The sequence below is a fragment of the Lissotriton vulgaris genome, chromosome 3_1 (genome assembly GCF_964263255.1).
Source record: "Lissotriton vulgaris chromosome 3_1, aLisVul1.2, whole genome shotgun sequence".
In the NCBI taxonomy this organism is placed as follows: domain Eukaryota; kingdom Metazoa; phylum Chordata; class Amphibia; order Caudata; family Salamandridae; genus Lissotriton; species Lissotriton vulgaris.
The window spans coordinates 1,329,853,550-1,329,997,728 of record NC_141689.1 but is presented as its reverse complement, the minus strand read 5'-3'; positions in this window follow the sequence as shown (position 1 = coordinate 1,329,997,728).

The following is a 144,179-nucleotide window of genomic DNA, read 5'->3' as shown; positions in this document are numbered from 1 at the left end:
GTGTGCACCGTTGCTGAATTCATGGCAAGTCCTGGGGCCTGAGATGTTTTAGTGCTACGTTGGAACAGCAAGATATGCTTTACATTAGGGGACATTTATTGATGGATGAACATTTTGCTGAATAAAAGAAGATATGCTGCTTACAAATTGAAAGTGTTTTGTGTTTCTGACCAACATGGGTTCAAAGAGAACTCCAACTCCTGTGATGCAAGATTACAAATGCCCGGATGGGCGTGTTACCAATTGAGGGGAAATCAGTTGGAGGAGTTTGAAAAAAGCACTGCAGAGCATGCGGCCTCTGAGGAAAGAGTCTATCTCTGAAACACGTCAGGTGAGGCATGCAAGAAGATTTTATTTGTCTTTCATTTAAGAGTGTCCCTGCGCTTTGAAAACTCTTGCTTGTGAGTGCATTCCAAGAAAGGCAGCTTGTGAAAACATAATTTATAAGGCCCAGCCATGTCGGGGTGTGCACCTTTGGTGAATTCATGGCAAGTCTTGTGGCCTGAGATGTTTTAGTGCTACGTTGGAACAGGAAGATATGCTTTACATTTGGGGTTATTTCTTGATGGATGAGCATTTTGCTGAATAAAAGAAGATATGCTGCTTACAAATTGAAAGTGTTTTGTGTTTCTGACCCACATGGGTTCAAAGAGAACTCCAACTCCGGTGATGCAGAATTACAAATGCCCGGATGGGCGTGTTACCAATTGAGGGGATAATCAGTTGGAGGAGTTTGAAACAAGCACTGCAGAGCATGCGGCCTCTGAGGAAAGAGTTTAACTCTGAAACGCGTCAGGCGAGGCATGCGAGAAGATTTTATTTGTCTTTCATTTAATTGTGTCCCTGCGCTTTGAAAAATCTTGCTTATGAGTGCATTCCAAGAAAGGCAACTTGTGAAAACATAATTTATACGGCCCAGCCAGGTCGGGTGTGCACCTTTGCTGAATTCATGGCAAGTCCTGTGGCCTGAGATGTTTTAGTGCTACGTTGGAACAGCAAGATATGCTTGACATTTGGGGACATTTCCTGATGGATGAACATTTTGCTGAATAAAAGAAGGTATGCTGCTTACAAATTGAAAGTGTTTTGTGTTTCTGACCCACATGGGTTCAAAGAGAACTCCAACTCCGGTGATGCAAGATTACAAATGCCCGGATGGGCGTGTTACCAATTGAGGGGATAATCAGTTGGAGGAGTTTGAAAGAAGCACTGCAGAGCATGCGGCCTCTGAGGAAAGAGTCTATCTCTGAAATGCGTCCGGCGAGGCATGCGAGAAGATTTTATTTGTCTTTCATTTAAGAGTGTCCCTGCGCTTTGAAAACTCTTGCTTGTGAGTGCATTCCAAGAAAGGCAACTTGTGAAAACATAATTTATAAGGCCCAGCCAGGTCGGGGTGTGCACCTTTGGTGAATTCATGGCAAGTCTTGTGGCCTGAGATGTTTTAGTGCTACTTTGGAACAGGAAGATATGCTTTACATTTGGGGACATTTCTTGATGGATGAACATTTTGCTGAATAAAAGAAGGTATGCTGCTTACAAATTGAAAGTGTTTTGTGTTTCTGACCCACATGGGTTCAAAGAGAACTCCAACTCCGGTGATGCAAGATTACAAATGCCCGGATGGGCGTGTTACCAATTGAGGGGATAATCAGTTGGAGGAGTTTGAAAGAACACTGCAGAGCATGCAGCCTCTGAGGAAAGAGTCTATCTCTGAAACACGTCAGGCGAGGCATGGAAGAATATTTTAATTGTCTTTCATTTAAGAGTGTCCCTGCGCTTTGTAAACTCTTGCTTGTGAGTGCATTCCAAGAAAGGCAACTTGTGAAAACATAATTTATGCTGCCCAGCCATGTCTGGGTGTGCACCGTTGCTGAATTCATGGCAAGTCCTGGGGCCTGAGATGTTTTAGTGCTATGTTGGAACAGCAAGATATGCTTTACATTAGGGGACATTTATTGATGGATGAACATTTTGCTGAATAAAAGAAGATATGCTGCTTACAAATTGAAAGTGTTTTGTGTTTCTGACCAACATGGGTTCAAAGAGAACTCCAACTCCTGTGATGCAAGATTACAAATGCCCGGATGGGCGTGTTACCAATTGAGGGGATAATCAGTTGGAGGAGTTTGAAAAAAGCACTGCAGAGCATGCGGCCTCTGAGGAAAGAGTCTATCTCTGAAACACGTCAGGTGAGGCATGCAAGAAGATTTTATTTGTCTTTCATTTAAGAGTGTCCCTGTGCTTTGAAAACTCTTGCTTGTGAGCGCATTCCAAGAAAGGCAACTTGTGAAAACATAATTTATACGGCCCAGCCAGGTCGGGGTGTGCACCTTTGCTGAATTCATGGCAAGTCGTGTGGCCTGAGATGTTTTAGTGCTACGTTGGAACAGCAAGATATGCTTGACATTAGGGGACATTTCTTGATGGATGAACATTTTGCTGAATAAAAGAAGGTATGCTGCTTACAAATTGAAAGTGTTTTGTGTTTCTGACCCACATGGGTTCAAAGAGAACTCCAACTCCGGTGATGCAAGATTACAAATGCCCGGATGGGCGTGTTACCAATTGAGGGGATAATCAGTTGGAGGAGTTTGAAAGAAGCACTGCAGAGCATTTGGCCTCTGAGGAAAGAGTCTATCGCTGAAATGCGTCCGGCGAGGCATGCAAGAAGATTTTATTTGTCTTTCATTTAAGAGTGTCCCTGCGCTTTGAAAACTCTTGCTTTTGAGTGCATTCCAAGAAAGGCAACTTGTGAAAACATAATTTATACGGCCCAGCCAGGTCGGGGTGTGCACCTTTGCTGAATTCATGGCAAGTCCTGTGGCCTGAGATGTTTTAGTGCTACGTTGGAACAGCAAGATATGCTTTACAATTGGGGACATTTCTTGATGGATGAACATTTTGCTGAAAAAAAGAAGGTGTGCTGCTTACAAATTGAAATTGTTTTGTGTTTCTGACCCACATGGGTTCAAAGAGAACTCCAACTACTGTGATGCAAGATTACAAATGCCCGGATGAGCGTGTTACCAATTGAGGGGATAATCAGTTGGAGGAGTTTGAAACAAGCACTGCAGAGCATGCGGCCTCTGAGGAAAGAGTCTAACTCTGAAAAGCGTCAGGCAAGGCATGCGAGAAGATTTTATTTGTCTTTCATTTAAGAGTGTCCCTGCGCTTTGAAAACTCTTGCTTGTGAGTGCATTCCAAGAAAGGCAACTTGTGAAAACATCATTTATACGGCCCAGCCAGGTCGGGGTGTGCACCTTTGCTGAATTCATGGCAAGTCCTGTGGCCTGAGATGTTTTAGTGCTACGTTGGAACAACAAGATATGCTTTACATTTGGGGACATTTCTTGATGGATGAACATTTTGCTGAATAAAAGAAGGTATGCTGCTTACAAATTGAAAGTGTTTTGTGTTTCTGACCCACATGGGTTCAAAGAGAACTCCAACTCCGGTGATGCAAGATTACAAATGCCCGGATGCGCATGTTACCAATTGAGGGGATAATCAGATGGAGGAGTTTGAAACAAGCACTGCAGAGCATGCGGCCTCTGAGGAAAGAGTTTAACTCTGAAACGCGTCAGGCGAGGCATGCGAGAAGATTTTATTTGTCTTTCATTTAAGAGTGTCCCTGCACTTTGAAAACTCTTACTTGTGAGTGCATTCCAAGAAAGGCAACTTGTGAAAACATCATTTATACGGCCCAGCCAGGTCGGGGTGTGCACCTTTGCTGAATTCATGGCAAGTCCTGTGGCCTGAGATGTTTTAGTGCTACGTTGGAAAAGCAAGATATGCTTTACATTTGGGGACATTTCTTGATGGATGAAAATTTTGCTGAATAAAAGAAGGTATGCTGCTTACAAATTGAAAGTGTTTTGTGTTTCTGACCCACATGGGTTCAAAGAGAACTCCAACTCCGGTGATGCAAGATTACAAATGCCCGGATGGGCGTGTTACCAATTGAGGGGATAATCAGTTGGAGGAGTTTGAAAGAAGCACTGCAGAGCATGCGGCCTCTGAGGAAAGAGTCTTTCTCTGAAATGCATCCGGCGAGGCATGCAAGAAGATTTTATTTGTCTTTCATTTAAGAGTGTCCCTGCGCTTTGAAAACTCTTGCTTGTGAGTGCATTCCAAGAAAGGCAACTTGTGAAAACATAATTTATAAGGCCCAGCCAGGTCGGGGTGTGCACCTTTGGTGAATTCATGGCAAGTCTTGTGGCCTGAGATGTTTTAGTGCTACGTTGGAACAGGAAGATATGCTTTACATTTGGGGACATTTCTTGATGGATGAACATTTTGCTGAAGAAAAGAAGGTATGCTGCTTACAAATTGAAAGTGTTTTGTGTTTCTGACCCACATGGGTTCAAAGAGAACTCCAACTCCCATGATGCAAGATTACAAATGCCTGGATGGGTGTGTTACCAATTGAGGGGATAATCAGTTGGAGGAGTTTGAAAGAACACTGCAGAGCATGCAGCCTCTGAGGAAAGAGTCTATCTCTGAAACACGTCAGGCGAGGCATGGAAGAAGATTTTAATTGTCTTTCATTTAAGAGTGTCCCTGCGCTTTGTAAACTCTTGCTTGTGAGTGCATTCCAAGAAAGGCAACTTGTGAAAACATAATTTATGCTGCCCAGCCATGTCTGGGTGTGCACCGTTGCTGAATTCATGGCAAGTCCTGGGGCCTGAGATGTTTTAGTGCTACGTTGGAACAGCAAGATATGCTTTACATTAGGGGACATTTATTGATGGATGAACATTTTGCTGAATAAAAGAAGATATGCTGCTTACAAATTGAAAGTGTTTTGTGTTTCTGACCAACATGGGTTCAAAGAGAACTCCAACTCCTGTGATGCAAGATTACAAATGCCCGGATGGGCGTGTTACCAATTGAGGGGATAATCAGTTGGAGGAGTTTGAAAAAAGCACTGCAGAGCATGCGGCCTCTGAGGAAAGAGTCTATCTCTGAAACACGTCAGGTGAGGCATGCAAGAAGATTTTATTTGTCTTTCATTTAAGAGTGTCCCTGCGCTTTGAAAACTCTTGCTTGTGAGTGCATTCCAAGAAAGGCAGCTTGTGAAAACATAATTTATAAGGCCCAGCCATGTCGGGGTGTGCACCTTTGGTGAATTCATGGCAAGTCTTGTGGCCTGAGATGTTTTAGTGCTACGTTGGAACAGGAAGATATGCTTTACATTTGGGGACATTTCTTGATGGATGAGCATTTTGCTGAATAAAAGAAGGTATGCTGCTTACAAATTGAAAGTGTTTTGTGTTTCTGACCCAGATGGGTTTAAAGAGAACTCCAACTCCGGTGATGCAAAATTACAAATGCCCGGATGGGCGTGTTACCAATTGAGGGGATAATCAGTTGGAGGAGTTTGAAACAAGCACTGCAGAGCATGCGGCCTCTGAGGAAAGAGTTTAACTCTGAAACGCGCAGGCGAGGCATGCGAGAAGATTTTAATTGTCTTTCATTTAAGAGTGTCCCTGCACTTTGTAAACTCTTGCTTGTGAGTGCATTCCAAGAAAGGCAACTTGTGAAAACATAATTTATGCTGCCCAGCCATGTCTGGGCGTGCACCGTTGCTGAATTCATGGCAAGTCCTGGGGCCTGAGATGTTTTAGTGCTATGTTGGAACAGCAAGATATGCTTTACATTAGGGGACATTTATTGATGGATGAACATTTTGCTGAATAAAAGAAGATATGCTGCTTACAAATTGAAAGTGTTTTGTGTTTCTGACCAACATGGGTTCAAAGAGAACTCCAACTCCTGTGATGCAAGATTACAAATGCCCGGATGGGCGTGTTACCAATTGAGGGGATAATCAGTTGGAGGAGTTTGAAAAAAGCACTGCAGAGCATGCGGCCTCTGAGGAAAGAGTTTAACTCTGAAACGCGTCAGGCGAGGCATGCGAGAAGATTTTATTTGTCTTTCATTTAAGAGTGTCCCTGCACTTTGAAAACTCTTACTTGTGAGTGCATTCCAAGAAAGGCAACTTGTGAAAACATCATTTATACGGCCCAGCCAGGTCGGGGTGTGCACCTTTGCTGAATTCATGGCAAGTCCTGTGGCCTGAGATGTTTTAGTGCTACGTTGGAACAGCAAGATATGCTTTACATTTGGGGACATTTCTTGATGGATGAAAATTTTGCTGAATAAAAGAAGGTATGCTGCTTACAAATTGAAAGTGTTTTGTGTTTCTGACCCACATGGGTTCAAAGAGAACTCCAACTCCGGTGATGCAAGATTACAAATGCCCGGATGGGCGTGTTACCAATTGAGGGGATAATCAGTTGGAGGAGTTTGAAAGAAGCACTGCAGAGCATTTGGCCTCTGAGGAAAGAGTCTATCGCTGAAATGCGTCCGGCGAGGCATGCGAGAAGATTTTATTTGTCTTTCATTTAAGAGTGTCCCTGCGCTTTGAAAACTCTTGCTTTTGAGTGCATTCCAAGAAAGGCAACTTGTGAAAACATAATTTATACGGCCCAGCCAGGTCGGGGTGTGTACCTTTGCTGAATTCATGGCAAGTCCTGTGGCCTGAGATGTTTTAGTGCTACGTTGGAACAGCAAGATATGCTTTACATTTGGGGACATTTCTTGATGGATGAACATTTTGCTGAAAAAAAGAAGGTGTGCTGCTTACAAATTGAAATTGTTTTGTGTTTCTGACCCACATGGGTTCAAAGAGAACTCCAACTACTGTGATGCAAGATTACAAATGCCCGGATGAGCGTGTTACCAATTGAGGGGATAATCAGTTGGAGGAGTTTGAAACAAGCACTGCAGAGCATGCAGCCTCTGAGGAAAGAGTTTAACTCTGAAACGCGTCAGGCGAGGCATGCGAGATTTTATTTGTCTTTCATTTAAGAGTGTCCCTGTGCTTTGAAAACTCTTGCTTGTGAGCGCATTCCAAGAAAGGCAACTTGTGAAAACATAATTTATACGGCCCAGCCAGGTCGGGGTGTGCACCTTTGCTGAATTCATGGCAAGTCCTGTGGCCTGAGATGTTTTAGTGCTACGTTGGAACAGCAAGATATGCTTTATATTTGGGGACATTTCTTGATGGATGAACATTTTGCTGAATAAAAGAAGGTATGCTGCTTACAAATTGAAAGTGTTTTGTGTTTCTGACCCACATGGGTTCAAAGAGAACTCCAACTCCGGTGATGCAAGATTACAAATGCCCGGATGCGCATGTTACCAATTGAGGGGATAATCAGATGGAGGAGTTTGAAACAAGCACTGCAGAGCATGCGGCCTCTGAGGAAAGAGTTTAACTCTGAAACGCGTCAGGCGAGGCATGCGAGAAGATTTTATTTGTCTTTCATTTAAGAGTGTCCCTGCACTTTGAAAACTCTTACTTGTGAGTGCATTCCAAGAAAGGCAACTTGTGAAAACATAATTTATAAGGCCCAGCCAGGTCGGGGTGTGCACCTTTGCTGAATTCATGGCAAGTCCTGGGGCCTGAGATGTTTTAGTGCTAAGTTGGAACAGCAAGATATGCTTTACATTTGGGGACATTTCATGATGGATGAACATTTTGCTGAATAAAAGAAGGTATGCTGCTTACAAATTGAAAGTGTTTTGTGTTTCTGACCCACATGGGTTCAAAGAGAACTCCAACTCCGGTGATGCAAGATTACAAATGCCCGGATGGGCGTGTTACCAATTGAGGGGATAATCAGTTGGAGGAGTTTGAAAGAAGCACTGCAGAGCATGCGGCCTCTGAGGAAAGAGTCTTTCTCTGAAATGCATCCGGCGAGGCATGCAAGAAGATTTTATTTGTCTTTCATTTAAGAGTGTCCCTGCGCTTTGAAAACTCTTGCTTGTGAGTGCATTCCAAGAAAGGCAACTTGTGAAAACATAATTTATAAGGCCCAGCCAGGTCGGGGTGTGCACCTTTGGTGAATTCATGGCAAGTCTTGTGGCCTGAGATGTTTTAGTGCTACGTTGGAACAGGAAGATATGCTTTACATTTGGGGACATTTCTTGATGGATGAACATTTTGCTGAAGAAAAGAAGGTATGCTGCTTACAAATTGAAAGTGTTTTGTGTTTCTGACCCACATGGGTTTAAAGAGAACTCCAACTCCGGTGATGCAAAATTACAAATGCCCGGATGGGCGTGTTACCAATTGAGGGGATAATCAGTTGGAGGAGTTTGAAACAAGCACTGCAGAGCATGCGGCCTCTGAGGAAAGAGTTTAACTCTGAAACGCGCAGGCGAGGCATGCGAGAAGATTTTAATTGTCTTTCATTTAAGAGTGTCCCTGCACTTTGTAAACTCTTGCTTGTGAGTGCATTCCAAGAAAGGCAACTTGTGAAAACATCATTTATACGGCCCAGCCAGGTCGGGGTGTGCACCTTTGCTGAATTCATGGCAAGTCCTGTGGCCTGAGATGTTTTAGTGCTACGTTGGAACAACAAGATATGCTTTACATTTGGGGACATTTCTTGATGGATGAGCATTTTGCTGAATAAAAGAAGGTATGCTGCTTACAAATTGAAAGTGTTTTGTGTTTCTGACCCACATGGGTTCAAAGAGAACTCCAACTCCCATGATGCAAGATTACAAATGCCTGGATGGGTGTGTTACCAATTGAGGGGATAATCAGTTGGAGGAGTTTGAAAGAACACTGCAGAGCATGCAGCCTCTGAGGAAAGAGTCTATCTCTGAAACACGTCAGGCGAGGCATGGAAGAAGATTTTAATTGTCTTTCATTTAAGAGTGTCCCTGCGCTTTGTAAACTCTTGCTTGTGAGTGCATTCCAAGAAAGGCAACTTGTGAAAACATAATTTATGCTGCCCAGCCATGTCTGGGTGTGCACCGCTGCTGAATTCATGGCAAGTCCTGGGGCCTGAGATGTTTTAGTGCTACGTTGGAACAGCAAGATATGCTTTACATTAGGGGACATTTATTGATGGATGAACATTTTGCTGAATAAAAGAAGATATGCTGCTTACAAATTGAAAGTGTTTTGTGTTTCTGACCAACATGGGTTCAAAGAGAACTCCAACTCCTGTGATGCAAGATTACAAATGCCCGGATGGGCGTGTTACCAATTGAGGGGATAATCAGTTGGAGGAGTTTGAAAAAAGCACTGCAGAGCATGCGGCCTCTGAGGAAAGAGTCTATCTCTGAAACACGTCAGGTGAGGCATGCAAGAAGATTTTATTTGTCTTTCATTTAAGAGTGTCCCTGCGCTTTGAAAACTCTTGCTTGTGAGTGCATTCCAAGAAAGGCAGCTTGTGAAAACATAATTTATAAGGCCCAGCCATGTCGGGGTGTGCACCTTTGGTGAATTCATGGCAAGTCTTGTGGCCTGAGATGTTTTAGTGCTACGTTGGAACAGGAAGATATGCTTTACATTTGGGGACATTTCTTGATGGATGAGCATTTTGCTGAATAAAAGAAGGTATGCTGATTACAAATTGAAAGTGTTTTGTGTTTCTGACCCACATGGGTTTAAAGAGAACTCCAACTCCGGTGATGCAAAATTACAAATGCCCGGATGGGCGTGTTACCAATTGAGGGGATAATCAGTTGGAGGAGTTTGAAACAAGCACTGCAGAGCATGCGGCCTCTGAGGAAAGAGTTTAACTCTGAAACGCGCAGGCGAGGCATGCGAGAAGATTTTAATTGTCTTTCATTTAAGAGTGTCCCTGCACTTTGTAAACTCTTGCTTGTGAGTGCATTCCAAGAAAGGCAACTTGTGAAAACATAATTTATGCTGCCCAGCCATGTCTGGGTGTGCACCGTTGCTGAATTCATGGCAAGTCCTGGGGCCTGAGATGTTTTAGTGCTACGTTGGAACAGCAAGATATGCTTTACATTAGGGGACATTTATTGATGGATGAACATTTTGCTGAATAAAAGAAGATATGCTGCTTACAAATTGAAAGTGTTTTGTGTTTCTGACCAACATGGGTTCAAAGAGAACTCCAACTCCGGTGATGCAAGATTACAAATGCCCGGATGGGCGTGTTACCAATTGAGGGGATAATCAGTTGGAGGAGTTTGAAAGAACACTGCAGAGCATGCAGCCTCTGAGGAAAGAGTCTATCTCTGAAACACGTCAGGCGAGGCATGGAAGAAGATTTTAATTGTCTTTCATTTAAGAGTGTCCCTGCGCTTTGTAAACTCTTGCTTGTGAGTGCATTCCAAGAAAGGCAACTTGTGAAAACATAATTTATGCTGCCCAGCCATGTCTGGGTGTGCACCGTTGCTGAATTCATGGCAAGTCCTGGGGCCTGAGATGTTTTAGTGCTATGTTGGAACAGCAAGATATGCTTTACATTAGGGGACATTTATTGATGGATGAACATTTTGCTGAATAAAAGAAGATATGCTGCTTACAAATTGAAAGTGTTTTGTGTTTCTGACCAACATGGGTTCAAAGAGAACTCCAACTCCTGTGATGCAAGATTACAAATGCCCGGATAGGCGTGTTACCAATTGAGGGGATAATCAGTTGGAGGAGTTTGAAAAAAGCACTGCAGAGCATGCGGCCTCTGAGGAAAGAGTCTATCTCTGAAACACATCAGGTGAGGCATGCAAGAAGATTTTATTTGTCTTTCATTTAAGAGTGTCCCTGCGCTTTGAAAACTCTTGCTTGTGAGTGCATTCCAAGAAAGGCAGCTTGTGAAAACATAATTTATAAGGCCCAGCCATGTCGGGGTGTGCACCTTTGGTGAATTCATGGCAAGTCTTGTGGCCTGAGATGTTTTAGTGCTACGTTGGAACAGGAAGATATGCTTTACATTTGGGGACATTTCTTGATGGATGAGCATTTTGCTGAATAAAAGAAGGTATGCTGCTTACAAATTGAAAGTGTTTTGTGTTTCTGACCCACATGGGTTTAAAGAGAACTCCAACTCCGGTGATGCAAAATTACAAATGCCCGGATGGGCGTGTTACCAATTGAGGGGATAATCAGTTGGAGGAGTTTGAAACAAGCACTGCAGAGCATGCGGCCTCTGAGGAAAGAGTTTAACTCTGAAACGCGTCAGGCGAGGCATGCGAGAAGATTTTAATTGTCTTTCATTTAAGAGTGTCCCTTCGCTTTGTAAACTCTTGCTTGTGAGTGCATTCCAAGAAAGGCAACTTGTGAAAACATAATTTATGCTGCCCAGCCATGTCTGGGTGTGCACCGTTGCTGAATTCATGGCAAGTCCTGGGGCCTGAGATGTTTTAGTGCTACGTTGGAACAGCAAGATATGCTTTACATTAGGGGACATTTCTTGATGGATGAACATTTTGCTGAATAAAAGAAGGTATGCTGCTTAGAAATTGAAAGTGTTTTGTGTTTCTGACCCACATGGGTTCAAAGAGAACTCCAACTCCGGTGATGCAAGATTACAAATGCCCGGATGCGCATGTTACCAATTGAGGGGATAATCAGATGGAGGAGTTTGAAACAAGCACTGCAGAGCATGCGGCCTCTGAGGAAAGAGTTTAACTCTGAAACGCGTCAGGCGAGGCATGCGAGAAGATTTTATTTGTCTTTCATTTAAGAGTGTCCCTGCACTTTGAAAACTCTTACTTGTGAGTGCATTCCAAGAAAGGCAACTTGTGAAAACATAATTTATAAGGCCCAGCCAGGTCGGGGTGTGCACCTTTGCTGAATTCATGGCAAGTCCTGGGGCCTGAGATGTTTTAGTGCTAAGTTGGAACAGCAAGATATGCTTTACATTTGGGGACATTTCTTGATGGATGAACATTTTGCTGAATAAAAGAAGGTATGCTGCTTACAAATTGAAAGTGTTTTGTGTTTCTGACCCACATGGGTTCAAAGAGAACTCCAACTCCGGTGATGCAAGATTACAAATGCCCGGATGGGCGTGTTACCAATTGAGGGGATAATCAGTTGGAGGAGTTTGAAAGAAGCACTGCAGAGCATGCGGCCTCTGAGGAAAGAGTCTTTCTCTGAAATGCATCCGGCGAGGCATGCAAGAAGATTTTATTTGTCTTTCATTTAAGAGTGTCCCTGCGCTTTGAAAACTCTTGCTTGTGAGTGCATTCCAAGAAAGGCAACTTGTGAAAACATAATTTATAAGGCCCAGCCAGGTCGGGGTGTGCACCTTTGGTGAATTCATGGCAAGTCTTGTGGCCTGAGATGTTTTTTTTTTTTTTTTTTGAAAAACCTTTATTTGTAGAAAAAAGTACACCGCTATTCAGCCATACATCCCGGAGGCCAGGCAGCATTGCGATAACAGGGAGGCTCGTGTACAAAACAGTGCGCAAAAGCAATCAGGTTTAATTTTCAAGAATTAACCACTCGGAAAGGAGAACCAAAGAATAGAAGGGCCCCGGAAGGCCAACAGAAAAAGAAGTGCCTGGGCACGAAGGAAATAATAGGAGAAAGAAAGAAGAAGAGAAGTGGCCGAGGACAATACAGAAGTATTTGAGGGGGGGCGTAGTGGGACGGGGCCAGGGGCCGCACATCCAACACAATTCAGAACATCAATTGCAGCAGTAAGGTATGGGGGAGTATCGCACCAGGATGTTCCATCCGGAACCACGGGAAGGGTTACAGTCTATGGGGAGGACTGGACATCTAAGTCCGGCTCGAGCGGGGGTTCGCACAAATCGCCCCGATAAGAATTCCAGGCTCCCCACACTGATCTCCACATTTTGGGCTTGCCCCTGGCCACATACACCGTTTTTTCCCGCAGCATGCACCAGTCCATGTTGGTCTTCCAAAGATTAAGGGAGGGGGGAGCGGGCGCACCCCATTTCTGGGCAATGTCCCTCTTGGCCACCATGTTGCCTAAGGTGACCCATCGGGTCTGGGCCACGCTGTAGTCATTCGGACACCACACATTTAGGAGGCAACGGCGTGCCTCGGCCAGCAGGGCCACACCAGTCACCTCCTCCATCACCTCATGCACTCGTCTCCAGTACCGGGCCACACCAGGACACTCCCAGATAATGTGCAGGAAGGTAGCGAGCGCACCACAACCCCGCCGACACAGGCCATCCGTGGAAAGCCCCATATGGATGAGCCTGGGGCCGGTGACATACACTCTATGTAAGATTTTGAGCTGGACCAGCCGTAACCGCGCCGATATGGCCACCTCCCTAGGGGAGGAGGCCGCCGACTGCCATTCCTCCTCATCCATTTCTATGCCATCATTCACCCAGTGCATCCTCAGTCGTTCAAGCAAGTCCACCCGCACGTTTATCAGTTTTTTATAAGTCAGGGAAATGGCGCTGTCCGGCATGTGGCCGTCGAGCACCCGATCCTCCAGGGGCGATGACTCAGGGATGGCATCACCGTCAGATACGTGGGGGGAGAGGGCATGGCTGAGCTGGGCGTGTCGGAAATATTCCGTTGACGCCAGCTGGTACTCAAGTTGTAGCGTGGCGAATGACTTGATCCTGCCCCGTGCAACCATGTCTCCAACTTTAGATATTCCGATGGTGTCCCATCGGTCAAAACCCTTGGTCTTCCACAGCTTCCCCAACACGTCCGAATCATACAGGGGAGTGGCCAGAGTGATCTTGTCCTTCCAGCCAAGGGTGTCGGTGACCGCGCGCCACACGTGCACCATCGTTCTGGTGGGCCCCGTCAACCTACGGTCCAACGACCTGGAGTAAAGAGCTCTGTAATAGTTTCCGTCGTTAACTAGCCACCGGTCTACAGCGTAGCCCGGACTTACCGCGGGACCATAGAGGCCGTGGTTAACCGCCGCTAATTGGGATGCCCAATAATATCTTCGCATATCCGGCAGTGCAATACCACCGTCATAGCTGGGAATAGTCAGTTTGAGCAATGAGATCCTCGGGCGCCCATCCCACAGCAGCGCCCGCTGTAAGGACTCGATCGCACCGAAGTACTTGGTCGGGACCGGGTCTTGGGAGTTCTGCAGAGCGTATAAAAACCGAGGCAGCGCCATCATTTTGAACAGCGCAGCCCTGCCCATCAAAGAGATAGGCAGTTTCTTCCAAATCTCGACATCCCTCCGCAAGCGCTCGAGCGGTGGCAGAAGATTACGTGCATACCGGGCGCGGGGGTCGCGTGACACGTAGATGCCCAAGTACCGGAAGCCCTGTTGGGCTACCTGAATCGAGCATCCACGGGGGAGGCGCGGAGTATCTCCACACAGTGTGTACAGTGAGGATTTAGACCAATTAATCACCAGTCCCGAATACGACCCAAAGGTACCCAGCAGGTCAAAAACCACGATAAGCGAGCGACAAGGGGAGGTGAGGTAAAGAAGGATGTCGTCCGCGTACAGCGACACTCGGTCCTCAACCCCAGGCAACCACGTGATTCCCGAAACATCGGGGTGTGTTCTAATCTTTGCCGCCAGGGGCTCCAGTGCCAGTGCAAATAAGAGCGGCGAGAGCGGGCAGCCCTGCCTGGTGCCCCTGTGCAACGTAAAGGAGGCCGAAAGTCTGCCATTAACAGCCACATTAGCCAGCGGTGCAGAGTATAGCAGTCGGACCCATCCAATGTAGGACGGCCCGAAACCCAGTTTGGCTAGGACTGCCCACAAGTAGTTCCACTCTAGGGAATCGAACGCCATGGTAGCGTCCAGCGAGGCTAGGACCGCCGGGTCGCGGAGCAAATGGGCGCGCGCCATAACTGCGTGGAGCCTCCGTAGGTTAAGCGCCGTGTTCCGGTGCGGTATGAACCCGGACTGGTCCGGATGTACCAAATCCGCAATCACGCCCACCAGCCGGTTGGCTAGCAATTTCGCCAAGATCTTGGGTTCGGCATTTAACAGCGAAATGGGCCTGTAGGACCGGGACAAATTCCGCGGTTTCCCTTCCTTGTGGATCACCACAATGGTGGCGAGTCTCTGGTCCGGGGGAAGTTCACCCTGCTCGCGAGCCTCGAGGAACATTCTACGCAGCGGTGCGGCCAGCGCGTCAGCCCTTAGTTTGTACAATTCGACCGGGATCCCATTAGGACCCGGCGCTTTGCTAGGGCAACCTCATCATCAGTCAGATCTCGATCCATGTCCTCACGTTCAAGATCAGAGAGGCTGGGGAGGTCAATTTCATCCAGAAAGTCGCAGAGGTATAAACCCCCTCAAAATATTCAGCGAAGGACCCGGCTATAGCCGCCGGGTCCGTCAAGGTTACACCGTCCTCACCCGTCAGTTCCGGGACGACCCAGGACGCCAAGTCCCGCTTATCCAACCAGGCCAGGAGCTTGCCGGCCTTGTCACCTGAATCGTAAATCCTGCCCTGCTGTTCCCTACATAAGGCCCTCGCTGCGTCAGTGGCGGTGGCCCAGAGTTCGGATTGTTTAAGCGAGATGGCATGGACTAGGTTGGGAGCCGGACCCAGTTCCAGCCGGGCATTCAAGTCTGCGAGATCAGTCTCCAGCCGCACCACGTCCTCGTCGCGGCGGCGGCGTGCCTCCGCTATCAGGGAGAAGGCCTCGCCTCGTAGAACAGTCTTGAAGGCCTCCCAGAGAGAGACTGCAGAGGCAACGGAGCCGGTATTTTCGGCAAAGTACCTGTCCATAGACTTAGTCAGGAGAGATCGGGTCTTTGGGTCGCGAAAGTACCACGGGTTAATGGGTGCAACACGCGAGGTTGCGGGGACCTGGAAGTCAAACGAAACCCAGACCGGCGAGTGGTCCGAAATACCTCGAGCCAGGAGACGCGCGGTGGAAACAGATTGTGCTTGGGCCGCCGGGGCCAGGACATAGTCCAGTCTAGAAAAGCTACCGTGAGCGCCCGAGAAGAAGGAGTACTGTCGCTGAGCGGGGTGTAGCAGTCGCCAGCAATCAATCATCCCCATGGAACATACAAAGTCAGGCATCCAAGACTGGGAAGGGCGAAGGTCTCTTGAGGGAAAGCGGTCCAGATCCCCTGAAACAACCGAGTTGAAATCCCCACCCACAAGCAACAATCCCTCGGGAAGATCTAAAATGGCGCCACCCAGGTCCCTGAATGTAGTCTCCTGCAACCCCGGGGGAACATAAACCGAAACCAAAACCAGTGTGCGGCCCTCCCATCTACCCACCAGTGCCACATATCTTCCTCTGTCGTCAGCCCGCACAGACTCCACCTCCAACGGAAGGGACGCACGCACCATGATGCCCACCCCCCTGGAGCCCGAAGTGAAACCCGCATGTGCCACCATTTTGTACCCCCGTCTATTCAAGGCCTTGCATGCATGTCCCACCAAGTGGGTCTCCTGTAGGAATATTACATCCGGCGAGCAACGCTTAAGCATTTGTAATACAACGCCCCTCTTTATACGATCCCCCAACCCGTTCACATTCCAGCTCAATAAATGAAGTAATTTACCCCCCATCATCAAGGACGCATCGCGTCCCCCCCCCCGCCCACCTCAGCGCCCAATGCAACACAATGACATACCAAAAGTTCCTCAGCCAGAGTAAGAGGCAAAACAGAGAGAAAGTACAAAAAAACACACCCCAACTACCCACCACCCTGCACCCCTGCATCAGACTAGAATCCACCCCAACTAGCAGTGTGCCTGTCGCCCCTTAACTAACCTACAAAAAGCCCACGAAGGAGAAAGGAGGCATCCCATCCCCCCCCGTCATCCCCCATATCAATAACAAAATGAGTCAATGAAAGCAACAATGTCAAAAGCCGAAGCACCTCACGGCTTCCCCGGTCTCAGAAGACAAATAACCAAGTAATCATTCCTGTGCTGCCGCGCCTCCGGTGGTTTCCTCCGTCTGGTCGGTCGATTCAGGCCGTTCCTGGGGCAGGGTGTCGAGCCAGTGTCCCACGTCGTCAGGAAAGTCGAAGAAGAAAGTCCGGTGGTCTCGTTCAATGCGAAGCTTGGCAGGATAGAGCATAGAGTACCGCAGGCCCATTTCCCTAAGTCTCCGCTTCACCCCGGTGAAACTCTGCCGCTGTTTCTGAACGGCCTGAGTGAAGTCCGGGAAGAAGTTCACTTCAGAGTTCTGGAAGTGGAGAGGGCCCGCGGTCCTCGACGCCTGCAGGATAGCGTCTCTATCCCTATAATTGAACAGCCTCGCAATGATGGGGCGCGGGGTAGCCCCCGATTTAGGCGGCCCACCAGGGATCCTGTGGGCCCGCTCTACCGAGAAGAACTTGCTCAGGCCCCCGGGTTGTAAGTTTTTCACCACCAGTTCTTCCACGAAGAGTTCAGTTGAGTCCTCCTCGGCCTTCTCCGGTACTCCGGTGATGCGAACATTTTGGCGCCGCGCACGGCCTTCGAACTCGTCCAGCCGTCGCGCCAGCACGCCATTAGCCATTTTCAAATTGCGCACCTCCGTCTGGATGTCAGATACATCCGTGACCAGGCTGGACGTCTTAAGGTCCAAAGATTTCACCCGGTCATTAGTTTTCCCGAGGTCCGTCCTGATGAGATTAAGTTCAATTTTCAGGGAGTCGACCTTGTTGGACAGCTCCTCGCGAAGTGTGTGCACCTCCGTCCTCACCCCCGATATCGCGCCCATGACGTCCCTTAGCTTTATCTCGGAGTCATCCGGCGACTCATCCCTCCTCGGGTCTCTCGTGCGGACCACCTGCATCGGTGACCCCTTAGACTGGGAGAAGCGCTCGGGAATAGTAGACTGGGACTGAGATGGCTTCCTGGTAATCCGCTGAGTCTTGCCCGCATCCGAGCCACCCTTGCCCGCCATGTTGGCAATCACGGGACGGGGGGGAATACCAGGGGCGAGTGAGTTCAGCGGGGTGCGTCCAGTGCACACCACAAGGTTAGCAAGGTCCAAAATTAAGAACGTCCAGCAAGGCGATCGGAGCTCAGGAACTCCCTGCGGGTCTAAGAGGCTTTGGCTGGGAGAAACTCCGTAGGGACACCGCTGCTACCCACCCTGGTACAAGCGACGCGGGAGGAGCCTCCGGGAGTCGTCGACACAACGAAGGCTAGGAATGTCCAATTTTCATTCCGAAAGCGGGTGCCGCATCAGGCCTGGCTTAACAACCGATTCCCACCATCGTGGGACAGGATAGGATGCAGGATTAATTCGGAAGATCGGGAGGTCTTCGGAGCTCCGAGCTCACGCGGCCATCTTGGTTGGCAGCGAAGCTCCTCCTCCGGCCTGAGATGTTTTAGTGCTACTTTGGAACAGGAAGATATGCTTTACATTTGGGGACATTTCTTGATGGATGAACATTTTGCTGAAGAAAAGAAGGTATGCTGCTTACAAATTGAAAGTGTTTTGTGTTTCTGACCCACATGGGTTCAAAGAGTACTCCAACTCCCATGATGCAAGATTACAAATGCCTGGATGGGTGTGTTACCAATTGAGGGGATAATCAGTTGGAGGAGTTTGAAAGAACACTGCAGAGCATGCAGCCTCTGAGGAAAGAGTCTATCTCTGAAACACGTCAGGCGAGGCATGGAAGAAGATTTTAATTGTCTTTCATTTAAGAGTGTCCCTGCGCTTTGTAAACTCTTGCTTGTGAGTGCATTCCAAGAAAGGCAACTTGTGAAAACATAATTTATGCTGCCCAGCCATGTCTGGGTGTGCACCGTTGCTGAATTCATGGCAAGTCCTGGGGCCTGAGATGTTTTAGTGCTACGTTGGAACAGCAAGATATGCTTTACATTAGGGGGCATTTATTGATGGATGAACATTTTGCTGAATAAAAGAAGATATGCTGCTTACAAATTGAAAGTGTTTTGTGTTTCTGACCAACATGGGTTCAAAGAGAACTCCAACTCCTGTGATGCAAGATTACAAATGCCCGGATGGGCGTGTTACCAATTGAGGGGATAATCAGTTGGAGGAGTTTGAAAAAAGCACTGCAGAGCATGCGGCCTCTGAGGAAAGAGTCTATCTCTGAAACACGTCAGGTGAGGCATGCAAGAAGATTTTATTTGTCTTTCATTTAAGAGTGTCCCTGCGCTTTGAAAACTCTTGCTTGTGAGTGCATTCCAAGAAAGGCAGCTTGTGAAAACATAATTTATAAGGCCCAGCCATGTCGGGGTGTGCACCTTTGGTGAATTCATGGCAAGTCTTGTGGCCTGAGATGTTTTAGTGCTACGTTGGAACAGGAAGATATGCTTTACATTTGGGGACATTTCTTGATGGATGAGCATTTTGCTGAATAAAAGAAGGTATGCTGCTTACAAATTGAAAGTGTTTTGTGTTTCTGACCCACATGGGTTTAAAGAGAACTCCAACTCCGGTGATGCAAAATTACAAATGCCCGGATGGGCGTGTTACCAATTGAGGGGATAATCAGTTGGAGGAGTTTGAAACAAGCACTGCAGAGCATGCGGCCTCTGAGGAAAGAGTTTAACTCTGAAACGCGCAGGCGAGGCATGCGAGAAGATTTTAATTGTCTTTCATTTAAGAGTGTCCCTGCACTTTGTAAACTCTTGCTTGTGAGTGCATTCCAAGAAAGGCAACTTGTGAAAACATAATTTATGCTGCCCAGCCATGTCTGGGTGTGCACCGTTGCTGAATTCATGGCAAGTCCTGGGGCCTGAGATGTTTTAGTGCTACGTTGGAACAGCAAGATATGCTTTACATTAGGGGACATTTATTGATGGATGAACATTTTGCTGAATAAAAGAAGATATGCTGCTTACAAATTGAAAGTGTTTTGTGTTTTTGACCAACATGGGTTCAAAGAGAACTCCAACTCCGGTGATGCAAGATTACAAATGCCCGGATGGGCGTGTTACCAATTGAGGGGATAATCAGTTGGAGGAGTTTGAAAGAACACTGCAGAGCATGCAGCCTCTGAGGAAAGAGTCTATCTCTGAAACACGTCAGGCGAGGCATGGAAGAAGATTTTAATTGTCTTTCATTTAAGAGTGTCCCTGCGCTTTGTAAACTCTTGCTTGTGAGTGCATTCCAAGAAAGGCAACTTGTGAAAACATCATTTATGCTGCCCAGCCATGTCTGGGTGTGCACCGTTGCTGAATTCATGGCAAGTCCTGGGGCCTGAGATGTTTTAGTGCTATGTTGGAACAGCAAGATATGCTTTACATTAGGGGACATTTATTGATGGATGAACATTTTGCTGAATAAAAGAAGATATGCTGCTTACAAATTGAAAGTGTTTTGTGTTTCTGACCAACATGGGTTCAAAGAGAACTCCAACTCCTGTGATGCAAGATTACAAATGCCCGGATGGGCGTGTTACCAATTGAGGGGATAATCAGTTGGAGGAGTTTGAAAAAAGCACTGCAGAGCATGCGGCCTCTGAGGAAAGAGTCTATCTCTGAAACACGTCAGGTGAGGCATGCAAGAAGATTTTATTTGTCTTTCATTTAAGAGTGTCCCTGCGCTTTGAAAACTCTTGCTTGTGAGTGCATTCCAAGAAAGGCAGCTTGTGAAAACATAATTTATAAGGCCCAGCCATGTCGGGGTGTGCACCTTTGGTGAATTCATGGCAAGTCTTGTGGCCTGAGATGTTTTAGTGCTACGTTGGAATAGGAAGATATGCTTTACATTTGGGGACATTTCTTGATGGATGAGCATTTTGCTGAATAAAAGAAGGTATGCTGCTTACAAATTGAAAGTGTTTTGTGTTTCTGACCCACATGGGTTTAAAGAGAACTCCAACTCCGGTGATGCAAAATTACAAATGCCCGGATGGGCGTGTTACCAATTGAGGGGATAATCAGTTGGAGGAGTTTGAAACAAGCACTGCAGAGCATGCGGCCTCTGAGGAAAGAGTTTAACTCTGAAACGCGTCAGGCGAGGCATGCGAGAAGATTTTAATTGTCTTTCATTTAAGAGTGTCCCTTCGCTTTGTAAACTCTTGCTTGTGAGTGCATTCCAAGAAAGGCAACTTGTGAAAACATAATTTATGCTGCCCAGCCATGTCTGGGTGTGCACCGTTGCTGAATTCATGGCAAGTCCTGGGGCCTGAGATGTTTTAGTGCTACGTTGGAACAGCAAGATATGCTTTACATTAGGGGACATTTATTGATGGATGAACATTTTGCTGAATAAAAGAAGATATGCTGCTTACAAATTGAAAGTGTTTTGTGTTTCTGACCCACATGGGTTTAAAGAGAACTCCAACTCCGGTGATGCAAAATTACAAATGCCCGGATGGGCGTGTTACCAATTGAGGGGATAATCAGTTGGAGGAGTTTGAAACAAGCACTGCAGAGCATGCGGCCTCTGAGGAAAGAGTCTATCTCTGAAATGCGTCCTCCGAGGCATGCGAGAAGATTTTATTTGTCTTTCATTTAAGAGTGTCCCTGCGCTTTGAAAACTCTTGCTTGTGAGTGCATTCCAAGAAAGGCAACTTGTGAAAACATAATTTATAAGGCCCAGCCATGTCAGGGTGTGCACCTTTGGTGAATTCATGGCAAGTCTTGTGGCCTGAGATGTTTTAGTGCTACGTTGGAACAAGAAGATATGCTTTACATTTGGGGACATTTCTTGATGGATGAACATTTTGCTGAATAAAAGAAGGTATGCTGCTTACAAATTGAAAGTGTTTTGTGTTTCTGACCCACATGGGTTCAAAGAGAACTCCAACTCCGGTGATGCAAGATTACAAATACCCGGACGGGCGTGTTACCAATTGAGGGGATAATCAGTTGGAGGAGTTTGAAAGAAGCATTGCAGAGCATGCGGCCTCTGAGGAAAGAGTCTATCTCTGAAATGCGTCCGGCGAGGCATGCGAGAAGATTTTATTTGTCTTTCATTTAAGAGTGTCCCTGCGCTTTGAAAACTCTTGCTTGTGAGAGCATTCCAAGAAAGGCAACTCGTGAAAACATAATTTATAAGGCCCAGCCATGTCGGGGTGTGCACCTTTGCTGAATTCATGGCAAGTCTTGTGGCCTGAGATGTTTTAGTGCTACGTTGGAACAGGAAGATATGCTTTACATTTGGGGACATTTCTTGATGGATAAACATTTTGCTGAATAAAAGAAGGTATGCTGCTTACAAATTGAAAGTGTTTTATGTTTCTGACCCACATGGGTTCAAAGAGAACTCCAACTCCGGTGATGCAAGATTACAAATGCCTGGATGGGCGTGTTACCAATTGAGGGGATAATCAGTTGGAGGAGTTTGAAAGAAGCACTGCAGAGCATTTGGCCTCTGAGGAAAGAGTCTATCGCTGAAATGCGTCCGGCGAGGCATGCAAGAAGATTTTATTTGTCTTTCATTTAAGAGTGTCCCTGCGCTTTGAAAACTCTTGCTTTTGAGTGCATTCCAAGAAAGGCAACTTGTGAAAACATAATTTATACGGCCCAGCCAGGTCGGGGTGTGCACCTTTGCTGAATTCATGGCAAGTCCTGTGGCCTGAGATGTTTTAGTGCTACGTTGGAACAACAAGATATGCTTTACATTTGGGGACATTTCTTGATGGATGAACATTTTGCTGAATAAAAGAAGGTATGCTGCTTACAAATTGAAAGTGTTTTGTGTTTCTGACCCACATGGGTTCAAAGAGAACTCCAACTCCGGTGATGCAAGATTACAAATGCCCGGATGCGCATGTTACCAATTGAGGGGATAATCAGATGGAGGAGTTTGAAACAAGCACTGCAGAGCATGCGGCCTCTGAGGAAAGAGTTTAACTCTGAAACGCGTCAGGCGAGGCATGCGAGAAGATTTTATTTGTCTTTCATTTAAGAGTGTCCCTGCACTTTGAAAACTCTTACTTGTGAGTGCATTCCAAGAAAGGCAACTTGTGAAAACATCATTTATACGGCCCAGCCAGGTCGGGGTGTGCACCTTTGCTGAATTCATGGCAAGTCCTGTGGCCTGAGATGTTTTAGTGCTACGTTGGAACAGCAAGATATGCTTTACATTTGGGGACATTTCTTGATGGATGAAAATTTTGCTGAATAAAAGAAGGTATGCTGCTTACAAATTGAAAGTGTTTTGTGTTTCTGACCCACATGGGTTCAAAGAGAACTCCAACTCCGGTGATGCAAGATTACAAATGCCCGGATGGGCGTGTTACCAATTGAGGGGATAATCAGTTGGAGGAGTTTGAAAGAAGCACTGCAGAGCATTTGGCCTCTGAGGAAAGAGTCTATCGCTGAAATGCGTCCGGCGAGGCATGCGAGAAGATTTTATTTGTCTTTCATTTAAGAGTGTCCCTGCGCTTTGAAAACTCTTGCTTTTGAGTGCATTGCAAGAAAGGCAACTTGTGAAAACATAATTTATACGGCCCAGCCAGGTCGGGGTGTGCACCTTTGCTGAATTCATGGCAAGTCTTGTGGCCTGAGATGTTTTAGTGCTACGTTGGAACAGCAAGATATGCTTTACATTTGGGGACATTTCTTGATGGATGAACATTTTGCTGAAAAAAAGAAGGTGTGCTGCTTACAAATTGAAATTGTTTTGTGTTTCTGACCCACATGGGTTCAAAGAGAACTCCAACTACTGTGATGCAAGATTACAAATGCCCGGATGAGCGTGTTACCAATTGAGGGGATAATCAGTTGGAGGAGTTTGAAACAAGCACTGCAGAGCATGCAGCCTCTGAGGAAAGAGTTTAACTCTGAAACGCGTCAGGCGAGGCATGCAAGATTTTATTTGTCTTTCATTTAAGAGTGTCCCTGTGCTTTGAAAACTCTTGCTTGTGAGCGCATTCCAAGAAAGGCAACTTGTGAAAACATAATTTATACGGCCCAGCCAGGTCGGGGTGTGCACCTTTGCTGAATTCATGGCAAGTCCTGTGGCCTGAGATGTTTTAGTGCTACGTTGGAACAGCAAGATATGCTTTACATTTGGGGACATTTCTTGATGGATGAACATTTTGCTGAATAAAAGAAGGTATGCTGCTTACAAATTGAAAGTGTTTTGTGTTTCTGACCCACATGGGTTCAAAGAGAACTCCAACTCCGGTGATGCAAGATTACAAATGCCCGGATGCGCATGTTACCAATTGAGGGGATAATCAGATGGAGGAGTTTGAAACAAGCACTGCAGAGCATGCGGCCTCTGAGGAAAGAGTTTAACTCTGAAACGCGTCAGGCGAGGCATGCGAGAAGATTTTATTTGTCTTTCATTTAAGAGTGTCCCTGCACTTTGAAAACTCTTACTTGTGAGTGCATTCCAAGAAAGGCAACTTGTGAAAACATAATTTATAAGGCCCAGCCAGGTCGGGGTGTGCACCTTTGCTGAATTCATGGCAAGTCCTGGGGCCTGAGATGTTTTAGTGCTAAGTTGGAACAGCAAGATATGCTTTACATTTGGGGACATTTCTTGATGGATGAACATTTTGCTGAATAAAAGAAGGTATGCTGCTTACAAATTGAAAGTGTTTTGTGTTTCTGGCCCACATGGGTTCAAAGAGAACTCCAACTCCGGTGATGCAAGATTACAAATGCCCGGATGGGCGTGTTACCAATTGAGGGGATAATCAGTTGGAGGAGTTTGAAAGAAGCACTGCAGAGCATGCGGCCTCTGAGGAAAGAGTCTTTCTCTGAAATGCATCCGGCGAGGCATGCAAGAAGATTTTATTTGTCTTTCATTTAAGAGTGTCCCTGCGCTTTGAAAACTCTTGCTTGTGAGTGCATTCCAAGAAAGGCAACTTGTGAAAACATAATTTATAAGGCCCAGCCAGGTCGGGGTGTGCACCTTTGGTGAATTCATGGCAAGTCTTGTGGCCTGAGATGTTTTAGTGCTACGTTGGAACAGGAAGATATGCTTTACATTTGGGGACATTTCTTGATGGATGAACATTTTGCTGAAGAAAAGAAGGTATGCTGCTTACAAATTGAAAGTGTTTTGTGTTTCTGACCCACATAGGTTCAAAGAGAACTCCAACTCCCATGATGCAAGATTACAAATGCCTGGATGGGTGTGTTACCAATTGAGGGGATAATCAGTTGGAGGAGTTTGAAAGAACACTGCAGAGCATGCAGCCTCTGAGGAAAGAGTCTATCTCTGAAACACGTCAGGCGAGGCATGGAAGAAGATTTTAATTGTCTTTCATTTAAGAGTGTCCCTGCGCTTTGTAAACTCTTGCTTGTGAGTGCATTCCAAGAAAGGCAACTTGTGAAAACATAATTTATGCTGCCCAGCCATGTCTGGGTGTGCACCGTTGCTGAATTCATGGCAAGTCCTGGGGCCTGAGATGTTTTAGTGCTACGTTGGAACAGCAAGATATGCTTTACATTAGGGGACATTTATTGATGGATGAACATTTTGCTGAATAAAAGAAGATATGCTGCTTACAAATTGAAAGTGTTTTGTGTTTCTGACCAACATGGGTTCAAAGAGAACTCCAACTCCTGTGATGCAAGATTACAAATGCCCGGATGGGCGTGTTACCAATTGAGGGGATAATCAGTTGGAGGAGTTTGAAAAAAGCACTGCAGAGCATGCGGCCTCTGAGGAAAGAGTCTATCTCTGAAACACGTCAGGTGAGGCATGCAAGAAGATTTTATTTGTCTTTCATTTAAGAGTGTCCCTGCGCTTTGAAAACTCTTGCTTGTGAGTGCATTCCAAGAAAGGCAGCTTGTGAAAACATAATTTATAAGGCCCAGCCATGTCGGGGTGTGCACCTTTGCTGAATTCATGGCAAGTCTTGTGGCCTGAGATGTTTTAGTGCTACGTTGGAACAGGAAGATATGCTTTACATTTGGGGACATTTCTTAATGGATGAGCATTTTGCTGAATAAAAGAAGGTATGCTGCTTACAAATTGAAAGTGTTTTGTGTTTCTGACCCACATGGGTTTAAAGAGAACTCCAACTCCGGTGATGCAAAATTACAAATGCCCGGATGGGCGTGTTACCAATTGAGGGGATAATCAGTTGGAGGAGTTTGAAACAAGCACTGCAGAGCATGCGGCCTCTGAGGAAAGAGTTTAACTCTGAAACGCGTCAGGCGAGGCATGCGAGAAGATTTTAATTGTCTTTCATTTAAGAGTGTCCCTTCGCTTTGTAAACTCTTGCTTGTGAGTGCATTCCAAGAAAGGCAACTTGTGAAAACATAATTTATGCTGCCCAGCCATGTCTGGGTGTGCACCGTTGCTGAATTCATGGCAAGTCCTGGGGCCTGAGATGTTTTAGTGCTACGTTGGAACAGCAAGATATGCTTTACATTAGGGGACATTTATTGATGGATGAACATTTTGCTGAATAAAAGAAGATATGCTGCTTACAAATTGAAAGTGTTTTGTGTTTCTGACCCACATGGGTTTAAAGAGAACTCCAACTCCGGTGATGCAAAATTACAAATGCCCGGATGGGCGTGTTACCAATTGAGGGGATAATCAGTTGGAGGAGTTTGAAACAAGCACTGCAGAGCATGCGGCCTCTGAGGAAAGAGTCTATCTCTGAAATGCGTCCTCCGAGGCATGCGAGAAGATTTTATTTGTCTTTCATTTAAGAGTGTCCCTGCGCTTTGAAAACTCTTGCTTGTGAGTGCATTCCAAGAAAGGCAACTTGTGAAAACATAATTTATAAGGCCCAGCCATGTCAGGGTGTGCACCTTTGGTGAATTCATGGCAAGTCTTGTGGCCTGAGATGTTTTAGTGCTACGTTGGAACAAGAAGATATGCTTTACATTTGGGGACATTTCTTGATGGATGAACATTTTGCTGAATAAAAGAAGGTATGCTGCTTACAAATTGAAAGTGTTTTGTGTTTCTGACCCACATGGGTTCAAAGAGAACTCCAACTCCGGTGATGCAAGATTACAAATACCCGGACGGGCGTGTTACCAATTGAGGGGATAATCAGTTGGAGGAGTTTGAAAGAAGCATTGCAGAGCATGCGGCCTCTGAGGAAAGAGTCTATCTCTGAAATGCGTCCGGCGAGGCATGCGAGAAGATTTTATTTGTCTTTCATTTAAGAGTGTCCCTGCGCTTTGAAAACTCTTGCTTGTGAGAGCATTCCAAGAAAGGCAACTCGTGAAAACATAATTTATAAGGCCCAGCCATGTCGGGGTGTGCACCTTTGCTGAATTCATGGCAAGTCTTGTGGCCTGAGATGTTTTAGTGCTACGTTGGAACAGGAAGATATGCTTTACATTTGGGGACATTTCTTGATGGATAAACATTTTGCTGAATAAAAGAAGGTATGCTGCTTACAAATTGAAAGTGTTTTATGTTTCTGACCCACATGGGTTCAAAGAGAACTCCAACTCCGGTGATGCAAGATTACAAATGCCTGGATGGGCGTGTTACCAATTGAGGGGATAATCAGTTGGAGGAGTTTGAAAGAAGCACTGCAGAGCATTTGGCCTCTGAGGAAAGAGTCTATCGCTGAAATGCGTCCGGCGAGGCATGCAAGAAGATTTTATTTGTCTTTCATTTAAGAGTGTCCCTGCGCTTTGAAAACTCTTGCTTTTGAGTGCATTCCAAGAAAGGCAACTTGTGAAAACATAATTTATACGGCCCAGCCAGGTCGGGGTGTGCACCTTTGCTGAATTCATGGCAAGTCCTGTGGCCTGAGATGTTTTAGTGCTACGTTGGAACAGCAAGATATGCTTTACAATTGGGGACATTTCTTGATGGATTAAAATTTTGCTGAAAAAAAGAAGGTGTGCTGCTTACAAATTGAAATTGTTTTGTGTTTCTGACCCACATGGGTTCAAAGAGAACTCCAACTACTGTGATGCAAGATTACAAATGCCCGGATGAGCGTGTTACCAATTGAGGGGATAATCAGTTGGAGGAGTTTGAAACAAGCACTGCAGAGCATGCGGCCTCTGAGGAAAGAGTCTAACTCTGAAAAGCGTCAGGCAAGGCATGCGAGAAGATTTTATTTGTCTTTCATTAAAGAGTGTCCCTGCGCTTTGAAAACTCTTGCTTGTGAGTGCATTCCAAGAAAGGCAACTTGTGAAAACATCATTTATACGGCCCAGCCAGGTCGGGGTGTGCACCTTTGCTGAATTCATGGCAAGTCCTGTGGCCTGAGATGTTTTAGTGCTACGTTGGAACAACAAGATATGCTTTACATTTGGGGACATTTCTTGATGGATGAACATTTTGCTGAATAAAAGAAGGTATGCTGCTTACAAATTGAAAGTGTTTTGTGTTTCTGACCCACATGGGTTCAAAGAGAACTCCAACTCCGGTGATGCAAGATTACAAATGCCCGGATGCGCATGTTACCAATTGAGGGGATAATCAGATGGAGGAGTTTGAAACAAGCACTGCAGAGCATGCGGCCTCTGAGGAAAGAGTTTAACTCTGAAACGCGTCAGGCGAGGCATGCGAGAAGATTTTATTTGTCTTTCATTTAAGAGTGTCCCTGCACTTTGAAAACTCTTACTTGTGAGTGCATTCCAAGAAAGGCAACTTGTGAAAACATCATTTATACGGCCCAGCCAGGTCGGGGTGTGCACCTTTGCTGAATTCATGGCAAGTCCTGTGGCCTGAGATGTTTTAGTGCTACGTTGGAACAGCAAGATATGCTTTACATTTGGGGACATTTCTTGATGGATGAAAATTTTGCTGAATAAAAGAAGGTATGCTGCTTACAAATTGAAAGTGTTTTGTGTTTCTGACCCACATGGGTTCAAAGAGAACTCCAACTCCGGTGATGCAAGATTACAAATGCCCGGATGGGCGTGTTACCAATTGAGGGGATAATCAGTTGGAGGAGTTTGAAAGAAGCACTGCAGAGCATTTGGCCTCTGAGGAAAGAGTCTATCGCTGAAATGCGTCCGGCGAGGCATGCGAGAAGATTTTATTTGTCTTTCATTTAAGAGTGTCCCTGCGCTTTGAAAACTCTTGCTTTTGAGTGCATTGCAAGAAAGGCAACTTGTGAAAACATAATTTATACGGCCCAGCCAGGTCGGGGTGTGCACCTTTGCTGAATTCATGGCAAGTCCTGTGGCCTGAGATGTTTTAGTGCTACGTTGGAACAGCAAGATATGCTTTACATTTGGGGACATTTCTTGATGGATGAACATTTTGCTGAAAAAAAGAAGGTGTGCTGCTTACAAATTGAAATTGTTTTGTGTTTCTGACCCACATGGGTTCAAAGAGAACTCCAACTACTGTGATGCAAGATTACAAATGCCCGGATGAGCGTGTTACCAATTGAGGGGATAATCAGTTGGAGGAGTTTGAAACAAGCACTGCAGAGCATGCAGCCTCTGAGGAAAGAGTTTAACTCTGAAACGCGTCAGGCGAGGCATGCGAGATTTTATTTGTCTTTCATTTAAGAGTGTCCCTGTGCTTTGAAAACTCTTGCTTGTGAGCGCATTCCAAGAAAGGCAACTTGTGAAAACATAATTTATACGGCCCAGCCAGGTCGGGGTGTGCACCTTTGCTGAATTCATGGCAAGTCCTGTGGCCTGAGATGTTTTAGTGCTACGTTGGAACAGCAAGATATGCTTTACATTTGGGGACATTTCTTGATGGATGAACATTTTGCTGAATAAAAGAAGGTATGCTGCTTACAAATTGAAAGTGTTTTGTGTTTCTGACCCACATGGGTTCAAAGAGAACTCCAACTCCGGTGATGCAAGATTACAAATGCCCGGATGCGCATGTTACCAATTGAGGGGATAATCAGATGGAGGAGTTTGAAACAAGCACTGCAGAGCATGCGGCCTCTGAGGAAAGAGTTTAACTCTGAAACGCGTCAGGCGAGGCATGCGAGAAGATTTTATTTGTCTTTCATTTAAGAGTGTCCCTGCACTTTGAAAACTCTTACTTGTGAGTGCATTCCAAGAAAGGCAACTTGTGAAAACATAATTTATAAGGCCCAGCCAGGTCGGGGTGTGCACCTTTGCTGAATTCATGGCAAGTCCTGGGGCCTGAGATGTTTTAGTGCTAAGTTGGAACAGCAAGATATGCTTTACATTTGGGGACATTTCTTGATGGATGAACATTTTGCTGAATAAAAGAAGGTATGCTGCTTACAAATTGAAAGTGTTTTGTGTTTCTGACCCACATGGGTTCAAAGAGAACTCCAACTCCGGTGATGCAAGATTACAAATGCCCGGATGGGCGTGTTACCAATTGAGGGGATAATCAGTTGGAGGAGTTTGAAAGAAGCACTGCAGAGCATGCGGCCTCTGAGGAAAGAGTCTTTCTCTGAAATGCATCCGGCGAGGCATGCAAGAAGATTTTATTTGTCTTTCATTTAAGAGTGTCCCTGCGCTTTGAAAACTCTTGCTTGTGAGTGCATTCCAAGAAAGGCAACTTGTGAAAACATCATTTATAAGGCCCAGCCAGGTCGGGGTGTGCACCTTTGGTGAATTCATGGCAAGTCTTGTGGCCTGAGATGTTTTAGTGCTACGTTGGAACAGGAAGATATGCTTTACATTTGGGGACATTTCTTGATGGATGAACATTTTGCTGAAGAAAAGAAGGTATGCTGCTTACAAATTGAAAGTGTTTTGTGTTTCTGACCCACATAGGTTCAAAGAGAACTCCAACTCCCATGATGCAAGATTACAAATGCCTGGATGGGTGTGTTACCAATTGAGGGGATAATCAGTTGGAGGAGTTTGAAAGAACACTGCAGAGCATGCAGCCTCTGAGGAAAGAGTCTATCTCTGAAACACGTCAGGCGAGGCATGGAAGAAGATTTTAATTGTCTTTCATTTAAGAGTGTCCCTGCGCTTTGTAAACTCTTGCTTGTGAGTGCATTCCAAGAAAGGCAACTTGTGAAAACATAATTTATGCTGCCCAGCCATGTCTGGGTGTGCACCGTTGCTGAATTCATGGCAAGTCCTGGGGCCTGAGATGTTTTAGTGCTACGTTGGAACAGCAAGATATGCTTTACATTAGGGGACATTTATTGATGGATGAACATTTTGCTGAATAAAAGAAGATATGCTGCTTACAAATTGAAAGTGTTTTGTGTTTCTGACCAACATGGGTTCAAAGAGAACTCCAACTCCTGTGATGCAAGATTACAAATGCCCGGATGGGCGTGTTACCAATTGAGGGGATAATCAGTTGGAGGAGTTTGAAAAAAGCACTGCAGAGCATGCGGCCTCTGAGGAAAGAGTCTATCTCTGAAACACGTCAGGTGAGGCATGCAAGAAGATTTTATTTGTCTTTCATTTAAGAGTGTCCCTGCGCTTTGAAAACTCTTGCTTGTGAGTGCATTCCAAGAAAGGCAGCTTGTGAAAACATAATTTATAAGGCCCAGCCATGTCGGGGTGTGCACCTTTGCTGAATTCATGGCAAGTCTTGTGGCCTGAGATGTTTTAGTGCTACGTTGGAACAGGAAGATATGCTTTACATTTGGGGACATTTCTTGATGGATGAGCATTTTGCTGAATAAAAGAAGGTATGCTGCTTACAAATTGAAAGTGTTTTGTGTTTCTGACCCACATGGGTTTAAAGAGAACTCCAACTCCGGTGATGCAAAATTACAAATGCCCGGATGGGCGTGTTACCAATTGAGGGGATAATCAGTTGGAGGAGTTTGAAACAAGCACTGCAGAGCATGCGGCCTCTGAGGAAAGAGTTTAACTCTGAAACGCGCAGGCGAGGCATGCGAGAAGATTTTCATTGTCTTTCATTTAAGAGTGTCCCTGCGCTTTGTAAACTCTTGCTTGTGAGTGCATTCCAAGAAAGGCAACTTGTGAAAACATAATTTATGCTGCCCAGCCATGTCTGGGTGTGCACCGTTGCTGAATTCATGGCAAGTCCTGGGGCCTGAGATGTTTTAGTGCTACGTTGGAACAGCAAGATATGCTTTACATTAGGGGACATTTATTGATGGATGAACATTTTGCTGAATAAAAGAAGATATGCTGCTTACAAATTGAAAGTGTTTTGTGTTTCTGACCAACATGGGTTCAAAGAGAACTCCAACTCCTGTGATGCAAGTTTACAAATGCCCGGATGGGCGTGTTACCAATTGAGGGAATAATCAGTTGGAGGAGTTTGAAAGAAGCACTGCAGAGCATGCGGCCTCTGAGGAAAGAGTCTATCTCTGAAATGCGTCCTCCGAGGCATGCGAGAAGATTTTATTTGTCTTTCATTTAAGAGTGTCCCTGCGCTTTGAAAACTCTTGCTTGTGAGTGCATTCCAAGAAAGGCAACTTGTGAAAACATAATTTATAAGGCCCAGCCATGTCAGGGTGTGCACCTTTGGTGAATTCATGGCAAGTCTTGTGGCCTGAGATGTTTTAGTGCTACGTTGGAACAAGAAGATATGCTTTACATTTGGGGACATTTCTTGATGGATGAACATTTTGCTGAATAAAAGAAGGTATGCTGCTTACAAATTGAAAGTGTTTTGTGTTTCTGACCCACATGGGTTCAAAGAGAACTCCAACTCCGGTGATGCAAGATTACAAATGCCCGGATGGGCGTGTTACCAATTGAGGGGATAATCAGTTGGAGGAGTTTGAAAGAAGCACTGCAGAGCATGTGGCCTCTTAGGAAAGAGTCTATCTCTGAAATGCGTCCGGCGAGGCATGCAAGAAGATTTTATTTGTCTTTCATTTAAGAGTGTCCCTGCGCTTTGAAAACTCTTGCTTGTGAGTGCATTCCAAGAAAGGCAACTTGTGAAAACATAATTTATACGGCCCAGCCAGGTCGGGGTGTGCACCTTTGCTGAATTCATAGCAAGTCCTGTGGCCTGAGATGTTTTAGTGCTACGTTGGAACAGCAAGATATGCTTGACATTTGGGGACATTTCTTGATGGATGAACATTTTGCTGAATAAAAGAAGGTATGCTGCTTACAAATTGAAAGTGTTTTGTGTTTCTGACCCACATGGGTTCAAAGAGAACTCCAACTCCGGTGATGCAAGATTACAAATACCCGGACGGGCGTGTTACCAATTGAGGGGATAATCAGTTGGAGGAGTTTGAAAGAAGCACTGCAGAGCATGCGGCCTCTGAGGAAAGAGTCTATCTCTGAAATGCGTCCGGCGAGGCATGCGAGAAGATTTTATTTGTCTTTCCTTTAAGAGTGTCCCTGCGCTTTGAAAACTCTTGCTTGTGAGAGCATTCCAAGAAAGGCAACTTGTGAAAACATAATTTATAAGGCCCAGCCATGTCGGGGTGTGCACCTTTGCTGAATTCATGGCAAGTCTTGTGGCCTGACATGTTTTAGTGCTACGTTGGAACAGGAAGATATGCTTTACATTTGGGGACATTTCTTGATGGATAAACATTTTGCTGAATAAAAGAAGGTATGCTGCTTACAAATTGAAAGTGTTTTATGTTTCTGACCCACATGGGTTCAAAGAGAACTCCAACTCCGGTGATGCAAGATTACAAATGCCTGGATGGGCGTGTTACCAATTGAGGGGATAATCAGTTGGAGGAGTTTGAAACAAGCACTGCAGAGCATGCAGCCTCTGAGGAAAGAGTTTAACTCTGAAACGCGTCAGGCGAGGCATGCGAGATTTTATTTGTCTTTCATTTAAGAGTGTCCCTGTGCTTTGAAAACTCTTGCTTGTGAGCGCATTCCAAGAAAGGCAACTTGTGAAAACATAATTTATACGGCCCAGCCAGGTCGGGGTGTGCACCTTTGCTGAATTCATGGCAAGTCCTGTGGCCTGAGATGTTTTAGTGCTACGTTGGAACAGCAAGATATGCTTGACATTTGGGGACATTTCTTGATGGATGAACATTTTGCTGAATAAAAGAAGGTATGCTGCTTACAAATTGAAAGTGTTTTGTGTTTCTGACCCACATGGGTTCAAAGAGAACTCCAACTCCGGTGATGCAAGATTACAAATGCCCGGATGGGCGTGTTACCAATTGAGGGGATAATCAGTTGGAGGAGTTTGAAAGAAGCACTGCAGAGCATTTGGCCTCTGAGGAAAGAGTCTATCGCTGAAATGCGTCCGGCGAGGCATGCGAGAAGATTTTATTTGTCTTTCATTTAAGAGTGTCCCTGCGCTTTGAAAACTCTTGCTTTTGAGTGCATTCCAAGAAAGGCAACTTGTGAAAACATAATTTATACGGCCCAGCCAGGTCGGGGTGTGCACCTTTGCTGAATTCATGGCAAGTCCTGTGGCCTGAGATGTTTTAGTGCTACGTTGGAACAGCAAGATATGCTTTACAATTGGGGACATTTCTTGATGGATGAACATTTTGCTGAAAAAAAGAAGGTGTGCTGCTTACAAATTGAAATTGTTTTGTGTTTCTGACCCACATGGGTTCAAAGAGAACTCCAACTCCGGTGATGCAAGATTACAAATGCCCGGATGGGCGTGTTACCAATTGAGGGGATAATCAGTTGGAGGAGTTTGAAAGAAGCACTGCAGAGCATGCGGCCTCTGAGGAAAGAGTCTATCTCTGAAATGCGTCCGGCGAGGCATGCGAGAAGATTTTATTTGTCTTTCATTTAAGAGTGTCCCTGCGCTTTGAAAACTCTTGCTTGTGAGTGCATTCCAAGAAAGGCAACTTGTGAAAACATAATTTATAAGGCCCAGCCAGGTCGGGGTGTGCACCTTTGGTGAATTCATGGCAAGTCTTGTGGCCTGAGATGTTTTAGTGCTACGTTGGAACAGGAAGATATGCTTTACATTTGGGGACATTTCTTGATGGATGAACATTTTGCTGAATCAAAGAATGTATGCTGCTTACAAATTGAAAGTGTTTTGTGTTTCTGACCCACATGGGTTCAAAGAGAACTCCAACTCCGGTGATGCAAGATTACAAATGCCCGGATGGCCGTGTTACCAATTGAGGGGATAATCAGTTGGAGGAGTTTGAAACAAGCACTGCAGAGCATGCGGCCTCTGAGGAAAGAGTTTAACTCTGAAACGTGTCAGGCGAGGCATGCGAGAAGATTTTATTTGTCTTTCATTTAATTGTGTCCCTGCGCTTTGAAAACTCTTGCTTGTGAGTGCATTCCTAGAAAGGCAACTTGTGAAAACATAATTTATACGGCCCAGCCAGGTCGGGTGTGCACCTTTGCTGAATTCATGGCAAGTCCTGTGGCCTGAGCTGTTTTAGTGCTACGTTGGAACAGCAAGATATGCTTGACATTTGGGGACATTTCTTGATGGATGATCATTTTGCTGAATAAAAGAAGGTATGCTGCTTACAAATTGAAAGTGTTTTGTGTTTCTGACCCACATGGGTTCAAAGAGAACTCCAACTCCGGTGATGCAAGATTACAAATGCCCGGATGGGCGTGTTACCAATTGAGGGGATAATCAGTTGGAGGAGTTTGAAAGAAGCACTACAGAGCATGCGGCCTCTGAGGAAAGAGTCTATCTCTGAAATGCGTCCGGCGAGGCATGCGAGAAGATTTTATTTGTCTTTCATTTAAGAGTGTCTCTGCGCTTTGAAAACTCTTGCTTGTGAGTGCATTCCAAGAAAGGCAACTTGTGAAAACATAATTTATAAGGCCCAGCCATGTCGGGGTGTGCACCTTTGCTGAATTCATGGCAAGTCTTGTGGCCTGAGATGTTTTAGTGCTACGTTGGAACAGGAAGATATGCTTTACATTTGGGGACATTTCTTGATGGATAAACATTTTGCTGAATAAAAGAAGGTATGCTGCTTACAAATTGAAAGTGTTTTATGTTTCTGACCCACATGGGTTCAAAGAGAACTCCAACTCCGGTGATGCAAGATTACAAATGCCCGGATGGGCGTGTTACCAATTGAGGGGATAATCAGTTGGAGGAGTTTGAAACAAGCACTGCAGAGCATGCAGCCTCTGAGGAAAGAGTTTAACTCTGAAACGCGTCAGGCGAGGCATGCGAGATTTTATTTGTCTTTCATTTAAGAGTGTCCCTGTGCTTTGAAAACTCTTGCTTGTGAGCGCATTCTAAGAAAGGCAACTTGTGAAAACATAATTTATACGGCCCAGCCAGGTCGGGGTGTGCACCTTTGCTGAATTCATGGCAAGTCCTGTGGCCTGAGATGTTTTAGTGCTACGTTGGAACAGCAAGATATGCTTGACATTTGGGGACATTTCTTGATGGATGAACATTTTGCTGAATAAAAGAAGGTATGCTGCTTACAAATTGAAAGTGTTTTGTGTTTCTGACCCACATGGGTTCAAAGAGAACTCCAACTCCGGTGATGCAAGATTACAAATGCCCGGATGGGCGTGTTACCAATTGAGGGGATAATCAGTTGGAGGAGTTTGAAAGAAGCACTGCAGAGCATGTGGCCTCTGAGGAAAGAGTCTATCGCTGAAATGCGTCCGGCGAGGCATGCGAGAAGATTTTATTTGTCTTTCATTTAAGAGTGTCCCTGCGCTTGGAACACTCTTGCTTTTGAGTGCATTCCAAGAAAGGCAACTTGTGAAAACATAATTTATACGGCCCAGCCAGGTCGGGGTGTGCACCTTTGCTGAATTCATGGCAAGTCCTGTGTCCTGAGATGTTTTAGTGCTACGTTGGAACAGCAAGATATGCTTTACATTTGGGGAGATTTCTTGATGGATGAACATTTTGCTGAAAAAAAGAAGATGTGCTGCTTACAAATTGAAATTGTTTTGTGTTTCTGACCCACATGGGTTCAAAGAGAACTCCAACTACTGTGATGCAAGATTACAAATGCCCGGATGAGCGTGTTACCAATTGAGGGGATAATCAGTTGGAGGAGTTTGAAACAAGCACTGCAGAGCATGCGGCCTCTGAGGAAAGAGTCTAACTCTGAAAAGCGTCAGGCAAGGCATGCGAGAAGATTTTATTTGTCTTTCATTTAAGAGTGTCCCTGCGCTTTGAAAACTCTTGCTTGTGAGTGCATTCCAAGAAAGGCAACTTGTGAAAACATCATTTATACGGCCCAGCCAGGCCGGGGTGTGCACCTTTGCTGAATTCATGGCAAGTCCTGTGGCCTGAGATGTTTTAGTGCTACGTTGGAACAGCAAGATATGCTTTACATTTGGGGACATTTCTTGATGGATGAACATTTTGCTGAATAAAAGAAGGTATGCTGCTTACAAATTGAAAGTGTTTTGTGTTTCTGACCCACATGGGTTCAAAGAGAACTCCAACTCCGGTGTTGCAAGATTACAAATGCCCGGATGCGCATGTTACCAATTGAGGTAATAATCAGATGGAGGAGTTTGAAACAAGCACTGCAGAGCATGCGGCCTCTGAGGAAAGAGTTTAACTCTGAAACGCGTCAGGCGAGCCATGCGAGAAGATTTTATTTGTCTTTCATTTAAGAGTGTCCCTGCACTTTGGAAACTCTTACTTGTGAGTGCATTCCAAGAAAGGCAACTTGTGAAAACATAATTTATAAGGCCCAGCCAGGTCGGGGTGTGCACCTTTGCTGAATTCATGGCAAGTCTTGTGGCCTGAGATGTTTTAGTGCTACGTTGGAACAGGAAGATATGCTTTACATTTGGGGACATTTCTTGATGGATGAACATTTTGCTGAATAAAAGAAGGTATGCTGCTTACAAATTGAAAGTGTTTTGTGGTTCTGACCCACATGGGTTCAAAGAGAACTCCAACTCCGGTGATGCAAGATTACAAATGCCCGGATGGGCGTGTTACCAATTGGGGGGATAATCAGTTGGAGGAGTTTGAAAGAAGCACTGCAGAGCATGCGGCCTCTGAGGAAAGAGTCTTTCTCTGAAATGACTCCGGCGAGGCATGCAAGAAGATTTTATTTGTCTTTCATTTAAGAGTGTCCCTGCGCTTTGAAAACTCTTGCTTGTGAGTGCATTCCAAGAAAGGCAACTTGTATAAACATAATTTATAAGGCCCAGCCAGGTCGGGGTGTGCACCTTTGGTGAATTCATGGCAAGTCTTGTGGCCTGAGATGTTTTAGTGCTACGTTGGAACAGGAAGATATGCTTTACATTTGGGGACATTTCTTGATGGATGAACATTTTGCTGAAGAAAAGAAGGTATGCTGCTTACAAATTGAAAGTGTTTTGTGTTTCTGACCCACATGGGTTCAAAGAGAACTCCAACTCCGGTGATGCAAGATTACAAATGCCCGGATGGGCGTGTTACCAATTGAGGGGATAATCAGTTGGAGGAGTTTGAAACAAGCACTGCAGAGCATGCGGCCTCTGAGGAAAGAGTTTAACTCTGAAACGCGTCAGGCGAGGCATGCGAGAAGATTTTATTTGTCTTTCATTTAATTGTGTCCCTGCGCTTTGAAAACTCTTGCTTGTGAGTGCATTCCAAGAAAGGCAACTTGTGAAAACATAATTTATACGGCCCAGCCAGGTCGGGTGTGCACCTTTGCTGAATTCATGGCAAGTCCTGTGGCCTGAGATGTTTTAGTGCTACGTTGGAACAGCAAGATATGCTTGACATTTGGGGACATTTCTTGATGGATGAACATTTTGCTGAATAAAAGAAGGTATGCTGCTTACAAATTGAAAGTGTTTTGTGTTTCTGACCCACATGGGTTCAAAGAGAACTCCAACTCCGGTGATGCAAGATTACAAATGCCCGGATGGGCGTGTTACCAATTGAGGGGATAATCAGTTGGAGGAGTTTGAAAGAAGCACTCCAGAGCATGCGGCCTCTGAGGAAAGAGTCTATCTCTGAAATGCGTCCGGCGAGGCATGCGAGAAGATTTTATTTGTCTTTCATTTAAGAGTGTCCCTGCGCTTTGAAAACTCTTGCTTGTGAGTGCATTCCAAGAAAGGCAACTTGTGAAAAGATAATTTATAAGGCCCAGCCAGGTCGGGGTGTGCACCTTTGGTGAATTCATGGCAAGTCTTGTGGCCTGAGATGTTTTAGTGCTACGTTGGAACAGGAAGATATGCTTTACATTTGGGGACATTTCTTGATGGATGAACATTTTGCTGAATAAAAGAAGGTATGCTGCTTACAAATTGAAAGTGTTTTGTGTTTCTGACTCACATGGGTTCAAAGAGAACTCCAACTCCGGTGATGCAAGATTACAAATGCCCGGATGGGCGTGTTACCAATTGAGGGGATAATCAGTTGGAGGAGTTTGAAACAAGCACTGCAGAGCATGCGGCCTCTGAGGAAAGAGTTTAACTCTGAAACGTGTCAGGCGAGGCATGCGAGAAGATTTTATTTGTCTTTCATTTAATTGTGTACCTGCGCTTTGAAAACTCTTGCTTGTGAGTGCATTCCTAGAAAAGCAACTTGTGAAAACATAATTTATACGGCCCAGCCAGGTCGGGTGTGCACCTTTGCTGAATTCATGGCAAGTCCTGTGGCCTGAGATGTTTTAGTGCTACGTTGGAACAGCAAGATATGCTTGACATTTGGGGACATTTCTTGATGGATGATCATTTTGCTGAATAAAAGAAGGTATGCTGCTTACAAATTGAAAGTGTTTTGTGTTTCTGACCCACATGGGTTCAAAGAGAACTCCAACTCCGGTGATGCAAGATTACAAATGCCCGGATGGGCGTGTTATCAATTGAGGGGATAATCAGTTGGAGGAGTTTGAAAGAAGCACTGCAGAGCATGCGGCCTCTGAGGAAAGAGTCCATCTCTGAAATGCGTCCGGCGAGGCATGCGAGAAGATTTTATTTGTCTTTCATTTAAGAGTGTCTCTGCGCTTTGAAAACTCTTGCTTGTGAGTGCATTCCAAGAAAGGCAACTTGTGAAAACATAATTTATAAGGCCCAGCCATGTCGGGGTGTGCACCTTTGCTGAATTCATGGCAAGTCTTGTGGCCTGAGATGTTTTAGTGCTACGTTGGAACAGGAAGATATGCTTTACATTTGGGGACATTTCTTGATGGATAAACATTTTGCTGAATAAAAGAAGGTATGCTGCTTACAAATTGAAAGTGTTTTATGTTTCTGACCCACATGGGTTCAAAGAGAACTCCAACTCCGGTGATGCAAGATTACAAATGCCCGGATGGGCGTGTTACCAATTGAGGGGATAATCAGTTGGAGGAGTTTGAAACAAGCACTGCAGCGCATGCAGCCTCTGAGGAAAGAGTTTAACTCTGAAACGCGTCAGGCGAGGCATGCGAGATTTTATTTGTCTTTCATTTAAGAGTGTCCCTGTGCTTTGAAAACTCTTGCTTGTGAGCGCATTACAAGAAAGGCAACTTGTGAAAACATAATTTATACGGCCCAGCCAGGTCGGGGTGTGCACCTTTGCTGAATTCATGGCAAGTCCTGTGGCCTGAGATGTTTTAGTGCTACGTTGGAACAGCAAGATATGCTTGACATTTGGGGACATTTCTTGATGGATGAACATTTTGCTGAATAAAAGAAGGTATGCTGCTTACAAATTGAAAGTGTTTTGTGTTTCTGTCCCACATGGGTTCAAAGAGAACTCCAACTCCTGGGATGCAAGATTACAAATGCCTGGATGGGCGTGTTACCAATTGAGGGGATAATCAGTTGGAGGAGTTTGAAAGAAGCACTGCAGAGCATGTGGCCTCTGAGGAAAGAGTCTATCGCTGAAATGCGTCCGGCGAGGCATGCAAGAAGATTTTATTTGTCTTTCATTTAAGAGTGTCCCTGCGCTTTGAAAACTCTTGCTTTTGAGTGCATTCCAAGAAAGGCAACTTGTGAAAACATAATTTATACGGCCCAGCCATGTCGGGGTGTGCACCTTTGCTGAATTCATGGCAAGTCCTGTGGCCTGAGATGTTTTAGTGCTACGTTGGAACAGCAAGATATGCTTTACATTTGGGGACATTTCTTGATGGATGAACATTTTGCTGAAAAAAAGAAGGTGTGCTGCTTACAAATTGAAATTGTTTTGTGTTTCTGACCCACATGGGTTCAAAGAGAACTCCAACTACTGTGATGCAAGATTACAAATGCCCGGATGAGCGTGTTACCAATTGAGGGGATAATCAGTTGGAGGAGTTTGAAACAAGCACTGCAGAGCATGCGGCCTCTGAGGAAAGAGTCTAACTCTGAAAAGCGTCAGGCAAGGCATGCGAGAAGATTTTATTTGTCTTTCATTTAAGAGTGTCCCTGCGCTTTGAAAACTCTTGCTTGTGAGTGCATTCCAAGAAAGGCAACTTGTGAAAACATCATTTATACGGCCCAGCCAGGTCGGGGTGTGCACCTTTGCTGAATTCATGGCAAGTCCTGTGGCCTGAGATGTTTTAGTGCTACGTTGGAACAGCAAGATATGCTTTACATTTGGGGACATTTCTTGATGGATGAACATTTTGCTGAATAAAAGAAGGTATGCTGATTACAAATTGAAAGTGTTTTGTGTTTCTGACCCACATGGGTTCAAAGAGAACTCCAACTCCGGTGTTGCAAGATTACAAATGCCCGGATGCGCATGTTACCAATTGAGGGGATAATCAGATGGAGGAGTTTGAAACAAGCACTGCAGAGCATGCGGCCTCTGAGGAAAGAGTTTAACTCTGAAACGCGTCTGGCGAGGCATGCGAGAAGATTTTATTTGTCTTTCATTTAAGAGTGTCCCTGCACTTTGAAAACTCTTACTTGTGAGTGCATTCCAAGAAAGGCAACTTGTGAAAAGATAATTTATAAGGCCCAGCCAGGTCGGGGTGTGCACCTTTGGTGAATTCATGGCAAGTCTTGTGGCCTGAGATGTTTTAGTGCTACGTTGGAACAGGAAGATATGCTTTACATTTGGGGACATTTCTTGATGGATGAACATTTTGCTGAATAAAAGAAGGTATGCTGCTTACAAATTGAAAGTGTTTTGTGTTTCTGACTCACATGGGTTCAAAGAGAACTCCAACTCCGGTGATGCAAGATTACAAATGCCCGGATGGGCGTGTTACCAATTGAGGGGATAATCAGTTGGAGGAGTTTGAAACAAGCACTGCAGAGCATGCGGCCTCTGAGGAAAGAGTTTAACTCTGAAACGTGTCAGGCGAGGCATGCGAGAAGATTTTATTTGTCTTTCATTTAATTGTGTACCTGCGCTTTGAAAACTCTTGCTTGTGAGTGCATTCCTAGAAAAGCAACTTGTGAAAACATAATTTATACGGCCCAGCCAGGTCGGGTGTGCACCTTTGCTGAATTCATGGCAAGTCCTGTGGCCTGAGATGTTTTAGTGCTACGTTGGAACAGCAAGATATGCTTGACATTTGGGGACATTTCTTGATGGATGATCATTTTGCTGAATAAAAGAAGGTATGCTGCTTACAAATTGAAAGTGTTTTGTGTTTCTGACCCACATGGGTTCAAAGAGAACTCCAACTCCGGTGATGCAAGATTACAAATGCCCGGATGGGCGTGTTACCAATTGAGGGGATAATCAGTTGGAGGAGTTTGAAAGAAGCACTGCAGAGCATGCGGCCTCTGAGGAAAGAGTCTATCTCTGAAATGCGTCCGGCGAGGCATGCGAGAAGATTTTATTTGTCTTTCATTTAAGAGTGTCTCTGCGCTTTGAAAACTCTTGCTTGTGAGTGCATTCCAAGAAAGGCAACTTGTGAAAACATAATTTATAAGGCCCAGCCATGTCGGGGTGTGCACCTTTGCTGAATTCATGGCAAGTCTTGTGGCCTGAGATGTTTTAGTGCTACGTTGGAACAGGAAGATATGCTTTACATTTGGGGACATTTCTTGATGGATAAACATTTTGCTGAATAAAAGAAGGTATGCTGCTTACAAATTGAAAGTGTTTTATGTTTCTGACCCACATGGGTTCAAAGAGAACTCCAACTCCGGTGATGCAAGATTACAAATGCCCGGATGGGCGTGTTACCAATTGAGGGGATAATCAGTTGGAGGAGTTTGAAACAAGCACTGCAGCGCATGCAGCCTCTGAGGAAAGAGTTTAACTCTGAAACGCGTCAGGCGAGGCATGCGAGATTTTATTTGTCTTTCATTTAAGAGTGTCCCTGTGCTTTGAAAACTCTTGCTTGTGAGCGCATTACAAGAAAGGCAACTTGTGAAAACATAATTTATACGGCCCAGCCAGGTCGGGGTGTGCACCTTTGCTGAATTCATGGCAAGTCCTGTGGCCTGAGATGTTTTAGTGCTACGTTGGAACAGCAAGATATGCTTGACATTTGGGGACATTTCTTGATGGATGAACATTTTGCTGAATAAAAGAAGGTATGCTGCTTACAAATTGAAAGTGTTTTGTGTTTCTGACCCACATGGGTTCAAAGAGAACTCCAACTCCTGGGATGCAAGATTACAAATGCCTGGATGGGCGTGTTACCAATTGAGGGGATAATCAGTTGGAGGAGTTTGAAAGAAGCACTGCAGAGCATGTGGCCTCTGAGGAAAGAGTCTATCGCTGAAATGCGTCCGGCGAGGCATGCAAGAAGATTTTATTTGTCTTTCATTTAAGAGTGTCCCTGCGCTTTGAAAACTCTTGCTTTTGAGTGCATTCCAAGAAAGGCAACTTGTGAAAACATAATTTATACGGCCCAGCCATGTCGGGGTGTGCACCTTTGCTGAATTCATGGCAAGTCCTGTGGCCTGAGATGTTTTAGTGCTACGTTGGAACAGCAAGATATGCTTTACATTTGGGGACATTTCTTGATGGATGAACATTTTGCTGAAAAAAAGAAGGTGTGCTGCTTACAAATTGAAATTGTTTTGTGTTTCTGACCCACATGGGTTCAAAGAGAACTCCAACTACTGTGATGCAAGATTACAAATGCCCGGATGAGCGTGTTACCAATTGAGGGGATAATCAGTTGGAGGAGTTTGAAACAAGCACTGCAGAGCATGCGGCCTCTGAGGAAAGAGTCTAACTCTGAAAAGCGTCAGGCAAGGCATGCGAGAAGATTTTATTTGTCTTTCATTTAAGAGTGTCCCTGCGCTTTGAAAACTCTTGCTTGTGAGTGCATTCCAAGAAAGGCAACTTGTGAAAACATCATTTATACGGCCCAGCCAGGTCGGGGTGTGCACCTTTGCTGAATTCATGGCAAGTCCTGTGGCCTGAGATGTTTTAGTGCTACGTTGGAACAGCAAGATATGCTTTACATTTGGGGACATTTCTTGATGGATGAACATTTTGCTGAATAAAAGAAGGTATGCTGATTACAAATTGAAAGTGTTTTGTGTTTCTGACCCACATGGGTTCAAAGAGAACTCCAACTCCGGTGTTGCAAGATTACAAATGCCCGGATGCGCATGTTACCAATTGAGGGGATAATCAGATGGAGGAGTTTGAAACAAGCACTGCAGAGCATGCGGCCTCTGAGGAAAGAGTTTAACTCTGAAACGCGTCTGGCGAGGCATGCGAGAAGATTTTATTTGTCTTTCATTTAAGAGTGTCCCTGCACTTTGAAAACTCTTACTTGTGAGTGCATTCCAAGAAAGGCAACTTGTGAAAACATAATTTATACGGCCCAGCCAGGTCGGGGTGTGCACCTTTGCTGAATTCATGGCAAGTCCTGTGGCCTGAGATGTTTTAGTGCTACGTTGGAACAGCAAGATATGCTTGACATTTGGGGACATTTCTTGATGAATGAACATTTTGCTGAATAAAAGAAGGTATGCATGCTGCTTACAAATTGAAAGTGTTTTGTGTTTCTGACCCACATGGGTTCAAAGAGAACTCCAACTCCGGTGATGCAAGATTACAAATGCTTGGATGGGCGTGTTACCAATTGAGGGGATAATCAGTTGGAGGAGTTTGAAAGAAGCACTGCAGAGCATGCGGCCTCTGAGGAAAGAGTTTAACTCTGAAACGCGTCAGGCGAGGCATGCGAGAAGATTTTATTTGTCTTTCATTTAAGAGTGTCCCTGCGCTTTGAAAACTCTTGCTTGTGAGTGCATTCCAAGAAAGGCAACTTGTGAAAACATAATTTATACGGCCCAGCCATGTCGGGGTGTGCACCTTTGGTGAATTCATGGCAAGTCTTGTGGCCTGAGATGTTTTAGTGCTACGTTGGAACAGCAAGATATGCTTGACATTTGGGGACATTTCTTGATGGATGAACATTTTGCTGAATAAAAGAAGGTATGCTGCTTACAAATTGAAAGTGTTTTGTGTTTCTGACCCACATGGGTTCAAAGAGAACTCCAACTCCGGTGATGCAAGATTACAAATGCCCGGATGGGCGTGTTACCAATTGAGGGGATAATCAGTTGGAGGAGTTTGAAAGAAGCACTGCAGAGCATGCGGCCTCTGAGGAAAGAGTCTATCTCTGAAATGCGTCCGGCGAGGCATGCGAGAAGATTTTATTTGTCTTTCATTTAAGAGTGTCCCTGCGCTTTGAAAACTCTTGCTTGTGAGTGCATTCCAAGAAAGGCAACTTGTGAAAACATAATTTATACGGCCCAGCCAGGTCGGGGTGTGCACCTTTGCTGAATTCATGGCAAGTCCTGTGGCCTGAGATGTTTTAGTGCTACGTTGGAACAGCAAGATATGCTTGACATTTGGGGACATTTCTTGATGGATGAACATTTTGCTGAATAAAAGAAGGTATGCTGCTTACAAATTGAAAGTGTTTTGTCTTTCTGACCCACATGGGTTCAAAGAGAACTCCAACTCCGGTGATGCAAGATTACAAATGCCCGGATGGGCGTGTTACCAATTGAGGGGATAATCAGTTGGAGGAGTTTGAAAGAAGCACTGCAGAGCATGTGGCCTCTGAGGAAAGAGTCTATCGCTGAAATACGTCCAGCGAGGCATGCGAGAAGATTTTATTTGTCTTTCATTTAAGAGTGTCCCTGCGCTTTGAAAACTCTTGCTTTTGAGTGCATTCCAAGAAAGGCAACTTGTGAAAACATAATTTATACGGCCCAGCCAGGTCGGGGTGTGCACCTTTGCTGAATTAATGGCAAGTCCTGTGGCCTGAGATGCTTTAGTGCTAAGTTGGAACAGCAAGATATGCTTGACATTTGGGGACATTTCTTGATGGATGAACATTTTGCTGAATAAAAGAAGGTATGCTGCTTACAAATTGAAAGTGTTTTGTGTTTCTGACCCACATGGGTTCAAAGAGAACTCCAACTCCGGTGATGCAAGATTACAAATGCCCGGATGGGCGTGTTACCAATTGAGGGGATAATCAGTTGGAGGAGTTTGAAAGAAGCACTGCAGAGCATGCGGCCTCTGAGGAAAGAGTCTTTCTCTGAAATGCATCCGGCGAGGCATGCTAGAAGATTTTATTTGTCTTTCATTTAAGAGTGTCCCTGCGCTTTGAAAACTCTTGCTTGTGAGTGCATTCCAAGAAAGGCAACTTGTGAAAACATAATTTATAAGGCCCAGCCAGGTCGGGTGTGCACCTTTGGTGAATTCATGGCAAGTCTTGTGGCCTGAGATGTTTTAGTGCTACGTTGGAACAGGAAGATATGCTTTACATTTGGGGACATTTCTTGATGGATGAACATTTTGCTGAATAAAAGAAGGTATGCTGCTTACAAATTGAAAGTGTTTTGTGTTTCTGACCCACATGGGTTCAAAGAGAACTCCAACTCCGGTGATGCAAGATTACAAATGCCCGGATGGGCGTGTTACCAATTGAGGGGATAATCAGTTGGAGGAGTTTGAAACAAGCACTGCAGAGCATGCGGCCTCTGAGGAAAGAGTTTAACTCTGAAACGCGTCAGGCGAGGCATGCGAGAAGATTTTATTTGTCTTTCATTTAAGAGTGTCCCTGCACTTTGAAAACTCTTACTTGTGAGTGCATTCCAAGAAAGGCAACTTGTGAAAACATAATTTATAAGGCCCAGCCAGGTCGGGGTGTGCACCTTTGCTGAATTCATGGCAAGTCCTGGGGCCTGAGATCTTTTAGTGCTAAGTTGGAACAGCAAGATATGCTTTACATTTGGGGACATTTCTTGATGGATGAACATTTTGCTGAATAAAAGAAGGTATGCTGCTTACAAATTGAAAGTGTTTTGTGTTCCTGACCCACATGGGTTCAAAGAGAACTCCAACTCCGGTGATGCAAGATTACAAATGCCCGGATGCGCATGTTACCAATTGAGGGGATAATCAGATGGAGGAGTTTGAAACAAGCACTGCAGAGCATGCGGCCTCTGAGGAAAGAGTTTAACTCTGAAACGCGTCAGGCGAGGCATGCAAGAAGATTTTATTTGTCTTTCATTTAAGAGTGTCCCTGCACTTTGAAAACTCTTACTTGTGAGTGCATTCCAAGAAAGGCAACTTGTGAAAACATAATTTATAAGGCCCAGCCAGGTCGGGGTGTGCACCTTTGCTGAATTCATGGCAAGTCCTGGGGCCTGAGATGTTTTAGTGCTAAGTTGGAACAGCAAGATATGCTTTACATTTGGGGACATTTCTTGATGGATGAACATTTTGCTGAATAAAAGAAGGTATGCTGCTTACAAATTGAAAGTGTTTTGTGTTTCTGACCCACATGGGTTCAAAGAGAACTCCAACTCCGGTGATGCAAGATTACAAATGCCCGAATGGGCGTGTTACCAATTGAGGGGATAATCAGTTGGAGGAGTTTGAAAGAAGCACTGCAGAGCATGCGGCCTCTGAGGAAAGAGTCTATCTCTGAAATGCGTCCGGCGAGGCATGCGAGAAGATTTTATTTGTCTTTCATTTAAGAGTGTCTCTGCGCTTTGAAAACTCTTGCTTGTGAGTGCATTCTAAGAAAGGCAACTTGTGAAAACATAATTTATAAGGCCCAGCCATGTCGGGGTGTGCACCTTTGCTGAATTCACGGCAAGTCTTGTGGCCTGAGATGTTTTAGTGCTACGTTGGAACAGGAAGATATGCTTTACATTTGGGGACATTTCTTGATGGATAAACATTTTGCTGAATAAAAGAAGGTATGCTGCTTACAAATTGAAAGTGTTTTATGTTTCTGACCCACATGGGTTCAAAGAGAACTCCAACTCCGGTGATGCAAGATTACAAATGCCCGGATGGGCGTGTTACCAATTGAGGGGATAATCAGTTGGAGGAGTTTGAAACAAGCACTGCAGAGCATGCAGCCTCTGAGGAAAGAGTTTAACTCTGAAACGCGTCAGGCGAGGCATGCGAGATTTTATTTGTCTTTCATTTAAGAGTGTCCCTGTGCTTTGAAAACTCTTGCTTGTGAGCGCATTCCAAGAAAGGCAACTTGTGAAAACATAATTTATACGGCCCAGCCAGGTCGGGGTGTGCACCTTTGCTGAATTCATGGCAAGTCCTGTGGCCTGAGATGTTTTAGTGCTACGTTGGAACAGCAAGATATGCTTGACATTTGGGGACATTTCTTGATGGATGAACATTTTGCTGAATAAAAGAAGGTATGCTGCTTACAAATTGAAAGTGTTTTGTGTTTCTGACCCACATGGGTTCAAAGAGAACTCCAACTCCGGTGATGCAAAATTGCAAATGCCCGGATGGGCGTGTTACCAATTGAGGGGAAAATCAGTTGGACGAGTTTGAAAGAAGCACTGCAGAGCATGTGGCCTCTGAGGAAAGAGTCTATCGCTGAAATGCGTCCGGCGAGGCATGCGAGAAGATTTTATTTGTCTTTCATTTAAGAGTGTCCCTGCGCTTTGAAAACTCTTGCTTTTGAGTGCATTCCAAGAAAGGCAACTTGTGAAAACATAATTTATACGGACCAGCCAGGTCGGGGTGTGCACCTTTGCTGAATTCATGGCAAGTCCTGTGGCCTGAGATGTTTTAGTGCTACGTTGGAACAGCAAGATATGCTTTACATTTGGGGACATTTCTTGATGGATGAACATTTTGCTGAAAAAAAGAAGGTGTGCTGCTTACAAATTGAAATTGTTTTGTGTTTATGACCCACATGGGTTCAAAGAGAACTCCAACTACTGTGATGCAAGATTACAAATGCCCGGATGAGCGTGTTACCAATTGAGGGGATAATCAGTTGGAGGAGTTTGAAACAAGCACTGCAGAGCATGCGGCCTCTGAGGAAAGAGTCTAACTCTGAAAAGCGTCAGGCAAGGCATGCGATAAGATTTTATTTGTCTTTCATTTAAGAGTGTCCCTGCGCTTTGAAAACTCTTGCTTGTGAGTGCATTCCAAGAAAGGCAACTTGTGAAAACATCATTTATATGGCCCAGCCAGGTCGGGGTGTGCACCTTTGCTGAATTCATGGCAAGTCCTGTGGCCTGAGATGTTTTAGTGCTACGTTGGAACAGCAAGATATGCTTTACATTTGGGGACATTTGTTATGTTATGCTACATTTCTTGATGGATGAACATTTTGCTGAATAAAAGAAGGTATGCTGCTTACAAATTGAAAGTGTTTTGTGTTTATGACCCACATGGGTTCAAAGAGAACTCCAACTCCGGTGATGCAAGATTACAAATGCCCGGATGCGCATGTTACCAATTGAGGGGATAATCAGATGGAGGAGTTTGAAACAAGCACTGCAGAGCATGCGGCCTCTGAGGAAAGAGTTTAACTCTGAAACGCGTCAGGCGAGGCATGCGAGAAGATTTTATTTGTCTTTCATTTAAGAGTGTCCCTGCACTTTGAAAACTCTTACTTGTGAGTGCATTCCAAGAAAGGCAACTTGTGAAAACATAATTTATAAGGCCCAGCCAGGTCGGGGTGTGCACCTTTGCTGAATTCATGGCAAGTCCTGGGGCCTGAGATCTTTTAGTGCTAAGTTGGAACAGCAAGATATGCTTTACATTTGGGGACATTTCTTGATGGATGAACATTTTGCTGAATAAAAGAAGGTATGCTGCTTACAAATTGAAAGTGTTTTGTGTTCCTGACCCACATGGGTTCAAAGAGAACTCCAACTCCGGTGATGCAAGATTACAAATGCCCGGATGCGCATGTTACCAATTGAGGGGATAATCAGATGGAGGAGTTTGAAACAAGCACTGCAGAGCATGCGGCCTCTGAGGAAAGAGTTTAACTCTGAAACGCGTCAGGCGAGGCATGCGAGAAGATTTTATTTGTCTTTCATTTAAGAGTGTCCCTGCACTTTGAAAACTCTTACTTGTGAGTGCATTCCAAGAAAGGCAACTTGTGAAAACATAATTTATAAGGCCCAGCCAGGTCGGGGTGTGCACCTTTGCTGAATTCATGGCAAGTCCTGGGGCCTGAGATGTTTTAGTGCTAAGTTGGAACAGCAAGATATGCTTTACATTTGGGGACATTTCTTGATGGATGAACATTTTGCTGAATAAAAGAAGGTATGCTGCTTACAAATTGAAAGTGTTTTGTGTTTCTGACCCACATGGGTTCAAAGAGAACTCCAACTCCGGTGATGCAAGATTACAAATGCCCGGATGGGCGTGTTACCAATTGAGGGGATAATCAGTTGGAGGAGTTTGAAAGAAGCACTGCAGAGCATGCGGCCTCTGAGGAAAGAGTCTTTCTCTGAAATGCATCCGGCGAGGCATGCAAGAAGATTTTATTTGTCTTTCATTTAAGAGTGTCCCTGCGCTTTGAAAACTCTTGCTTGTGAGTGCATTCCAAGAAAGGCAACTTGTGAAAACATAATTTATAAGGCCCAGACAGGTCGGGGTGTGCACCTTTGGTGAATTCATGGCAAGTCTTGTGGCCTGAGATGTTTTAGTGCTACGTTGGAACAGGAAGATATGCTTTACATTTGGGGACATTTCTTGATGGATGAACATTTTGCTGAATAAAAGAAGGTATGCTGCTTACAAATTGAAAGTGTTTTGTGTTTCTGACCCACATGGGTTCAAAGAGAACTCCAACTCCGGTGATGCAAGATTACAAATGCCCGGATGGGCGTGTTACCAATTGAGGGGATAATCAGTTGGAGGAGTTTGAAACAAGCACTGCAGAGCATGCGGCCTCTGAAACACGTCAGGCGAGGCATGCGAGAAGATTTTATTTGTCTTTCATTTAATTGTGTCCCTGCGCTTTGAAAACTCTTGCTTGTGAGTGCATTCCAAGAAAGGCAACTTGTGAAAACATAATTTATACGGCCCAGCCAGGTCGGGTGTGCACCTTTGCTGAATTCATGGCAAGTCCTGTGGCCTGAGATGTTTTAGTGCTACGTTGGAAAAGCAAGATATGCTTGACATTTGGGGACATTTCTTGATGGATGAACATTTTGCTGAATAAAAGAAGGTATGCTGCTTACAAATTGAAAGTGTTTTGTGTTTCTGACCCACATGGGTTCAAAGAGAACTCCAACTCCGGTGATGCAAGATTACAAATGCCCGGATGGGCGTGTTACCAATTGAGGGGATAATCAGTTGGAGGAGTTTGAAAGAAGCACTGCAGAGCATGCGGCCTCTGAGGAAAGAGTCTATCTCTGAAATGCGTCCGGCGAGGCATGCGAGAAGATTTTATTTGTCTTTCATTTAAGAGTGTCCCTGCGCTTTGAAAACTCTTGCTTGTGAGTGCATTCCAAGAAAGGCAACTTGTGAAAACATAATTTATAAGGCCCAGCCAGGTCGGGGTGTGCACCTTTGGTGAATTCATGGCAAGTCTTGTGGCCTGAGATGTTTTAGTGCTACGTTGGAACAGGAAGATATGCTTTACATTTGGGGACATTTCTTGATGGATGAACATTTTGCTGAATAAAAGAAGGTATGCTGCTTACAAATTGAAAGTGTTTTGTGTTTCTGACCCACACGGGTTCAAAGAGAACTCTAACTCCGGTGATGCAAGATTACAAATGCCCGGATGGGTGTGTTACCAATTGAGGGGATAATCAGTTGGAGGAGTTTGAAACAAGCACTGCAGAGCATGCGGCCTCTGAGGAAAGAGTTTAACTCTGAAACGCGTCAGGCGAGGCATGCGAGATTTTATTTGTCTTTCATTTAAGAGTGTCCCTGTGCTTTGAAAACTCTTGCTTGTGAGCGCATTCCAAGAAAGGCAACTTGTGAAAACATAATTTATACGGCCCAGCCAGGTCGGGGTGTGCACCTTTGGTGAATTCATGGCAAGTCTTGTGGCCTGAGATGTTTTAGTGCTACGTTGGAACCGGAAGATATGCTTTACATTTGGGGACATTTCTTGATGGATGAACATTTTGCTGAATAAAAGAAGGTATGCTGCTTACAAATTGAAAGTGTTTTGTGTTTCTGACCCACATGGGTTCAAAGAGAACTCCAACTCCGGTGATGCAAGATTACAAATGCCCGGATGGGCGTGTTACCAATTGAGGGGATAATCAGTTGGAGGAGTTTGAAACAAGCACTGCAGAGCATGCGGCCTCTGAGGAAAGAGTTTAACTCTGAAACGTGTCAGGCGAGGCATGCGAGAAGATTTTATTTGTCTTTCATGTAATTGTGTCCCTGCGCTTTGAAAACTCTTGCTTGTGAGTGCATTCCTAGAAAGGCAACTTGTGAAAACATAATTTATACGGCCCAGCCAGGTCGGGTGTGCACCTTTGCTGAATTCATGGCAAGTCCTGTGTCCTGAGATGTTTTAGTGCTACGTTGGAACAGCAAGATATGCTTGACATTTGGGGACATTTCTTGATGGATGATCATTTTGCTGAATAAAAGAAGGTATGCTGCTTACAAATTGAAAGTGTTTTGTGTTTCTGACCCACATGGGTTCAAAGAGAACTCCAACTCCGGTGATGCAAGATTACAAATGCCCGGATGGGCGTGTTACCAATTGAGGGGATAATCAGTTGGAGGAGTTTGAAAGAAGCACTGCAGAGCATGCGGCCTCTGAGGAAAGAGTCTATCTCTGAAATGCGTCCGGCGAGGCATGCGAGAAGATTTTATTTGTCTTTCATTTAAGAGTGTCTCTGCGCTTTGAAAACTCTTGCTTGTGAGTGCATTCCAAGAAAGGCAACTTGTGAAAACATAATTTATAAGGCCCAGCCATGTCGGGGTGTGCACCTTTGCTGAATTCACGGCAAGTCTTGTGGCCTGAGATGTTTTAGTGCTACGTTGGAACAGGAAGATATGCTTTACATTTGGGGACATTTCTTGATGGATAAACATTTTGCTGAATAAAAGAAGGTATGCTGCTTACAAATTGAAAGTGTTTTATGTTTCTGACCCACATGGGTTCAAAGAGAACTCCAACTCCGGTGATGCAAGATTACAAATGCCCGGATGGGCGTGTTACCAATTGAGGGGATAATCAGTTGGAGGAGTTTGAAACAAGCACTGCAGAGCATGCAGCCTCTGAGGAAAGAGTTTAACTCTGAAACGCGTCAGGCGAGGCATGCGAGATTTTATTTGTCTTTCATTTAAGAGTGTCCCTGTGCTTTGAAAACTCTTGCTTGTGAGCGCATTCAAAGAAAGACAACTTGTGAAAACATAATTTATACGGCCCAGCCAGGTCGGGGTGTGCACCTTTGCTGAATTCATGGCAAGTCCTGTGGCCTGAGATGTTTTAGTGCTACATTGGAACAGCAAGATATGCTTGACATTTGGGGACATTTCTTGATGGATGAACATTTTGCTGAATAAAAGAAAGTATGCTGCTTACAAATTGAAAGTGTTTTGTGTTTCTGACCCACATGGGTTCAAAGAGAACTCCAACTCCGGTGATGCAAAATTGCAAATGCCCGGATGGGCGTGTTACCAATTGAGGGGAAAATCAGTTGGAGGAGTTTGAAAGAAGCACTGCAGAGCATGTGGCCTCTGAGGAAAGAGTCTATCGCTGAAATGCGTCCGGCGAGGCATGCGAGAAGATTTTATTTGTCTTTCATTTAAGAGTGTCCCTGCGCTTTGAAAACTCTTGCTTTTGAGTGCATTCCAAGAAAGGCAACTTGTGAAAACATAATTTATACGGACCAGCCAGGTCGGGGTGTGCACCTTTGCTGAATTCATGGCAAGTCCTGTGGCCTGAGATGTTTTAGTGCTACGTTGGAACAGCAAGATATGCTTTACATTTGGGGACATTTCTTGATGGATGAACATTTTGCTGAAAAAAAGAAGGTGTGCTGCTTACAAATTGAAATTGTTTTGTGTTTCTGACCCACATGGGTTCAAAGAGAACTCCAACTACTGTGATGCAAGATTACAAATGCCCGGATGAGCGTGTTACCAATTGAGGGGATAATCAGTTGGAGGAGTTTGAAACAAGCACTGCAGAGCATGCGGCCTCTGAGGAAAGAGTCTAACTCTGAAAAGCGTCAGGGAAGGCATGCGATAAGATTTTATTTGTCTTTCATTTAAGAGTGTCCCTGCGCTTTGAAAACTCTTGCTTGTGAGTGCATTCCAAGAAAGGCAACTTGTGAAAACATCATTTATACGGCCCAGCCAGGTCGGGGTGTGCACCTTTGCTGCATTCATGGCAAGTCCTGTGGCCTGAGATGTTTTAGTGCTACGTTGGAACAGCAAGATATGCTTTACATTTGGGGACATTTGTTATGTTATGTTACATTTCTTGATGGATGAACATTTTGCTGAATAAAAGAAGGTATGCTGCTTACAAATTGAAAGTGTTTTGTGTTTCTGACCCACATGGGTTCAAAGAGAACTCCAACTCCGGTGATGCAAGATTACAAATGCCCGGATGGGCGTGTTACCAATTGAGGGGATAATCACTTGGAGGAGTTTGAAAGAAGCACTGCAGAGCATGCGGCCTCTGAGGAAAGAGTCTATCTCTGAAATGCGTCCGGCGAGGCATGCGAGAAGATTTTATTTGTCTTTCATTTAAGAGTGTCCCCGCGCTTTGAAAACTCTTGCTTGTGAGTGCATTCCAAGAAAGGCAACTTGTGAAAACATAATTCATACGGCCCAGCCAGGTCGGGTGTTCACCTTTGGTGAATTCATGGCAAGTCCTGTGGCCTGAGATGTTTTAGTGCTACGTTGGAACAGCAAGATATGCTTTACATTTGGGGACATTTATTGATGGATGAACATTTTGCTGAATAAAAGAAGATATGCTGCTTACAAATTGAAAGTGTTTTGTGTTTCTGACCCACATGGGTTCAAAGAGAACTCCAACTCTTGTGATGCAAGATTACAAATGCCCGGATTGGCGTGTTACCAATTGAGGGGATAATCAGTTGGAGGAGTTTGAAACAAGCACTGCAGAGCATGCGGCCTCTGAGGAAAGAGTTTAACTCTGAAACGCGTCAGGCGAGGCATGCGAGAAGATTTTATTTGTCTTTCATTTAAGAGTGTCCCTGCGCTTTGAAAACTCTTGCTTGTGAGTGAATTCCAAGAAAGGCAACTTGTGAAAACATAATTTATACGGCCCAGCCAGGTCGAGGTGTGCACCTTTGCTGAATTCATGGCAAGTCCTCTGCCCTGAGATGTTTTTGTGCTACGTTGGAACAGCAAGATATGCTTGACATTTGGGGACATTTCTTGATGGATGAACATTTTGCTGAATAAAAGAAGGTATGCTGCTTACAAATTGAAAGTGTTTTGTGTTTCTGACCCAAATGGGTTCAAAGAGAACTCCAACTCCGGTGATGCAAGATTACAAATGCCTGGATGGGCGTGTTACCAATTGAGGGGATAATCAGTTGGAGGAGTTTGAAACAAGCACTGCAGAGCATGCGGCCTCTGAGGAAAGAGTTTAACTCTGAAACGCGTCAGGCGAGGCATGCGAGAAGATTTTATTTGTCTTTCATTTAATTGTGTCCCTGCGCTTTGAAAACTCTTGCTTGTGAGTGCATTCCAAGAAAGACAACTTGTGAAAACATCATTTATACGGCCCAGCCAGGTCGGGTGTGCACCTTTGCTGAATTCATGGCAAGTCCTGTGGCCTGAGATGTTTTAGTGCTACGTTGGAACAGCAAGATATGCTTGACATTTGGGGACATTTCTTGATGGATGATCATTTTGCTGAATAAAAGAAGGTATGCTGCTTACAAATTGAAAGTGTTTTGTGTTTCTGACCCACATGGGTTCAAAGAGAACTCCAACTCCGGTGATGCAAGATTACAAATGCCAGGATGGGCGTGTTACCAATTGAGGGGATAATCAGTTGGAGGAGTTTGAAACAAGCACTGCAGAGCATGCAGCCTCTGAGGAAAGAGTCTATCTCTGAAATGCGTCCGGCGAGGCATGCGAGAAGATTTTATTTGTCTTTCATTTAAGAGTGTCTCTGCGCTTTGAAAACTCTTGCTTGTGAGTGCATTCCAAGAAAGGCAACTTGTGAAAACATAATTTATAAGGCCCAGCCATGTCGTGGTGTGCACCTTTGCTGAATTCACGGCAAGTCTTGTGGCCTGAGATGTTTTAGTGCTACGTTGGAACAGGAAGATATGCTTTACATTTGGGGACATTTCTTGATGGATAAACATTTTGCTGAATAAAAGAAGGTATGCTGCTTACAAATTGAAAGTGTTTTATGTTTCTGACCCACATGGGTTCAAAGAGAACTCCAACTCCGGTGATGCAAGATTACAAATGCCCGGATGGGCGTGTTACCAATTGAGGGGATAATCAGTTGGAGGAGTTTGAAACAAGCACTGCAGAGCATGCAGCCTCTGAGGAAAGAGTTTAACTCTGAAACGCGTCAGGCGAGGCATGCGAGATTTTATTTGTCTTTCATTTAAGAGTGTCCCTGTGCTTTGAAAACTCTTGCTTGTGAGCGCATTCAAAGAAAGACAACTTGTGAAAACATAATTTATACGGCCCAGCCAGGTCGGGGTGTGCACCTTTGCTGAATTCATGGCAAGTCCTGTGGCCTGAGATGTTTTAGTGCTACATTGGAACAGCAAGATATGCTTGACATTTGGGGACATTTCTTGATGGATGAACATTTTGCTGAATAAAAGAAGGTATGCTGCTTACAAATTGAAAGTGTTTTGTGTTTCTGACCCACATGGGTTCAAAGAGAACTCCAACTCCGGTGATGCAAAATTGCAAATGCCCGGATGGGCGTGTTACCAATTGAGGGGAAAATCAGTTGGAGGAGTTTGAAAGAAGCACTGCAGAGCATGTGGCCTCTGGGGAAAGAGTCTATCGCTGAAATGCGTCCGGCGAGGCATGCGAGAAGATTTTATTTGTCTTTCATTTAAGAGTGTCCCTGCGCTTTGAAAACTCTTGCTTTTGAGTGCATTCCAAGAAAGGCAACTTGTGAAAACATAATTTATACGGACCAGCCAGGTCGGGGTGTGCACCTTTGCTGAATTCATGGCAAGTCCTGTGGCCTGAGATGTTTTAGTGCTACGTTGGAACAGCAAGATATGCTTTACATTTGGGGACATTTCTTGATGGATGAACATTTTGCTGAAAAAAAGAAGGTGTGCTGCTTACAAATTGAAATTGTTTTGTGTTTCTGACCCACATGGGTTCAAAGAGAACTCCAACTACTGTGATGCAAGATTACAAATGCCCGGATGAGCGTGTTACCAATTGAGGGGATAATCAGTTGGAGGAGTTTGAAACAAGCACTGCAGAGCATGCGGCCTCTGAGGAAAGAGTCTAACTCTGAAAAGCGTCAGGGAAGGCATGCGATAAGATTTTATTTGTCTTTCATTTAAGAGTGTCCCTGCGCTTTGAAAACTCTTGCTTGTGAGTGCATTCCAAGAAAGGCAACTTGTGAAAACATCATTTATACGGCCCAGCCAGGTCGGGGTGTGCACCTTTGCTGCATTCATGGCAAGTCCTGTGGCCTGAGATGTTTTAGTGCTACGTTGGAACAGCAAGATATGCTTTACATTTGGGGACATTTGTTATGTTATGTTACATTTCTTGATGGATGAACATTTTGCTGAATAAAAGAAGGTATGCTGCTTACAAATTGAAAGTGTTTTGTGTTTCTGACCCACATGGGTTCAAAGAGAACTCCAACTCCGGTGATGCAAGATTACAAATGCCCGGATGGGCGTGTTACCAATTGAGGGGATAATCACTTGGAGGAGTTTGAAAGAAGCACTGCAGAGCATGCGGCCTCTGAGGAAAGAGTCTATCTCTGAAATGCGTCCGGCGAGGCATGCGAGAAGATTTTATTTGTCTTTCATTTAAGAGTGTCCCCGCGCTTTGAAAACTCTTGCTTGTGAGTGCATTCCAAGAAAGGCAACTTGTGAAAACATAATTCATACGGCCCAGCCAGGTCGGGTGTTCACCTTTGGTGAATTCATGGCAAGTCCTGTGGCCTGAGATGTTTTAGTGCTACGTTGGAACAGCAAGATATGCTTTACATTTGGGGACATTTATTGATGGATGAACATTTTGCTGAATAAAAGAAGATATGCTGCTTACAAATTGAAAGTGTTTTGTGTTTCTGACCCACATGGGTTCAAAGAGAACTCCAACTCTTGTGATGCAAGATTACAAATGCCCGGATTGGCGTGTTACCAATTGAGGGGATAATCAGTTGGAGGAGTTTGAAACAAGCACTGCAGAGCATGCGGCCTCTGAGGAAAGAGTTTAACTCTGAAACGCGTCAGGCGAGGCATGCGAGAAGATTTTATTTGTCTTTCATTTAAGAGTGTCCCTGCGCTTTGAAAACTCTTGCTTGTGAGTGAATTCCAAGAAAGGCAACTTGTGAAAACATAATTTATACGGCCCAGCCAGGTCGAGGTGTGCACCTTTGCTGAATTCATGGCAAGTCCTCTGCCCTGAGATGTTTTTGTGCTACGTTGGAACAGCAAGATATGCTTGACATTTGGGGACATTTCTTGATGGATGAACATTTTGCTGAATAAAAGAAGGTATGCTGCTTACAAATTGAAAGTGTTTTGTGTTTCTGACCCACATGGGTTCAAAGAGAACTCCAACTCCGGTGATGCAAGATTACAAATGCCCGGATGGGCGTGTTACCAATTGAGGGGATAATCAGTTGGAGGAGTTTGAAACAAGCACTGCAGAGCATGCGGCCTCTGAGGAAAGAGTTTAACTCTGAAACGCGTCAGGCGAGGCATGCGAGAAGATTTTATTTGTCTTTCATTTAATTGTGTCCCTGCGCTTTGAAAACTCTTGCTTGTGAGTGCATTCCAAGAAAGACAACTTGTGAAAACATCATTTATACGGCCCAGCCAGGTCGGGTGTGCACCTTTGCTGAATTCATGGCAAGTCCTGTGGCCTGAGATGTTTTAGTGCTACGTTGGAACAGCAAGATATGCTTGACATTTGGGGACATTTCTTGATGGATGATCATTTTGCTGAATAAAAGAAGGTATGCTGCTTACAAATTGAAAGTGTTTTGTGTTTCTGACCCACATGGGTTCAAAGAGAACTCCAACTCCGGTGATGCAAGATTACAAATGCCAGGATGGGCGTGTTACCAATTGAGGGGATAATCAGTTGGAGGAGTTTGAAACAAGCACTGCAGAGCATGCAGCCTCTGAGGAAAGAGTTTAACTCTGAAACGCGTCAGGCGAGGCATGCGAGATTTTATTTGTCTTTCATTTAAGAGTGTCCCTGTGCTTTAAAAACTCTTGCTTGTGAGCGCATTCCAAGAAAGGCAACTTGTGAAAACATAATTTATACGGCCCAGCCAGGTCGGGGTGTGCACCTTTGCTGAATTCATGGCAAGTCCTGTGGCCTGAGATGTTTTAGTGCTACGTTGGAACAGCAAGATATGCTTGACATTTGGGGACATTTCTTGATGGATGAACATTTTGCTGAATAAAAGAAGGTATGCTGCTTACAAATTGAAAGTGTTTTGTGTTTCTGACCCACATGGGTTCAAAGAGAACTCCAACTCCGGTGATGCAAGATCACAAATGCCCGGATGGGCGTGTTACCAATTGAGGGGATAATCAGTTGGAGGAGTTTGAAAGAAGCACTGCAGAGCATGTGGCCTCTGAGGAAAGAGTCTATAGCTGAAATACGTCCAGCGAGGCATGCGAGAAGATTTTATTTGTCTTTCATTTAAGAGTGTCCCTGCTCTTTGAAAACTCTTGCTTTTGAGTGCATTCCAAGAAAGGCAACTTGTGAAAACATAATTTATACGGCCCAGCCAGGCCGGGGTGTGCACCTTTGCTGAATTCATGGCAAGTCCTGTGGCCTGAGATGTTTTAGTGCTACGTTGGAACAGCAAGATATGCTTTACACTTGGGGACATTTCTTGATGGATGAACATTTTGCTGAAAAAAAGAAGGTGTGCTGCTTACAAATTGAAATTGTTTTGTGTTTCTGACCCACATGGGTTCAAAGAGAACTCCAACTACTGTGTTGCAAGATTACAAATGCCCGGATGAGCGTGTTACCAATTGAGGGGATAATCAGTTGGAGGAGTTTGAAACAAGCACTGCAGAGCATGCGGCCTCTGAGGAAAGAGTCTAACTCTGAAAAGCGTCAGGCAAGGCATGCGAGAAGATTTTATTTGTCTTTCATTTAAGAGTGTCCCTGCGCTTTGAAAACTCTTACTTGTGAGTGCATTCCAAGAAAGGCAACTTGTGAAAACATAATTTATAAGGCCCAGCCAGGTCGGGGTGTGCACCTTTGCTGAATTCATGGCAAGTCCTGGGGCCTGAGATGTTTTAGTGCTAAGTTGGAACAGCAAGATATGCTTTACATTTGGGGACATTTCTTGATGGATGAACATTTTGCTGAATAAAAGAAGGTATGCTGCTTACAAATTGAAAGTGTTTTGTGTTTCTGACCCACATGGGTTCAAAGAGAACTCCAACTCCGGTGATGCAAGATTACAAATGCCCGGATGGGCGTGTTACCAATTGAGGGGATAATCAGTTGGAGGAGTTTGAAAGAAGCACTGCAGAGCATGCGGCCTCTGAGCAAAGAGTCTATCTCTGAAATGCGTCCGGCGAGGCATGCGAGAAGATGTTATTTGTCTTTCATTTAAGAGTGTCCCTGCGCTTTGAAAACTCTTGCTTGTGAGTGCGTGTTATCAGTTGGAGGAGTTTGAAACAAGCACTGCAGAGCATGCGGCCTCTGAGGAAAGAGTTTAACTCTGAAACGCATCAGGCGAGGCATGCGAGAAGATTTTATTTGTCTTTCATTTAAGAGTGTCCCTGCGCTTTGAAAACTCTTGCTTGTGAGTGCATCCCAAGAAAGGCAACTTGTGAAAACATAATTTATACGGCCCAGCCAGGTCGGGGTGTGCACCTTTGCTGAATTCATGGCAAGTCCTGTGGCCTGAGATGTTTTAGTGCTACGTTGGAACAGCAAGATATGCTTGACATTTGGGGACATTTCTTGATGAATGAACATTTTGCTGAATAAAAGAAGGTATGCTGCTTACAAATTGAAAGTGTTTTGTGTTTCTGACCCACATGGGTTCAAAGAGAACTCCAACTCCGGTGATGCAAGATTACAAATGCCCGGATGGGCGTGTTACCAATTGAGGCGATAATCAGTTGGAGGAGTTTGAAAGAAGCACTGCAGAGCATGCGGCCTCTGAGGAAAGAGTCTATCTCTGAAATGCGTCCGGCGAGGCATGCAAGAAGATTTTATTTGTCTTTCATTTAAGAGTGTCCCTGCGCTTTGAAAACTCTTGCTTGTGAGTGCATTCCAAGAAAGGCAACTTGTGAAAACATAATTTATACGGCCCAGCCAGGTCGGGGTGTGCACCTTTGGTGAATTCATGGCAAGTCTTGTGGCCTGAGATGTTTTAGTGCTACGTTGGAACAGCAAGATATGCTTTACATTTGGGGACATTTATTGATGGATGAACATTTTGCTGAATAAAAGAAGATATGCTGCTTACAAATTGAAAGTGTTTTGTGTTTCTGACCCACATGGGTTCAAAGAGAACTCCAACTCTTGTGATGCAAGATTACAAATGCCCGGATGGGCGTGTTACCAATTGAGGGGATAATCAGTTGGAGGAGTTTGAAACAAGCACTGCAGAGCATGCGGCCTCTGAGGAAAGAGTTTAACTCTGAAACGCGTCAGGCGAGGCATGCGAGAAGATTTTATTTGTCTTTCATTTAAGAGTGTCCCTGCGCTTTGAAAACTCTTGCTTCTGAGTGCATTCCAAGAAAGGCAACTTGTGAAAACATAATTGATACGGCCCAGCCATGTCGGGGTGTGCACCTTTGGTGAATTCAATGCAAGTCTTGTGGCCTGAGATGTTTTAGTGCTACGTTGGAACAGGAAGATATGCTTTACATTTGGGGACATTTCTTGATGGATGAACATTTTGCTGAATAAAAGAAGGTATGCTGCTTACAAATTGAAAGTATTTTGTGTTTCTGACCCAAATGGGTTCAAAGAGAACTCCAACTCCGGTGATGCAAGATTACAAATGCCCGGATGCGCATGTTACCAATTGAGGGGATAATCAGATGGAGGAGTTTGAAACAAGCACTGCAGAGCATGCGGCACTGAGGAAAGAGTCTAACTCTGAAACGCGTCAGGCGAGGCATGCGAGAAGATTTTATTTGTCTTTCATTTAAGAGTGTCCCTGCGCTTTGAAAACTCTTGCTGGTGAGTGCATTCCAAGAAAGGCAACTTGTGAAAACATAATTTATACGGCCCAGCCAGGTCGGGGTGTGCACCTTTGCTGAATTCATGGCAAGTCCTGTGGCCTGAGATGTTTTACTGCTACGTTGGAACAGCAAGATATGCTTTACATTTGGGGACATTTCATGATGGATGAACATTTTGCTGAATAAAAGAAGGTATGCTGCTTACAAATTGAAAGTGTTTTGTGTTTCTGACCCACATGGGTTCAAAGAGAACTCCAACTCCGGTGATGCAAGATTACAAATGCCCGGATGGGCGTGTTACCAACTGAGGCGATAATCAGTTGGAGGAGTTTGAAAGAAGCACTGCAGAGCATGCGGCCTCTGAGGAAAGAGTCTATCTCTGAAATGCGTCCGGCGAGGCATGCAAGAAGATTTTATTTGTCTTTCATTTAAGAGTGTCCCTGCGCCTTGAAAACTCTTGCTTGTGAGTGCATTCCAAGAAAGGCAACTTGTGAAAACATAATTTATACGGCCCAGCCATGTCGGGGTGTGCACCTTTGGTGAATTCATGGCAAGTCTTGTGGCCTTAGATGTTTTAGTGCTACGTTGGAACAGCAAGATATGCTTGACATTTGGGGACATTTATTGATGGATGAACATTTTGCTGAATAAAAGAAGGTATGCTGCTTACAAATTGAAAGTGTTTTGTGTTTCTGACCCACATGGGTTCAAAGAGAACTCCAACTCCGGTGATGCAAGATTACAAATGCCCGGATGGGCGTGCTACCAATTGAGGGGATAATCAGTTGGAGGAGTTTGAAAGAAGCACTGCAGAGCATGCGGCCTCTGAGGAAAGAGTTTAACTCTGAAACGCGTCAGGCGAGGCATGCGAGAAGATTTTATTTGTCTTTCATTTAAGAGTGTCCCTGCGCTTTGAAAACTCTTGCTTGTGAGTGCATTCCAAGAAAGGCAACTTGTGAAAACATAATTGATACGGCCCAGCCATGTCGGGGTGTGCACCTTTGGTGAATTCAATGCAAGTCTTGTGGCCTGAGATGTTTTAGTGCTACGTTGGAACAGGAAGATATGCTTTGCATTTGGGGACATTTCTTGATGGATGAACATTTTGCTGAATAAAAGAAGGTATGCTGCTTACAAATTGAAAGTATTTTGTGTTTTTGACCCACATGGGTTCAAAGAGAACTCCAACTCCGGTGATGCAAGATTACAAATGCCCGGATGCGCATGTTACCAATTGAGGGGATAATCAGATGGAGGAGTTTGAAACAAGCACTGCAGAGCATGCGGCCTCTGAGGAAAGAGTTTAACTCTGAAACGCGTCAGGCGAGGCATGCGAGAAGATTTTATTTGTCTTTCATTTAAGAGTGTCCCTGCGCTTTGAAAACTCTTGCTTGTAAGTGCATTCCAAGAAAGGCAACTTGTGAAAACATCATTTATACGGCCCAGCCAGGTCGGGGTGTGCACCTTTGCTGAATTCATGGCAAGTCCTGTGGCCTGAGATGTTTTAGTGCTACGTTGGAACAGCAAGATATGCTTTACATTTGGGGACATTTCTTGATGGATGAACATTTTGTTGAATAAAAGAAGGTATGCTGCTTACAAATTGAAAGTGTTTTGTGTTTCTGACCCACATGGGTTCAAAGAGAACTCCAACTCCGGTGATGCAAGATTACAAATGCCCGGATGGGCGTGTTACCAATTGAGGGGATAATCAGTTGGAGGAGTTTGAAACAAGCACTGCAGAGCATGCGGCCTCTGAGGAAAGAGTCTTTCTCTGAAATGCATCCGGCGAGGCATGCAAGAAGATTTTATTTGTCTTTCATTTAAGAGTGTCCCTGCACTTTGAAAACTCTTGCTTGTGAGTGAATTCCAGAAAGGCAACTTGTGAAAACATAATTTATAAGGCCCAGCCAGGTCGGGTGTGCACCTTTGGTGAATTCATGGCAAGTCTTGTGGCCTGAGATGTTTTAGTGCTACGTTAGAACAGGAAGATATGCTTTACATTTGGGGACATTTCTTGATGGATGAACATTTTGTTGAATAAAAGAAGGTATGCTGCTTACAAATTGAAAGTGTTTTGTGTTTCTGACCCACATGGGTTCAAAGAGAACTCCAACTCCGGTGATGCAAGATTACAAATGCCCGGATGGGCGTGTTACCAATTGAGGGGATAATCAGTTGGAGGAGTTTGAAACAAGCACTGCAGAGCATGCGGCCTCTGAGGAAAGAGTTTAACTCTGAAACGCGTCAGGCGAGGCATGCGAGAAGATTTTATTTGTCTTTCATTTAATTGTGTCCCTGCGCTTTGAAAACTCTTGCTTGTGAGTGCATTCCAAGAAAGGCAACTTGTGAAAACATAATTTATACGGCCCAGCCAGGTCGGGTGTGCACCTTTGCTGAATTCATGGCAAGTCTTGTGGCCTGAGATGTTTTAGTGCTACGTTGGAACAGGAAGATATGCTTTAAATTTGGGGACATTTCTTGATGGATGAACATTTTGCTGAATAAAAGAAGGTATGCTGCTTACAAATTGAAAGTGTTTTGTGTTTCTGACCCACACGGGTTCAAAGAGAACTCCAACCTCGGTGATGCAAGATTACAAATGCCCGGATGGGCGTGTTACCAATTATGGGGATAATCAGTTGGAGGAGTTTGAAAGAAGCACTGCAGATCATGCGGCCTCGGAGGAAAGAGTTTAACTCTGAAACGCATCAGGCGAGGCATGCAAAAAGATTTTATTTGTCTTTCATTTAAGAGTGTCCCTGCGCTTTGAAAACTCTTGATTGTGAGTGCATCCCAAGAAAGGCAACTTGTGAAAACATAATTTATACGGCCCAGCCAGGTCGGGGTGTGCAACTTAGCTGAATTCATGGCAAGTCCTGTGGCCTGAGATGTTTTAGTGCTACGTTGGAACAGCAAGATATGCTTGACATTTGGGGACATTTCTTGATGAATGAACATTTTGCTGAATAAAAGAAGGTATGCTGCTTACAAATTGAAAGTGTTTTGTGTTTCTGACCCACATGGGTTCAAAGAGAACTCCAACTCCGGTGATGCAAGATTACAAATGCCCGGATGGGCGTTTTTACCAATTGAGGCGATAATCAGTTGGAGGAGTATGAAAGAAGCACTGCAGAGCATGCGGCCTCTGGAGAAAGAGTCTATCTCTGAAATGCGTCCGGCGAGGCCTGCAAGAAGATTTTATTATTCTTTCATTTAGTTGTGTCCCTGCGCTTTGAAAACTCTTGCTTGTGAGTGCATTCCAAGAAAGGCAACTTGTGAAAACATAATTTATACGGCCCAGCCAGGTCGGGGTGTGCACCTTTGCTGAATTCATGGCAAGTCCTGTGGCCTGAGATGTTTTAGTGCTACGTTGGAACAGCAAGATATGCTTGACATTTGGGGACATTTCTTGATGGATGAACATTTTGCTGAATAAAAGAAGGTATGCTGCTTACAAATTGAAAGTGTTTTGTGTTTCTGACCCACACGGGTTCAAAGAGAACTCCAACCTCGGTGATGCAAGATTACAAATGCCCGGATGGGCGTGTTACCAATTGAGGGGATAATCAGTTGGAGGAGTTTGAAAGAAGCACTGCAGAGCATGCGGCCTCTGAGGAAAGAGTTTAACTCTGAAACGCATCAGGCGAGGCATGCGAGAAGATTTTATTTGTCTTTCATTTAAGAGTGTCCCTGCGCTTTGAAAACTCTTGATTGTGAGTGCATCCCAAGAAAGGCAACTTGTGAAAACATAATTTATACGGCCCAGCCAGGTCGGGGTGTGCACCTTTGCTGAATTCATGGCAAGTCCTGTGGCCTGAGATGTTTTAGTGCTACGTTGGAACAGCAAGATATGCTTGACATTTGGGGACATTTCTTGATGAATGAACATTTTGCTGAATAAAAGAAGGTATGCTGCTTACAAATTGAAAGTGTTTTGTGTTTCTGACCCACATGGGTTCAAAGAGAACTCCAACTCTGGTGATGCAAGATTACAAATGCCCGGATGGGTGTGTTACCAATTGAGGCGATAATCAGTTGGAGGAGTTTGAAAGAAGCACTGCAGAGCATGCGGCCTCTGAGGAAAGAGTCTATCTCTGAAATGCGTCCGGCGAGGCATGCAAGAAGATTTTATTTGCCTTTCATTTAAGAGTGTCCCTGCGCTTTGAAAACTCTTGCTTGTGAGTGCATTCCAAGAAAGGCAACTTGTGAAAACATAATTTATACGGCCCAGCCAGGTCGGGTGTGCACCTTTGGTGAATTCATGGCAAGTCTTGTGGCCTGAGATGTTTTAGTGCTATGTTGGATCAGCAAGATATGCTTGACATTTGGGGACATTTATTGATGGATGAACATTTTGCTGAATAAAAGAAGGTATGCTGCTTACAAATTGAAAGTGTTTTGTGTTTCTGACCCACATGGGTTCAAAGAGAACTCCAACTCCGGTGATGCAAGATTACAAATGCCCGGATGGGCGTGTTACCAATTGAGGGGATAATCAGTTGGAGGAGTTTGAAAGAAGCACTGCAGAGCATTCGGCCTCTGAGGAAAGAGTCTATCTCTGAAATGCGTCCGGAGAGGCATGCGAGAAGATTTTATTTGTCTTTCATTTAAGAGTGTCCCTGCGCTTTGAAAACTCTTGCTTGTGAGCGCATTCCAAGAAAGGCAACTTGTGAAAACATAATTTATACGGCCCAGCCAGGTCGGGGTGTGCACCTTTGCTGAATTCATGGCAAGTCCTGTGGCCTGAGATGTTTTAGTGCTACGTTGGAACAGCAAGATATGCTTGACATTTGGGGACATTTCTTGATGGATGAACATTTTGCTGAATAAAAGAAGGTATGCTGCTTACAAATTGAAAGTGTTTTGTGTTTCTGACCCACATGGGTTCAAAGAGAACTCCAACTCCGGTGATGCAAGATTACAAATGCCCGGATGGGCGTGTTACCAATTGAGGGGATAATCAGTTGGAGGAGTTTGAAAGAAGCACTGCAGAGCATGCGGCCTCTGAGGAAAGAGTCTATCTCTGAAATGCGTCCGGAGAGGCATGCGAGAAGATTTTATTTGTCTTTCATTTAAGAGTGTCCCTGCGCTTTGAAAACTCTTGCTGGTGAGTGCATTCCAAGAAAGGCAACTTGTGAAAACATAATTTATACGGCCCAGCCAGGTCGGGGTGTGCACCTTTGCTGAATTCATGGCAAGTCCTGTGGCCTGAGATGTTTTACTGCTACTTTGGAACAGCAAGATATGCTTTACATTTGGGGACATTTCTTGATGGATGAACATTTTGCTGAATAAAAGAAGGTATGCTGCTTACAAATTGAAAGTTGGAGGAGTTTGAAAGAAGCACTGCGGAGCATGTGACCTCTGAGGAAAGAGTCTATCGCTGAAATGCGTCCGGCGAGGCATGCGAGAAGATTTTATTTGTCTTTCATTTAAGAGTGTCCCTGCGCTTTGAAAACTCTTGCTTTTGAGTGAATTCCAAGAAAGGCAACTTGTGAAAACATAATTTATACGATACGGCCCAGCCAGGTCGGGGTGTGCACCTTTGCTGAATTCATGGCAAGTCCTGTGGCCTGAGATGTTTTAGTGCTACGTTGGAACAGCAAGATATGCTTTACATTTGGGGACATTTCTTGATGGATGAACATTTTGCTGAAAAAAAGAAGGTGTGCTGCTTACAAATTGAAATTGTTTTGTGTTTCTGACCCACATGGGTTCAAAGAGAACTCCAACTACTGTGATGCAAGATTACAAATGCCCGGATGAGCGTGTTACCAATTGAGGGGATAATCAGTTGGAGGAGTTTGAAACAAGCACTGCAGAGCATGCGGCCTCTGAGGAAAGAGTCTAACTCTGAAAAGCGTCAGGCAAGGCATGCAAGAAGATTTTATTTGTCTTTCATTTAAGAGTGTCCCTGCGCTTTGAAAACTCTTGCTTGTGAGTGCATTCCAAGAAAGGCAACTTGTGAAAACATCATTTATACGGCCCAGCCAGGTCGGGGTGTCCACCTTTGCTGAATTCATGGCAAGTCCTGGGGCCTGAGATGTTTTAGTTCTACGTTGGAACAGCAAGATATGCTTGACATTTGGGGACATTTCTTGATGAATGAACATTTTGCTGAATAAAAGAAGGTATGCTGCTTACAAATTGAAAGTGTTTTGTGTTTCTGACCCACATGGGTTCAAAGAGAACTCCAACTCTGGTGATGCAAGATTACAAATGCCCGGATGGGTGTGTTACCAATTGAGGCGATAATCAGTTGGAGGAGTTTGAAAGAAGCACTGCAGAGCATGCGGCCTCTGAGGAAAGAGTCTATCTCTGAAATGCGTCCGGCGAGGCATGCAAGAAGATTTTATTTGCCTTTCATTTAAGAGTGTCCCTGCGCTTTGAAAACTCTTGCTTGTGAGTGCATTCCAAGAAAGGCAACTTGTGAAAACATAATTTATACGGCCCAGCCAGGTCGGGTGTGCACCTTTGGTGAATTCATGGCAAGTCTTGTGGCCTGAGATGTTTTAGTGCTATGTTGGATCAGCAAGATATGCTTGACATTTGGGGACATTTATTGATGGATGAACATTTTGCTGAATAAAAGAAGGTATGCTGCTTACAAATTGAAAGTGTTTTGGCTTTCTGACCCACATGGGTTCAAAGAGAACTCCAACTCCGGTGATGCAAGATTACAAATGCTCGGATGGGCGTGTTACCAATTGAGGGGATAATCAGTTGGAGGAGTTTGAAAGAAGCACTGCAGAGCATGCGGCCTCTGAGGAAAGAGTTTAACTCTGAAACGCGTCAGGCGAGGCATGCAAGATTTTATTTGTCTTTCATTTAAGAGTGTCCCTGCGCTTTGAAAACTCTTGCTTGTGAGTGCATTCCAAGAAAGGCAACTTGTGAAAACATAATTTATACGGCCCAGCCATGTCGGGGTGTGCACCTTTGGGGAATTCATAGCAAGTCTTGTGGCCTGAGATGTTTTAGTGCTACGTTGGAACAGCAAGATATGCTTGACATTTGGGGACATTTCTTAATGGATGAACATTTTGCTGAATAAAAGAAGGTATGCTGCTTACAAATTGAAAGTGTTTTGTGTTTCTGACCCACATGGGTTCAAAGAGAACTCCAACTCCGGTGATGCAAGATTACAAATGCCCGGATGGGCGTGTTACCAATTGAGGGGATAATCAGTTGGAGGAGTTTGAAAGAAGCACTGCAGAGCATTCGGCCTCTGAGGAAAGAGTCTATCTCTGAAATGCGTCCGGAGAGGCATGCGAGAAGATTTTATTTGTCTTTCATTTAAGAGTGTCCCTGCGCTTTGAAAACTCTTGCTTGTGAGTGCATTCCAAGAAAGGCAACTTGTGAAAACATAATTCATACGGCCCAGCCAGGTCGGGTGTTCACCTTTGGTGAATTCATGGCAAGTCCTGTGGCCTGAGATGTTTTAGTGCTACGTTGGAACAGCAAGATATGCTTTACATTTGGGGACATTTATTGATGGATGAACATTTTGCTGAATAAAAGAAGATATGCTGCTTACAAATTGAAAGTGTTTTGTGTTTCTGACCCACATGGGTTCAAAAAGAACTCCAACTCTTGTGATGCAAGATTACAAATGCCCGGATGAGCGTGTTACCAATTGAGGGGATAATCAGTTGGAGGAGTTTGAAACAAGCACTGCAGAGCATGCGGCCTCTGAGGAAAGAGTTTAACTCTGAAACGCTTCAGGCGAGGCATGCGAGAAGATTTTATTTGTCTTTCATTTAAGAGTGTCCCTGTGCTTTGAAAACTCTTGCTTGTGAGTGCATTTCAAGAAAGGCAACTTGTGAAAACATAATTGATACGGCCCAGCCATGTCGGGGTTTGCACCTTTGGTGAATTCAATGCAAGTCTTGTGGCCTGAGATGTTTTAGTGCTACGTTGGAACAGGAAGATATGCTTTACATTTGGGGACATTTCTTGATGGATGAACATTTTGCTGAATAAAAGAAGGTATGCTGCTTACAAATTGAAAGTATTTTGTGTTTCTGACCCACATGGGTTCAAAGAGAACTCCAACTCCGGTGATGCAAGATTACAAATGCCCGGATGCGCATGTTACCAATTGAGGGGATAATCAGTTGGAGGAGTTTGAAACAAGCACTGCAGAGCATGCAGCCTCTGAGGAAAGAGTTTAACTCTGAAACGCGTCAGGCGAGGCATGCGAGATTTTATTTGTCTTTCATTTAAGAGTGTCCCTGTGCTTTGAAAACTCTTGCTTGTGAGCGCATTCCAAGAAAGGCAACTTGTGAAAACATAATTTATACGGCCCAGCCAGGTCGGGGTGTGCACCTTTGCTGAATTCATGGCAAGTCCTGTGGCCTGAGATGTTTTAGTGCTACGTTGGAACAGCAAGATATGCTTGACATTTGGGGACATTTCTTGATGGATGAACATTTTGCTGAATAAAAGAAGGTATGCTGCTTACAAATTGAAAGTGTTTTGTGTTTCTGACCCACATGGGTTCAAAGAGAACTCCAACTCCGGTGATGCAAGATTACAAATGCCCGGATGGGCGTGTTACCAATTGAGGGGATAATCAGTTGGAGGAGTTTGAAAGAAGCACTGCAGAGCATGCGGCCTCTGAGGAAAGAGTCTATCTCTGAAATGCGTCCGGAGAGGCATGCGAGAAGATTTTATTTGTCTTTCATTTAAGAGTGTCCCTGCGCTTTGAAAACTCTTGCTGGTGAGTGCATTCCAAGAAAGGCAACTTGTGAAAACATAATTTATACGGCCCAGCCAGGTCGGGGTGTGCACCTTTGCTGAATTCATGGCAAGTCCTGTGGCCTGAGATGTTTTACTGCTACTTTGGAACAGCAAGATATGCTTTACATTTGGGGACATTTCTTGATGGATGAACATTTTGCTGAATAAAAGAAGGTATGCTGCTTACAAATTGAAAGTTGGAGGAGTTTGAAAGAAGCACTGCGGAGCATGTGACCTCTGAGGAAAGAGTCTATCGCTGAAATGCGTCCGGCGAGGCATGCGAGAAGATTTTATTTGTCTTTCATTTAAGAGTGTCCCTGCGCTTTGAAAACTCTTGCTTTTGAGTGAATTCCAAGAAAGGCAACTTGTGAAAACATAATTTATACGGCCCAGCCAGGTCGGGGTGTGCACCTTTGCTGAATTCATGGCAAGTCCTGTGGCCTGAGATGTTTTAGTGCTACGTTGGAACAGCAAGATATGCTTTACATTTGGGGACATTTCTTGATGGATGAACATTTTGCTGAAAAAAAGAAGGTGTGCTGCTTACAAATTGAAATTGTTTTGTGTTTCTGACCCACATGGGTTCAAAGAGAACTCCAACTACTGTGATGCAAGATTACAAATGCCCGGATGAGCGTGTTACCAATTGAGGGGATAATCAGTTGGAGGAGTTTGAAACAAGCACTGCAGAGCATGCGGCCTCTGAGGAAAGAGTCTAACTCTGAAAAGCGTCAGGCAAGGCATGCAAGAAGATTTTATTTGTCTTTCATTTAAGAGTGTCCCTGCGCTTTGAAAACTCTTGCTTGTGAGTGCATTCCAAGAAAGGCAACTTGTGAAAACATCATTTATACGGCCCAGCCAGGTCGGGGTGTGCACCTTTGCTGAATTCATGGCAAGTCCTGGGGCCTGAGATGTTTTAGTTCTACGTTGGAACAGCAAGATATGCTTTACATTTGGGGACAATTCTTGATGGATGAACATTTTGCTGAATAAAAGAAGGGATGCTGCTTACAAATTGAAAGTGTTTTGTGTTTCTGACCCACATGGGTTCAAAGAGAACTCCAACTCTGGTGATGCAAGATTACAAATGCCCGGATGGGTGTGTTACCAATTGAGGCGATAATCAGTTGGAGGAGTTTGAAAGAAGCACTGCAGAGCATGCGGCCTCTGAGGAAAGAGTCTATCTCTGAAATGCGTCCGGCGAGGCATGCAAGAAGATTTTATTTGCCTTTCATTTAAGAGTGTCCCTGCGCTTTGAAAACTCTTGCTTGTGAGTGCATTCCAAGAAAGGCAACTTGTGAAAACATAATTTATACGGCCCAGCCAGGTCGGGTGTGCACCTTTGGTGAATTCATGGCAAGTCTTGTGGCCTGAGATGTTTTAGTGCTATGTTGGATCAGCAAGATATGCTTGACATTTGGGGACATTTATTGATGGATGAACATTTTGCTGAATAAAAGAAGGTATGCTGCTTACAAATTGAAAGTGTTTTGGCTTTCTGACCCACATGGGTTCAAAGAGAACTCCAACTCCGGTGTTGCAAGATTACAAATGCTCGGATGGGCGTGTTACCAATTGAGGGGATAATCAGTTGGAGGAGTTTGAAAGAAGCACTGCAGAGCGGCCTCTGAGGAAAGAGTTTAACTCTGAAACGCGTCAGGCGAGGCATGCAAGATTTTATTTGTCTTTCATTTAAGAGTGTCCCTGCGCTTTGAAAACTCTTGCTTGTGAGTGCATTCCAAGAAAGGCAACTTGTGAAAACATAATTTATACGGCCCAGCCATGTCGGGGTGTGCACCTTTGGGGAATTCATAGCAAGTCTTGTGGCCTGAGATGTTTTAGTGCTACGTTGGAACAGCAAGATATGCTTGACATTTGGGGACATTTCTTAATGGATGAACATTTTGCTGAATAAAAGAAGGTATGCTGCTTACAAATTGAAAGTGTTTTGTGTTTCTGACCCACATGGGTTCAAAGAGAACTCCAACTCCGGTGATGCAAGATTACAAATGCCCGGATGGGCGTGTTACCAATTGAGGGGATAATCAGTTGGAGGAGTTTGAAAGAAGCACTGCAGAGCATTCGGCCTCTGAGGAAAGAGTCTATCTCTGAAATGCGTCCGGAGAGGCATGCGAGAAGATTTTATTTGTCTTTCATTTAAGAGTGTCCCTGCGCTTTGAAAACTCTTGCTTGTGAGTGCATTCCAAGAAAGGCAACTTGTGAAAACATAATTCATACGGCCCAGCCAGGTCGGGTGTTCACCTTTGGTGAATTCATGGCAAGTCCTGTGGCCTGAGATGTTTTAGTGCTACGTTGGAACAGCAAGATATGCTTTACATTTGGGGACATTTATTGATGGATGAACATTTTGCTGAATAAAAGAAGATATGCTGCTTACAAATTGAAAGTGTTTTGTGTTTCTGACCCACATGGGTTCAAAAAGAACTCCAACTCTTGTGATGCAAGATTACAAATGCCCGGATGAGCGTGTTACCAATTGAGGGGATAATCAGTTGGAGGAGTTTGAAACAAGCACTGCAGAGCATGCGGCCTCTGAGGAAAGAGTTTAACTCTGAAACGCTTCAGGCGAGGCATGCGAGAAGATTTTATTTGTCTTTCATTTAAGAGTGTCCCTGTGCTTTGAAAACTCTTGCTTGTGAGTGCATTTCAAGAAAGGCAACTTGTGAAAACATAATTGATACGGCCCAGCCATGTCGGGGTGTGCACCTTTGGTGAATTCAATGCAAGTCTTGTGGCCTGAGATGTTTTAGTGCTACGTTGGAACAGGAAGATATGCTTTACATTTGGGGACATTTCTTGATGGATGAACATTTTGCTGAATAAAAGAAGGTATGCTGCTTACAAATTGAAAGTATTTTGTGTTTCTGACCCACATGGGTTCAAAGAGAACTCCAACTCCGGTGATGCAAGATTACAAATGCCCGGATGCGCATGTTACCAATTGAGGGGATAATCAGTTGGAGGAGTTTGAAACAAGCACTGCAGAGCATGCAGCCTCTGAGGAAAGAGTTTAACTCTGAAACGCGTCAGGCGAGGCATGCGAGATTTTATTTGTCTTTCATTTAAGAGTGTCCCTGTGCTTTGAAAACTCTTGCTTGTGAGCGCATTCCAAGAAAGGCAACTTGTGAAAACATAATTTATACGGCCCAGCCAGGTCGGGGTGTGCACCTTTGCTGAATTCATGGCAAGTCCTGTGGCCTGAGATGTTTTAGTGCTACGTTGGAACAGCAAGATATGCTTGACATTTGGGGACATTTCTTGATGGATGAACATTTTGCTGAATAAAAGAAGGTATGCTGCTTACAAATTGAAAGTGTTTTGTGTTTCTGACCCACATGGGTTCAAAGAGAACTCCAACTCCGGTGATGCAAGATTACAAATGCCCGGATGGGCGTGTTACCAATTGAGGGGATAATCAGTTGGAGGAGTTTGAAAGAAGCACTGCAGAGCATGCGGCCTCTGAGGAAAGAGTCTATCTCTGAAATGCGTCCGGAGAGGCATGCGAGAAGATTTTATTTGTCTTTCATTTAAGAGTGTCCCTGCGCTTTGAAAACTCTTGCTGGTGAGTGCATTCCAAGAAAGGCAACTTGTGAAAACATAATTTATACGGCCCAGCCAGGTCGGGGTGTGCACCTTTGCTGAATTCATGGCAAGTCCTGTGGCCTGAGATGTTTTACTGCTACTTTGGAACAGCAAGATATGCTTTACATTTGGGGACATTTCTTGATGGATGAACATTTTGCTGAATAAAAGAAGGTATGCTGCTTACAAATTGAAAGTTGGAGGAGTTTGAAAGAAGCACTGCGGAGCATGTGACCTCTGAGGAAAGAGTCTATCGCTGAAATGCGTCCGGCGAGGCATGCGAGAAGATTTTATTTGTCTTTCATTTAAGAGTGTCCCTGCGCTTTGAAAACTCTTGCTTTTGAGTGAATTCCAAGAAAGGCAACTTGTGAAAACATAATTTATACGGCCCAGCCAGGTCGGGGTGTGCACCTTTGCTGAATTCATGGCAAGTCCTGTGGCCTGAGATGTTTTAGTGCTACGTTGGAACAGCAAGATATGCTTTACATTTGGGGACATTTCTTGATGGATGAACATTTTGCTGAAAAAAAGAAGGTGTGCTGCTTACAAATTGAAATTGTTTTGTGTTTCTGACCCACATGGGTTCAAAGAGAACTCCAACTACTGTGATGCAAGATTACAAATGCCCGGATGAGCGTGTTACCAATTGAGGGGATAATCAGTTGGAGGAGTTTGAAACAAGCACTGCAGAGCATGCGGCCTCTGAGGAAAGAGTCTAACTCTGAAAAGCGTCAGGCAAGGCATGCAAGAAGATTTTATTTGTCTTTCATTTAAGAGTGTCCCTGCGCTTTGAAAACTCTTGCTTGTGAGTGCATTCCAAGAAAGGCAACTTGTGAAAACATCATTTATACGGCCCAGCCAGGTCGGGGTGTGCACCTTTGCTGAATTCATGGCAAGTCCTGGGGCCTGAGATGTTTTAGTTCTACGTTGGAACAGCAAGATATGCTTTACATTTGGGGACAATTCTTGATGGATGAACATTTTGCTGAATAAAAGAAGGGATGCTGCTTACAAATTGAAAGTGTTTTGTCTTTCTGACCCACATGGGTTCAAAGAGAACTCCAACTCCGGTGATGCAAGATTACAAATGCCCGGATGGGCGTGTTACCAATTGAGGGGATAATCAGTTGGAGGAGTTTGAAACAAGCACTGCAGAGCATGCGGCCTCTGAGGAAAGAGTTTAACTCTGAAACGCGCCAGGCGAGGCATGCGAGAAGATTTTATTTGTCTTTCATTTAATTGTGTCCCTGCGCTTTGAAAACTCTTGCTTGTGAGTGCATTCCAAGAAAGGCAACTTGTGAAAACATAATTTATACGGCCCAGCCAGGTCGGAGTGTGCACCTTTGCTGAATTCATGGCAAGTCCTGTGGCCTGAGATGTTTTAGTGCTACGTTGGAACAGCAAGATATGCTTGACATTTGGGGACATTTCTTGATGGATGAACATTTTGCTGAATAAAAGAAGGTATGCTGCTTACAAATTGAAAGTGTTTTGTGTTTCTGACCCACATGGGTTCAAAGAGAACTCCAACTCCGGTGATGCAAGATTACAAATGCCGGGATGGGCGTGTTACCAATTGAGGGGATAATCAGTTGGAGGAGTTTGAAAGAAGCACTGCAGAGCATGCCGCCTCTGAGGAAAGAGTCTTTCTCTGAAATGCATCCGGCGAGGCATGCAAGAAGATTTTATTTGTCTTTCATTTAAGAGTGTCCCTGCGCCTTGAAAACTCTTCCTTGTGAGTGCATTCCAAGAAAGGCAACTTGTGAAAACATAATTTATAAGGCCCAGCCAGGTCGGGGTGTGCACCTTTGCTGATTCATGGCAAGTCCTGTGGCCTGAGATGTTTTAGTGCTATGTTGGATCAGCAAGATATGCTTGACATTTGGGGACATTTATTGATGGATGAACATTTTGCTGAATAAAAGAAGGTATGCTGCTTACAAATTGAAAGTGTTTTGGCTTTCTGACCCACATGGGTTCAAAGAGAACTCCAACTCCGGTGTTGCAAGATTACAAATGCTCGGATGGGCGTGTTACCAATTGAGGGGATAATCAGTTGGAGGAGTTTGAAAGAAGCACTGCAGAGCGGCCTCTGAGGAAAGAGTTTAACTCTGAAACGCGTCAGGCGAGGCATGCAAGATTTTATTTGTCTTTCATTTAAGAGTGTCCCTGCGCTTTGAAAACTCTTGCTTGTGAGTGCATTCCAAGAAAGGCAACTTGTGAAAACATAATTTATACGGCCCAGCCATGTCGGGGTGTGCACCTTTGGGGAATTCATAGCAAGTCTTGTGGCCTGAGATGTTTTAGTGCTACGTTGGAACAGCAAGATATGCTTGACATTTGGGGACATTTCTTAATGGATGAACATTTTGCTGAATAAAAGAAGGTATGCTGCTTACAAATTGAAAGTGTTTTGTGTTTCTGACCCACATGGGTTCAAAGAGAACTCCAACTCCGGTGATGCAAGATTACAAATGCCCGGATGGGCGTGTTACCAATTGAGGGGATAATCAGTTGGAGGAGTTTGAAAGAAGCACTGCAGAGCATTCGGCCTCTGAGGAAAGAGTCTATCTCTGAAATGCGTCCGGAGAGGCATGCGAGAAGATTTTATTTGTCTTTCATTTAAGAGTGTCCCTGCGCTTTGAAAACTCTTGCTTGTGAGTGCATTCCAAGAAAGGCAACTTGTGAAAACATAATTCATACGGCCCAGCCAGGTCGGGTGTTCACCTTTGGTGAATTCATGGCAAGTCCTGTGGCCTGAGATGTTTTAGTGCTACGTTGGAACAGCAAGATATGCTTTACATTTGGGGACATTTATTGATGGATGAACATTTTGCTGAATAAAAGAAGATATGCTGCTTACAAATTGAAAGTGTTTTGTGTTTCTGACCCACATGGGTTCAAAAAGAACTCCAACTCTTGTGATGCAAGATTACAAATGCCCGGATGAGCGTGTTACCAATTGAGGGGATAATCAGTTGGAGGAGTTTGAAACAAGCACTGCAGAGCATGCGGCCTCTGAGGAAAGAGTTTAACTCTGAAACGCTTCAGGCGAGGCATGCGAGAAGATTTTATTTGTCTTTCATTTAAGAGTGTCCCTGTGCTTTGAAAACTCTTGCTTGTGAGTGCATTTCAAGAAAGGCAACTTGTGAAAACATAATTGATACGGCCCAGCCATGTCGGGGTGTGCACCTTTGGTGAATTCAATGCAAGTCTTGTGGCCTGAGATGTTTTAGTGCTACGTTGGAACAGGAAGATATGCTTTACATTTGGGGACATTTCTTGATGGATGAACATTTTGCTGAATAAAAGAAGGTATGCTGCTTACAAATTGAAAGTATTTTGTGTTTCTGACCCACATGGGTTCAAAGAGAACTCCAACTCCGGTGATGCAAGATTACAAATGCCCGGATGCGCATGTTACCAATTGAGGGGATAATCAGTTGGAGGAGTTTGAAACAAGCACTGCAGAGCATGCAGCCTCTGAGGAAAGAGTTTAACTCTGAAACGCGTCAGGCGAGGCATGCGAGATTTTATTTGTCTTTCATTTAAGAGTGTCCCTGTGCTTTGAAAACTCTTGCTTGTGAGCGCATTCCAAGAAAGGCAACTTGTGAAAACATAATTTATACGGCCCAGCCAGGTCGGGGTGTGCACCTTTGCTGAATTCATGGCAAGTCCTGTGGCCTGAGATGTTTTAGTGCTACGTTGGAACAGCAAGATATGCTTGACATTTGGGGACATTTCTTGATGGATGAACATTTTGCTGAATAAAAGAAGGTATGCTGCTTACAAATTGAAAGTGTTTTGTGTTTCTGACCCACATGGGTTCAAAGAGAACTCCAACTCCGGTGATGCAAGATTACAAATGCCCGGATGGGCGTGTTACCAATTGAGGGGATAATCAGTTGGAGGAGTTTGAAAGAAGCACTGCAGAGCATGCGGCCTCTGAGGAAAGAGTCTATCTCTGAAATGCGTCCGGAGAGGCATGCGAGAAGATTTTATTTGTCTTTCATTTAAGAGTGTCCCTGCGCTTTGAAAACTCTTGCTGGTGAGTGCATTCCAAGAAAGGCAACTTGTGAAAACATAATTTATACGGCCCAGCCAGGTCGGGGTGTGCACCTTTGCTGAATTCATGGCAAGTCCTGTGGCCTGAGATGTTTTACTGCTACTTTGGAACAGCAAGATATGCTTTACATTTGGGGACATTTCTTGATGGATGAACATTTTGCTGAATAAAAGAAGGTATGCTGCTTACAAATTGAAAGTTGGAGGAGTTTGAAAGAAGCACTGCGGAGCATGTGACCTCTGAGGAAAGAGTCTATCGCTGAAATGCGTCCGGCGAGGCATGCGAGAAGATTTTATTTGTCTTTCATTTAAGAGTGTCCCTGCGCTTTGAAAACTCTTGCTTTTGAGTGAATTCCAAGAAAGGCAACTTGTGAAAACATAATTTATACGGCCCAGCCAGGTCGGGGTGTGCACCTTTGCTGAATTCATGGCAAGTCCTGTGGCCTGAGATGTTTTAGTGCTACGTTGGAACAGCAAGATATGCTTTACATTTGGGGACATTTCTTGATGGATGAACATTTTGCTGAAAAAAAGAAGGTGTGCTGCTTACAAATTGAAATTGTTTTGTGTTTCTGACCCACATGGGTTCAAAGAGAACTCCAACTACTGTGATGCAAGATTACAAATGCCCGGATGAGCGTGTTACCAATTGAGGGGATAATCAGTTGGAGGAGTTTGAAACAAGCACTGCAGAGCATGCGGCCTCTGAGGAAAGAGTCTAACTCTGAAAAGCGTCAGGCAAGGCATGCAAGAAGATTTTATTTGTCTTTCATTTAAGAGTGTCCCTGCGCTTTGAAAACTCTTGCTTGTGAGTGCATTCCAAGAAAGGCAACTTGTGAAAACATCATTTATACGGCCCAGCCAGGTCGGGGTGTGCACCTTTGCTGAATTCATGGCAAGTCCTGGGGCCTGAGATGTTTTAGTTCTACGTTGGAACAGCAAGATATGCTTTACATTTGGGGACAATTCTTGATGGATGAACATTTTGCTGAATAAAAGAAGGGATGCTGCTTACAAATTGAAAGTGTTTTGTCTTTCTGACCCACATGGGTTCAAAGAGAACTCCAACTCCGGTGATGCAAGATTACAAATGCCCGGATGGGCGTGTTACCAATTGAGGGGATAATCAGTTGGAGGAGTTTGAAACAAGCACTGCAGAGCATGCGGCCTCTGAGGAAAGAGTTTAACTCTGAAACGCGCCAGGCGAGGCATGCGAGAAGATTTTATTTGTCTTTCATTTAATTGTGTCCCTGCGCTTTGAAAACTCTTGCTTGTGAGTGCATTCCAAGAAAGGCAACTTGTGAAAACATAATTTATACGGCCCAGCCAGGTCGGAGTGTGCACCTTTGCTGAATTCATGGCAAGTCCTGTGGCCTGAGATGTTTTAGTGCTACGTTGGAACAGCAAGATATGCTTGACATTTGGGGACATTTCTTGATGGATGAACATTTTGCTGAATAAAAGAAGGTATGCTGCTTACAAATTGAAAGTGTTTTGTGTTTCTGACCCACATGGGTTCAAAGAGAACTCCAACTCCGGTGATGCAAGATTACAAATGCCGGGATGGGCGTGTTACCAATTGAGGGGATAATCAGTTGGAGGAGTTTGAAAGAAGCACTGCAGAGCATGCCGCCTCTGAGGAAAGAGTCTTTCTCTGAAATGCATCCGGCGAGGCATGCAAGAAGATTTTATTTGTCTTTCATTTAAGAGTGTCCCTGCGCCTTGAAAACTCTTCCTTGTGAGTGCATTCCAAGAAAGGCAACTTGTGAAAACATAATTTATAAGGCCCAGCCAGGTCGGGGTGTGCACCTTTGCTGATTCATGGCAAGTCCTGTGGCCTGAGATGTTTTAGTGCTATGTTGGAACAGCAAGATATGCTTGACATTTGGGGACATTTCTTGATGGATGAACATTTTGCTGAATAAAAGAAGGTATGCTGCTTACAAATTGAAAGTGTTTTGTGTTTCTGACCCACATGGGTTCAAAGAGAACTCCAACTCCGGTGATGCAAGATTACAAATGCCAGGATGGGCGTGTTACCAATTGAGGGGATAATCAGTTGGAGGAGTTTGAAAAAAGCACTGCAGAGCGTGCGGCCTCTGAGGAAAGAGTCTATCTCTGAAACACGTCAGGTGAGGCATGCAAGAAGATTTTATTTGTCTTTCATTTAAGAGTGTCCCTGCGCTTTGAAAACTCTTGCTTGTGAGTGCATTCCAAGAAAGGCAGCTTGTGAAAACATAATTTATAAGGCCCAGCCATGTCGGGGTGTGCACCTTTGGTGAATTCATGGCAAGTCTTGTGGCCTGAGATGTTTTAGTGCTACGTTGGAACAGGAAGATATGCTTTACATTTGGGGAAATTTCTTGATGGATGAGCATTTTGCTGAATAAAAGAAGGTATGCTGCTTACAAATTGAAAGTGTTTTGTGTTTCTGACCCACATGGGTTCAAAGAGAACTCCAACTCCGGTGATGCAAAATTACAAATGCCCGGATGGGCGTGTTACCAATTGAGGGGATAATTAGTTGGAGGAGTTTGAAACAAGCACTGCAGAGCATGCGGCCTCTGAGGAAAGAGTTTAACTCTGAAACGCGTCAGGCGAGGCATGCGAGAAGATTTTATTTGTCTTTCATTTAAGAGTGTCCCTGCGCTTTTAAAACTCTTGCTTGTGAGTGCATTTCAAGAAAGGCAACTTGTGAAAACATAATTTATACGGCCCAGCCAGGTCGGGGTGTGCACCTTTGCTGATTCATGGCAAGTCCTGTGGCCTGAGATGTTTTAGTGCTACGTTGGAACAGCAAGATATGCTTGACATTTGGGGACATTTCTTGATGGATGAACATTTTGCTGAATAAAAGAAGGTATGCTGCTTACAAATTGAAAGTGTTTTGTGTTTCTGACCCACATGGGTTCAAACAGAACTCCAACTCCGGTGATGCAAGATTGCAAATGCCCGGATGGGCGTGTTACCAATTGAGGGAATAATCAGTTGGAGGAGTTTGAAAGAAGCACTGCAGAGCATGCGGCCTCTGAGGAAAGAGTCTATCTCTGAAATGCGTCCTCCGAGGCATGCGAGAAGATTTTATTTGTCTTTCATTTAAGAGTGTCCCTGCACTTTGAAAACTCTTGCTTGTGAGTGCATTCCAAGAAAGACAACTTGTGAAAACATAATTTATAAGGCCCAGCCATGTCGGGGTGTGCACCTTTGGTGAATTCATGGCAAGTCTTGTGGCCTGAGATGTTTTTGTGCTACGTTGGAACAGGAAGATATGCTTTACATTTGGGGACATTTCTTGATGGATGAACATTTTGCTGAATAAAAGAAGGTATGCTGCTTACAAATTGAAAGTGTTTTGTGTTTCTGACCCACATGGGTTCAAAGAGAACTCCAACTCCTGTGATGCAAGGTTACAAATGCCCGGATGAGCGTGTTACCAATTGAGGGGATAATCAGTTGGAGGATTTTGAAACAAGCACTGCAGAGCATGCGACCTCTGAGGAAAGAGCCTAACTCTGAAAAGCGTCAGGCGAGGCATGCGAGAAGATTTTATTTGTCTTTCATTTAAGAGTGTCCCTGCGCTTTGAAAACTCTTACTTGTGAGTGCATTCCAAGAAAGGCAACTTGTGAAAACATAATTTATACGGCCCAGCCAGGTCGGGGTGTGCACCTTTGCTGAATTCATGGCAAGTCCTGGGGCCTGAGATGTTTTAGTGCTACGTTGGAACAGCAAGATATGCTTTACATTTGGGGACATTTATTGATGGATGAACATTTTGCTGAATAAAAGAAGATATGCTGCTTACAAATTGAAAGTGTTTTGTGTTTCTGACCCACATGGGTTCAAAGAGAACTCCAACTCCGGTGATGCAAGATTACAAATGCCCGGATGAGCGTGTTACCAATTGAGGGGATAATCAGTTGGAGGAGTTTGAAACAAGCACTGCAGAGCATTCGGCCTCTGAGGAAAGAGTCTAACTCTGAAAAGCGTCAGGCAAGGCATGCGAGAAGATTTTATTTGTCTTTCATTTAAGAGTGTCCCTGCGCTTTGAAAACTCTTGCTTGTGAGTGCATTCCAAGAAAGGCAACTTGTGAAAACATCATTTATACGGCCCAGCCAGGTCGGGGTGTGCACCTTTGCTGAATTCATGGCAAGTCCTGTGGCCTGAGATGTTTTGGTGCTACGTTGGAACAGCAAGATATGCTTTACATTTGGGGAAATTTCTTGATGGATGAACATTTTGCTGAAAAAAAGAAGGTGTGCTGCTACAAATTGAAATTGTTTTGTGTTTCTGACCCACATGGGTTCAAAGAGAACTCCAACTACTGTGATGCAAGATTACAAATGCCCGGATGAGCGTGTTACCAATTGAGGGGATAATCAGTTGGAGGAGTTTGAAACAAGCACTGCAGAGCATGCGGCCTCTGAGGAAAGAGTCTAACTCTGAAAAGCGTCAGGCAAGGCATGCGAGAAGATTTTATTTGTCTTTCATTTAAGAGTGTCCCTGCGCTTTGAAAACTCTTGCTTGTGAGTGCATTCCAAGAAAGGCAACTTGTGAAAACATCATTTATATGGCCCAGCCAGGTCGGGGTGTGCACCTTTGCTGAATTCATGGCAAGTCCTGTGGCCTGAGATGTTTTAGTGCTACGTTGGAACAGCAAGATATGCTTTACATTTGGGGAAATTTCTTGATGGATGAACATTTTGCTGAATAAAAGAAGGTATGCTGCTTACAAATTGAAAGTGTTTTGTGTTTCTGACCCACATAGGTTCAAAGAGAACTCCAACTCCGGTGATGCAAGATTACAAATGCCCGGATGCGCATGTTACCAATTGAGGGGATAATCAGATGGAGGAGTTTGAAACAAGCACTGCAGAGCATGCGGCCTCTGAGGAAAGAGTTTAACTCTGAAACGCGTCAGGCGAGGCATACGAGAAGATTTTATTTGTCTTTCATTTAAGAGTGTCCCTGCACTTTGAAAACTCTTACTTGTGAGTGCATTCCAAGAAAGGCAACTTGTGAAAACATAATTTATAAGGCCCAGCCAGGTCGGGGTGTGCACCTTTGCTGAATTCATGGCAAGTCCTGGGGCCTGAGATCTTTTAGTGCTAAGTTGGAACAGCAAGATATGCTTTACATTTGGGGACATTTCTTGATGGATGAACATTTTGCTGAATAAAAGAAGGTATGCTGCTTACAAATTGAAAGTGTTTTGTGTTTCTGACCCACATGGGTTCAAAGAGAACTCCAACTCCGGTGATGCAAGATTACAAATGCCCGGATGGGCGTGTTACCAATTGAGGGGATAATCAGTTGGAGGAGTTTGAAACAAGCACTGCAGAGCATGCGGCCTCTGAGGAAAGAGTTTAACTCTGAAACGCGTCAGGCGAGGCATGCGAGAAGATTTTATTTGTCTTTCATTTAGTTGTGTCCCTGCGCTTTGAAAACTCTTGCTTGTGAGTGCATTCCAAGAAAGGCAACTTGTGAAAACATAATTTATACGGCCCAGCCAGGTCGGGGTGTGCACCTTTGCTGAATTCATGGCAAGTCCTGTGGCCTGAGATGTTTTAGTGCTACGTTGGAACAGCAAGATATGCTTAACATTTGGGGACATTTCTTGATGGATGAACATTTTGCTGAATAAAAGAAGGTATGCTGCTTACAAATTGAAAGTGTTTTGTGTTTCTGACCCACATGGGTTCAAAGAGAACTCCAACTCCGGTGATGCAAGATTACAAATGCCCGGATGGGCGTGTGACCAATTGAGGGGATAATCAGTTGGAGGAGTTTGAAAGAAGCACTGCAGAGCATGCGGCCTCTGAGGAATGAGTCTTTCTCTGAAATGCATCCGGCGAGGCATGCAAGAAGATTTTATTTGTCTTTCATTTAAGAGTGTCCCTGCACTTTGAAAACTCTTGCTTGTGAGTGCATTCCAGAAAGGCAACTTGTGAAAACATAATTTATACGGCCCAGCCAGGTCGGGGTGTGCACCTTTGCTGAATTCATGGCAAGTCCTGTGGCCTGAGATGTTTTAGTGCTACGTTGGAACAGCAAGATATGCTTTACATTTTGGGACATTTCTTGATGGATGAACATTTTGCTGAAAAAAAGAAGGTGTGCTGCTTACAAATTGAAATTGTTTTGTGTTTCTGACCCACATGGGTTCAAAGAGAACTCCAACTACTGTGATGCAAGATTACAAATGCCTGGATGAGCGTGTTACCAATTGAGGGGATAATCAGTTGGAGGAGTTTGAAACAAGCACTGCAGAGCATGCGGCCTCTGAGGAAAGAGTCTAACTCTGAAAAGCGTCAGGCAAGGCATGCAAGAAGATTTTATTTGTCTTTCATTTAAGAGTGTCCCTGCGCTTTGAAAACTCTTGCTTGTGAGTGCATTCCAAGAAAGGCAACTTGTGAAAACATCATTTATACGGCCCAGCCAGGTCGGGGTGTGCACCTTTGCTGAATTCATGGCAAGTCCTGGGGCCTGAGATGTTTTAGTTCTACGTTGGAACAGCAAGATATGCTTTACATTTGGGGACAATTCTTGATGGATGAACATTTTGCTGAATAAAAGAAGGGATGCTGCTTACAAATTGAAAGTGTTTTGTGTTTCTGACCCACATGGGTTCAAAGAGAACTCCAACTCCGGTGATGCAAGATTACAAATGCCCGGATGGGCGTGTTACCAATTGAGGGGATAATCAGTTGGAGGAGTTTGAAACAAGCACTGCAGAGCATGCGGCCTCTGAGGAAAGAGTTTAACTCTGAAACGCGCCAGGCGAGGCATGCGAGAAGATTTTATTTGTCTTTCATTTAATTGTGTCCCTGCGCTTTGAAAACTCTTGCTTGTGAGTGCATTCCAAGAAAGGCAACTTGTGAAAACATAATTTATACGGCCCAGCCAGGTCGGAGTGTGCACCTTTGCTGAATTCATGGCAAGTCCTGTGGCCTGAGATGTTTTAGTGCTACGTTGGAACAGCAAGATATGCTTGACATTTGGGGACATTTCTTGATGGATGAACATTTTGCTGAATAAAAGAAGGTATGCTGCTTACAAATTGAAAGTGTTTTGTGTTTCTGACCCACATGGGTTCAAAGAGAACTCCAACTCCGGTGATGCAAGATTACAAATGCCGGGATGGGCGTGTTACCAATTGAGGGGATAATCAGTTGGAGGAGTTTGAAAGAAGCACTGCAGAGCATGCCGCCTCTGAGGAAAGAGTCTTTCTCTGAAATGCATCCGGCGAGGCATGCAAGAAGATTTTATTTGTCTTTCATTTAAGAGTGTCCCTGCGCCTTGAAAACTCTTCCTTGTGAGTGCATTCCAAGAAAGGCAACTTGTGAAAACATAATTTATAAGGCCCAGCCAGGTCGGGGTGTGCACCTTTGCTGATTCATGGCAAGTCCTGTGGCCTGAGATGTTTTAGTGCTATGTTGGAACAGCAAGATATGCTTGACATTTGGGGACATTTCTTGATGGATGAACATTTTGCTGAATAAAAGAAGGTATGCTGCTTACAAATTGAAAGTGTTTTGTGTTTCTGACCCACATGGGTTCAAAGAGAACTCCAACTCCGGTGATGCAAGATTACAAATGCCCGGATGGGCGTGTTACCAATTGAGGGGATAATCAGTTGGAGGAGTTTGAAAAAAGCACTGCAGAGCGTGCGGCCTCTGAGGAAAGAGTCTATCTCTGAAACACGTCAGGTGAGGCATGCAAGAAGATTTTATTTGTCTTTCATTTAAGAGTGTCCCTGCGCTTTGAAAACTCTTGCTTGTGAGTGCATTCCAAGAAAGGCAGCTTGTGAAAACATAATTTATAAGGCCCAGCCATGTCGGGGTGTGCACCTTTGGTGAATTCATGGCAAGTCTTGTGGCCTGAGATGTTTTAGTGCTACGTTGGAACAGGAAGATATGCTTTACATTTGGGGAAATTTCTTGATGGATGAGCATTTTGCTGAATAAAAGAAGGTATGCTGCTTACAAATTGAAAGTGTTTTGTGTTTCTGACCCACATGGGTTCAAAGAGAACTCCAACTCCGGTGATGCAAAATTACAAATGCCCGGATGGGCGTGTTACCAATTGAGGGGATAATCAGTTGGAGGAGTTTGAAACAAGCACTGCAGAGCATGCGGCCTCTGAGGAAAGAGTTTAACTCTGAAACGCGTCAGGCGAGGCATGCGAGAAGATTTTATTTGTCTTTCATTTAAGAGTGTCCCTGCGCTTTTAAAACTCTTGCTTGTGAGTGCATTTCAAGAAAGGCAACTTGTGAAAACATAATTTATACGGCCCAGCCAGGTCGGGGTGTGCACCTTTGCTGATTCATGGCAAGTCCTGTGGCCTGAGATGTTTTAGTGCTACGTTGGAACAGCAAGATATGCTTGACATTTGGGGACATTTCTTGATGGATGAACATTTTGCTGAATAAAAGAAGGTATGCTGCTTACAAATTGAAAGTGTTTTGTGTTTCGGACCCACATGGGTTCAAACAGAACTCCAACTCCGGTGATGCAAGATTGCAAATGCCCGGATGGGCGTGTTACCAATTGAGGGAATAATCAGTTGGAGGAGTTTGAAAGAAGCACTGCAGAGCATGCGGCCTCTGAGGAAAGAGTCTATCTCTGAAATGCGTCCTCCGAGGCATGCGAGAAGATTTTATTTGTCTTTCATTTAAGAGTGTCCCTGCACTTTGAAAACTCTTGCTTGTGAGTGCATTCCAAGAAAGACAACTTGTGAAAACATAATTTATAAGGCCCAGCCATGTCGGGGTGTGCACCTTTGGTGATTCATGGCAAGTCTTGTGGCCTGAGATGTTTTTGTGCTACGTTGGAACAGGAAGATATGCTTTACATTTGGGGACATTTCTTGATGGATGAACATTTTGCTGAATAAAAGAAGGTATGCTGCTTACAAATTGAAAGTGTTTTGTGTTTCTGACCCACATGGGTTCAAAGAGAACTCCAACTCCTGTGATGCAAGGTTACAAATGCCCGGATGAGCGTGTTACCAATTGAGGGGATAATCAGTTGGAGGATTTTGAAACAAGCACTGCAGAGCATGCGACCTCTGAGGAAAGAGCCTAACTCTGAAAAGCGTCAGGCAAGGCATGCGAGAAGATTTTATTTGTCTTTCATTTAAGAGTGTCCCTGCGCTTTGAAAACTCTTACTTGTGAGTGCATTCCAAGAAAGGCAACTTGTGAAAACATAATTTATACGGCCCAGCCAGGTCGGGGTGTGCACCTTTGCTGAATTCATGGCAAGTCCTGGGGCCTGAGATGTTTTAGTGCTACGTTGGAACAGCAAGATATGCTTTACATTTGGGGACATTTATTGATGGATGAACATTTTGCTGAATAAAAGAAGATATGCTGCTTACAAATTGAAAGTGTTTTGTGTTTCTGACCCACATGGGTTCAAAGAGAACTCCAACTCCGGTGATGCAAGATTACAAATGCCCGGATGGGCGTGTTACCAATTGAGGGGATAATCGGTTGGAGGAGTTTGAAAGAAGCACTGCAGAGCATGCGGCCTCTGAGGAAAGAGTCTATCTCTGAAATGCGTCCGGCGAGGCATGCAAGAAGATTTTATTTGTCTTTCATTTAAGAGTGTCCCTGCGCTTTGAAAACTCTTGCTTGTGAGTGCATTCCAAGAAAGGCAACTTGTGAAAACATAATTTATAAGGCCCAGCCATGTCGGGGTGTGCACCTTTGCTGAATTCATGGCAAGTCTTGTGGCCTGAGATGTTTTAGTGCTACGTTGGAACAGGAAGATATGCTTTACATTTGGGGACATTTCTTGATGGATAAACATTTTGCTGAATAAAAGAAGGTATGCTGCTTACAAATTGAAAGTGTTTTATGTTTCTGACCCACATGGGTTCAAAGAGAACTCCAACTCCGGTGATGCAAGATTACAAATGCCCGGATGAGCGTGTTACCAATTGAGGGGATAATCAGTTGGAGGAGTTTGAAACAAGCACTGCAGAGCATGCGGCCTCTGAGGAAAGAGTCTAACTCTGAAAAGCGTCAGGCAAGGCATGCGAGAAGATTTTATTTGTCTTTCATTTAAGAGTGTCCCTGCGCTTTGAAAACTCTTGCTTGTGAGTGCATTCCAAGAAAGGCAACTTGTGAAAACATCATTTATACGGCCCAGCCAGGTCGGGGTGTGCACCTTTGCTGAATTCATGGCAAGTCCTGTGGCCTGAGATGTTTTGGTGCTACGTTGGAACAGCAAGATATGCTTTACATTTGGGGAAATTTCTTGATGGATGAACATTTTGCTGAAAAAAAGAAGGTGTGCTGCTACAAATTGAAATTGTTTTGTGTTTCTGACCCACATGGGTTCAAAGAGAACTCCAACTACTGTGATGCAAGATTACAAATGCCCGGATGAGCGTGTTACCAATTGAGGGGATAATCAGTTGGAGGAGTTTGAAACAAGCACTGCAGAGCATGCGGCCTCTGAGGAAAGAGTCTAACTCTGAAAAGCGTCAGGCAAGGCATGCGAGAAGATTTTATTTGTCTTTCATTTAAGAGTGTCCCTGCGCTTTGAAAACTCTTGCTTGTGAGTGCATTCCAAGAAAGGCAACTTGTGAAAACATCATTTATATGGCCCAGCCAGGTCGGGGTGTGCACCTTTGCTGAATTCATGGCAAGTCCTGTGGCCTGAGATGTTTTAGTGCTACGTTGGAACAGCAAGATATGCTTTACATTTGGGGAAATTTCTTGATGGATGAACATTTTGCTGAATAAAAGAAGGTATGCTGCTTACAAATTGAAAGTGTTTTGTGTTTCTGACCCACATAGGTTCAAAGAGAACTCCAACTCCGGTGATGCAAGATTACAAATGCCCGGATGCGCATGTTACCAATTGAGGGGATAATCAGATGGAGGAGTTTGAAACAAGCACTGCAGAGCATGCGGCCTCTGAGGAAAGAGTTTAACTCTGAAACGCGTCAGGCGAGGCATACGAGAAGATTTTATTTGTCTTTCATTTAAGAGTGTCCCTGCACTTTGAAAACTCTTACTTGTGAGTGCATTCCAAGAAAGGCAACTTGTGAAAACATAATTTATAAGGCCCAGCCAGGTCGGGGTGTGCACCTTTGCTGAATTCATGGCAAGTCCTGGGGCCTGAGATCTTTTAGTGCTAAGTTGGAACAGCAAGATATGCTTTACATTTGGGGACATTTCTTGATGGATGAACATTTTGCTGAATAAAAGAAGGTATGCTGCTTACAAATTGAAAGTGTTTTGTGTTTCTGACCCACATGGGTTCAAAGAGAACTCCAACTCCGGTGATGCAAGATTACAAATGCCCGGATGGGCGTGTTACCAATTGAGGGGATAATCAGTTGGAGGAGTTTGAAACAAGCACTGCAGAGCATGCGGCCTCTGAGGAAAGAGTTTAACTCTGAAACGCGTCAGGCGAGGCATGCGAGAAGATTTTATTTGTCTTTCATTTAGTTGTGTCCCTGCGCTTTGAAAACTCTTGCTTGTGAGTGCATTCCAAGAAAGGCAACTTGTGAAAACATAATTTATATGGCCCAGCCAGGTCGGGGTGTGCACCTTTGCTGAATTCATGGCAAGTCCTGTGGCCTGAGATGTTTTAGTGCTACGTTGGAACAGCAAGATATGCTTAACATTTGGGGACATTTCTTGATGGATGAACATTTTGCTGAATAAAAGAAGGTATGCTGCTTACAAATTGAAAGTGTTTTGTGTTTCTGACCCACATGGGTTCAAAGAGAACTCCAACTCCGGTGATGCAAGATTACAAATGCCCGGATGGGCGTGTGACCAATTGAGGGGATAATCAGTTGGAGGAGTTTGAAAGAAGCACTGCAGAGCATGCGGCCTCTGAGGAAAGAGTCTTTCTCTGAAATGCATCCGGCGAGGCATGCAAGAAGATTTTATTTGTCTTTCATTTAAGAGTGTCCCTGCACTTTGAAAACTCTTGCTTGTGAGTGCATTCCAGAAAGGCAACTTGTGAAAACATAATTTATAAGGCCCAGCCAGGTCGGGTGTGCACCTTTGGTGAATTCATGGCAAGTCTTGTGGCCTGAGATGTTTTAGTGCTACGTTGGAACAGGAAGATATGCTTTACATTTGGGGACATTTCTTGATGGATGAACATTTTGTTGAATAAAAGAAGGTATGCTGCTTACAAATTGAAAGTGTTTTGTGTTTCTGACCCACATGGGTTCAAAGAGAACTCCAACTCCGGTGATGCAAGATTACAAATGCCCGGATGGGCGTGTTACCAATTGAGGGGATAATCAGTTGGAGGAGTTTGAAACAAGCACTGCAGAGCATGTGGCCTCTGAGGAAAGAGTTTAACTCTGAAACGCGTCAGGCGAGGCATGCGAGAAGATTTTATTTGTCTTTTATTTAATTGTGTCCCTGCGCTTTGAAAACTCTTGCTTGTGTGTGCATTCCAAGAAAGGCAACTTGTGAAAACATAATTTATACGGCCCAGCCAGGTCGGGTGTGCACCTTTGCTGAATTCATGGCAAGTCCTGTGGCCTGAGATGTTTTAGTGCTACGTTGGAACAGCAAGATATGCTTGACATTTGGGGACATTTCTTGATGGATGAACATTTTGCTGAATAAAAGAAGGTATGCTGCTTACAAATTGAAAGTGTTTTGTGTTTCTGACCCACATGGGTTCAAAGAGAACTCCAACTCCGGTGATGCAAGATTACAAATGCCCGGATGGGCGTGTTACCAATTGAGGGGATAATCAGTTGGAGGAGTTTGAAAGAAGCACTGCAGAGCATGCGGCCTCTGAGGAAAGAGTCTATCTCTGAAATGCGTCCGGCGAGGCATGCGAGAAGATTTTATTTGTCTTTCATTTAAGAGTGCCCCTGCGCTTTGAAAACTCTTGCTTGTGAGTGCATTCCAAGAAAGGCAACTTGTGAAAACATAATTTATAAGGCCCAGCCAGGTCGGGGTGTGCACCTTTGGTGAATTCATGGCAAGTCTTGTGGCCTGAGATGTTTTAGTGCTACGTTGGAACAGGAAGATATGCTTTAAATTTGGGGACTTTTCTTGATGGATGAACATTTTGCTGAATAAAAGAAGGTATGCTGCTTACAAATTGAAAGTTGGAGGAGTTTGAAAGAAGCACTGCAGAGCATGTGGCCTCTGAGGAAAGAGTCTATCGCTGAAATGCGTCCGGCGAGGCATGCGAGAAGATTTTATTTGTCTTTCATTTAAGAGTGTCCCTGCACTTTGAAAATTCTTACTTGTGAGTGCATTCCAAGAAAGGCAACTTCTGAAAACATAATTTATAGGGCCCAGCCAGGTCGGGGTGTGCACCTTTGCTGAATTCATGGCAAGTCCTGGGGCCTGAGATGTTTTAGTGCTACGTTGGAACAGCAAGATATGCTTTACATTTGGGGACATTTCTTGATGGATGAACATTTTGCTGAATAAAAGAAGGGATGCTGCTTACAAATTGAAAGTGTTTTGTGTTTCTGACCCACATGGGTTCAAAGAGAACTCCAACTCCTGTGATGCAAGATTACAAATGCCCGGATGGGCGTGTTACCAATTGAGGGGATAATCAGTTGGAGGAGTTTGAAACAAGCACTGCAGAGCATGCGGCCTCTGAGGAAAGAGTTTAACTCTGAAACGCGTCAGGCGAGGCATGCGAGAAGATTTTATTTGTCTTTCATTTAGTTGTGTCCCTGCGCTTTGAAAACTCTTGCTTGTGAGTGCATTCCAAGAAAGGCAACTTGTGAAAACATAATTTATACGGCCCAGCCAGGTCGGGGTGTGCACCTTTGCTGAATTCATGGCAAGTCCTGTGGCCTGAGATGTTTTAGTGCTACGTTGGAACAGCAAGATATGCTTAACATTTGGGGACATTTCTTGATGGATGAACATTTTGCTGAATAAAAGAAGGTATGCTGCTTACAAATTGAAAGTGTTTTGTGTTTCTGACCCACATGGGTTCAAAGAGAACTCCAACTCCGGTGATGCAAGATTACAAATGCCCGGATGGGCGTGTGACCAATTGAGGGGATAATCAGTTGGAGGAGTTTGAAAGAAGCACTGCAGAGCATGCGGCCTCTGAGGAAAGAGTCTATCTCTGAAATGCGTCCGGCGAGGCATGCGAGAAGATTTTATTTGTCTTTCATTTAAGAGTGTCCCTGCGCTTTGAAAACTCTTGCTTGTGAGTGCATTCCAAGAAAGGCAGCTTGTGAAAACATAATTTATAAGGCCCAGCCATGTCGGGGTGTGCACCTTTGGTGAATTCATGGCAAGTCTTGTGGCCTGAGATGTTTTAGTACTACGTTGGAACAGGAAGATATGCTTTACATTTGGGGAAATTTCTTGATGGATGAGCATTTTGCTGAATAAAAGAAGGTATGCTGCTTACAAATTGAAAGTGTTTTGTGTTTCTGACCCACATGGGTTCAAAGAGAACTCCAACTCCGGTGATGCAAAATTACAAATGCCCGGATGGGCGTGTTACCAATTGAGGGGATAATCAGTTGGAGGAGTTTGAAACAAGCACTGCAGAGCATGCGGCCTCTGAGGAAAGAGTTTAACTCTGAAACGCGTCAGGCGAGGCATGCGAGAAGATTTTATTTGTCTTTCATTTAAGAGTGTCCCTGCGCTTTTAAAACTCTTGCTTGTGAGTGCATTTCAAGAAAGGCAACTTGTGAAAACATAATTTATACGGCCCAGCCAGGTCGGGGTGTGCACCTTTGCTGATTCATGGCAAGTCCTGTGGCCTGAGATGTTTTAGTGCTACGTTGGAACAGCAAGATATGCTTGACATTTGGGGACATTTCTTGATGGATGAACATTTTTCTGAATAAAAGAAGGTATGCTGCTTACAAATTGAAAGTGTTTTGTGTTTCTGACCCACATGGGTTCAAACAGAACTCCAACTCCGGTGATGCAAGATTGCAAATGCCCGGATGGGCGTGTTACAAATTGAGGGAATAATCAGTTGGAGGAGTTTGAAAGAAGCACTGCAGAGCATGCGGCCTCTGAGGAAAGAGTCTATCTCTGAAATGCGTCCTCCGAGGCATGCGAGAAGATTTTATTTGTCTTTCATTTAAGAGTGTCCCTGCACTTTGAAAACTCTTGCTTGTGAGTGCATTCCAAGAAAGGCAACTTGTGAAAACATAATTTATAAGGCCCAGCCATATCGGGGTGTGCACCTTTGGTGAATTCATGGCAAGTCTTGTGGCCTGAGATGTTTTTGTGCTACGTTGGAACAGGAAGATATGCTTTACATTTGGGGACATTTCTTGATGGATGAACATTTTGCTGAATAAAAGAAGGTATGCTGCTTACAAATTGAAAGTGTTTTGTGTTTCTGACCCACACGGGTTCAAAGAGAACTCCAACTCCGGTGATGCAAGATTACAAATGCCCGGATGGGCGTGTTACCAATTGAGGGGATAATCAGTTGGAGGAGTTTGAAACAAGCACTGCAGAGCATGCGGCCTCTAAGGAAAGAGTTTAACTCTGAAACGCGTCAGGCGAGGCATGCGAGAAGATTTTATTTGTCTTTCATTTAAGAGTGTCCCTGCGCTTTGAAAACTCTTGCTTGTGAGTGCATTTCAAGAAAGGCAACTTGTGAAAACATAATTTATACGGCCCAGTTAGGTCGGGGTGTGCACCTTTGCTGAATTCATGGCAAGTCCTGTGGCCTGACATGTTTTAGTGCTATGTTGGAACAGCAAGATATGCTTGACATTTGGGGACATTTCTTGATGGATGAACATTTTGCTGAATAAAAGAAGGTATACTGCTTACAAATTGAAAGTGTTTTGTGTTTCTGACCCACATGGGTTCAAAAAGAACTCCAACTCCGGTGATGCAAGATTACAAATGCCCGGATGAGCGTGTTACCAATTGAGGGGATTATCAGTTGGAGGAGTTTGAAAAAAGCACTGCAGAGCATGCGGCCTCTGAGGAAAGAGTCTATCTCTGAAACACGTCAGGTGGGGCATGCAAGAAGATTTTCTTTGTCTTTCATTTAAGAGTGTCTCTGCGCTTTGAAAACTCTTGCTTGTGAGTGCATTCCAAGAAAGGCAACTTGTGAAAACATAATTGATACGGCCCAGCCATGTCGGGGTGTGCACCTTTGGTGAATTCAATGCAAATCTTGTGGCCTGAGATGTTTTAGTGCTACGTTGGAACAGGAAGATATGCTTTACATTTGGGGACATTTCTTGATGGATGAACATTTTGCTGAATAAAAGAAGGTATGCTGCTTACAAATTGAAAGTGTTTTGTGTTTCTGACCCACATGGGTTCAAAGAGAACTCCAACTCCTGTGATGCAAGATTACAAATGCCCGGATGAGCGTGTTACCAATTGAGGGGATAATCAGTTGGAGGATTTTGAAACAAGCACTGCAGAGCATGCGGCCTCTGAGGAAAGAGCCTAACTCTGAAAAGCGTCAGGCGAGGCATGCGAGAAGATTTTATTTGTCTTTCATTTAAGAGTGTCCCTGTGCTTTGAAAACTCTTACTTGTGAGTGCATTCCAAGAAAGGCAACTTGTGAAAACATAATTTATACGGCCCAGCCAGGTCGGGGTGTGCACCTTTGCTGAATTCATGGCAAGTCCTGGGGCCTGAGATGTTTTAGTGCTACGTTGGAACAGCAAGATATGCTTTACATTTGGGGACATTTATTGATGGATGAACATTTTGCTGAATAAAAGAAGATATGCTGCTTACAAATTGAAAGTGTTTTGTGTTTCTGACCCACATGGGTTCAAAGAGAACTCCAACTCCTGTGATGCAAGATTACAAATGCCCGGATGGGCGTGTTACCAATTGAGGGGATAATCAGTTGGAGGAGTTTGAAAAAAGCACTGCAGAGCATGCGGCCTCTGAGGAAAGAGTCTATCTCTGAAACACGTCAGGCAAGGCATGCAAGAAGATTTTATTTATCTTTCATTTAAGAGTGTCCCTGCGCTTTGAAAACTCTTACTTGTGAGTGCATTCCAAGAAAGGCAACTTGTGAAAACATAATTTATAAGGCCCAGCCATGTCGGGGTGTGCACCTTTGGTGAATTCATGGCAAGTCTTGTGGCCTGAGATGTTTTAGTGCTACGTTGGAACAAGAAGATATGCTTTACATTTGGGGACATTTCTTGATGGATGAACATTTTGCTGAATAAAAGAAGGTATGCTGCTTACAAATTGAAAGTGTTTTGTGTTTCTGACCCACATGGGTTCAAAGAGAACTCCAACTCCGGTGATGCAAGATTACAAATGCCCGGATGGGCGTGTAACCAATTGAGGGGATAATCAGTTGGAGGAGTTTGAAAGAAGCACTGCAGAGCATTTGGCCTCTGAGGAAAGAGTCTATCTCTGAAATGCGTCCGGCGAGGCATGCAAGAAGATTTTATTTGTCTTTCATTTAAGAGTGTCCCTGCGCTTTGAAAACTCTTGCTTGTGAGTGCATTCCAAGAAAGGCAACTTGTGAAAACATAATTTATACGGCCCAGCCAGGTCGGGGTGTGCACCTTTGCTGAATTCATGGCAAGTCCTGTGGCCTGAGATGTTTTAGTGCTACGTTGGAACAGCAAGATATGCTTGACATTTGGGGACATTTCTTGATGGATGAACATTTTGCTGAATAAAATAAGGTATGCTGCTTACAAATTGAAAGTGTTTTGTGTTTCTGATCCACATGGGTTCAAAGAGAACTCCAACTCCGGTGATGCAAGATTACAAATACCCGGACGGGCGTGTTACCAATTGAGGGGATAATCAGTTGGAGGAGTTTGAAAGAAGCACTGCAGAGCATGCGGCCTCTGAGGAAAGAGTCTATCTCTGAAATGCGTCCGGCGAGGCATGCGAGAAGATTTTATTTGTCTTTCATTTAAGAGTGTCCCTGCGCTTTGAAAACTCTTGCTTGTGAGTGCATTCCAAGAAAGGCAACTTGTGAAAACATAATTTATAAGGCCCAGCCATGTCGGGGTGTGCACCTTTGCTGAATTCATGGCAAGTCTTGTGGCCTCAGATGTTTTAGTGCTACGTTGGAACAGGAAGATATGCTTTACATTTGGGGACATTTCTTGATGGATAAACATTTTGCTGAATAAAAGAAGGTATGCTGCTTACAAATTGAAAGTGTTTTATGTTTCTGACCCACATGGGTTCAAAGAGAACTCCAACTCCGGTGATGCAAGATTACAAATGCCCGGATGGGCGTGTTACCAATTGAGGGGATAATCAGTTGGAGGAGTTTGAAAAAAGCACTGCAGAGCATGCGGCCTCTGAGGAAAGAGTCTATCTCTGAAACACGTCAGGTGAGGCATGCGAGAAGATTTTATTTGTCTTTCATTTAATTGTGTCCCTGGGCTTTGAAAACTCTTGCTTGTGAGTGCATTCCAAGAAAGGCAACTTGTGAAAACATAATTTATACGGCCCAGCCAGGTCGGGGTGTGCACCTTTGCTGAATTCATGGCAAGTCCTGTGGCCTGAGATGTTTTAGTGCTACGTTGGAACAGCAAGATATGCTTGACATTTGGGGACATTTCTTGATGGATGAACATTTTGCTGAATAAAAGAAGGTATGCTGCTTACAAATTGAAAGTGTTTTGTGTTTCTGACCCACATGGGTTCAAAGAGAACTCCAACTCCGGTGATGCAAGATTACAAATGCCGGGATGGGCGTGTTACCAATTGAGGGGATAATCAGTTGGAGGAGTTTGAAAGAAGCACTGCAGAGCATGCCGCCTCTGAGGAAAGAGTCTTTCTCTGAAATGCATCCGGCGAGGCATGCAAGAAGATTTTATTTGTCTTTCATTTAAGAGTGTCCCTGCGCTTTGAAAACTCTTGCTTGTGAGTGCATTCCAAGAAAGGCAACTTGTGAAAACATAATTTATAAGGCCCAGCCAGGTTGGGGTGTGCACCTTTGGTGAATTCATGGCAAGTCTTGTGGCCTGAGATGTTTTAGTGCTACGTTGGAACAGGAAGATATGCTTTACATTTGGGGACATTTCTTGATGGATGAACATTTTGCTGAATAAAAGAAGGTATGCTGCTTACAAATTGAAAGTGTTTTGTGTTTCTGACCCACATGGGTTCAAAGAGAACTCCAACTCCGGTGATGCAAGATTACAAATGCCCGGATGGGCGTGTTACCAATTGAGGGGATAATCAGTTGGAGGAGTTTGAAACAAGCACAGCAGAGCATGCGGCCTCTGAGGAAAGAGTTTAACTCTGAAACGCGTCAGGCGAGGCATGCGAGAAGATTTTATTTGTCTTTCATTTAATTGTGTCCCTGCGCTTTGAAAACTCTTGCTTGTGAGTGCATTCCAAGAAAGGCAACTTGTGAAAACATAATTTATACGGCCCAGCCAGGTCGGGTGTGCACCTTTGCTGAATTCATGGCAAGTCCTGTGGCCTGAGATGTTTTAGTGCTACGTTGGAACAGCAAGATATGCTCGACATTTGGGGACATTTCTTGATGGATGAACATTTTGCTGAATAAAAGAAGGTATGCTGCTTACAAATTGAAAGTGTTTTGTGTTTCTGACCCACATGGGTTCAAAGAGAACTCCAACTCCGGTGATGCAAGATTACAAATGCCCGGATGGGCGTGTGACCAATTGAGGGGATAATCAGTTGGAGGAGTTTGAAAGAAGCACTGCAGAGCATGCGGCCTCTGAGGAAAGAGTCTTTCTCTGAAATGCATCCGGCGAGGCATGCAAGAAGATTTTATTTGTCTTTCATTTAAGAGTGTCCCTGCACTTTGAAAACTCTTGCTTGTGAGTGCATTCCAGAAAGGCAACTTGTGAAAACATAATTTATAAGGCCCAGCCAGGTCGGGTGTGCACCTTTGGTGAATTCATGGCAAGTCTTGTGGCCTGAGATGTTTTAGTGCTACAAAGGAACAGGAAGATATGCTTTACATTTGGGGACATTTCTTGATGGATGAACATTTTGTTGAATAAAAGAAGGTATGCTGCTTACAAATTGAAAGTGTTTTGTGTTTCTGACCCACATGGGTTCAAAGAGAACTCCAACTCCGGTGATGCAAGATTACAAATGCCCGGATGGGCGTGTTACCAATTGAGGGGATAATCAGTTGGAGGAGTTTGAAACAAGCACTGCAGAGCATGTGGCCTCTGAGGAAAGAGTTTAACTCTGAAACGCGTCAGGCGAGGCATGCGAGAAGATTTTATTTGTCTTTTATTTAATTGTGTCCCTGCGCTTTGAAAACTCTTGCTTGTGTGTGCATTCCAAGAAAGGCAACTTGTGAAAACATAATTTATACGGCCCAGCCAGGTCGGGTGTGCACCTTTGCTGAATTCATGGCAAGTCCTGTGGCCTGAGATGTTTTAGTGCTACGTTGGAACAGCAAGATATGCTTGACATTTGGGGACATTTCTTGATGGATGAACATTTTGCTGAATAAAAGAAGGTATGCTGCTTACAAATTGAAAGTGTTTTGTGTTTCTGACCCACATGGGTTCAAAGAGAACTCCAACTCCGGTGATGCAAGATTACAAATGCCCGGATGGGCGTGTTACCAATTGAGGGGATAATCAGTTGGAGGAGTTTGAAAGAAGCACTGCAGAGCATGCGGCCTCTGAGGAAAGAGTCTATCTCTGAAATGCGTCCGGCGAGGTATGCGAGAAGATTTTATTTGTCTTTCATTTAAGAGTGCCCCTGCGCTTTGAAAACTCTTGCTTGTGAGTGCATTCCAAGAAAGGCAACTTGTGAAAACATAATTTATAAGGCCCAGCCAGGTCGGGGTGTGCACCTTTGGTGAATTCATGGCAAGTCTTGTGGCCTGAGATGTTTTAGTGCTACGTTGGAACAGGAAGATATGCTTTAAATTTGGGGACATTTCTTGATGGATGAACATGTTGCTGAATAAAAGAAGGTATGCTGCTTACAAATTGAAAGTTGGAGGAGTTTGAAAGAAGCACTGCAGAGCATGTGGCCTCTGAGGAAAGAGTCTATCGCTGAAATGCGTCCGGCGAGGCATGCGAGAAGATTTTATTTGTCTTTCATTTAAGAGTGTCCCTGCACTTTGAAAATTCTTACTTGTGAGTGCATTCCAAGAAAGGCAACTTGTGAAAACATAATTTATAGGGCCCAGCCAGGTCGGGGTGTGCACCTTTGCTGAATTCATGGCAAGTCCTGGGGCCTGAGATGTTTTAGTGCTACGTTGGAACAGCAAGATATGCTTTACATTTGGGGACATTTCTTGATGGATGAACATTTTGCTGAATAAAAGAAGGGATGCTGCTTACAAATTGAAAGTGTTTTGTGTTTCTGACCCACATGGGTTCAAAGAGAACTCCAACTCCTGTGATGCAAGATTACAAATGCCCGGATGGGCGTGTTACCAATTGAGGGGATAATCAGTTGGAGGAGTTTGAAACAAGCACTGCAGAGCATGCGGCCTCTGAGGAAAGAGTTTAACTCTGAAACGCGTCAGGCGAGGCATGCGAGAAGATTTTATTTGTCTTTCATTTAATTGTGTCCCTGCGCTTTGAAAACTCTTGCTTGTGAGTGCATTCCAAGAAAGGCAACTTGTGAAAACATAATTTATACGGCCCAGCCAGGTCGGGGTGTGCACCTTTGCTGAATTCATGGCAAGTCCTGTGGCCTGAGATGTTTTAGTGCTACGTTGGAACAGCAAGATATGCTTGACATTTGGGGACATTTCTTGATGGATGAACATTTTGCTGAATAAAAGAAGGTATGCTGCTTACAAATTGAAAGTATTTTGTGTTTCTGACCCACATGGGTTCAAAGAGAACTTCAACTCCGGTGATGCAAGATTACAAATGCCGGGATGGGCGTGTTACCAATTGAGGGGATAATCAGTTGGAGGAGTTTGAAAGAAGCACTGCAGAGCATGCCGCCTCTGAGGAAAGAGTCTATCTCTGAAAAACGTCAGGTGAGGCATGCAAGAAGATTTTATTTGTCTTTCATTTAAGAGTGTCCCTGCGCTTTGAAAACTCTTGCTTGTGAGTGCATTCCAAGAAAGGCAGCTTGTGAAAACATAATTTATAAGGCCCAGCCATGTCGGGGTGTGCACCTTTGGTGAATTCATGGCAAGTCTTGTGGCCTGAGATGTTTTAGTGCTACGTTGGAACAGGAAGATATGCTTTACATTTGGGGAAATTTCTTGATGGATGAGCATTTTGCTGAATAAAAGAAGGTATGCTGCTTACAAATTGAAAGTGTTTTGTGTTTCTGACCCACATGGGTTCAAAGAGAACTCCAACTCCGGTGATGCAAAATTACAAATGCCCGGATGGGCGTGTTACCAATTGAGGGGATAATCAGTTGGAGGAGTTTGAAACAAGCACTGCAGAGCATGCGGCCTCTGAGGAAAGAGTTTAACTCTGAAACGCGTAAGGCGAGGCATGCGAGAAGATTTTATTTGTCTTTCTTTTAAGAGTGTCCCTGCGCTTTTAAAACTCTTGCTTGTGAGTGCATTTCAAGAAAGGCAACTTGTGAAAACATAATTTATACGGCCCAGCCAGGTCGGGGTGTGCACCTTTGCTGATTCATGGCAAGTCCTGTGGCCTGAGATGTTTTAGTGCTACGTTGGAACAGCAAGATATGCTTGACATTTGGGGACATTTCTTGATGGATGAACATTTTTCTGAATAAAAGAAGGTATGCTGCTTACAAATTGAAAGTGTTTTGTGTTTCTGACCCACATGGGTTCAAACAGAACTCCAACTCCGGTGATGCAAGATTGCAAATGCCCGGATGGGCGTGTTACCAATTGAGGGAATAATCAGTTGGAGGAGTTTGAAAGAAGCACTGCAGAGCATGCGGCCTCTGAGGGAAGAGTCTATCTCTGAAATGCGTCCTCCGAGGCATGCGAGAAGATTTTATTTGTCTTTCATTTAAGAGTGTCCCTGCACTTTGAAAACTCTTGCTTGTGAGTGCATTCCAAGAAAGGCAACTTGTGAAAACATAATTTATAAGGCCCAGCCATATCGGGGTGTGCACCTTTGGTGAATTCATGGCAAGTCTTGTGGCCTGAGATGTTTTTGTGCTACGTTGGAACAGGAAGATATGCTTTACATTTGGGGACATTTCTTGATGGATGAACATTTTGCTGAATAAAAGAAGGTATGCTGCTTACAAATTGAAAGTGTTTTGTGTTTCTGACCCACACGGGTTCAAAGAGAACTCCAACTCCGGTGATGCAAGATTACAAATGCCCGGATGGGCGTGTTACCAATTGAGGGGATAATCAGTTGTAGGAGTTTGAAACAAGCACTGCAGAGCATGCGGCCTCTAAGGAAAGAGTTTAACTCTGAAACGCGTCAGGCGAGGCATGCGAGAATATTTTATTTGTCTTTCATTTAAGAGTGTCCCTGCGCTTTGAAAACTCTTGCTTGTGAGTGCATTTCAAGAAAGGCAACTTGTGAAAACATAATTTATACGGCCCAGTTAGGTCGGGGTGTGCACCTTTGCTGAATTCATGGCAAGTCCTGTGGCCTGACATGTTTTAGTGCTATGTTGGAACAGCAAGATATGCTTGACATTTGGGGACATTTCTGAATGGATGAACATTTTGCTGAATAAAAGAAGGTATACTGCTTACAAATTGAAAGTGTTTTGTGTTTCTGACCCACATGGGTTCAAAAAGAACTCCAACTCCGGTGATGCAAGATTACAAATGCCCGGATGAGCGTGTTACCAATTGAGGGGATTATCAGTTGGAGGAGTTTGAAAAAAGCACTGCAGAGCATGCGGCCTCTGAGGAAAGAGTCTATCTCTGAAACACGTCAGGCGAGGCATGCAAGAAGATTTTCTTTGTCTTTCATTTAAGAGTGTCTCTGCGCTTTGAAAACTCTTGCTTGTGAGTGCATTCCAAGAAAGGCAACTTGTGAAAACATAATTGATACGGCCCAGCCATGTCGGGGTGTGCACCTTTGGTGAATTCAATGCAAATCTTGTGGCCTGAGATGTTTTAGTGCTACGTTGGAACAGGAAGATATGCTTTACATTTGGGGACATTTCTTGATGGATGAACATTTTGCTGAATAAAAGAAGGTATGCTGCTTACAAATTGAAAGTGTTTTGTGTTTCTGACCCACATGGGTTCAAAGAGAACTCCAACTCCTGTGATGCAAGATTACAAATGCCCGGATGAGCGTGTTACCAATTGAGGGGATAATCAGTTGGAGGATTTTGAAACAAGCACTGCAGAGCATGCGGCCTCTGAGGAAAGAGCCTAACTCTGAAAAGCGTCAGGCGAGGCATGCGAGAAGATTTTATTTGTCTTTCATTTAAGAGTGTCCCTGCGCTTTGAAAACTCTTACTTGTGAGTGCATTCCAAGAAAGGCAACTTGTGAAAACATAATTTATACGGCCCAGCCAGGTCGGGGTGTGCACCTTTGCTGAATTCATGGCAAGTCCTGGGGCCTGAGATGTTTTAGTGCTACGTTGGAACAGCAAGATATGCTTTACATTTGGGGACATTTATTGATGGATGAATATTTTGCTGAATAAAAGAAGATATGCTGCTTACAAATTGAAAGTGTTTTGTGTTTCTGACCCACATGGGTTCAAAGAGAACTCCAACTCCTGTGATGCAAGATTACAAATGCCCGGATGGGCGTGTTACCAATTGAGGGGATAATCAGTTGGAGGAGTTTGAAAAAAGCACTGCAGAGCATGCGGCCTCTGAGGAAAGAGTCTATCTCTGAAACACGTCAGGCAAGGCATGCAAGAAGATTTTATTTATCTTTCATTTAAGAGTGTCCCTGCGCTTTGAAAACTCTTACTTGTGAGTGCATTCCAAGAAAGGCAACTTGTGAAAACATAATTTATAAGGCCCAGCCATGTCGGGGTGTGCACCTTTGGTGAATTCATGGCAAGTCTTGTGGCCTGAGATGTTTTAGTGCTACGTTGGAACAAGAAGATATGCTTTACATTTGGGGACATTTCTTGATGGATGAACATTTTGCTGAATAAAAGAAGGTATGCTGCTTACAAATTGAAAGTGTTTTGTGTTTCTGACCCACATGGGTTCAAAGAGAACTCCAACTCCGGTGATGCAAGATTACAAATGCCCGGATGGGCGTGTAACCAATTGAGGGGATAATCAGTTGGAGGAGTTTGAAAGAAGCACTGCAGAGCATTTGGCCTCTGAGGAAAGAGTCTATCTCTGAAATGCGTCCGGCGAGGCATGCAAGAAGATTTTATTTGTCTTTCATTTAAGAGTGTCCCTGCGCTTTGAAAACTCTTGCTTGTGAGTGCATTCCAAGAAAGGCAACTTGTGAAAACATAATTTATACGGCCCAGCCAGGTCGGGGTGTGCACCTTTGCTGAATTCATGGCAAGTCCTGTGGCCTGAGATGTTTTAGTGCTACGTTGGAACAGCAAGATATGCTTGACATTTGGGGACATTTCTTGATGGATGAACATTTTGCTGAATAAAATAAGGTATGCTGCTTACAAATTGAAAGTGTTTTGTGTTTCTGACCCACATGGGTTCAAAGAGAACTCCAACTCCGGTGATGCAAGATTACAAATACCCGGACTGGCGTGTTACCAATTGAGGGGATAATCAGTTGGAGGAGTTTGAAAGAAGCACTGCAGAGCATGCGGCCTCTGAGGAAAGAGTCTATCTCTGAAATGCGTCCGGCGAGGCATGCGAGAAGATTTTATTTGTCTTTCATTTAAGAGTGTCCCTGCGCTTTGAAAACTCTTGCTTGTGAGTGCATTCCAAGAAAGGCAACTTGTGAAAACATAATTTATAAGGCCCAGCCATGTCGGGGTGTGCACCTTTGCTGAATTCATGGCAAGTCTTGTGGCCTCAGATGTTTTAGTGCTACGTTGGAACAGGAAGATATGCTTTACATTTGGGGACATTTCTTGATGGATAAACATTTTGCTGAATAAAAGAAGGTATGCTGCTTACAAATTGAAAGTGTTTTATGTTTCTGACCCACATGGGTTCAAAGAGAACTCCAACTCCGGTGATGCAAGATTACAAATGCCCGGATGGGCGTGTTACCAATTGAGGGGATAATCAGTTGGAGGAGTTTGAAAAAAGCACTGCAGAGCATGCGGCCTCTGAGGAAAGAGTGTATCTCTGAAACACGTCAGGTGAGGCATGCGAGAAGATTTTATTTGTCTTTCATTTAATTGTGTCCCTGCGCTTTGAAAACTCTTGCTTGTGAGTGCATTCCAAGAAAGGCAACTTGTGAAAACATAATTTATACGGCCCAGCCAGGTCGGGGTGTGCACCTTTGCTGAATTCATGGCAAGTCCTGTGGCCTGAGATGTTTTAGTGCTACGTTGGAACAGCAAGATATGCTTGACATTTGGGGACATTTCTTGATGGATGAACATTTTGCTGAATAAAAGAAGGTATGCTGCTTACAAATTGAAAGTGTTTTGTGTTTCTGACCCACATGGGTTCAAAGAGAACTCCAACTCCGGTGATGCAAGATTACAAATGCCGGGATGGGCGTGTTACCAATTGAGGGGATAATCAGTTGGAGGAGTTTGAAAGAAGCACTGCAGAGCATGCCGCCTCTGAGGAAAGAGTCTTTCTCTGAAATGCATCCGGCGAGGCATGCAAGAAGATTTTATTTGTCTTTCATTTAAGAGTGTCCCTGCGCTTTGAAAACTCTTGCTTGTGAGTGCATTCCAATAAAGGCAACTTGTGAAAACATAATTTATAAGGCCCAGCCAGGTTGGGGTGTGCACCTTTGGTGAATTCATGGCAAGTCTTGTGGCCTGAGATGTTTTAGTGCTACGTTGGAACAGGAAGATATGCTTTACATTTGGGGACATTTCTTGATGGATGAACATTTTGCTGAATAAAAGAAGGTATGCTGCTTACAAATTGAAAGTGTTTTGTGTTTCTAACCCACATGGGTTCAAAGAGAACTCCAACTCCGGTGATGCAAGATTACAAATGCCCGGATGGGCGTGTTACCAATTGAGGGGATAATCAGTTGGAGGAGTTTGAAACAAGCACTGCAGAGCATGCGGCCTCTGAGGAAAGAGTTTAACTCTGAAACGCGTCAGGCGAGGCATGCGAGAAGATTTTATTTGTCTTTCATTTAATTGTGTCCCTGCGCTTTGAAAACTCTTGCTTGTGAGTGCATTCCAAGAAAGGCAACTTGTGAAAACATAATTTATACGGCCCAGCCAGGTCGGGTGTGCACCTTTGCTGAATTCATGGCAAGTCCTGTGGCCTGAGATGTTTTAGTGCTACGTTGGAACAGCAAGATATGCTTGACATTTGGGGACATTTCTTGATGGATGAACATTTTGCTGAATAAAAGAAGGTATGCTGCTTACAAATTGAAAGTGTTTTGTGTTTCTGACCCACATGGGTTCAAAGAGAACTCCAACTCCGGTGATGCAAGATTACAAATGCCCGGATGGGCGTGTTACCAATTGAGGGGATAATCAGTTGGAGGAGTTTGAAAAAAGCACTGCAGAGCATGCGGCCTCTGAGGAAAGAGTCTATCTCTGAAACACGTCAGGTGAGGCATGCAAGAAGATTTTATTTGTCTTTCATTTAAGAGTGTCCCTGCGCTTTGAAAACTCTTGCTTGTGAGTGCATTCCAAGAAAGGCAGCTTGTGAAAACATAATTTATAAGGCCCAGCCATGTCGGGGTGTGCACCTTTGGTGAATTCATGGCAAGTCTTGTGGCCTGAGATGTTTTAGTGCTACGTTGGAACAGGAAGATATGCTTTACATTTGGGGAAATTTCTTGATGGATGAGCATTTTGCTGAATAAAAGAAGGTATGCTGCTTACAAATTGAAAGTGTTTTGTGTTTCTGACCCACATGGGTTCAAAGAGAACTCCAACTCCGGTGATGCAAAATTACAAATGCCGGGATGGGCGTGTTACCAATTGAGGGGATAATCAGTTGGAGGAGTTTGAAACAAGCACTGCAGAGCATGCGGCCTCTGAGGAAAGAGTTTAACTCTGAAACGCGTCAGGCGAGGCATGCGAGAAGATTTTATTTGTCTTTCATTTAAGAGTGTCCCTGCGCTTTTAAAACTCTTGCTTGTGAGTGCATTTCAAGAAAGGCAACTTGTGAAAACATAATTTATACGGCCCAGCCAGGTCGGGGTGTGCACCTTTGCTGATTCATGGCAAGTCCTGTGGCCTGAGATGTTTTAGTGCTACGTTGGAACAGCAAGATATGCTTGACATTTGGGGACATTTCTTGATGGATGAACATTTTTCTGAATAAAAGAAGGTATGCTGCTTACAAATTGAAAGTGTTTTGTGTTTCTGACCCACATGGGTTCAAACAGAACTCCAACTCCGGTGATGCAAGATTGCAAATGCCCGGATGGGCGTGTTACCAATTGAGGGAATAATCAGTTGGAGGAGTTTGAAAGAAGCACTGCAGAGCATGCGGCCTCTGAGGAAAGAGTCTATCTCTGAAATGCGTCCTCCGAGGCATGCGAGAAGATTTTATTTGTCTTTCATTTAAGAGTGTCCCTGCACTTTGAAAACTCTTGCTTGTGAGTGCATTCCAAGAAAGGCAACTTGTGAAAACATAATTTATAAGGCCCAGCCATATCGGGGTGTGCACCTTTGGTGAATTCATGGCAAGTCTTGTGGCCTGAGATGTTTTTGTGCTACGTTGGAACAGGAAGATATGCTTTACATTTGGGGACATTTCTTGATGGATGAACATTTTGCTGAATAAAAGAAGGTATGCTGCTTACAAATTGAAAGTGTTTTGTGTTTCTGACCCACACGGGTTCAAAGAGAACTCCAACTCCGGTGATGCAAGATTACAAATGCCCGGATGGGCGTGTTACCAATTGAGGGGATAATCAGTTGGAGGAGTTTGAAACAAGCACTGCAGAGCATGCGGCCTCTAAGGAAAGAGTTTAACTCTGAAACGCGTCAGGCGAGGCATGCAAGAAGATTTTATTTGTCTTTCATTTAAGAGTGTCCCTGCGCTTTGAAAACTCTTGCTTGTGAGTGCATTTCAAGAAAGGCAACTTGTGAAAACATAATTTATACGGCCCAGTTAGGTCGGGGTGTGCACCTTTGCTGAATTCATGGCAAGTCCTGTGGCCTGACATGTTTTAGTGCTATGTTGGAACAGCAAGATATGCTTGACATTTGGGGACATTTCTTGATGGATGAACATTTTGCTGAATAAAAGAAGGTATACTGCTTACAAATTGAAAGTGTTTTGTGTTTCTGACCCACATGGGTTCAAAAAGAACTCCAACTCCGGTGATGCAAGATTACAAATGCCCGGATGAGCGTGTTACCAATTGAGGGGATTATCAGTTGGAGGAGTTTGAAAAAAGCACTGCAGAGCATGCGGCCTCTGAGGAAAGAGTCTATCTCTGAAACACGTCAGGCGAGGCATGCAAGAAGATTTTCTTTGTCTTTCATTTAAGAGTGTCTCTGCGCTTTGAAAACTCTTGCTTGTGAGTGCATTCCAAGAAAGGCAACTTGTGAAAACATAATTGATACGGCCCAGCCATGTCGGGGTGTGCACCTTTGGTGAATTCAATGCAAATCTTGTGGCCTGAGATGTTTTAGTGCTACGTTGGAACAGGAAGATATGCTTTACATTTGGGGACATTTCTTGATGGATGAACATTTTGCTGAATAAAAGAAGGTATGCTGCTTACAAATTGAAAGTGTTTTGTGTTTCTGACCCACATGGGTTCAAAGAGAACTCCAACTCCTGTGATGCAAGATTACAAATGCCCGGATGAGCGTGTTACCAATTGAGGGGATAATCAGTTGGAGGATTTTGAAACAAGCACTGCAGAGCATGCGGCCTCTGAGGAAAGAGCCTAACTCTGAAAAGCGTCAGGCGAGGCATGCGAGAAGATTTTATTTGTCTTTCATTTAAGAGTGTCCCTGCGCTTTGAAAACTCTTACTTGTGAGTGCATTCCAAGAAAGGCAACTTGTGAAAACATAATTTATACGGCCCAGCCAGGTCGGGGTGTGCACCTTTGCTGAATTCATGGCAAGTCCTGTGGCCTGAGATGTTTTAGTGCTACGTTGGAACAGCAAGATATGCTTTACACTTGGGGACATTTCTTGATGGATGAACATTTTGCTGAAAAAAAGAAGGTGTGCTGCTTACAAATTGAAATTGTTTTGTGTTTCTGACCCACATGGGTTCAAAGAGAACTCCAACTACTGTGATGCAAGATTAAAAATGCCCGGATGAGCGTGTTACCAATTGAGGGGATAATCAGTTGGAGGAGTTTGAAACAAGCACTGCAGAGCATGCGGCCTCTGAGGAAAGAGTCTAACTCTGAAAAGCGTCAGGCAAGGCATGCGAGAAGATTTTATTTGTCTTTAATTTAAGAGTGTCCCTGCGCTTTGAAAACTCTTGCTTGTGAGTGCATTCCAAGAAAGGCAACTTGTGAAAACATCATTTATACGGCCCAGCCAGGTCGGGGTGTGCACCTTTGCTGAATTCATGGCAAGTCCTGTGGCCTGAGATGTTTTAGTGCTACGTTGGAACAGGAAGATATGCTTTACATTTGGGGACATTTCTTGATGGATGAACATTTTGCTGAATAAAAGAAGGTATGCTGCTTACAAATTGAAAGTGTTTTGTGTTTCTGACCCACACGGGTTCAAAGAGAACTCCAACTCCGGTGATGCAAGATTACAAATGCCCGGATGGGCGTGTTACCAATTGAGGGGATAATCAGTTGGAGGAGTTTGAAACAAGCACTGCAGAGCATGCGGCCTCTAAGGAAAGAGTTTAACTCTGAAACGCGTCAGGCGAGGCATGCGAGAAGATTTTATTTGTCTTTCATTTAAGAGTGTCCCTGCGCTTTGAAAACTCTTGCTTGTGAGTGCATTTCAAGAAAGGCAACTTGTGAAAACATAATTTATACGGCCCAGTTAGGTCGGGGTGTGCACCTTTGCTGAATTCATGGCAAGTCCTGTGGCCTGACATGTTTTAGTGCTATGTTGGAACAGCAAGATATGCTTGACATTTGGGGACATTTCTTGATGGATGAACATTTTGCTGAATAAAAGAAGGTATACTGCTTACAAATTGAAAGTGTTTTGTGTTTCTGACCCACATGGGTTCAAAAAGAACTCCAACTCCGGTGATGCAAGATTACAAATGCCCGGATGAGCGTGTTACCAATTGAGGGGATTATCAGTTGGAGGAGTTTGAAAAAAGCACTGCAGAGCATGCGGCCTCTGAGGAAAGAGTCTATCTCTGAAACACGTCAGGCGAGGCATGCAAGAAGATTTTCTTTGTCTTTCATTTAAGAGTGTCTCTGCGCTTTGAAAACTCTTGCTTGTGAGTGCATTCCAAGAAAGGCAACTTGTGAAAACATAATTGATACGGCCCAGCCATGTCGGGGTGTGCACCTTTGCTGAATTCATGGCAAGTCCTGTGGCCTGAGATGTTTTAGTGCTACGTTGGAACAGCAAGATATGCTTTACACTTGGGGACATTTCTTGATGGATGAACATTTTGCTGAAAAAAAGAAGGTGTGCTGCTTACAAATTGAAATTGTTTTGTGTTTCTGACCCACATGGGTTCAAAGAGAACTCCAACTACTGTGATGCAAGATTAAAAATGCCCGGATGAGCGTGTTACCAATTGAGGGGATAATCAGTTGGAGGAGTTTGAAACAAGCACTGCAGAGCATGCGGCCTCTGAGGACAGAGTCTAACTCTGAAAAGCGTCAGGCAAGGCATGCGAGAAGATTTTATTTGTCTTTAATTTAAGAGTGTCCCTGCGCTTTGAAAACTCTTGCTTGTGAGTGCATTCCAAGAAAGGCAACTTGTGAAAACATCATTTATACGGCCCAGCCAGGTCGGGGTGTGCACCTTTGCTGAATTCATGGCAAGTCCTGTGGCCTGAGATGTTTTAGTGCTACGTTGGAACAGCAAGATATGCTTTACATTTGGGGACATTTCTTGATGGATGAACATTTTGCTGAATAAAAGAAGGTATGCTGCTTACAAATTGAAAGTGTTTTGTGTTTCTGACCCACATGGGTTCAAAAAGAACTCCAACTCCGGTGATGCAAGATTACAAATGCCCGGATGGGCGTGTTACCAATTGAGGGGATAATCAGTTGGAGGAGTTTGAAACAAGCACTGCAGAGCATGCGGCCTCTAAGGAAAGAGTTTAACTCTGAAACGCGTCAGGCGAGGCATGCGAGAAGATTTTATTTGTCTTTCATTTAAGAGTGTCCCTGCGCTTTAAAAACTCTTGCTTGTGAGTGCATTTCAAGAAAGGCAACTTGTGAAAACATAATTTATACGGCCCAGTTAGGTCGGGGTGTGCACCTTTGCTGAATTCATGGCAAGTCCTGTGGCCTGACATGTTTTAGTGCTATGTTGGAACAGCAAGATATGCTTGACATTTGGGGACATTTCTTGATGGATGAACATTTTGCTGAATAAAAGAAGGTATACTGCTTACAAATTGAAAGTGTTTTGTGTTTCTGACCCACATGGGTTCAAAAAGAACTCCAACTCCGGTGATGCAAGATTACAAATGCCCGGATGAGCGTGTTACCAATTGAGGGGATTATCAGTTGGAGGAGTTTGAAAAAAGCACTGCAGAGCATGCGGCCTCTGAGGAAAGAGTCTATCTCTGAAACACGTCAGGCGAGGCATGCAAGAAGATTTTCTTTGTCTTTCATTTAAGAGTGTCTCTGCGCTTTGAAAACTCTTGCTTGTGAGTGCATTCCAAGAAAGGCAACTTGTGAAAACATAATTGATACGGCCCAGCCATGTCGGGGTGTGCACCTTTGGTGAATTCAATGCAAATCTTGTGGCCTGAGATGTTTTAGTGCTACGTTGGAACAGGAAGATATGCTTTACATTTGGGGACATTTCTTGATGGATGAACATTTTGCTGAATAAAAGAAGGTATGCTGCTTACAAATTGAAAGTGTTTTGTGTTTTTGACCCACATGGGTTCAAAGAGAACTCCAACTCCTGTGATGCAAGATTACAAATGCCCGGATGAGCGTGTTACCAATTGAGGGGATAATCAGTTGGAGGATTTTGAAACAAGCACTGCAGAGCATGCGGCCTCTGAGGAAAGAGCCTAACTCTGAAAAGCGTCAGGCGAGGCATGCGAGAAGATTTTATTTGTCTTTCATTTAAGAGTGTCCCTGCGCTTTGAAAACTCTTACTTGTGAGTGCATTCCAAGAAAGGCAACTTGTGAAAACATAATTTATACGGCCCAGCCAGGTCGGGGTGTGCACCTTTGCTGAATTCATGGCAAGTCCTGGGGCCTGAGATGTTTTAGTGCTACGTTGGAACAGCAAGATATGCTTTACATTTGGGGACATTTATTGATGGATGAACATTTTGCTGAATAAAAGAAGATATGCTGCTTACAAATTGAAAGTGTTTTGTGTTTCTGACCCACATGGGTTCAAAGAGAACTCCAACTCCTGTGATGCAAGATTACAAATGCCCGGATGGGCGTGTTACCAATTGAGGGGATAATCAGTTGGAGGAGTTTGAAAAAAGCACTGCAGAGCATGCGGCCTCTGAGGAAAGAGTCTATCTCTGAAACACGTCAGGCAAGGCATGCAAGAAGATTTTATTTATCTTTCATTTAAGAGTGTCCCTGCGCTTTGAAAACTCTTACTTGTGAGTGCATTCCAAGAAAGGCAACTTGTGAAAACATAATTTATAAGGCCCAGCCATGTCGGGGTGTGCACCTTTGGTGAATTCATGGCAAGTCTTGTGGCCTGAGATGTTTTAGTGCTACGTTGGAACAAGAAGATATGCTTTACATTTGGGGACATTTCTTGATGGATGAACATTTTGCTGAATAAAAGAAGGTATGCTGCTTACAAATTGAAAGTGTTTTGTGTTTCTGACCCACATGGGTTCAAAGAGAACTCCAACTCCGGTGATGCAAGATTACAAATGCCCGGATGGGCGTGTTACCAATTGAGGGGATAATCAGTTGGAGGAGTTTGAAAGAAGCACTGCAGAGCATTTGGCCTCTGAGGAAAGAGTCTATCTCTGAAATGCGTCCGGCGAGGCATGCAAGAAGATTTTATTTGTCTTTCATTTAAGAGTGTCCCTGCGCTTTGAAAACTCTTGCTTGTGAGTGCATTCCAAGAAAGGCAACTTGTGAAAACATAATTTATACGGCCCAGCCAGGTCGGGGTGTGCACCTTTGCTGAATTCATGGCAAGTCTTGTGGCCTCAGATGTTTTAGTGCTACGTTGGAACAGGAAGATATGCTTTACATTTGGGGACATTTCTTGATGGATAAACATTTTGCTGAATAAAAGAAGGTATGCTGCTTACAAATTGAAAGTGTTTTATGTTTCTGACCCACATGGGTTCAAAGAGAACTCCAACTCCGGTGATGCAAGATTACAAATGCCCGGATGGGCGTGTTACCAATTGAGGGGATAATCAGTTGGAGGAGTTTGAAACAAGCACTGCAGAGCATGCAGCCTCTAAGGAAAGAGTTTAACTCTGAAACGCGTCAGGCGAGGCATGCGAGATTTTATTTATCTTTCATTTAACCCCTTCCACACTCATGACGAGCTGGGCTCGTCATGGTGTAGCCTCCTCGTACACTGATGACGAGCCCAGCTCGTCATAAAACAATGTAAAATAGCAATTCCCAGCACAGGAGGGGAATTGCCTTAGCAGCCATGGAGTTAGGAGTGTCCCTGTGCTTTGAAAACTCTTGCTTGTGAGCGCATTCCAAGAAAGGCAACTTGTGAAAACATAATTTATACGGCCCAGCCAGGTCGGGGTGTGCACCTTTGCTGAATTCATGGCAAGTTCTGTGGCCTGAGATGTTTTAGTGCTACGTTGGAACAGCAAGATATGCTTGACATTTGGGGACATTTCTTGATGGATGAACATTTTGCTGAATAAAAGAAGGTATGCTGCTTACAAATTGAAAGTGTTTTGTGTTTCTGACCCACATGGGTTCAAAGAGAACTCCAACTCCGGTGATGCAAGATTACAAATGCCCGGATGGGCGTGTTACCAATTGAGGGGATAATCAGTTGGAGGAGTTTGAAAGAAGCACTGCAGAGCATGCGGCCTCTGAGGAAAGAGTCTATCGCTGAAATGCATCCGGCGAGGCATGCGAGAAGATTTTATTTGTCTTTCATTTAAGAGTGTCCCTGCGCTTTGAAAACTCTTGCTTTTGAGTGCATTCCAAGAAAGGCAACTTGTGAAAACATAATTTATTCGGCCCAGCCAGGTCGGGGTGTGCACCTTTGCTGAATTCATGGCAAGTCCTGTGGCCTGAGATGTTTTAGTGCTACGTTGGAACAGCAAGATATGCTTTACATTTGGGGACATTTCTTGATGGATGAACATTTTGCTGAAAAAAAGAAGGTGTGCTGCTTACAAATTGAAATTGTTTTGTGTTTCTGACCCACATGGGTTCAAAGAGAACTCCAACTACTGTGATGCAAGATTAAAAATGCCCGGATGAGCGTGTTACCAATTGAGGGGATAATCAGTTGGAGGAGTTTGAAACAAGCACTGCAGAGCATGCGGCCTCTGAGGAAAGAGTCTAACTCTGAAAAGCGTCAGGCAAGGCATGCGAGAAGATTTTATTTGTCTTTAATTTAAGAGTGTCCCTGCGCTTTGAAAACTCTTGCTTGTGAGTGCATTCCAAGAAAGGCAACTTGTGAAAACATCATTTATACGGCCCAGCCAGGTCGGGGTGTGCACCTTTGCTGAATTCATGGCAAGTCCTGTGGCCTGAGATGTTTTATTGCTACGTTGGAACAGCAAGATATGCTTTTCATTTGGGAACATTTCTTGATGGATGAACATTTTGCTGAATAAAAGAAGGTATGCTGCTTACAAATTGAAAGTGTTTTGTGTTTCTGACCCACATGGGTTCAAAGAGAACTCCAACTCCGGTGATGCAAGATTACAAATGCCCGGATGGGCGTGTTACCAATTGAGGGGATAATCAGTTGGAGGAGTTTGAAACAAGAACTGCAGAGCATGCGGCCTCTGAGGAAAGAGTCTTTCTCTGAAATGCATCCGGCGAGGCATGCAAGAAGATTTTATTTGTCTTTCATTTAAGAGTGTCCCTGCACTTTGAAAACTCTTGCTTGTGAGTGCATTCCAAGAAAGGCAACTTGTGAAAACATAATTTATAAGGCCCAGCCAGGTCGGGTGTGCACCTTTGGTGAATTCATGGCAAGTCTTGTGGCCTGAGATGTTTTAGTGCTACGTTGGAACAGGAAGATATGCTTTACATTTGGGGACATTTCTTGATGGATGAACATTTTGCTGAATAAAAGAAGGTATGCTGCTTACAAATTGAAAGTGTTTTGTGTTTCTGACCCACATGGGTTAAAAGAGAACTCCAACTCCGGTGATGCAAGATTACAAATGCCCGGATGGGCGTGTTACCAATTGAGGGGATAATCAGTTGGAGGAGTTTGAAACAAGCACTGCAGAGCATGCGGCCTCTGAGGAAAGAGTTTAACTCTGAAACGCGTCAGGCGAGGCATGCGAGAAGATTTTATTTGTCTTTCATTTAATTGTGTCCCTGCGCTTTGAAAACTCTTGCTTGTGAGTGCATTCCAAGAAAGGCAACTTGTGAAAACATAATTTATACGGCCCAGCCAGGTCGGGGTGTGCACCTTTGCTGAATTCATGGCAAGTCCTGTGGCCTGAGATGTTTTAGTGCTACGTTGGAACAGCAAGATATGCTTGACATTTGGGGACATTTCTTGATGGATGAACATTTTGCTGAATAAAAGAAGGTATGCTGCTTACAAATTGAAAGTGTTTTGTGTTTCTGACCCACATGGGTTCAAAGAGAACTCCAACTCCGGTGATGCAAGATTACAAATGCCCGGATGGGCGTGTTACCAATTGAGGGGATAATCAGTTGGAGGAGTTTGAAAGAAGCACTGCAGAGCATTTGGCCTCTGAGGAAAGAGTTTAACTCTGAAACGCGTCAGGCGAGGCATGCAAGAAGATTTTATTTGTCTTTCATTTAAGAGTGTCCCTGTGCTTTGAAAACTCTTGCTTGTGAGCGCATTCCAAGAAAGTCAACTTGTGAAAACATAATTTATACAGCCCAGCCAGGTCGGGGTGTGCACCTTTGCTGAATTCATGGCAAGTCCTGTGGCCTGAGATGTTTTAGTGCTACGTTGGAACAGCAAGATATGCTTTACATTTGGGGACATTTCTTGATGGATGAACATTTTGCTGAATAAAAGAAGGTATGCTGCTTACAAATTGAAAGTGTTTTGTGTTTCTGACCCACATGGGTTCAAAGAGAACTCCAACTCCGGTGATGCAAGATTACAAATGCCCGGATGCGGATGTTACCAATTGAGGGGATAATCAGATGGAGGAGTTTGAAACAAGCACTGCAGAGCATGCGGCCTCTGAGGAAAGAGTTTAACTCTGAAACGCGTCAGGCGAGGCATGCGAGAAGATTTTATTTGTCTTTCATTTAATTGTGTCCCTGCGCTTTGAAAACTCTTGCTTGTGAGTGCATTCCAAGAAAGGCAACTTGTGAAAACATAATTTATACGGCCCAGCCAGGTCGGGGTGTGCACCTTTGCTGAATTCATGGCAAGTCCTGTGGCCTGAGATGTTTTAGTGCTACGTTGGAACAGCAAGATATGCTTGACATTTGGGGACATTTCTTGATGGATGAACATTTTGCTGAATAAAAGAAGGTATGCTGCTTACAAATTGAAAGTGTTTTGTGTTTCTGACCCACATGGGTTCAAAGAGAACTCCAACTCCGGTGATGCAAGATTACAAATGCCGGGATGGGCGTGTTACCAATTGAGGGGATAATCAGTTGGAGGAGTTTGAAAGAAGCACTGCAGAGCATGCGGCCTCTGAGGAAAGAGTCTTTCTCTGAAATGCATCCGGCGAGGCATGCAAGAAGATTTTATTTGTCTTTCATTTAAGAGTGTCCCTGCGCTTTGAAAACTCTTGCTTGTGAGTGCATTCCAAGAAAGGCAACTTGTGAAAACATAATTTAAAAGGCCCAGCCAGGTCGGGGTGTGCACCTTTGGTGAATTCATGGCAAGTCTTGTGGCCTGAGATGTTTTAGTGCTACGTTGGAACAGGAAGATATGCTTTACATTTGGGGACATTTCTTGATGGATGAACATTTTTCTGAATAAAAGAAGGTATGCTGCTTACAAATTGAAAGTGTTTTGTGTTTCTGACCCACATGGGTTCAAAGAGAACTCCAACTCCGGTGATGCAAGATTACAAATGCCCGGATGGGCGTGTTACCAATTGAGGGGATAATCAGTTGGAGGAGTTTGAAAGAAGCACTGCAGAGCATGCGGCCTCTGAGGAAAGAGTCTATCTCTGAAATGCGTCCGGCGAGGCATGCGAGAAGATTTTATTTGTCTTTCATTTAAGAGTGTCCCTGCACTTTGAAACTCTTACTTGTGAGTGCATTCCAAGAAAGGCAACTTGTGAAAACATAATTTATAAGGCCCAGCCAGGTCGGGGTGTGCACCTTTGCTGAATTCATGGCAAGTCCCGGGGCCTGAGATGTTTTAGTGCTACGTTGGAACAGCAAGATATGCTTTACATTTGGGGACATTTCTTGATGGATGAACATTTTGCTGAATGAAAGAAGGTATGCTGCTTACAAATTGAAAGTGTTTTGTGTTTCTGACCCACATGGGTTCAAAGAGAACTCCAACTCCGGTGATGCAAGATTACAAATGCCCGGATGGGCGTGTTACCAATTGAGGGGATAATCAGTTGGAGGAGTTTGAAACAAGCACTGCAGAGCATGCGGCCTCTGAGGAAAGAGTTTAACTCTGAAACGCGTCAGGCGAGGCATGCGAGAAGATTTTATTTGTCTTTCATTTAATTGTGTCCCTGCGCTTTGAAAACTCTTGCTTGTGAGTGCATTCCAAGAAAGGCAACTTGTGAAAACATAATTTATACGGCCCAGCCAGGTCGGGGTGTGCACCTTTGCTGAATTCATGGCAAGTCCTGTGGCCTGAGATGTTTTAGTGCTACGTTGGAACAGCAAGATATGCTTGACATTTGGGGACATTTCTTGATGGATGAACATTTTGCTGAATAAAAGAAGGTATGCTGCTTACAAATTGAAAGTGTTTTGTGTTTCTGACCCACATGGGTTCAAAGAGAACTCCAACTCCGGTGATGCAAGATTACAAATGCCGGGATGGGCGTGTTACCAATTGAGGGGATAATCAGTTGGAGGAGTTTGAAAGAAGCACTGCAGAGCATGCGGCCTCTGAGGAAAGAGTCTTTCTCTGAAATGCATCCGGCGAGGCATGCAAGAAGATTTTATTTGTCTTTCATTTAAGAGTGTCCCTGCGCTTTGAAAACTCTTGCTTGTGAGTGCATTCCAAGAAAGGCAACTTGTGAAAACATAATTTATAAGGCCCAGCCAGGTTGGGGTGTGCACCTTTGGTGAATTCATGGCAAGTCTTGTGGCCTGAGATGTTTTAGTGCTACGTTGGAACAGGAAGATATGCTTTACATTTGGGGACATTTCTTGATGGATGAACATTTTGCTGAATAAAAGAAGGTATGCTGCTTACAAATTGAAAGTGTTTTGTGTTTCTGACCCACATGGGTTCAAAGAGAACTCCAACTCCGGTGATGCAAGATTACAAATGCCCGGATGGGCATGTTACCAATTGAGGGGATAATCAGTTGGAGGAGTTTGAAACAAGCACTGCAGAGCATGCGGCCTCTGAGGAAAGAGTTTAACTCTGAAACGCGTCAGGCGAGGCATGTGAGAAGATTTTATTTGTCTTTCATTTAATTGTGTCCCTGCGCTTTGAAAACTCTTGCTTGTGAGTGCATTCCAAGAAAGGCAACTTGTGAAAACATAATTTATACGGCCCAGCCAGGTCGGGTGTGCACCTTTGCTGAATTCATGGCAAGTCCTGTGGCCTGAGATGTTTTAGTGCTACGTTGGAACAGCAAGATATGCTTGACATTTGGGGACATTTCTTGATGGATGAACATTTTGCTGAATAAAAGAAGGTATGCTGCTTACAAATTGAAAGTGTTTTGTGTTTCTGACCCACATGGGTTCAAAGAGAACTCCAACTCCGGTGATGCAAGATTACAAATGCCCGGATGGGCGTGTTACCAATTGAGGGGATAATCAGTTGGAGGAGTTTGAAAAAAGCACTGCAGAGCATGCGGCCTCTGAGGAAAGAGTCTATCTCTGAAACACGTCAGGTGAGGCATGCAAGAGGATTTTATTTGTCTTTCCTTTAAGAGTGTCCCTGCGCTTTGAAAACTCTTGCTTGTGTGTGCATTCCAAGAAAGGCAGCTTGTGAAAACATAATTTATAAGGCCCAGCCATGTCGGGGTGTGCACCTTTGGTGAATTCATGGCAAGTCTTGTGGCCTGAGATGTTTTAGTGCTACGTTGGAACAGGAAGATATGCTTTACATTTTGGGAAATTTCTTGATGGATGAGCATTTTGCTGAATAAAAGAAGGTATGCTGCTTACAAATTGAAAGTGTTTTGTGTTTCTGACCCACATGGGTTCAAAGAGAACTCCAACTCCGGTGATGCAAAATTACAAATGCCCGGATGGGCGCGTTACCAATTGAGGGGATAATCAGTTGGAGGAGTTTGAAACAAGCACTGCAGAGCATGCGGCCTCTGAGGAAAGAGTTTAACTCTGAAACGCGTCAGGCGAGGCATGCGAGAAGATTTTATTTGTCTTTCATTTAAGAGTGTCCCTGCGCTTTTAAAACTCTTGCTTGTGAGTGCATTTCAAGAAAGGCAACTTGTGAAAACATAATTTATACGGCCCAGCCAGGTCGGGGTGTGCACCTTTGCTGATTCATGGCAAGTCCTGTGGCCTGAGATGTTTTAGTGCTACGTTGGAACAGCAAGATATGCTTGACATTTGGGGACATTTCTTGATGGATGAACATTTTGCTGAATAAAAGAAGGTATGCTGCTTACAAATTGAAAGTGTTTTGTGTTTCTGACCCACATGGGTTCAAACAGAACTCCAACTCCGGTGATGCAAGATTGCAAATGCCCGGATGGGCGTGTTACCAATTGAGGGAATAATCAGTTGGAGGAGTTTGAAAGAAGCACTGCAGAGCATGCGGCCTCTGAGGAAAGAGTCTATCTCTGAAATGCGTCCTCCGCGGCATGCGAGAAGATTTTATTTGTCTTTCATTTAAGAGTGTCCCTGCGCTTTGAAAACTCTTGCTTGTGAGTGCATTCCAAGAAAGGCAACTTGTGAAAACATAATTTATAAGGCCCAGCCATGTCGGGGTGTGCACCTTTGGTGAATTCATGGCAAGTCTTGTGGCCTGAGATGTTTTTGTGCTACGTTGGAACAGGAAGATATGCTTTACATTTGGGGACATTTCTTGATGGATGAACATTTTGCCGAATAAAAGAAGGTATGCTGCTTACAAATTGAAAGTGTTTTGTGTTTCTGACCCACACGGGTTCAAAGAGAACTCCAACTCCGGTGATGCAAGATTACAAATGCCCGGATGGGTGTGTTACCAATTGAGGGGATAATCAGTTGGAGGAGTTTGAAACAAGCACTGCAGAGCATGCGGCCTCTAAGGAAAGAGTTTAACTCTGAAACGCGTCAGGCGAGGCATGCGAGAAGATTTTATTTGTCTTTCATTTAAGAGTGTCCCTGCGCTTTGAAAACTCTTGCTTGTGAGTGCATTCCAAGAAAGGCAACTTGTGAAAACATAATTTATACGGCCCAGTTAGGTCGGGGTGTGCACCTTTGCTGAATTCATGGGAAGTCCTGTGGCCTGACATGTTTTAGTGCTATGTTGGAACAGCAAGATATGCTTGACATTTGGGGACATTTCTTGATGGATGAACATTTTGCTGAATAAAAGAAGGTATACTGCTTACAAATTGAAAGTGTTTTGTGTTTCTGACCCACATGGGTTCAAAAAGAACTCCAACTCCGGTGATGCAAGATTACAAATGCCCGGATGAGCGTGTTACCAATTGAGGGGATAATCAGTTGGAGGAGTTTGAAAAAAGCACTGCAGAGCATGCGGCCTCTGAGGAAAGAGTCTATCTCTGAAACACGTCAGGCGAGGCATGCAAGAAGATTTTCTTTGTCTTTCATTTAAGAGTGTCTCTGCGCTTTGAAAACTCTTGCTTGTGAGTGCATTCCAAGAAAGGCAACTTGTGAAAACATAATTGATACGGCCCAGCCATGTCGGGGTGTGCACCTTTGGTGAATTCAATGCAAATCTTGTGGCCTGAGATGTTTTAGTGCTACGTTGGAACAGGAAGATATGCTTTACATTTGGGGACATTTCTTGATGGATGAATATTTTGCTAAATAAAAGAAGGTATGCTGCTTACAAATTGAAAGTGTTTTGTGTTTCTGACCCACATGGGTTCAAAGAGAACTCCAACTCCTGTGATGCAAGATTACAAATGCCCGGATGAGCGTGTTACCAATTGAGGGGAAATCAGTTGGAGGAGTTTGAAAGAAGCACTGCAGAGCATTTGGCCTCTGAGGAAAGAGTTTAACTCTGAAACGCGTCAGGCGAGGCATGCAAGAAGATTTTATTTGTCTTTCATTTAAGAGTGTCCCTGTGCTTTGAAAACTCTTGCTTGTGAGCGCATTCCAAGAAAGGCAACTTGTGAAAACATAATTTATACGGCCCAGCCAGGTCGGGGTGTGCACCTTTGCTGAATTCATGGCAAGTCCTGTGGCCTGAGATGTTTTAGTGCTACGTTGGAACAGCAAGATATGCTTGACATTTGGGGACATTTCTTGATGGATGAACATTTTGCTGAATAAAAGAAGGTATGCTGCTTACAAATTGAAAGTGTTTTGTGTTTCTGACCCACATGGGTTCAAAGAGAACTCCAACTCCGGTGATGCAAGATTACAAATGCCCGGATGGGCGTGTTACCAATTGAGGGGATAATCAGTTGGAGGAGTTTGAAAGAAGCACTGCAGAGCATGTGGCCTCTGAGGAAAGAGTCTATCGCTGAAATGCGTCCGGCGAGGCATGCGAGAAGATTTTATTTGTCTTTCATTTAAGAGTGTCCCTGCGCTTTGAAAACTCTTGCTTTTGAGTGCATTCCAAGAAAGGCAACTTGTGAAAACATAATTTATACGGCCCAGCCAGGTCGGGGTGTGCACCTTTGCTGAATTCATGGCAAGTCCTGTGGCCTGAGATGTTTTAGTGCTACGTTGGAACAGCAAGATATGCTTTACATTTGGGGACATTTCTTGATGGATGAACATTTTGCTGAAAAAAAGAAGGTGTGCTGCTTACAAATTGAAATTGTTTTGTGTTTCTGACCCACAAGGGTTCAAAGAGAACTCCAACTACTGTGATGCAAGATTAAAAATGCCCGGATGAGCGTGTTACCAATTGAGGGGATAATCAGTTGGAGGAGTTTGAAACAAGCACTGCAGAGCATGCGGCCTCTGAGGAAAGAGTCTAACTCTGAAAAGTGTCAGGCAAGGCATGCAAGAAGATTTTATTTGTCTTTAATTTAAGAGTGTCCCTGCGCTTTGAAAACTCTTGCTTGTGAGTGCATTCCAAGAAAGGCAACTTGTGAAAACATCATTTATGTGGCCCAGCCAGGTCGGGGTGTGCACCTTTGCTGAATTCATGGCAAGTCCTGTGGCCTGAGATGTTTTAGTGCTACGTTGGAACAGCAAGATATGCTTTACATTTGGGGACATTTCTTGATGGATGAACATTTTGCTGAATAAAAGAAGGTATGCTGCTTACAAATTGAAAGTGTTTTGTGTTTCTGACCCACATGGGTTCAAAGAGAACTCCAACTCCGGTGATGCAAGATTACAAATGCCCGGATGCGCATGTTACCAATTGAGGGGATAATCAGATGGAGGAGTTTGAAACAAGCACTGCAGAGCATGCGGCCTTTGAGGAAAGAGTTTAACTCTGAAACGCGTCAGGTGAGGCATGCGAGAAGATTTTATTTGTCTTTCATTTAAGCGTGTCCCTGCACTTTGAAAACTCTTACTTGTGAATGCATTCCAAGAAAGGCAACTTGTGAAAACATAATTTATAGGGCCCAGCCAGGTCGGGGTGTGCACCTTTGCTGAATTCATGGCAAGTCCTGGGGCCTGAGATGTCTTAGTGCTACGTTGGAACAGCAAGATATGCTTTACATTTGGGGACATTTCTTGATGGATGAACATTTTGCTGAATAAAAGAAGGTATGCTGCTTACAAATTGAAAGTGTTTTGTGTTTCTGACCCACATGGGTTCAAAGAGAACTCCAACTCCGGTGATGCAAGATTACAAATGCCCGGATGGGCGTGTTACCAATTGAGGGGATAATCAGTTGGAGGAGTTTGAAACAAGCACTGCAGAGCATGCGGCCTCTGAGGAAAGAGTTTAACTCTGAAACGCATCAGGCGAGGCATGCGAGAAGATTTTATTTGTCTTTCATTTAATTGTGTCCCTGCACTTTGAAAACTCTTGCTTGTGAGTGCATTCCAAGAAAGGCAACTTGTGAAAACATAATTTATACGGCCCAGCCAGGTCAGGGTGTGCACCTTTGCTGAATTCATGGCAAGTCCTGTGGCCTGAGATGTTTTAGTGCTACGTTGGAACAGGAAGATATGCTTTACATTTGGGGACATTTCTTGATGGATGAACATTTTGCTGAATAAAAGAAGGTATGCTGCTTACAAATTGAAAGTGTTTTGTGTTTCTGACCCACATGGGTTCAAAGAGAACTCCAACTCCGGTGATGCAAGATTACAAATGCCCGGATGGGCGTGTTACCAATTGAGGGGATAATCAGTTGGAGGAGTTTGAAAGAAGCACTGCAGAGCATGCGGCCTCTGAGGAAAGAGTCTTTCTCTGAAATGCATCCGGCGAGGAATGCAAGAAGATTTTATTTGTCTTTCATTTAAGAGTGTCCTTGCGCTTTGAAAACTCTTGCTTGTGAGTGCATTCCAAGAAAGATAACTTGTGAAAACATAATTTATAAGGCCCAGCCAGGTCGGGGTGTGCACCTTTGGTGAATTCATGGCAAGTCTTGTGGCCTGAGATGTTTTAGTGCTACGTTGGAACAGGAAGATATGCTTTACATTTGGGGACATTTCTTGATGGATGAACATTTTGCTGAATAAAAGAAGGTATGCTGCTTACAAATTGAAAGTGTTTTGTGTTTCTGACCCACATGGGTTCAAAGAGAACTCCAACTCCGGTGATGCAAGATTACAAATGCCCGGATGGGCGTGTTACCAATTGAGGGGATAATCAGTTGGAGGAGTTTGAAACAAACACTGCAGAGCATGCGGCCTCTGAGGAAAGAGTTTAACTCTGAAACGCGTCAGGCGAGGCATGCGAGAAGATTTCATTTGTCTTTCATTTAAGAGTGTCCCTGCACTTTGAAAACTCTTACTTGTGAGTGCATTCCAAGAAAGGCAACTTGTGAAAACATAATTTATAAGGCCCAGCCAGGTCGGGGTGTGCACCTTTGCTGAATTCATGGCAAGTCCTGGGGCCTGAGATGTTTTAGTGCTACGTTGGAACAGCAAGATATGCTTTACATTTGGGGACATTTCTTGATGGATGAACATTTTGCTGAATAAAAGAAGGTATGCTGCTTACAAATTGAAAGTGTTTTTTGTTTCTGACCCACATGGGTTCAAAGAGAACTCCAACTCCGGTGATGCAAGATTACAAATGCCAGGATGGGCGTGTTACCAATTGAGGGGATAATCAGTTGGAGGAGTTTGAAACAAGCACTGCAGAGCATGCGGCCTCTGAGGAAAGAGTTTAACTCTGAAACGCGTCAGGCGAGGCATGCAAGAAGATTTTCTTTGTCTTTCATTTAATTGTGTCCCTGTGCTTTGAAAACTCTTGCTTGTGAGTGCATTCCAAGAAAGGCAACTTGTGAAAACATAATTTATACGGCCCAGCCAGGTCGGGTGTGCACCTTTGCTGAATTCATGGCAAGTCCTGTGGCCTGAGATGTTTTAGTGCTACGTTGGAACAGCAAGATATGCTTGACATTTGGGGACACTTCTTGATGGATGAACATTTTGCTGAATAAAAGAAGGTATGCTGCTTACAAATTGAAAGTGTTTTGTGTTTCTGACCCACATGGGTTCAAAGAGAACTCCAACTCCGGTGATGCAAGATTACAAATGCCCGGATGGGCGTGTTACCAATTGAGGGGATAATCAGTTGGAGGAGTTTGAAAGAAGCACTGCAGAGCATGCGGCATCTGAGGAAAGAGTCTTTCTCTGAAATGCATCCGGCGAGGCATGCAAGAAGATTTTATTTGTCTTTCATTTAAGAGTGTCCCTGCGCTTTGAAAACTCTTGCTTGTGAGTGCATTCCAAGAAAGGCAACTTGTGAAAACATAATTTATAAGGCCCAGCCAGGTCGGGGTGTGCACCTTTGGTGAATTCATGGCAAGTCTTGTGGCCTGAGATGTTTTAGTGCTACGTTGGAACAGGAAGATATGCTTTACATTTGGGGACATTTCTTGATGGATGAACATTTTGCTGAATAAAAGAAGGTATGCTGCTTACAAATTGAAAGTGTTTTGTGTTTCTGACCCACGTGGGTTCAAAGAGAACTCCAACTCCGGTGATGCAAGATTACAAATGCCCGGATGGGCGTGTTACCAATTGAGGGGATAATCAGTTGGAGGAGTTTGAAACAAGCACTGCAGAGCATGCTGCCTCTGAGGAAAGAGTTTAACTCTGAAACGCGTCAGGCGAGGCATGCGAGAAGATTTTATTTGTCTTTCATTTAATTGTGTCCCTGCGCTTTGAAAACTCTTGCTTGTGAGTGCATTCCAAGAAAGGCAACTTGTGAAAACATAATTTATACGGCCCAGCCAGGTCGGGTGTGCACCTTTGCTGAATTCATGGCAAGTCCTGTGGCCTGAGATGTTTTAGTGCTACGTTGGAACAGCAAGATATGCTTGACATTTGGGGACATTTCTTGATGGATGAACATTTTGCTGAATAAAAGAAGGTATGCTGCTTACAAATTGAAAGTGTTTTGTGTTTCTGACCCACATGGGTTCAAAGAGAACTCCAACTCCGGTGATGCAAGATTACAAATGCCCGGATGGGCGTGTTACCAATTGAGGGGATAATCAGTTGGAGGAGTTTGAAAGAAGCACTGCAGAGCATGCGGCCTCTGAGGAAAGAGTCTATCTCTGAAATGCGTCCGGCGAGGCATGCGAGAAGATTTAATTTGTCTTTCATTTAAGAGTGTCCCTGCGCTTTGAAAACTCTTGCTTGTGAGTGCATTCCAAGAAAAGCAACTTGTGAAAACATAATTTATAAGGCCCAGCCAGGTCGGGGTGTGCACCTTTGGTGAATTCATGGCAAGTCTTGTGGCCTGAGATGTTTTAGTGCTACGTTGGAACAGGAAGATATGCTTTACATTTGGGGACATTTCTTGATGGATGAACATTTTGCTGAATAAAAGAAGGTATGCTGCTTACAAATTGAAAGTGTTTTGTGTTTCTGACCCACACGGGTTCAAAGAGAACTCCAACTCCGGTGATGCAAGATTACAAATGCCCGGATGGGCGTGTTACCAATTGAGGGGATAATCAGTTGGAGGAGTTTGAAACAAGCACTGCAGAGCATGCGGCCTCTGAGGAAAGAGTTTAACTCTGAAACGCATCAGGCGAGGCATGCGAGAAGATTTTATTTGTCTTTCATTTAAGAGTGTCCCTGCGCTTTGAAAACTCTTGCTTGTGAGTGCATCCCAAGAAATGCAACTTGTGAAAACATAATTTATACGGCCCAGCCAGGTCGGGGTGTGCACCTTTGCTGAATTTATGGCAAGTCCTGTGGCCTGAGATGTTTTAGTGCTACGTTGGAACAGCAAGATATGCTTGACATTTGGGGACATTTCTTGATGGATGAACATTTTGCTAAATAAAAGAAGGTATGCTGCTTACAAATTGAAAGTGTTTTGTGTTTCTGACCCACATGGGTTCAAAGAGAACTCCAACTCCGGTGATGCAAGATTACAAATACCCGGACGGGCGTGTTACCAATTGAGGGGATAATCAGTTGGAGGAGTTTGAAAGAAGCACTGCAGAGCATGCGGCCTCTGAGAAAAGAGTCTATCTCTGAAATGCGTCCGGCGAGGCATGCGAGAAGATTTTATTTGTCTTTCATTTAAGAGTGCCCCTGCGCTTTGAAAACTCTTGCTTGTGAGTGCATTCCAAGAAAGGCAACTTGTGAAAACATAATTTATAAGGCCCAGCCATGTCGGGGTGTGCACCTTTGCTGAATTCATGGCAAGTCTTGTGGCCTGAGATGTTTTAGTGCTACGTTGGAACAGGAAGATATGCTTTACATTTGGGGACATTTCTTGATGGATAAACATTTTGCTGAATAAAAGAAGGTATGCTGCTTACAAATTGAAAGTGTTTTATGTTTCTGACCCACATGGGTTCAAAGAGAACTCCAACTCCGGTGATGCAAGAATACAAATGCCCAGATGGGCGTGTTACCAATTGAGGGGATAATCAGTTGGAGGAGTTTGAAACAAGCACTGCAGAGCATGCAGCCTCTAAGGAAAGAGTTTAACTCTGAAACGCGTCAGGCGAGGCATGCGAGATTTTATTTGTCTTTCATTTAAGAGTGTCCCTGTGCTTTGAAAACTCTTGCTTGTGAGCGCATTCCAAGAAAGGCAACTTGTGAAAACATAATTTATACGGCCCAGCCAGGTCGGGGTGTGCACCTTTGCTGAATTCATGGCAAGTCCTGTGGCCTGAGATGTTTTAGTGCTACGTTGGAACAGCAAGATATGCTTGACATTTGGGGACATTTCTTGATGGATGAACATTTTGCTGAATAAAAGAAGGTATGCTGCTTACAAATTGAAAGTGTTTTGTGTTTCTGACCCACATGGGTTCAAAGAGAACTCCAACTCCGGTGATGCAAGATTACAAATGCCCGGATGGGCGTGTTACCAATTGAGGGGATAATCAGTTGGAGGAGTTTGAAAGAAGCACTGCAGAGCATGTGGCCTCTGAGGAAAGAGTCTATCGCTGAAATGCGTCCGGCCAGGCATGCGAGAAGATTTTATTTGTCTTTCATTTAAGAGTGTCCCTGCGCTTTGAAAACTCTTGCTTTTGAGTGCATTCCAAGAAAGGCAACTTGTGAAAACATAATTTATACGGCCCAGCCAGGTCGGGGTGTGCACCTTTGCTGAATTCATGGCAAGTCCTGTGGCCTGAGATGTTTTAGTGCTACGTTGGAACAGCAAGATATGCTTTACATTTGGGGACATTTCTTGATGGATGAACATTTTGCTGAAAAAAAGAAGGTGTGCTGCTTACAAATTGAAATTGTTTTGTGTTTCTGACCCACATGGGTTCAAAGAGAACTCCAACTACTGTGATGCAAGATTACAAATGCCCGGATGAGCGTGTTACCAATTGAGGGGATAATCAGTTGGAGGAGTTTGAAACAAGCACTGCAGAGCATGCGGCCTCTGAGGAAAGAGTCTAACTCTGAAAAGCGTCAGGCAAGGCATGCGAGAAGATTTTATTTGTCTTTAATTTAAGAGTGTCCCTGCGCTTTGAAAACTCTTGCTTGTGAGTGCATTCCAAGAAAGGCAACTTGTGAAAACATCATTTATACGGCCCAGCCAGGTCGGGGTGTGCACCTTTGCTGAATTCATGGCAAGTCCTGTGGCCTGAGATGTTTTAGTGCTACTTTGGAACAGCAAGATATGCTTTACATTTGGGGACATTTCTTGATGGATGAACATTTTGCTGAATAAAAGAAGGTATGCTGCTTACAAATTGAAAGTGTTTTGTGTTTCTGACCCACATGGGTTCAAAGAGAACTCCAACTCCGGTGATGCAAGATTACAAATGCCCGGATGCGCATGTTACCAATTGAGGGGATAATCAGATGGAGGAGTTTGAAACAAGCACTGCAGAGCATGCGGCCTTTGAGGAAAGAGTTTAACTCTGAAACGCGTCAGGTGAGGCATGCGAGAAGATTTTATTTGTCTTTCATTTAAGAGTGTCCCTGCACTTTGAAAACTCTTACTTGTGAGTGCATTCCAAGAAAGGCAACTTGTGAAAACATAATTTATAGGGCCCAGCCAGGTCGGGGTGTGCACCTTTGCTGAATTCATGGCAAGTCCTGTGGCCTGAGATGTTTTAGTGCTACGTTGGAACAGCAAGATATGCTTTACATTTGGGGACATTTCTTGATGGATGAACATTTTGCTGAATAACTGAATAAAAGAAGGTATGCTGCTTACAAATTGAAAGTGTTTTGTGTTTCTGACCCACATGGGTTCAAAGAGAACTCCAACTCCGGTGATGCAAGATTACAAATGCCCGGATGGGCGTGTTACCAATTGAGGGGATAATCAGTTGGAGGAGTTTGAAACAAGCACTGCAGAGCATGCGGCCTCTGAGGAAAGAGTTTAACTCTGAAACGCGTCAGGCGAGGCATGCGAGATTTTATTTGTCTTTCATTTAATTGTGTCCCTGCGCTTTGAAAACTCTTGCTTGTGAGTGCATTCCAAGAAAGGCAACTTGTGAAAACATCATTTATACGGCCCAGCCAGGTCGGGGTGTGCACCTTTGCTGAATTCATGGCAAGTCCTGTGGCCTGAGATGTTTTAGTGCTACGTTGGAACAGCAAGATATGCTTTACATTTGGGGACATTTCTTGATGGATGAACATTTTGCTGAATAAAAGAAGGTATGCTGCTTACAAATTGAAAGTGTTTTGTGTTTCTGACCCACATGGGTTCAAAGAGAACTCCAACTCCGGTGATGCAAGATTACAAATGCCCGGATGGGCGTGTTACCAATTGAGGGGATAATCAGTTGGAGGTGTTTGAAACAAGCACTGCAGAGCATGCGGCCTCTGAGGAAAGAGTTTAACTCTGAAACGCGTCAGGCGAGGCATGCAAGAAGATTTTATTTGTCTTTCATTTAATTGTGTCCCTGCGCTTTGAAAACTCTTGCTTGTGAGTGCATTCCAAGAAAGGCAACTTGTGAAAACATAATTTATACGGCCCAGCCAGGTCGGGGTGTGCACCGTTGCTGAATTCATGGCAAGTCCTGTGGCCTGAGATGTTTTAGTGCTACGTTGAAACAGCAAGATATGCTTGACATTTGGGGACACTTCTTGATGGATGAACATTTTGCTGAATAAAAGAAGGTATGCTGCTTACAAATTAAAAGTGTTTTGTGTTTCTGACCTACATGGGTTCAAAGAGAACTCCAACTCCGGTGATGCAAGATTACAAATTCCCGGATGGGCGTGTTACCAATTGAGGGGATAATCAGTTGGAGGAGTTTGAAAGAAGCACTGCAGAGCATGCGGCCTCTGAGGAAAGAGTCTTTCTCTGAAATGCATCTGGCGAGGCATGCAAGAAGATTTTATTTGTCTTTCATTTAAGAGTGTCCCTGCACTTTGAAAACTCTTGCTTGTGAGTGCATTCCAAGAAAGGCAACTTGTGAAAACATAATATATAAGGCCCAGCCAGGTCGGGGTGTGCACCTTTGGTGAATTCATGGCAAGTCTTGTGGCCTGACATGTTTTAGTGCTACGTTGGAACAGGAAGATATGCTTTACATTTGGGGACATTTCTTGATGGATGAACATTTTGCTGAATAAAAGAAGGTATGCTGCTTACAAATTGAAAGTGTTTTGTGTTTCTGACCCACATGGGTTCAAAGAGAACTCCAACTCCGGTGATGCAAGATTACAAATGCCCGGATGGGCGTGTTACCAATTGAGGGGATAATCAGTTGGAGGAGTTTGAAAGAAGCACTGCAGAGCATGCGGCCACTGAGGAAATAGTTTAACTCTGAAACGCGTCCGGCGAGGCATGCGAGAAGATTTTATTTGTCTTTCATTTAATTGTGTCCCTGCGCTTTGAAAACTCTTGCTTGTGAGTGCATTCCAAGAAAGGCAACTTGTGAAAACATAATTTATACGGCCCAGCCAGGTCGGGTGTGCACCTTTGCTGAATTCATGGCAAGTCCTGTGGCCTGAGATGTTTTAGTGCTACGTTGGAACAGCAAGATATGCTTGACATTTGGGGACATTTCTTGATGGATGAACATTTTGCTGAATAAAAGAAGGTATGCTGCTTACAAATTGAAAGTGTTTTGTGTTTCTGACCCACATGGGTTCAAAGAGAACTCCAACTCCGGTGATGCAAGATTACAAATGCCCGGATGGGCGTGTTACCAATTGAGGGGATAATCAGTTGGAGGAGTTTGAAAGAAGCACTGCAGAGCATGCGGCATCTGAGGAAAGAGTCTTTCTCTGAAATGCATCCGGCGAGGCATGCAAGAAGATTTTATTTGTCTTTCATTTAAGAGTGTCCCTGCGCTTTGAAAACTCTTGCTTGTGAGTGCATTCCAAGAAAGGCAACTTGTGAAAACATAATTTATAAGGCCCAGCCAGGTCGGGGTGTGCACCTTTGGTGAATTCATGGCAAGTCTTGTGGCCTGAGATGTTTTAGTGCTACGTTGGAACAGGAAGATATGCTTTACATTTGGGGACATTTCTTGATGGATGAACATTTTGCTGAATAAAAGAAGGTATGCTGCTTACAAATTGAAAGTGTTTTGTGTTTCTGACCCACGTGGGTTCAAAGAGAACTCCAACTCCGGTGATGCAAGATTACAAATGCCCGGATGGGCGTGTTACCAATTGAGGGGATAATCAGTTGGAGGAGTTTGAAACAAGCACTGCAGAGCATGCTGCCTTTGAGGAAAGAGTTTAACTCTGAAACGCGTCAGGCGAGGCATGCGAGAAGATTTTATTTGTCTTTCATTTAATTGTGTCCCTGCGCTTTGAAAACTCTTGCTTGTGAGTGCATTCCAAGAAAGGCAACATGTGAAAACATAATTTATACGGCCCAGCCAGGTCGGGTGTGCACCTTTGCTGAATTCATGGCAAGTCCTGTGGCCTGAGATGTTTTAGTGCTACGTTGGAACAGCAAGATATGCTTGACATTTGGGGACATTTCTTGATGGATGAACATTTTGCTGAATAAAAGAAGGTATGCTGCTTACAAATTGAAAGTGTTTTGTGTTTCTGACCCACATGGGTTCAAAGAGAACTCCAACTCCGGTGATGCAAGATTACAAATGCCCGGATGGGCGTGTTACCAATTGAGGGGATAATCAGTTGGAGGAGTTTGAAAGAAGCACTGCAGAGCATGCGGCCTCTGAGGAAAGAGTCTATCTCTGAAATGCGTCCGGCGAGGCATGCGAGAAGATTTAATTTGTCTTTCATTTAAGAGTGTCCCTGCGCTTTGAAAACTCTTGCTTGTGAGTGCATTCCAAGAAAAGCAACTTGTGAAAACATAATTTATAAGGCCCAGCCAGGTCGGGGTGTGCACCTTTGGTGAATTCATGGCAAGTCTTGTGGCCTGAGATGTTTTAGTGCTACGTTGGAACAGGAAGATATGCTTTACATTTGGGGACATTTCTTGATGGATGAACATTTTGCTGAATAAAAGAAGGTATGCTGCTTACAAATTGAAAGTGTTTTGTGTTTCTGACCCACACGGGTTCAAAGAGAACTCCAACTCCGGTGATGCAAGATTACAAATGCCCGGATGGGCGTGTTACCAATTGAGGGGATAATCAGTTGGAGGAGTTTGAAACAAGCACTGCAGAGCATGCGGCCTCTGAGGAAAGAGTTTAACTCTGAAACGCATCAGGCGAGGCATGCAAGAAGATTTTATTTGTCTTTCATTTAAGAGTGTCCCTGCGCTTTGAAAACTCTTGCTTGTGAGTGCATCCCAAGAAATGCAACTTGTGAAAACATAATTTATACGGCCCAGCCAGGTCGGGGTGTGCACCTTTGCTGAATTTATGGCAAGTCCTGTGGCCTGAGATGTTTTAGTGCTACGTTGGAACAGCAAGATATGCTTGACATTTGGGGACATTTCTTGATGGATGAACATTTTGCTAAATAAAAGAAGGTATGCTGCTTACAAATTGAAAGTGTTTTGTGTTTCTGACCCACATGGGTTCAAAGAGAACTCCAACTCCGGTGATGCAAGATTACAAATACCCGGACGGGCGTGTTACCAATTGAGGGGATAATCAGTTGGAGGAGTTTGAAAGAAGCACTGCAGAGCATGCGGCCTCTGAGAAAAGAGTCTATCTCTGAAATGCGTCCGGCGAGGCATGCGAGAAGATTTTATTTGTCTTTCATTTAAGAGTGCCCCTGCGCTTTGAAAACTCTTGCTTGTGAGTGCATTCCAAGAAAGGCAACTTGTGAAAACATAATTTATAAGGCCCAGCCATGTCGGGGTGTGCACCTTTGCTGAATTCATGGCAAGTCTTGTGGCCTGAGATGTTTTAGTGCTACGTTGGAACAGGAAGATATGCTTTACATTTGGGGACATTTCTTGATGGATAAACATTTTGCTGAATAAAAGAAGGTATGCTGCTTACAAATTGAAAGTGTTTTATGTTTCTGACCCACATGGGTTCAAAGAGAACTCCAACTCCGGTGATGCAAGAATACAAATGCCCAGATGGGCGTGTTACCAATTGAGGGGATAATCAGTTGGAGGAGTTTGAAACAAGCACTGCAGAGCATGCAGCCTCTAAGGAAAGAGTTTAACTCTGAAACGCGTCAGGCGAGGCATGCGAGATTTTATTTGTCTTTCATTTAAGAGTGTCCCTGTGCTTTGAAAACTCTTGCTTGTGAGCGCATTCCAAGAAAGGCAACTTGTGAAAACATAATTTATACGGCCCAGCCAGGTCGGGGTGTGCACCTTTGCTGAATTCATGGTAAGTCCTGTGGCCTGAGATGTTTTAGTGCTACGTTGGAACAGCAAGATATGCTTGACATTTGGGGACATTTCTTGATGGATGAACATTTTGCTGAATAAAAGAAGGTATGCTGCTTACAAATTGAAAGTGTTTTGTGTTTCTGACCCACATGGGTTCAAAGAGAACTCCAACTCCGGTGATGCAAGATTACAAATGCCCGGATGGGCGTGTTACCAATTGAGGGGATAATCAGTTGGAGGAGTTTGAAAGAAGCACTGCAGAGCATGTGGCCTCTGAGGAAAGAGTCTATCGCTGAAATGCGTCCGGCCAGGCATGCGAGAAGATTTTATTTGTCTTTCATTTAAGAGTGTCCCTGCGCTTTGAAAACTCTTGCTTTTGAGTGCATTCCAAGAAAGGCAACTTGTGAAAACATAATTTATACGGCCCAGCCAGGTCGGGGTGTGCACCTTTGCTGAATTCATGGCAAGTCCTGTGGCCTGAGATGTTTTAGTGCTACGTTGGAACAGCAAGATATGCTTTACATTTGGGGACATTTCTTGATGGATGAACATTTTGCTGAAAAAAAGAAGGTGTGCTGCTTACAAATTGAAATTGTTTTGTGTTTCTGACCCACATGGGTTCAAAGAGAACTCCAACTACTGTGATGCAAGATTACAAATGCCCGGATGAGCGTGTTACCAATTGAGGGGATAATCAGTTGGAGGAGTTTGAAACAAGCACTGCAGAGCATGCGGCCTCTGAGGAAAGAGTCTAACTCTGAAAAGCGTCAGGCAAGGCATGCGAGAAGATTTTATTTGTCTTTAATTTAAGAGTGTCCCTGCGCTTTGAAAACTCTTGCTTGTGAGTGCATTCCAAGAAAGGCAACTTGTGAAAACATCATTTATACGGCCCAGCCAGGTCGGGGTGTGCACCTTTGCTGAATTCATGGCAAGTCCTGTGGCCTGAGATGTTTTAGTGCTACTTTGGAACAGCAAGATATGCTTTACATTTGGGGACATTTCTTGATGGATGAACATTTTGCTGAATAAAAGAAGGTATGCTGCTTACAAATTGAAAGTGTTTTGTGTTTCTGACCCACATGGGTTCAAAGAGAACTCCAACTCCGGTGATGCAAGATTACAAATGCCCGGATGCGCATGTTACCAATTGAGGGGATAATCAGATGGAGGAGTTTGAAACAAGCACTGCAGAGCATGCGGCCTTTGAGGAAAGAGTTTAACTCTGAAACGCGTCAGGTGAGGCATGCGAGAAGATTTTATTTGTCTTTCATTTAAGAGTGTCCCTGCACTTTGAAAACTCTTACTTGTGAGTGCATTCCAAGAAAGGCAACTTGTGAAAACATAATTTATAGGGCCCAGCCAGGTCGGGGTGTGCACCTTTGCTGAATTCATGGCAAGTCCTGTGGCCTGAGATGTTTTAGTGCTACGTTGGAACAGCAAGATATGCTTTACATTTGGGGACATTTCTTGATGGATGAACATTTTGCTGAATAACTGAATAAAAGAAGGTATGCTGCTTACAAATTGAAAGTGTTTTGTGTTTCTGACCCACATGGGTTCAAAGAGAACTCCAACTCCGGTGATGCAAGATTACAAATGCCCGGATGGGCGTGTTACCAATTGAGGGGATAATCAGTTGGAGGAGTTTGAAACAAGCACTGCAGAGCATGCGGCCTCTGAGGAAAGAGTTTAACTCTGAAACGCGTCAGGCGAGGCATGCGAGATTTTATTTGTCTTTCATTTAATTGTGTCCCTGCGCTTTGAAAACTCTTGCTTGTGAGTGCATTCCAAGAAAGGCAACTTGTGAAAACATCATTTATACGGCCCAGCCAGGTCGGGGTGTGCACCTTTGCTGAATTCATGGCAAGTCCTGTGGCCTGAGATGTTTTAGTGCTACGTTGGAACAGCAAGATATGCTTTACATTTGGGGACATTTCTTGATGGATGAACATTTTGCTGAATAAAAGAAGGTATGCTGCTTACAAATTGAAAGTGTTTTGTGTTTCTGACCCACATGGGTTCAAAGAGAACTCCAACTCCGGTGATGCAAGATTACAAATGCCCGGATGGGCGTGTTACCAATTGAGGGGATAATCAGTTGGAGGTGTTTGAAACAAGCACTGCAGAGCATGCGGCCTCTGAGGAAAGAGTTTAACTCTGAAACGCGTCAGGCGAGGCATGCAAGAAGATTTTATTTGTCTTTCATTTAATTGTGTCCCTGCGCTTTGAAAACTCTTGCTTGTGAGTGCATTCCAAGAAAGGCAACTTGTGAAAACATAATTTATACGGCCCAGCCAGGTCGGGGTGTGCACCGTTGCTGAATTCATGGCAAGTCCTGTGGCCTGAGATGTTTTAGTGCTACGTTGAAACAGCAAGATATGCTTGACATTTGGGGACACTTCTTGATGGATGAACATTTTGCTGAATAAAAGAAGGTATGCTGCTTACAAATTAAAAGTGTTTTGTGTTTCTGACCTACATGGGTTCAAAGAGAACTCCAACTCCGGTGATGCAAGATTACAAATTCCCGGATGGGCGTGTTACCAATTGAGGGGATAATCAGTTGGAGGAGTTTGAAAGAAGCACTGCAGAGCATGCGGCCTCTGAGGAAAGAGTCTTTCTCTGAAATGCATCTGGCGAGGCATGCAAGAAGATTTTATTTGTCTTTCATTTAAGAGTGTCCCTGCACTTTGAAAACTCTTGCTTGTGAGTGCATTCCAAGAAAGGCAACTTGTGAAAACATAATATATAAGGCCCAGCCAGGTCGGGGTGTGCACCTTTGGTGAATTCATGGCAAGTCTTGTGGCCTGAGATGTTTTAGTGCTACGTTGGAACAGGAAGATATGCTTTACATTTGGGGACATTTCTTGATGGATGAACATTTTGCTGAATAAAAGAAGGTATGCTGCTTACAAATTGAAAGTGTTTTGTGTTTCTGACCCACATGGGTTCAAAGAGAACTCCAACTCCGGTGATGCAAGATTACAAATGCCCGGATGGGCGTGTTACCAATTGAGGGGATAATCAGTTGGAGGAGTTTGAAACAAGCACTGCAGAGCATGCGGCCTCTGAGGAAAGAGTTTAACTCTGAAACGCATCAGGCGAGGCATGCGAGAAGATTTTATTTGTCTTTCATTTAATTGTGTCCCTGCGCTTTGAAAACTCTTGATTGTGAGTGCATTCCAAGAAAGGCAACTTGTGAAAACATAATTTATACGGTCCAGCCAGGTCGGGTGTGCACCTTTGCTGAATTCATGGCAAGTCCTGTGGCCTGAGATGTTTTAGTGCTACGTTGGAACAGCAAGATATGCTTGACATTTGGGGACATTTCTTGATGGATGAACATTTTGCTGAATATAAGAAGGTATGCTGCTTACAAATTTAAAGTGTTTTGTGTTTCTGACCCACATGGGTTCAAAGAGAACTCCAACTCCGGTGATGCAAGATTACAAAATGCCCGGATGGGCGTGTTACCAATTGAGGGGATAATCAGTTGGAGGAGTTTGAAACAAGCACTGCAGAGCATGCGGCCTCTGAGGAAAGAGTTTAACTCTGAAACGCATCAGGCGAGGCATGCGAGAAGATTTTATTTGTCTTTCATTTAAGAGTGTCCCTGCGCTTTGAAAACTCTTGCTTGTGAGTGCATCCCAAGAAAGGCAACTTGTGAAAACATAATTTATACGGCCCAGCCAGGTCTGGGTGTGCACCTTTGCTGAATTCATGGCAAGTCCTGTGGCCTGAGATGTTTTAGTGCTACATTGGAACAGCAAGATATGCTTTACATTTGGGGACATTTCTTGATGGATGAACATTTTGCTGAATAAAAGAAGGTATGCTGCTTACAAATTGAAAGTGTTTTGTGTTTCTGACCCACATGGGTTCAAAGAGAACTCCAACTCCTATGATGCAAGATTCCAAATGCCCGGATGGGCGTGTTACCAATTGAGGGGATAATCAGTTGGAGGAGTTTGAAAGAAGCACTGCAGAGCATGCGGCCTCTGAGGAAAGAGTCTATCTCCGAAACGCGTCAGGCGAGGCATGCAAGAAGATTTTATTTGTCTTTCATTTAAGAGTGACCCTGCGCTTTGAAAACTCTTGCTTGTGAGTGCATTCCAAGAAAGGCAACTTGTGAAAACTTAATTTATACGGGCCAGCCAGGTCGGGGTGTGCACCTTTGCTGAATTCATGGCAAGTCCTGTGGCCTGAGATGTTTTAGTGCTATGTTGGACCAGCAAGATATGCTTGACATTTGGGGATATTTCTTGATGGATGAACATTTTGCTGAATAAAAGAAGGTATGCTGCTTACAAATTGAAAGTGTTTTGTGTTTCTGACCCACATGGGTTCAAAGAGAACTCCAACTCCGGTGATGCAAGATTACAAATGCCCGGATGGGCGTGTTACCAATTGAGGGGATAATCAGTTGGAGGAGTTTGAAAGAAGCACTGCAGAGCATGCGGCCTCTGAGGAAAGAGTCTATCTCTGAAAAGCGTCCGGCGAGGCATGCGAGAAGATTTTATTTGTCTTTCATTTAAGAGTGTCCCTGCGCTTTGAAAACTCTTGCTTGTGAGTGCATTCCAAGAAAGGCAACTTGTGAAAACATAATTCATACGGCCCAGCCAGGTCGGGTGTTCACCTTTGGTGAATTCATGGCAAGTCCTGTGGCCTGAGATGTTTTAGTGCTACGTTGGAACAGCAAGATATGCTTGACATTTGGGGACATTTCTTGATGGATGAACATTTTCCTGAAAAAAAGAAGGTATGCTGCTTACAAATTGAAAGTGTTTTGTGTTTCTGACACACATGGGTTCAAAGAGAACTCCAACTCCTGTGATGCAAGATTACAAATGCCCGGATGAGCGTGTTACCAATTGAGGGGATAATCAGTTGGAGGAGTTTGAAAAAAGCACTGCAGAGCATGCGGCCTCTGAGGAAAGAGTCTAACTCTGTAAAGCGTCAGGCGAGGCATGCGAGAAGATTTTATTTGTCTTTCATTTAAGAGTGTCCCTGCGCTTTCAAAACTCTTGCTTGTGTGTGCATTCCAAGAAAGGCAACTTGTGAAAACATCATTCATACGGCCCAGCCAGGTCGGAGTGTGCACCTTTGCTGAATTCATGGCAAGTCCTGTGGCCTGAGATGTTTTAGTGCTACGTTGGAACAGCAAGATATGCTTTACATTTGGGGACATTTATTGATGGATGAACATTTTGCTGAATAAAAGAAGATATGCTGCTTACAAATTGAAAGTGTTTTGTGTTTCTGACCCACATGGGTTCAAAGAGAACTCCAACTCTTGTGATGCAAGATTACAAAAGCCCGGATGGGCGTGTTACCAATTGAGGGGATAATCAGTTGGAGGAGTTTGAAACAAGCACTGCAGAGCATGCGGCCTCTGAGGAAAGAGTTTAACTCTGAAACGCGTCAGGCGAGGCATGCGAGAAGATTTTATTTGTCTTTCATTTAAGAGTGTCCCTGCGCTTTGAAAACTCTTGCTTGTGAGTGCATTCCAAGAAAGGCAACTTGTGAAAACATAATTGATACGGCCCAGCCATGTCGGGGTGTGCACCTTTGGTGAATTCAATGCAAGTCTTGTGGCCTGAGATGTTTTAGTGCTACGTTGGAACAGGAAGATATGCTTTACATTTGGGGACATTTCTTGATGGATGAATATTTTGCTGAATAAAGGAAGATATGCTGCTTACAAATTGAAAGTGCTTTGTGTTTCTGACCCACATGGGTTCAAAGAGAACTCCAACTCCTGTGATGCAAGATTACAAATGCCCGGATGGGCGTGTTACCAATTGAGGGGATAATCAGTTGGAGGAGTTTGAAAAAAGCACTGCAGAGCATGCGGCCTCTGAGGAAAGAGTCTATCTCTGAAACACGTCAGGCGAGGCATGCAAGAATATTTTATTTGTCTTTCATTTAAGAGTGTCCCTGCGCTTTGAAAACTCTTGCTTGTGAGTGCATTCCAAGAAAGGCAACTTGTGAAAACATAATTTATAAGGCCCAGCCATGTCGGGGTGTGCACCTTTGGTGAATTCATGGCAAGTCTTGTGGCCTGAGATGTTTTAGTGCTACGTTGGAACAAGAAGATATGCTTTACATTTGGGGACATTTCTTGATGGATGAACATTTTGCTGAATAAAAGAAGGTATGCTGCTTACAAATTGAAAGTGTTTTGTGTTTCTGACCCACATGGGTTCAAAGAGAACTCCAACTCCGGTGATGCAAGATTACAAATGCCCGGATGGGCGTGTTACCAATTGAGGGGATAATCAGTTGGAGGAGTTTGAAACAAGCACTGCAGAGCATGCGGCCTCTGAGGAAAGAGTTTAACTCTGAAACGCGTCAGGCGAGGCATGCGAGAAGATTTTATTTGTCTTTCATTTAATTGTGTCCCTGTGCTTTGAAAACTCTTGCTTGTGAGTGCATTCCAAGAAAGACAACTTGTGAAAACATAATTTATACGGCCCAGCCAGGTCGGGTGTGCACCTTTGCTGAATTCATGGCAAGTCCTGTGGCCTGAGATGTTTTAGTGCTACGTTGGAACAGCAAGATATGCTTGACATTTGGGGACATTTCTTGATGGATGAACATTTTGCTGAATAAAAGAAGGTATGCTGCTTACAAATTGAAAGTGTTTTGTGTTTCTGACCCACATGGGTTCAAAGAGAACTCCAACTCCGGTGATGCAAGATTACAAATGCCCGGATGGGCGTGTTACCAATTGAGGGGATAATCAGTTGGAGGAGTTTGAAACAAGCACTGCAGAGCATGCGGCCTCTGAGGAAAGAGTTTAACTCTGAAACGCATCAGGCGAGGCTTGCGAGAAGATTTTATTTGTCTTTCATTTAAGAGTGTCCCTGCACTTTGAAAACTCTTGCTTGTGAGTGCATTCCAAGAAAGGCAACTTGTGAAAACATAATTTATACGGCCCAGCCAGGTCGGGGTATGCACCTTTGCTGAATTCATGGCAAGTCCTGTGGCCTGAGATGTTTTAGTGCTACGTTGGAACAGCAAGATATGCTTGACATTTGGGGACATTTCTTGATGGATGAACATTTTGCTGAATAAAAGAAGGTATGCTGCTTACAAATTGAAAGTGTTTTGTGTTTCTGACCCACATGGGTTCAAAGAGAACTCCAACTCCGGTGATGCAAGATTACAAATGCCCGGATGCGCATGTTACCAATTGAGGGGATAATCAGATGTAGGAGTTTGAAACAAGCACTGCAGAGCATGCGGCCTCTGAGGAAAGAGTTTAACTCTGAAACGCGTCAGGCGAGGCATGCGAGAAGATTTTATTTGTCTTTCATTTAAGAGTGTCCCTGCGCTTTGAAAACTCTTGATTGTGAGTGCATTCCAAGAAAGGCAACTTGTGAAAACATCATTTATATGGCCCAGCCAGGTCGAGGTGTGCACCTTTGCTGAATTCATGGCAAGTCCTGTGGCCTGAGATGTTTTAGTGCTACGTTGGAACAGCTAGATATGCTTGACATTTGGGGACATTTCTTGATGGATGAACATTTTGCTGAATAAAAGAAGGTATGCTGCTTACAAATTGAAAGTGTTTTGTGTTTCTGACCCACATGGGTTCAAAGAGAACTCCAACTCCGGTGATGCAAGATTACAAATGCCCGGATGGGCGTGTTACCAATTGAGGGGATAATCAGTTGGAGGAGTTTGAAACAAGCACTGCAGAGCATGCGGCCTCTGAGGAAAGAGTTTAACTCTGAAACGCGTCAGGCGAGGCATGCGAGAAGATTTTATTTGTCTTTCATTTAATTGTGTCCCTGCGCTTTGAAAACTCTTGCTTGTGAGTGCATTCCAAGAAAGGCAACTTGTGAAAATATAATTTATACGGCCCAGCCAGGTCGGGGTGTGCACCTTTGCTGAATTCATGGCAAGTCCTGTGGCCTGAGATGTTTTAGTGCTACGTTGGAACAGCAAGATATGCTTGACATTTGGGGACATTTCTTGATGGATGAACATTTTGCTGAATAAAAGAAGGTATGCTGCTTACAAATTGAAAGTGTTTTGTGTTTCTGACCCACATGGGTTCAAAGAGAACTCCAACTCCGGTGATGCAAGATTACAAATGCCGGGATGGGTGTGTTACCAATTGAGGGGCTAATCAGTTGGAGGAGTTTGAAAGAAGCACTGCAGAGCATGCGGCCTCTGAGGAAAGAGTCTTTCTCTGAAATGCATCCGGCGAGGCATGCAAGAAGATTTTATTTGTCTTTCATTTAAGAGTGTCCCTGCGCTTTGAAAACTCTTGCTTGTGAGTGCATTCCAAGAAAGGCAACTTGTGAAAACATAATTTATAAGGCCCAGCCAGGTCGGGGTGTGCACCTTTGGTGAATTCATGGCAAGTCTTGTGGCCTGAGATGTTTTAGTGCTACGTTGGAACAGGAAGATATGCTTTACATTTGGGGACATTTCTTGATGGATGAACATTTTGCTGAATAAAAGAAGGTATGCTGCTTACAAATTGAAAGTGTTTTGTGTTTCTGACCCACATGGGTTCAAAGAGAACTCCAACTCCGTTGATGCAAGATTACAAATGCCCGGATGGGCGTGTTACCAATTGAGGGGATAATCAGTTGGAGGAGTTTGAAACAAGCACTGCAGAGCATGCGGCCTCAGAGGAAAGAGTTTAACTCTGAAACGCGTCAGGCGAGGCATGCGAGAAGATTTTATTTGTCTTTCATTTAATTGTGTCCCTGCGCTTTGAAAACTCTTGCTTGTGAGTGCATTCCAAGAAAGGCAACTTGTGAAAACATAATTTATACGGCCCAGCCAGGTCGGGTGTGCACCTTTGCTGAATTCATGGCAAGTCCTGTGGCCTGAGATGTTTTAGTGCTACGTTGGAACAGCAAGATATGCTTGACATTTGGGGACATTTCTTGATGGATGAACATTTTGCTGAATAAAAGAAGGTATGCTGCTTACAAATTGAAAGTGTTTTGTGTTTCTGACCCACATGGGTTCAAAGAGAACTCCAACTCCGGTGATGCAAGATTACAAATGCCCGGATGGGCGTCTTACCAATTGAGGGGATAATCAGTTGGAGGAGTTTGAAAGAAGCACTGCAGAGCATGCGGCCTCTGAGGAAAGAGTCTATCTCTGAAATGCGTCCGGCGAGGCATGCGAGAAGATTTTATTTGTCTTTCATTTAAGAGTGTCTCTGCGCTTTGAAAACTCTTGCTTTTGAGTGCATCCCAAGAAAGGCAACTTGTGAAAACATAATTTATACGGCCCAGCCAGGTCGGGGTGTGCACCTTTGCTGAATTCATGCAAGTCCTGTGGCCTGAGATGTTTTAGTGCTACATTGGAACAGTAAGATATGCTTTACATTTGGGGACATTTCTTGATGGATGAACATTTTGCTGAATAAAAGAAGGTATGCTGCTTACAAATTGAAAGTGTTTTGTGTTTCTGACCCACATGGGTTCAAAGAGAACTCCAACTCCTATGATGCAAGATTCCAAATGCCCGGATGGGCGTGTTACCAATTGAGGGGATAATCAGTTGGAGGAGTTTGAAAGAAGCACTGCAGAGCATGCGGCCTCTGAGGAAACAGTCTATCTCTGAAACGCGTCAGGCGAGGCATGCAAGAAGATTTTATTTGTCTTTCATTTAAGAGTGACCCTGCGCTTTGAAAACTCTTGCTTGTGAGTGCATTCCAAGAAAGGCAACTTGTGAAAACATAATTCATACGGCCCAGCCAGGTCGGGTGTTCACCTTTGGTGAATTCATGGCAAGTCCTGTGGCCTGAGATGTTTTAATGCTACGTTGGAACAGCAAGATATGCTTGACATTTGGGGACATTTCTTGATGGATGAACATTTTCCTGAAAAAAAGAAGGTATGCTGCTTACAAATTGAAAGTGTTTTGTGATTCTGACCCACATGGGTTCAAAGAGAACTCCAACTCCTGTGATGCAAGATTACAAATGCCCGGATGAGCGTGTTACCAATTGAGGGGATAATCAGTTGGAGGAGTTTGAAAAAAGCACTGCAGAGCATGCGGCCTCTGAGGAAAGAGTCTAACTCTGTAAAGCGTCAGGCGAGGCATGCGAGAAGATTTTATTTGTCTTTCATTTAAGAGTGTCCCTGCGCTTTCAAAACTCTTGCTTGTGTGTGCATTCCAAGAAAGGCAACTTGTGAAAACATCATTTATACGGCCCAGCCAGGTCGGAGTGTGCACCTTTGCTGAATTCATGGCAAGTCCTGTGGCCTGAGATGTTTTAGTGCTACGTTGGAACAGCAAGATATGCTTTACATTTGGGGACATTTATTGATGGATGAACATTTTGCTGAATAAAAGAAGATATGCTGCTTACAAATTGAAAGTGTTTTGTGTTTCTGACCCACATGGGTTCAAAGAGAACTCCAACTCTTGTGATGCAAGATTACAAAAGCCCGGATGGGCGTGTTACCAATTGAGGGGATAATCAGTTGGAGGAGTTTGAAACAAGCACTGCAGAGCATGCGGCCTCTGAGGAAAGAGTTTAACTCTGAAACGCGTCAGGCGAGGCATGCGAGAAGATTTTATTTGTCTTTCATTTAAGAGTGTCCCTGCGCTTTGAAAACTCTTGCTTGTGAGTGCATTCCAAGAAAGGCAACTTGTGAAAACATAATTGATACGGCCCAGCCATGTCGGGGTGTGCACCTTTGGTGAATTCAATGCAAGTCTTGTGGCCTGAGATGTTTTAGTGCTACGTTGGAACAGGAAGATATGCTTTACATTTGGGGACATTTCTTGATGGATGAATATTTTGCTGAATAAAGGAAGATATGCTGCTTACAAATTGAAAGTGCTTTGTGTTTCTGACCCACATGGGTTCAAAGAGAACTCCAACTCCTGTGATGCAAGATTACAATTCCCGGATGGGCGTGTTACCAATTGAGGGGATAATCAGTTGGAGGAGTTTGAAAAAAGCACTGCAGAGCATGCGGCCTCTGAGGAAAGAGTCTATCTCTGAAACACGTCAGGCGAGGCATGCAAGAAGATTTTATTTGTCTTTCATTTAAGAGTGTCCCTGCGCTTTGAAAACTCTTGATTGTGAGTGCATTCCAAGAAAGGCAACTTGTGAAAACATCATTTATATGGCCCAGCCAGGTCGAGGTGTGCACCTTTGCTGAATTCATGGCAAGTCCTGTGGCCTGAGATGTTTTAGTGCTACGTTGGAACAGCAAGATATGCTTGACATTTGGGGACATTTCTTGA